Genomic DNA, 144,179 nt, shown 5'->3' on the forward strand with positions numbered 1-144,179 from the left:
TGAGGTATTCTCAAATAAATAAATAATCAGATGCCTTCTAAAGTTGAAAATCGCACACAGAAAAAGAAAGTAGTGGAAAGACAGATGTAGAATTTCAATAAATGTAATTTTTTCACTTTTTTGTGTTTACTAATGTGGGCCGATTCTATGATTTTTTTTAAATGTTGCATGAAGCTTTAAAGGATACTCTGCTCATGAAAAAGTTGTTATAAGAAGTCATGAACCACCCGTCAGGCTTGGTGAAAAAATGTAGTTTTGGTGAGAAAACATAGTCAACGAGAGTTGGAAAGTTGGTAGATCATTAGAAACAACTGGTTGCAGTGTGAACTTGACACAAAAACAAAAGGCACGAACAAGCACCGCGTCTTCTTTTGTCCTTGTGTTGAGTTCGCGCTGCAAGCAGTTGTTTCTTTGCTCAGAAACCACATCCTGTGGAAAGCAGACACCACTATGAAAAGCTCAGCCAAGCCTTGCAGTCATGCGCAACAAGGAGAGATTAGAAGTGGAGCGTGAAGTTGCCATTTTCACAGGCACCCTCTTTTCATACAGGGGGCTGTGCTCACTCTCTTCGCAGCTGTCGGCACCTGCTGTTTGACATTGAACAACACATAGCAGGCCAATATCCCACATAAATAAAGAGCGGCATTTGGATAAGATGCGTTTCTTGCCACCAAGGTGCTGCCACACGCTGGCCCTGTGCTCTATAGTAGCCACACTCATGCACAGGAATGACAGCAGAGAGCAATCGTGTTTCATCACGCATGCTCAAGCTCATGACGTGAATTCTTTCCTCTATGCCATCCCTCCATGTGTACCTTCAAGCAAGCTGAGAGAAGAGGGGAAGCACTGAAAGCGTGTGACAAATCCCTGTAACTCTATTCGTTCTTGATGAATTCAAAAAATTTTTGCGGCAATCGACTCGTGAGGCCCGATACTGAGGTCATTCGATGATTACTTGGAAAAGTGGTTGAGGAGCCCCTTAAAGAATGAAGTAGTGGAACACTGCAAATTGTAATGGTAACTGCCCGCTTTCTTACAACTGTGCAAGCTGCTTTACACGAGAATGATATGTGCTTTGAGCAAGTTTCTAAAGGAAGTGATATCAACCGTTGCAGTCAGTGTTCTTTGAAATCTGTTGCATCTAAAGGTAAACCATAGCGATTAAAGTGTGTATGTGTGCATGCTATTCACAGTTTTAATCACAGTTGTACGTGGGCTGTTTGAACCAGGTGTCGTCTTTGCTAGGACAAAACCAAGGGAAACGACAGCTGTAATAATAGTGCAGCTGGTCTACCAGAAATACAGCAACTGGGTGCTTGTGCCAGTCAAAATTTTGCAGGTAGTCAGATTCTAACGCAACAATATCTGGCAATGCAGAATTTACAGCACCACTACACAGAGCTTGTAATGCAGAGAAGTTGCCATTTCCAGCTTAATTTTCTTCTTTGCCTTGGCTGATGCAGCAAATTATTTTAGCATTCTACACAAACCAGACAAATGGCACATTTGTCAGCAGCGCCCAAGGTCACAGGGAATACCTAAACTTTGCACAAAGTTCCAATGTGCACTGTCCTATGTGTTGTCTTGCCTGTACAAATTGATGGTAGAACTGCATTACATCAAACGTGCTGCAATTGTTATGCCTGTGCCCCGTGCTGCGAAGAAGCACAGGGCTGTGAAGAAGCACACTTGCAGCGAAGTGAGGTACGTAATAAAAATGGTACAATTAGCGCTAGACAGTTGCACTGAGAACCATGTAATGTATTGGACAGATGGTAGCGTCGACCATCTACAAGTGAAGTGTATCATGACATATCAAATGGAACGACACGGACATGTAGTACAAAACAGTAACACTATTACACTGAAGCCTCCCTCCAGCAAAATAGCTGCACCGATCAGAAGCTGCGGTAACAGTAACATAATTGCACCAAATCAAATTTCGGGACTGAGGCCGTAGCGTCACGTAAATAATGAATTGTTGAATGCAGTTCCACCTCGACTACAACCGAGCTCGAGCTAAGCACTTGTACTGTGGTGTAATCATATACTCTGACTGGCCCATGCTCACACAGGGTGCAAATTCACAAAGGTAGAGTTCGAAGGCGAACGGCACACAAACACAACACACCAGGCAGAAGGCCTGGCCCGTTTAACTCATTTGCTCCGTCGCGCGGTAGAAAACACCGCAGGACAGCGAATGCAAAAACTTACTTTGGCGTGGGTTGACACCGGCGTGAAGCGCGCATGGCCTATGGCTGCCGATCAAGCTAGGGACAAGTGGAGCTAGGGGCGTTCTTCTCCTCAGTACCTAGGCCAGTGGCCGTCTTCAGGGAGAAAAAGTGCCTAAAACAGGCGTTTCAGGCTCTACCGAATGGCGGCGCTGCGGTCGCTCCCTGTAGCGGCCACCATAGAGTTTCTTACAAGAATACCTAGAGGGAAATCTGGCGCCACCGTCTATGCGAATTTCTTAAGGGCCGCCGTTGGAGCGCTGGGAATGACGGTATACGTGGCTGCGAGGCTTGTGTTGGCTGGTGTTGTGCGAGGCTTCGGCTCAAAAGCGGATACGACTGCGCAAATAAAGCTTCTCTCAAACAAAACTTTTATAAGCGGATGTCGTTTACGCGTATTATATTTTAAAAAAGCGAGAGGTAGCCCGTTCGATGCCGCGCGTCGGAAAGAATTTCTTAATTATTTTTCTTTGTGGCCTTTCTATATATATACATACTTATACATATACAGTGAATGACGGCGACGGGGACGGACATTTTCCAGCCGAGACTGTCCATATAATTGCTATCGCAATAATAAACGTCCACTCACCTTGACGGCATAACGAAACGGCGAAAGAAAGAAACAGACGACGAACAGTGGCAGAAAGAACGCTGCCTTTGTCGTCTGCCTGCCAAGTCTAGCGGCCGTTGGTTAATTTTTATGCTTAGTAAAACTCTAGAGGGGAATCTGGCGCTAGTGTCTGCGCGGGCTCCTTGAGACGCGCTTCAACCACCATGGGAATGATGGGAAGTACAGGCTTCGGATTTGCTTCGGATGGATTAGGTTCTTGAGATTCGCAAAGCTTGTTTGCCGAGTGTAAAACAAAGTGATATGAAGTTAATTCCAATTAAAACTTGCTTCATTATTTTGCACGTAAAACTTATTGCAAAAAGTTTGCGTGACCGTGAGGCGGAACTGAAACCTGGACAAATTCAACCACCAGGGTATGCATTGCCCTGCAATTGTGTTCCAGATTTGGCATCACCAAATAATGAATTATTTTTGTACAACACTTGAAAAGAAACACGCTTGTTTTTCCCTCGAAAGTACGCATTATATATTTATGGAAATAACAGTACTGTATTGAGTGTAAAATGCTTAACTTATCGTCTGCTGCGATGCCAGGTGCGTCTGTTCAAGTCGTCTGCCTCCAACGCATCTCTCGTTTTGTTGTGAAGTCGAGTCAGAGAAGCGCGACGGTGCGTCTACTTAGCTTCGCCGTCGTTTTGCAGCTGATTTGAACGAGTTTTGGTAAGACGCGCTTATCAAGCAAACGTGAACTCGATGCAGTTTGCTGCACTGACATGGGACGCTACATCTGTGCGCAGCGGTGAGTGCACGACGCTTTGCTAAAACTGTCAAATACAACCTGTAAAGGCCGAACCATGTAGAGCGTTTTGGCCGGCGTTTTCTGACGTTGCGTCCCTCGGCGTCGTCGCATCAACGCTGTCAGAGAGGGCGGCAAACCACATGAGGAGCGTTAACTCAGCGTCGCACAGTGTGACCAGAGGGAATCAACCTGACACCTCGTAAATCAGTGTACAGTTTCCGTAATGGACCAACAAGATATATTCCTGATTATAGCTTTTATGTCTCATTTGCAGTTCTGTGGTGCAAAAAAACGAGTCACAGTGCCACCGAAAAGTCTTTTTTTTTTATTTGACTTGTAGCGCCAGCTATTGGCATTAAGAAGAACCACAAACTTGTAATATATGGCCTCTGAGCTTGACGCTGCCATACATCTTTGAGACCACGTATTCGGCCAATACACTCATTCCTGCTAAGCCTACCGATGAACTTGAGTACGGCTCTCGGAAAGAGTTCAAAGATATCACGAGCGCTTTGCTGTCGAAGCTTCTAGGGAACAAGCTAAGTCAAATACAAGCATCAGTTGAGAACTTAAGGGCCACACAGTGCACGGCGACGACTTGTTAGATCCGAGGCGGGCGGCAGCCATTTTGGCAGCAGCGACGACGCCGTTACGTAGCGGAAGTCGCTGCCAGCCGCACACTGATTGGTTCTGCGTCCATCGAACTGCTTCCGGCGTCGACGCTGCCGCCCGTGATGTCTGGACCGTCCAGAGGTGGACGTTTCGGCCACCGTCACCGGAAGCGTCGACGTCGAGGGACGCCGGCGTACGAAGCGCCGGGAAAACGCCGGCAAAAACGCTCTATATGGTTCGGCCTTAAAGCTGCAGCGTCGCAGCAAACCAAGAGAGCTAGCGGTCTTCAGCCTCTTTGAACAACAAAGGCGCTGCTTGAGTGCTTTGAAACGCACCCCACTACCCATGCCTCGCGAAGAACGAAACTGAAACTGTAGAAAAAGACCCGTAGACAGTTCGCTAGCTAACGCCATCCAATCCGAAGCCTGTACTTCCCATCATTCCCATGGTGGTTGAACGATCGCAGCGCCAGTTTCCTCTCTAGGGTATTGTATGAAACTCTATGGTAAAACTATACATCGACGCAGAAGTTTCCAATGTTAAATAAAACTTCTTTTTCTGCAATAATAAAAAACAAATACCTCACTACGTGCTCCTTCAGTAAGAAATCAACCATTTCGACGCAAGGAACGCGTTGAAGCCAGACGGGTCTTCGAGGTTTCTGGGCTCTACGTGAAGGATACGAATCCGAGTCAAGTTCGAAGCTCACATATCCCGGCATTCCCATGCGTCCAACAGCGTGCAGCGCCACTTTTCCCTCTAGGTAAGTGTAGGAAACTCTATGGCGGCCACGAAAACAAATGTCGCGAACGCGCCTCGCCGCCTGATGCCTTCCGCGTCGACCGTAGCGGCGGCGCTGCAGTCGCTCGGTACTGAAGGCGCGCGGCGCCGCGCGCTAGAATGTGCCGCTAGAACTGCTGGACGCGTCAGCGGCACCCGGCTAATCGGCACTGATGTGGCTTTCGTTGCGTGTCTTTCATTATTAAGCGTAGGAATTGTCGTCGTACGCCTTTATGGACGAAACTTCAAAGCTTTTAATGGATGCTTGCTTCATATATGCCTTTGAGAGATACTGCAAATCAGTTCTTGTAGCTGAAGTGACTGCTGGAAAGTACACAAAATATAAAAATAAAACCAGGCTGACACCGACCGTGAATGTTCACGATCTCAGTGTCATTGAGCCGAACTCATTACTGCGTTATTTAGAACAATTACTCTCAATTAACTAGACGCCGAACGACCGCCAGAAGAAAGAGACAGAGGAAACAAAAAGGGCGTGTCTTATTCTGGTTTCTTCTGTCTTAATGCTTTCTTCTGGTGTTGATTCGGCGTCTAGTTTATTCAGAGTAACTGAGCTGCTCTAATGGAATTTAACTGTGCTCAGAAAGCTGTGTGCTGATATTGTGCCGAAAGCACACCGAACATTTCCCGCGCATTGGCGAAGCTGCGTGTACGGTGCGTATCTTTACAAATGCGCTGTAAATGTGACTTCGACATTACGAGGGCTCAAAGGTATTGGAACGCAAAGTTAACTCGACCGGTACAAATAACGGTCGTCCTCCGGTGCGTTGCACGGATATTGTTATTAATTGCTAGGCGCCGGGTGGGAAGGGGATACTTTACTGTCCGTATATGTGCGTGTGAATATATATGCACATATATATATATATATATATATATATATATATATATATATATATATATATATATATATATAACATAATCTCGCAAAGCATAGAGCACCACCGCCCCTCCTGGCTTCACTTCTGACACTTTGCAGATAAAGCAATGAAATTACAATACAAAACGTTGTCAAAAAGAAGTTTTTTTAATGGCATCAATAGAAGATCAGGAAAAGTGCAATATAAGCTGTCCATTGAAAATGAGAACTGGCTGTAATGAATTTAGGCAGAATAACCGACAGGCTATATTTACATCTGTGCATTTTAATATGCTTGAGATAAGCCCTGATGCATGAAGTTTGTGCCTCGGAGGTGAACACGCGCCTTCGGCTCGGCTTCCTGGCTCGCCTTATTGGTATTTTAAGCCCTCAGAGGTCGCATAACCGATGCATCGTAACCGCGGAAGCACGCTGTTGAAACAAGATAGCCTGCCAGCATTAAATAAACAGCGCAAAACTGGCAGAACTCAGCCGTCACTAATATAAATGTTGCGATAGAGTCATTTGTACTCAGGTTACTCATGAAACAGTCGAGCGCATTGGAGCTCATACAGAGATCAATGCTCTGGATATATCGTATACAGACTGCCGGCAGAAGAATTGTAGGCTTTCGTCGCTGGTTCGTTATTTCTTCGTAGTCAGTGTTCGTAGTCACTTATAGTGTATCGCGGCTCGAAGTGATGCTTGCAAACCGCACAGCAATCAGTGAGCAGCTAGATGCATATGTGCGCAAAATCCGATTGTCACCTTCTTTGGGGATCGGCAGGCTCCAAGAACAGGGAATATCTCGGCGCAATTTTGGCCTGCGTGCATATTCACTCATGCACCATGGCGCGTAGCAGGCGTTGAGACACCGATTGAAGCTCAGTAATGCATTAAACGCGCTCAAAACGCGCAAATACACGCTTTCGTAGGCTGCGACGAGCGCGCGCCAAATGCAGACGCTCTCCACAGCTTCAGTACAAAGTGACTACAGCGCCGCCGCTACGGTCGCCCGTAAAGCCCCTCCATGCGTTTTCCGCCGGCTAGGTTAAGTAGCGCCAACTCGTCCGCCCCCTCTCCCTTTACACCGGTTCCCCGCATAGCGGAAGCCGAAGTGCCGCCATGATGTTTCTGCTGCTTTTCCGGTTGATGCACCCGTTAGCGAGCGTCTAGAAAACGTACAAAATCCTTTTGTGTTCGACGGCTAGGTACCTAGGGAGAGAATCTCTAGGGATTTTCGATGGTGGCGCCGTCACATCTTGGCGGAGCTTTCTGGAACGCCGCTTCGCCGGCCACGGCCACCTGGATCGGGGCGCGCGGCGGTGTTGCTCCGGCCGTCCCATTCGGCGCGCGCCCCTTTGAAAAGTTGTAATTGAGGTAGTTCAGACGAGCGCCGCGACGCGGCGCTCTCCTCCTACCCCCTTGCGAATGATGCCGCGCTGACCGCGCCGTAGACAGCCGCAGATGTGTTTGGAAAAATGCACACTGGACATCGTGCACGTGGTGACTGGAATCAAGGTACGCTATTATGTAATGTTAATCGGGCTTTACACAGTGAGTGTTGTTCTCTGTAGCATGTTACAATCGAGATAGAGCCAAGCAGCGTGCTTAAGAGACTTCGTGTGGCGCGGCGCGTTCATGTGCCATATGACCACGGCAGCTACATAAGTGCCATGACACATATATTGTGCCGAGTACGTGATTTTCCGTGCTTCTCATTCTTTGTTTTGGCAATCGTTTCTCCCACGGCCGCCTGGACCGGCGCGCGCCATGCTTCTTTCTAAAGGAAATACATTTTGTCGTCGTCGGCACTGCATAGCTATCTTCTGCGGTCGAGCGCTGTCTTAAGAGCATCACGTTGCTGGAAAACAATTGCGGTAATGATAATGCTGTAGTCGTTTTCTCCTTGCCGATGATAGGCAACATTTTGATATGGGCACGTCTCTTTGCATTCTGAAGTTCCCACGATACGACAGTGATGTGAATGCGACGTTCTTATTTAAGCGCAGGCCGCATGTAGGCGAATTTGAACGCGAAAGCGATGAGTGACGCTTGTCGCCTGCGAATTAGCTAAGGGTCGGTCGCGCAATGGCCACTTTCTCTCGTTTTGGTATCGAATTGTCGTTTTAACGCGACAGCATGAAAGAGCCCGTTTCCCAAGCAACATTTTATCCTTGGCAAAATGTCGGCCTGACGTCGCTGGCCAACTGCACTGTCGTTGGCTCAACCTTGGCAACCAATGTAGGGCCGGTCTTGGGGATTGACATTGGCCTCATGTGGGCCTGCGTCGGCACCCGATGTAGGCCCGTCCACCGTGGCCGACGATGCCGAGTGCATGCCGCTCGCGGGTTGACCAAGGCCCGACGTTACATAAGCGTCGATTTACCGACGGCCGTAGGTCGGTTGCGGACGTTTCTCGCTAGTATTGCTCTGCTTTTTTTTTTCTTATTTTTTGTGCGTGTTCTAACAAAACGCATCAATTGTTTTTCTGGTGTGTTGGTGCGTGTCGTATTTAATGTGAACGGGCAGTTTATAGAGGCGTTTAACTCTATCTGAATTAATTACGGGCAGAGTGCACATGTAAGACGGAAATAAACGCCTCTAACGGTCTGCACTAATTAACGTGTTAATACGTAACACACAATAAAAGAAAGACGTGAATATAAGTTTTCTCTCTTTAGATGTTTCACATTGTCATACCACATTGACTTCAGGCAAGTAATTTGTTTTTTAGTCTGCGTTCCACGAGGTTACGCCTGTTAGCTGTAGCTGCGACTTTTTCACAATAAAAAAAGACGTCAATATGCGTTTTCTCTCTTTAGATGTTTCACATTGTCATACCACATTGACTTCAGGCAAGTAATTTGTTTTTAGTCTGCGTACCACGAGGTTACGCCTGTTAGCTGTAGCTGCGAGTTTTTCACTCGCTTGCCTCATTTACCGTGTTTTTCAGAAACGTGCCGTACGGCTGCGTGCCTTACTGTAAGTCAACACCAAGAAAGATTACGTTGCCTCGACGCCAAAGTGGCATTCCTTCCAGCAGGTAAAGCTCGCGCACTCAAGGCCGCAGCATCCCAAGGGAAATCCGCCAACCTCCTTTAAGCAGCGGAACCAACCTTCGGATCGTTTCCCCTATTCTGGAAGCACTCAGAAAAAAAGGGGTTTTTAATAAATCTCGTGCTTTCCTTCGCATGTATACTTTTTACTGATATGCTGCACTTAAGAACACCATCATCACGACAAGGACTGGCGCACACACACACAAAAAAATAAAGAATATAGCGATAGCCGCCATTCATCCTTTTATGTGCTTTTTGTGAGGGTGGGGGAAGTGCTATGCTAACTCACGGTTACTCTACAGCGATATCTTGAAGGCGCCGCAAACCTTCCCGCATAGAGCGCAAAGGAATGGAGGGGTAGTAGGCGCGCGCCGCGGTGCGGCGAAAGGAGCGGTCACGCCCCTTTCTACAATTACGCCTCCTCCGTCCGAATGGGACGGCCGGAGCAACACCGCCGCGCGCCCCGATCCAGGTGGCCGTGCGCCGGCCGGTGTGACCGGTGTCGGTGTCGGCTGAGCGCGTACGTCACTTGTCTCTGCGCCAACGACGATGACCGCGAGCAGACCGCGAGTCATGCAGCACATGCAGCTTTCGTCTTGACAACCACTGGACAACGTAGTCCGTGAACCGGTGTCCCGTAGCGACTTCGTCGTGACTGCCTCAGAGAACGTCTAGTACTGCCTTTGCTTGATTGACGGACATCGAGGGCGAAACAGAGCGGAGGTGCTGCAACGCGCTGCCTTGCCACGACAAGTAAGTAGCGATCTCTGTTATTTCGAGTTGTGCTCCGCTAGTCTGAAATGTCGGCGTACCTGTGACATTTACATATCAGAGAGCGTGATCATATAGCTATGCTGCCGTTCTTACGTTGTGGATACGGAGCATGATAAACATTTCGAACTGCGGCTCATCCGCGATCGCTGCGCGAGCAGAAAAAAGTTTTCTGCGAAGGAACCGATCGTGTGTTTTCATGCACTACAGCCGCTACAGTTCGACATGGTTAACTTGCACCAACTCGCCCAATGTTCGGCTTTGCGTAATTGATAACTGCTACTATTATTATCTCATCAACTAATAGGAACAGTTTCTTCGCGCATAAAAGAAGCCTGATTGCCACAAGTGTTCAGGTTTGAATGTCGGATTTGCTTGCATTATGAAGTGTCATCGCGCTCCATGTTTCCAAGGGATTGCAACTGCTTGCAAGAGGAAGCAGGCGCTCTTCGTTCGCTAGTTTGATACAAGTGCCACAGTTCACCAGACAGCACTTAACGTGTTTAGTGCGCTCGCATTTAGTGTTGGTTTGTAAAGAGCCTTCTACGAATTGTAAGCTGAATTGTAAGCGTACTGACGGAAAATATAAAATGAAAGACGAGAAGCGTTCACTCTTTTTTTGTACACCGTATCTCATGTGCCTGCTTAGCTGGCCTTCAGTAAGATTATGCGCCATGTAATGCTTATAAGGATTGTGAGAGTGATACATTTAAAGTAGTTGCAATAAAAAACCAATGTAAATGAAAAAGGTATGACTATATACAGCAGGATATATGCATCTTTATTTAAGGCATGAACAGCAAGAATGAGGTTAGCTCAAGCAACCAACTTTGCAAAAGGCCAATGGGTGCACAGTCTAGCAGCCTTACGCTTCCTGGAAGACCCTTGTGTAACATTGCTTGTCACTCACACCAGTCAAACTTGCTTATTGAATGAACATGTCGTAGGCTAGACTGCTCTGCTGTCTGCTATAGTCCTCGTGCGCTCAGTTGATGGCGCCACCGCTCTCCCGAGTGCGCAGCGCCAATGCGGCCACTTCGGGCATTTTGTCCCTGTTCTCCTCCCGGCGCGTACCTCGAAGTTGTGTGTGGCGAACGTCGATGCGTGAAAATATGAACGCAAAAGAAGCCCTGCTTGCCTTTTTGCGGCTACGGACGGGTAGCAAACGTTCAGGAATACTTGAAACGAAGTAGTTCGCTTCGGCGTGGCGACTTGTACGCCGCTAATCACGTTTACTGCGTGAGGTAAGAACTCCAAGTGCCGCCGGTCCGTCGAAAATATTCGGAAAATGCGTCGCACAAATAAAAAGCGTGGAGTACGACGAGCGTTTAGAAGCCAGTAAACTTTTTTCTTGGCGTACGATAGAGAATACTTTTTATCGGCAGCCTCGCGCGTCGCTTGTCCTGTGACGGGCGCGCATTAGCAGAAAGCGGGGATAGTTGAAGTGACATATTAGCAACGATAAAAAGATAGATACCGCATGAAGTTCCCGTCTTTTAGTTTTCTAGCGTTGTTGGTACGTCAAACACTTTGCTAAATTATATTTTTGAACATGTGCAACTGTGTTTTTTGTCTAGGTTGTGCGATCATGAAGCCGATCCTGAGGCCCCTCAGTCCTACAGTCGTGCACAGCCGACAAATTGGGCACTGCAGAGGAGTGTCTTGCGCCGCAATCGTTGCCACAAATCTCCGTTCGGGCGAACAGTAAATAAGAGTATCAAGGGAACCAACAATGTGTCAATATTACCTGGGGCAGTAGCGCAGCCAGAACTTTTTTTTTTTTTGGTGGGGGTTAAATCATACTTTATGTATCTTCGTCCGTGCGCGTTTCAATGTGTGCATGTATACATATCATAGGTCGGCAAAAAAATTGGAGCTCACTCAGACTCACTCAAGAAATATATTTTGCTCTGAGGGCTCACTCAGACTCCCTCACCTTTTTCTCAACCGGGCTCACTCAGACTCAAACTCACCTATACATTACTCAGCCGGACTCACTCATGGCTTCACCTTAGTCTGAGTGAGCCTGAGTGAGTTGACTATTAGTCCGTTGCCGTAAAATTAGCTTTTTGGATCATAGTGTCAATCCTTTTTAACGCCAATATCTCACATAATCGGTGCTATACGATACGCCTTTCGATCTAGCACCTTCAAATATGAGTTATCATATATCATCATTATCGTATATCAATCGAGTAAGGATATTTTTATGAAATATGCAACTCACAAGAGATATTTTTATCAAGAGCTTCCCATTAAAGAGTTTGCTGGGGGAGGTCATAGCACCCCTTCCTCTAACTCATACCTCTGATCAATAAATATTAAGGTGGCACGTGAATCCTAGTGTGTTGAGATATGTGTGAATAGACTTGAGTATGAACTTAAGCCGATATAAGGCTGATAGTAATGCTGAAGATGAGTAGATAGGACCACAAGTCGGCAGCAAAAGGTGGAGCTCACCCGGGCTCACTCAAGAAATATATATTGCGCTTAGGGCTCACTCGAACTCAGACTCGCTAAAATTTTCTTCAAACCGGACTCACTCGAACTCAAACTCACCAAAATATTACTCACCCAGTCTCAGACTCACGACCCGATCTGAGTCTGAGTCAGTCGACTCATGAGTGAGTTTGCCGACCTATGATACATACACATGCAAAATTTAAAAAAAAATTCGGGAGTAAGGGCGAGGAAGGGTGTCAATAGCCAGTGATTTGGATAGAAATCGAAAGAAACTGTGCGAAGACAGGACCAGTTTGCTTATCGGGCGCGCCGAACGGCTGCGATCCAACGTTTTCGCCGATCAGCCTCGTACGAATTCCATGGAAAATGATAAAATTGCACATTCGGCAGTTACCCGGCCATGTTCTTGTAGCTTTTATGACATGCGAACTCGCAAGAGCAGATAGAAGTCGACTTCTTTCGCCGCGCACACACGCTTGCGCTGCTAGGGGTCATTGCCAACCTGCTGCGGCCAAGCGCGGCGGTACGGAGGGAACAGGGACAATTTGCCAGCAGCCGCCGCAGTGGCGCTGCATATCCGATTTGAAACAGCAGCGCACAAGGCCTATATGCTACAACAACATGGCAAACATGCTTTCTGTGTCCCCCGAATATAGGATTACAGCAACATGCAAGGGTGCAGCTGCCACTCTGGTGCAGTAGCGGTACTGTCCATAATGCACCATCCTTTCATAATAGTCCGAAGGTACTAGCCTACACATGGTGTTATCGACACTTGGCTCAAAGCACAACCAAGGCCTATTGAGAATGTAATTAAGTTTTACCTTCACCATCCATACTTGATGTTGAAAAATTTCTTCTGCCTACCTACCGTAAAATCCCGAGCAAGCGCCCCCTCCTTTTTTTCGGATATTTGAAATATCTGCAAATGGGACCGAGCCAGTGATCCCCCCTGCCTCCCGCCCTTTACACTGCTTCATTCAGTGTTTTTATTCGCTTGACAAGGGCTAATAACGACAGCGAATGCATGCTCATTCAAAAACGCATTTCATTGGAAGCACGTGCGGCTCTTCTACCTCCATATTGAATTTTGATCCGTGACCGAGCAAGGGCCCCCCTTCAAATCTTGTCCGATTATGTTTTTATGGGAGTGGTGCTTGCTCCGGATTTTACGGTATTCAGTTAAAACTCGATCTAACGAAGTCATGAGGACACTTGAATTATTTCATTAAATCAGGAAGTTTGTAAAATCGAGAAGCGGAGTTTTTGGCTCTTTGAAATCTAAAATTGTAACATACAACAATAACCAAAAGCTACCAGGCCATTGCTCTCGTGATTAATCTAATTGCTGCACAGGTGAAAAGTACGTGAGGGTGGCTCTGACATGAGGCTCCCTTGTCGCCTATGTCCAGGTGATGCAAGCCAGAAAGACCATTACGTGAAGCAATGACGGGCGAACATATACGTGGAGAACGAACGAAGTGATTGTGCGAGCAGGCCAAGCCAGAAAGTTGCAAGGAAACTATTAGTGCCACAAAACCAGCCACCGCCGCCTCTAGCACCATCCGGTACGTAAGAACGCTACTGACTGCTGAGTCCATTGCTCCATGCATGGGCACAGTGGAGCGCCAGCCTCATCAAACTAATGCTCTAGGGCTAAAGCGTTAGAGTGCACGCTCGAAGAATTTTTTTTTCTCCTCTATATCTTAACTCTGTCAAGCAAGTAGCACACAAAGTGAAACTATATATCTTCTAGCTCAAACAATGCCCACTGTCCTTATGCAGCCAAAGCTTTAATAAAGTGCTGTGTGTGAGCCAGACACAATTTTGTATTCTTAATCTGTAAAGCTAACGATATTCATTTGGAAACATTGTTATTGCAAAAAGCTTCTACTTGGGATGCTGCCTTACATCCTTGAGAAACCTTCAGTAGTGATTTTAAAGTCCCTTGGAATTGGGCTATCGAAACCTGTACAAACCCTGTTACCTTCTCAGCCTAGAGTTATAGGGACACTAAAGAGCAAAACGATTTTTCTCATATTAGTAAACTACTCTTTCGCAATACCAAAAACACCACGCTTGCTGTGAGAAAACACGCAAAAACAAAATGTGGGTGGTGACGCCACCTTGAAGTTTCCGCACCATTTGCCGTGACGGCGCCTACTAGGGACTACGTAGATCTTAATCGGTAAAAATGAAGTACATTGTCCTCTGAGGGTGCCATAGACTGAACATACCAAGTCTGGGTAATTTTGTTGAGCCAATGGTACCAAAATACCATAAATACACTTTAAAATCAGTTACGTCACGTGGGGAGATTTTGGCACGAAATTTAAAAAACGAAACTTTGAACGATTTTCTCCTCTATTAATAAACCTATGATGGCGAAATTAATGACATTAGAGTTCTCAGAGCACAATTTATCGATCTAAACCGATTCATTGTTTCTCTTTAGTGTCCCTTTAAACTAATGAACAGTTTTTGTGATTCACATTTATGAGAATGAATGCAATAGGGTTTTCAGCTGTACTATAGTGTGCACTATACAACCTTTATTTGTGCAGGTGCCCGTGCTGCAAGTACAGTCATAACCCCTGTGGAGGGGATCCGACCCCATGGAGAACGCAGGGGCTGACGAGCTGCGTTTAAGTATGCTTTGCTGGTGCTTTTAGCTATTTCAAAAGACACAAGAAGTGGCCCGACATCTATTGGCCATAGGCTGCTCTTCCTCATCTCAATGAGCATAGCTCTTGGAATGCTGGCTCCGCCAAAAAACTAGCCATAAAGTTCAAAGTAAAGTTTTTAAACCATGTACTTTTTGTCATCTCATGCGAGCTGCCATACACACACAGATGAATCTTTGTTGTTGCTTGGAGGTAGACTTCATGCTTCTCTCCCAGCAGCCCAGCTCTCTTCTCTTTCTATTATGTATTACTTTTCTTTGATTTATGCTTCAATGACCAAAGTATGCATGCTCACTCCCTGCGTGTGAAGGAGAAATGCACCGGTGTTGAAACAGCATAAAAGGATGTGAAAGGTTAAAGGACCCCTGACAGGTGAAATTTTAGTTTGTGACTTTTTTTTACTGTAACTTGTAGCCTTGTGTCTGGCGATGCTGAAATTGAGTAAGGCATAAGCGCTCTGACATATCGTATAATTAATGCTAGTGTCGGTAATTCTGGCCACTTTTAGCTTCATTTTGAAACACCCGCCTCAAGTCATAAGAAACTACTGCCCCACAGCGGGGAAGCACCTAAGACATTGTGTGCTAAAGGTTTGGTGACATTGATAGCGCAGTTTTCAAATCGGGGGCCCCGTGCGCGATAAAGTATGAAACGATGTGGGTGCTTCGGTATGAGTTAAGCCGGTTAAGTGCGTGTCCCCTCAGGAAAATTTAAAGCATTCCTGGCTTAAGCAGCCAAAACCAACCTGTGAGCAGCCCGACAACTGAGGGAGAGGGACGAGAAACAATAGCCTTGGTCGGGTGCCAGTTGTGGTATTGTGTGTGACCTGTCCATCTTTTGAGACGTCAACAGTACTGGCTTTTCTTGTGGAACATCACACGGGGCCTTCATCTACGTCATATTAGTGGATATGTCGCGAAGTGTTGCCAACTCGGATGAGCACTCTCACTTACTTTAAAACCAAATTAAAATATCTTGACGGTAACGTTTGCCACTAATAATCGGCCAGAAGTGCCCACGTGTGCAGGACAATCAAACAACACAAACATCTCGAGGTTTTGATTTTGGCGTCAGGGGCCCTTTAAAGGGAACTGTATGCAGAACAAGCACAGACACCCAGTGTGTGTGTGCATTCCATTCCTTCCTCTTGAGTAAGACTGAAATCTTGACTGTCTCAAATGAAATAATTTCACTCTTCACACTCTGCAATTATTAGCTTAAAATTTTATTTAACTATGAAACAAAAAGGGGCACCAACCAGTCTAAACAGAATGTTTATGACGTTTGGACTTCCAGAATGGAAGCCTTGTTCACGATGAATACATCATAAGTGGTTTGTTTTATTTAGAAGATGAAACGTCATAAACATTTTGTTTGGACTGGTCTGCGTCTCTTTTTTATTTCAAATGTACCCTCCTAGCCAGACTGGATTTCGCCATGATCCCGACTTCAAATGTCATTTAACGTACCAAGTAAGTGCTCACTCAACAGCAACATCTTGTGTTGACAACTGTGTAGAAGACTAGGAGTGGTGCTGTCATCATTAGGATCTATTCAGTGTGTTCTAATAAAGGAAGATGTCGATGGAGGGCTTCACCATGGGGACAGCGGCTCATCCTTTTTTCTTCATTGTGTTTTTCTCCATAATACATTGAGAGCCAATCTTTGTGATTGTGAGACTTGGCACAGAAAGCTAGGGCTATTTCTGAAGCATAGTAGCTTGTAATGTTTTAATTGTCATAATCTTTCACAAGTGGGACCTTTCACAAGTGGGATCTTAAGAGTGGGACCTTTTATCTTTGTTTTCGCAGTCGCAAGTTGATTCATGAAAAAGAAAAAGTTCAAAATCAAACTTTTGAACTTCGCGCCGAACCCCACTACCGGTCAGTCAGCATGACGTCACTAATCGATTTTATTATTATTTTTTAAATCTGCGGCTGGTTTCTGCAGATCAAAATGTTACGAAGCCTCAGCGAGAGTGGGAAAGCTCGAGACTGATCTTTGTTCCACACCTTTAGCTCAGCCAAATAGCCCAGAGGTATGTTACACAGTAATAAATTTTTCCCATGAAGAAAAAGTTTTCTATTTTATGCATTGGCGCCCGCAAATGACGGCTCGATTGAAGGCGATTTCGGTTTCGGTTTCTGACTGCGCAAAGCGCCACCTGTTTCCTGCAGCAAGTGTCATGGCGACTTCCTGTTTACCTTTCTGGCTCCAACGCGTGCTTTCAACTTCCAAACTTCTGCGCTGTTCTCCGTGACATTGTGAAATCTATATGGATTTATACGTGGTGATCATATCTAGTACCATCCGGAACATCAAGCATCAATATTTGATACGCGACACTTTGCCTACTGGTCGTCAGCAGGTAAGCAAAACGCCACTGCATCCTGCACAAGCTTGCGCGGTCCGCGTGGTAACGCGAATATGTAGTGCTTCTACGGCTACCGCTGTCCTTGCATTTGGGAATAACGCTTTTCTGCTTTATTATCGCGTTAACTATAGCGACCAAAGCCTGCGTCTTTAATGGGGAAGAACGTGAGCTGCGCATACACGGACTTTAGAGAACTAGACGACGCATGTTTTCTGTTCTCGTTCTACACATGTCCTCAGTTCTCGATCGATTCCGACGATCTAGCGCAATTTTCTGTCCGGATTTTTAAAACTATAACGCATTCTTTCTTCCGCGTGGTCACAAACTGACACCACGTGGAAACAAATGAGATTGTTTGTACGAGTGAAATTGCTCCCCAAGAAAAGGTGGGCAGAAATATGGGCTTCAGAGCAGTGTGCATAGATTGCAATATTTAAAGTATAAAGACGATTTAGACAACCTGCTGTCACATGGAACTGGCAACACAGCATTTGTACAGAATCGTCTATCGTTCAGGGTATCATTAAGTTCTATCGCTCATCCTTTATAAATTAAATGCGGCCGCCGTGGCCGGGATTCGATCCCGCGCCCTTTGGGTAAGCAGTCGAGCACCATAACCACACCACCGTGGCGCGTCTCTTTGATGGGGTCCTTCCATGCCAAACGTCCCCGACATTGCACTCATACTTCTCAAGATTCTGTTCTGAGAAATTGTGGGCAAGCTTTTTAGTGCAATATTCGACCTCTTTCATGACAGAATCATTGCAAGAAAATTTCTTTCTCTGTCCTTAGGAGGGATGTGAACGTTGCCATAGTGGTTGCTAGAAAAGGAATGGTGCTTTCTTGTTGCCTCTCATTGTCGTCCGCTATTCTCTCTCGCGATATGTTTTGTGGTGAAGCAAAACGGCGAGTCTGCGTCCATTCTGACAATTTTTAAAAAATTCTACAAAGTATATCAACACAATACAATAACACCATATGCCAGATAGTTGCCAGTAAGTGTGTCAAAAAAAGTATGGAGATCAATCACCGAGAAGTTTCAAAGAATAAGGAGTGAAAACATAGAAAAATGTATAAGTGGGGGTGTCGCACCACCCATATACACACAAATGCGAATATACCACATCAAAGTCCAAGTGCCAAATTGCCAGACAAACCTTTTTTTTTTTCTCAATTCAATTCTGCCAAAGACAGCATCTGAATAGAACCACCTCCTCGCCTTTGTCGCCAATAACCGAGACCATTAATCTTTTCAAGCTGCCATGCATAACATTGTGTAATGTACATGTATTAACAACTCTCCTCTGTAACACTGGCATTGAGAGTAAGTTAAATAAATAAATGACTCGTGTTCAGGCACATGCACTTTGGTGATGCAGTCAAATTAAAATTGGGTGCTTGCACTTGATTGGAAAGTTTAATTATAGTGATTTTTGTTTTAAGCGAGAAAATTTATGTTGAGCATCTGCCGCGTCCTTGGACGTCAGCTCGTAAGTCCGCTTCACTGTGCTGCGTGCTTCCTTGGGGCAAAGGAAAGATGCAGCGGCCACACGAGTGGTAAGATCGTATGCTGCTTTGTGTATTTCCATGTTTTCACAAGCATTCATCGGCTTTCTGCAGTGCTACCGATCCACCATGTTTCAGATGGTTTGTTCAGAAATATACTGTTACAGTATAATAAAAGTACATAAACACTGGGGATACACTTTTTATTCTTTTTTGCAGCTCCCATAAAGGTGATTCGCACAGATCATGGCTTGAAGCCGTCTGCTGCTTCAGTTTCTTACGCTTGGATCTTCAGCAAAGGTGAACTTTGCTCGGGAGATTGCGGCGCCGATCGAGCGCACAAATATTCCGCAGGTCGTCCTTTGGCCGCATCCCTTGGAAGCACATAAAATAAGCATCGTGAATGATGAGTCTACTGCTTCCTTGTCATACTTTAGGTGGAGAGCCTGTAAAAAAAAAGTTATAGAGTAATAAATATCTAAAAGGACGGTGCCACCTTACAATTACGGTGCTGAAGTGCGTGCCAACAAATGCTGCACTTAAGTGCAAGGCTCATTCTTAAAAGGTGTTAAGGGCCGGTTACACTCTTAAGTCAAAAGCTAAGTATAAAGTTGGTTCTTGAATGTGGCAGTTAGTGATGAGAAAAAAAAAAAAAAAAAAAAACTGGGGGCAGCTACGCACTATGGCACAAAGACTGAGGAAACAAAGCTAGTGGTGTTCCCCTCCTCCTCACCCTCTTTTCCCTTTCCACCCCTTGCTATAATGTACTATATAAGAATATGCTATGCTTCCCCATCTCCCCTCCTCCTCACACTCACTTCTGTTTCCCTTCCCTTTCCCATACTATTGGGCACGAAGCCCACCACTTGAAAAGCTGGCGCCACCGTCAGCGTGACAGATAGGCAGGATCAGCAGCAGCAGCGTTGTCTGCTTAGGGAGCACCTACATGTGCTGAAAACAAAATTTTAGAATACCACCTGTGCTGTAATTTTGATTAAATGAGGAGTTCTCCCGTTTAGGATGAGCACTTGACAACACTTGAAAGCACAGAAATATGAAAACGTGAGCTTGGGCATGTTGGTATTCCATCTTAACACCTATAGTGCACAGAAAGGACAGGAACACAGAGTTATGGTGCGGACACAGCGCTAGCAGACATAGCGCTGTGTCTGCGTCGTACTTCTGTGTTCCTGTCTTTTCTGTGCGCTATAGGTGTTAAGAAGCAATATGTAATCCCTGTCTTTGAAGGGTTCTTATATGATAGGCCAGTACTCGGTGCCACAGTGCAGGATACACGCACCGGAGCCCAGTGCCAGCTTTCACACGTGTCCACCGGGTAAAAAGCTGAGTGAAGGTTGGATTGTGAAACTTAAAAATGGTACATGATCTCACACTGCCATAGGTTGGCAAACTCACTCATGAGTCGACTCACTTGGAGAGTCTGGCTGCGTAATACAAGGGCTGTCCGTAAAGTAAGGTTCGCAGTAATGTTTCACAATAAAAAACATGCTTATTGGCATTAAATAATACATGTTTGGAAAGCTTAGACTTTCCCCTATTTTTCAACATAATCACCGTGGAGATCAATGCATTTTTGCATGTGGTGTACCATCTTATTTATGCCTACATCGTAGAACTCTACTGCCATGCCACGTAGATAGCTTAAAACCTCTTCTTTAAGCTCCTCTTCGGTTCTGAAATGAATCACATCCAGGTATTTCTTCAATTCTGGGAAGAGATGGTAGTCACTTGGGGCTAAGTCTGGGCTGTAGGGCGGGTGAGTGACAGTATCCCATCCACATTTGTTGATGAGATCAATCGTTACACAGGCAATGTGCGGACGAGCGTTGTCCTGATGGAAACGCACTCCCTTCGTGAGTACGCCTCTCCTCTTGTTTTGAATCGCGCGGCGAAGGTTCTCCAGCGTCTCACAGTAGCGGTTCGCATTGATTGTTGTACCAGCGGGCATGAATTCGCACAACAATAATCCCTCCTGTCCCAAAAAACACTCGCCATCACTTTGCCGGCGACAGTCTGTTTGAACTCTAGCGGCTTCGGCGACTCTGGATGTTTCCACTGGTGTCGTGTAGTGGACACAGGTCCACTACACGACCCCAGTGACAATGAAGTCCAAGAATTTCTCGCCATCGGTTTCGTAGGCCTGAAGAAATTCGCAGGCTGCTTCAACACGTCTCCATTTATGGTTTTCTGTAAGCATTCCCTGGACCTACCTTGCAGAAACCTCTGCATACCCTAAATGGTCTGTCAAAATTTTGTCAATGCAGGTCTTGCTGACATCGGGGATCGTCTTGCAGAGCTCCCGAACCGTCACCCTTCGATCTTTCAGCATTGTTTCTTCCACTTTCGCAATTGTTTCGTCCGAAACCGATGGGCGTCCAGAACGCTGTTCGTCATGGACGTCTGCACGTCCGTCTTTGAATTTTCCGCACCATTTGCACACATGTTGAATGCTCGTACACTTTTCCGTAGACAATTGGGAATGAATGTCACCGGCGCAGTGTTTTTTGCACACAAAAAACGAATCGCAGAGCGTAATTCGCACCTGACAGAAGAAGCGAGTGGGAGCTCCATTTCTAATGGCTGCCAAGCCTGAGTGTCGCAGACAGCTCGCCGGAAGCGGAGACTACGAGAGGGAAACCACGCTGCGTGACAGAGACGCTGAATCCAGCGCAGCAGTGTGTTTGTGACTGCAGCACCTTGGGAACCTTATTTGACAGAACACCATCATATTTTGGCAAGATTATGTCCGAGTCAGTGCAGCTGAGGAAAATTTTAGTGAGTCTGAGTCCGAGTGAGACCGCCTCCGAAATCTCTGCGAATGAATCCGCTCGTGCCTTGCGTTGAAAAGGTCGTGCAACTGACTTCGACGTTGTAATGAGTGACCCGTCGACCGGGTGGACGAACGATTTGACGCGGCTGCTGCGCCGAGGCGGACGCATAACCCCTCCAACTCCGAATTCAGTAGCCGGTAACGAGGAATATCGCTCGTCAGAGCTGAAAGCTGCTGACGGAAAGTTACGTCCATGTAACTGTAGCAGCATCGCCTATGAAGAACACAACGGTGACCGGCCTGCAAAACGAGGTGGACGCGCGAGACTGGAAGTCTCAAGCGGCCAGTGCCGAGCACTTTCGCGTACTCTGTCCCGCATACAACAAGTGCAACGCTGTAGAGGCTAGCGATACTTCGAAAAACAAAAATGTGTTTGCGCTAACAAATAGTTCAATGTCTTTACCGCCAGACTGTGATATTTTTTTCAGGCTGAGTAATACATGATTTGTGCCCTAATTAGAAATAAACAAACTCCGTTATGCGGCTTTTAATGTGCTGTTTCACATCACCTGACGTTTCGTTGTTTCAGTATTTCATTTGTAGCCGGTCGCGATGCCTCACACACACGCTCGTGCTCGGCTCACACGAGCATTCACAACCGCGAAAACTAAAGAAAGCGGACACGCGGATTTATACGTTTTGCTGACCAAACAACTTGCACAGCTTCAACAGCGGTGCGCTTGATGTGTGAAATTGAGTGTAGTCAGGTCCGCTGAGGTACCACAACAACTTGGCTGCCAGCAGCGGCCTTCCATTTGGCAAAATACACTGTATGTACTTATTATGTCGGTGGCTTGGCGTCATTGCTGCCCGCGCTATCATGTCCCGACTCCACCGGCTACATCAACAAGACTGCGAGTTTCATTCCGCACGCTTCGTGGCCCTGAACCGCGCTGCCAGCAACATACTTCCCATTTTCCTGCAAAGCTGGCAATGTCGGAATTCTAGGTCGCCAACGTCAAGTATGGAAGCCACTGCAACGCGCTTTATGCGCCATCCATCGCAGGGACGAGCATTTTACATAAAAATCCACAGCATGCCTGCACGGCCTAGCATTTCCACGACTATAATGACATTGACACATGCACTGTGCATATGTGACACGTGTGTTTGCTTACATCGCTCTGTTGCACATACCTTTCCGTTCTCGTCACGGTAGCCTAGTTGGTGACACAACGGAAAACAGCACCTTCCAACCATCTTTAGCAACACATTTCCAGCACAATTCACAACATGCGGGCTCGAAACGCCGCGCACCGGCAATCGCAGTAGGTAGTCAACCTAGTCGCAGTGTCATCTGCTGTGGCGCCCTAAACATGGTGGCTTGGAGCTGTTCGCGTGAAGGGCGCTATGAAAACGGTCTATACAGCAGAGGAATGAGCAATTATGATCGAGTTAAACAGAGTGACTGTTGATATGAGGCTGCTAGAAACCTGCTTTCACTTGTGGAGCTGATGTTCGGCCCTCATTTTCTATGGTTGGTACATGAAGACTTAAGATTGTGTTTTGTTCTGTCTAGCACATCTGAACAACCTTGTACCAGTGCATGCACGTGGCCCTGTTAACATGAGAGTGTGTTCACCTTTGCAGCTCGCAGATGATGGTGCAAGGAGAATGCCAATATCTTCGTTATTGTACATTTCAAAACAATTCTTCAACATATAATTCCCGTCCAGAAGTGTTACGTCCTTTAGTCATCCTACTGTGTTGCTCCTGGAATGCCAATAAAAAGCACAATGTGAAAATTTGCTTTGGTTTCTCTATTGAAAGACATTATTCAGAGTGCATGCCCAGACTCTAAAACATATTGACCAAGCATATTCACTGAACCAAGTGTGCAATGTGTCCAAGAACAAATAACTTCCAAGATTAGCAACATTTCAGTCCATAATCAGAATAAGCATTCCAACTATTTCTCAAGGTCATGAATTAAAATCATGTTTTGCGTCAAATTTGACAATAGCAGCATGCTTGGGCACAAAGTGCATGTTGATGTTGGGCAGCAGCTTGTTATGCGCAGTTTTTAGCAAATCTTTAACATTCATTTTTATGCACGTGGCTTTCAGTGACAATGGCCATACGTAGTAGTGTAATAGGGTTTATTGGAGAACAACAGATGCCCCACAGCGGTGGGGCTGCAGATGTTTACAGCCAACCACTTTTGTAATGTGCAGAATGCTGAAGCAAGCAAATACATTTGTTTTCTCAACAAGGCCTGTGCATTGATTGATTGTGCCACTTAAAGGTCCCCTGACAACGCAACTTCAAAGCCAAAATCTTTTGTGTTACATTCTCCCGCACATATAGGCACCTCAAACCATGTATTACTGGTGAACGTAGTCTTAAACACATTTTAATATGGTTTCAAAGTAAGCGCAAATGCCCAAATTAGTGACAACTTGTGACCTCATAATCTGTATCATGCATTTAGTGGCTGCTCAGGCTCACTGATAATTCACCTGTTCTACGAGTATAGTCGACGTCAATGACAAGTTTGCAGGGCACACTGGCTGCTTACGCCAGTGGTATTTTAAACATTGCAAGAAATAAACAAACATTCAAATAATGGTGAGGATTTTTTCATTCCTGAGGGGGACTATGAAACAGGTGCCCTGCCGGCAGCTGTCCTTTAGTAAACAAAATTCGGCAAAAGCACCCTCGTCAAGTCACCTGCTCAAGAAACTCAACCACCTGAACGGAATGGAGTCACTATTAACACTTTACTTATTCTCATGCTGGTAATAAACTGCTTGTATCTAAAAAAAAAAGATTTGGAAAAGTTTACAAAGGCAAACATTTCCAAGTCACTGTGGTATACGTGTAAGGTGATTATGTCAGCGTACAGCTTCATATTTGTTGTGTGACTGTCAGCTGATATCGTGGAATATCTCTGCTAGGAACACAATGGTGAAGTTGCTAAAAGAAGTTTGCCACCTAAACATACGGAATGAAAATACTGCTTATGGAGATTACACGCAGCAGTCTATAATGCAACGTGTTACCGCTGCTGGTCCTGGAACAACTGTAACATAAGCATTACAACAGCTGTAACTTGCAACAGTATAGTCACGGAACTTTCGGTTGGCAGCGAGCATTCTGTGTTGACATGGGCTGCGTGACAGCGTTTATCACAAAATTTTTTTTCTCTGACACCATTGATGCCCTAGCTGACTTGTGTGCCACAAATATAGCAAGTGGTGACTTGTAAAGCTTGTAAGGCATCTGGTGAGCAGAGTTGCTTCAGCTCATCACTGCAGTGAGCATCGGGCTCTCGCTATCCACTCAACCTTCAAAATTGGATAGCACGAAATCGAACAGGTCCTGTGCATCTGTCCGATTTCGCGCTATCCAATTTTGAAGATTATGAACCAACTAGCCCAGCAAGATATTTTGTTTGTTATCCACCCAATGCCTGCAGGATCCACGTGTCTGCGGCTCTAGCTTCACCCCTGAAGACACAACCACTTTGCCCGAATTGAGGCTGATCAGCGATCGCTCTCATATACTTTTTGTTTGTTTGTCTGCATGCTTTTGGAGCAGATCTCAACCACTCCACACACTTGGTCTCTGTTGCCTGACGGCACACGCTCAATGGAGCTTGACCTGTCGAGTGCGCTGCAGTCGCCAGCGACGGTTGGCTGTTTTGACAAGTTGAGGAGGCAAAGCAGGGTTGAGGAGTGTGTCACTATAATTGCTTGCAGCTGCCTGGATACGCAGTGCGTGACTTAATTCATGGTGCGAATGATTTGATGATGATGAAGCCTAAATTCTTACAAAATTTCAAAAACAGTTTCAGGGTCCCTTCAAAGTCAAGTGTACTTGGCTCTTATCCTATTCGAAATTACCTTCGTGAATATTTTGTACAATGATGAGGCTGACATGTCTAGTTTAGTTTCTTTCATGTCTTCCTTTTTTGTACTAGTAAAACATTAGTGTTTTACCAACTCTCTGTTACATTCGAATGTTTGCATCTTGCCGTATGACCGTGGTATTTGTATGGCGTCACTCTCTGCGTACCTTTGCAAAAGACGGCGGCCGAGTGAACCGCTTGGGCACTCCAGACAAGTGTGATTCAGACTGTAAGACATGTTTCGGTACAAAAAACTAGTACAAGTAATCGCGAAGTTAACGAAACATCGCCCAGCGCACCATTAGAATAAAATGCTAAGTCGCTTCTTTAGCTGTTTCTTGTTTATAAGTACCAGGTTTTCAAACGTCCCAGTCGCCAAACAGGATTATTCATTACCGCAGTACAAAGAATCTACGAACTTGCCTAGGATTAACGACAAGTGAATGCCCTTACTACTAGTTGATGAGATATCAGTAGCAGTTATCACTTACGCAAAGCCGAACATTGGACGAGTTGGTGCAAATTAACCATGTCCAACTGTAGCGACTGTAGTGCATGAAACACACGATCGGTTCTTTCGCAGCAAATTATTTTCTGCTCGCGCAGCGATCGCGGATGAGCCTCTTGTGCCGCAGTTCGAAATGTTTATCACGCTCCGAACCCACAACGTAAGAACGGCAGCATAGCTATACTATCACACTTTGATATGTAACCGGTACGCCGGCACTTGTGGCTATTACTCGCGACAGAGACTAGCGGAGCAAAACTCGAACAGAGATCGCTACTTACTTGTTGTGGCAAAGCAGCGCATTGCAGCATCTTCGCTCTGCTTCGCCCTCGACGTCCGTCAATCAAGCAAAGGCGGTCACGACAAAGTCGCTACGGGACACCGGTTCACGGACTACGCTGTCGAAACGAAAGCTGCACGACACGCGGTCATTGTCGTCGGTACAGAGACGAGAGACGAACGCGCGATACCGTGCACACGTGGAACACAGCCGAGTGCCGACACCGGTCGGGGGAAGCGGCTTTCCAAAAAGCTCCGCTAAGAAGTGACGGGTGACGGCGCCACCATCGAAAATCCCTGAGATTCTCTCCCTAGGTACCTAGCTGACAAACACAAAAGGATTCTGTACGCTTTTTAGACGCTCGCGCCCCATGCTACGGTCCCTAGAATATACTGGCTAGTCTGCCGTCTCCGCGCCGTCCCCATGCAAGGCCGCGTCCGCGCAACGGATGCTTGCGCAGGGGGCGCTGCGGTCCATCGGAGCGCCTGCACGGTGCATGTCGCGCAGGAGGAATCGGTGGAGTATCGCGCCTTGCCTTTTATTTTGCGCTCCCGCATGAACTCCACGTTTTCGTTCTGTTCGTGTGGACAGAGGCTGGAACATCTTGAACCGACCAAACATTGCATTCAACGTCGTCTCTTGTCTTGACACTGCCGTGATCACACTAAGATCAGTGGTGGATCCAGACAATAAGAGCGCGCAGTTACTCGAAGCAACACCAAAGGGCCAAAAATTGGCTTTCATTTTTTTTTCTTAAGGAGTTACTGTTATCACAAGACTGTCATCATTATACATATGCTGTTAAATTGTCTTTACGAAGGTACCAAACATTTCTAAGATCAGTTGTTAATAAGCAAACGATTCTGAGAGTACATCACACAGAAACACAGCTACGGGGAGTGATCAGGCCTCCCTATTCACAGCGCACTTTGATAACAGAGGCCTGATATACCCCTCCGGACCTCTCAAAGCAGCTATTGCAAAACTTGAAAATAGCTTTACCACTTATTTCAGCGTGAGTAAGCTGCATGAAAAGAGCATTGTGGATTTCAGCGCTTTCTTGAAAAAAAAAACAGATTTGCCTCATCTGGGATGTGAAGGACATTCAAATTTCATCACAAAAAGCCTCCATGAAGTTCTGCATTTTACTTAGATTCCGCTTCTTCACGAAATCACTGAACAGCGAAAGAGAAGTAAAGCGGCAAAGAATTAAGCTGCTAAAGACGAGAAGATGCAATTAAATGACGCTGACGAAACCCATGTCAAGGAACCAATAAAGATTAAAAATTCTGATGCTCTCAATTCTGCCTCGTGAAGTGATAAGCAGGACGGATGCACTGAGGGATGGTGGTCATCACTGGGAAACTTGTGTGACGCCAGACTTCGTGCTCTTCTGCAACTTTAACTAGCGCTAAGGTATTCCTTACTTATTTGTACTCAATGTCACGTTCTGTAATAAAAGCAAACACCGCAGGCGTTCGACGTGAAAAGGTAAGCAAACGCGAGAGCGCGGTTGTAAACGGCTCCGCCAGCCCACCCGTAAGCGAGAGTCGCGGGTGGGGCGTCTGCTCAAGGAACTCCGATTGCGCGCAGCGCCACCGCCGCAGGCATCCCCGAGAGGACGCGGCGGAGAGCGGAGACGGCGGACTAGCCAGTATATTCTAGGGACCGTAGGCATGGGTACGGTCCCTAGAATATACTGGCTAGTCTGCCGTCTCCGCTCTCCGCCGCGTCCTCTCGGGGATGCCTGCGGCGGTGGCGCTGCGCGCAATCGGAGTTCCTTGAGCAGACGCCCCACCCGCGACTCTCGCTTACGGGTGGGCTGGCGGAGCCGTTTACAACCGCGCTCTCGCGTTTGCTTACCTTTACACGTCGAAGGCCTGCGGTGTTTGCTTTTATTACAGAACGTGACATTGAGTACAAATAAGTAAGGAATACCTTAGCGCTAGTTAAAGTTGCAGAAGAGCACGAAGTCTGGCGTCACACAAGTTTCCCAGTGATGACCACCATCCCTCAGTGCATCCGTCCTGCTTATCACTTCACGAGGCAGAATTGAGAGCATCAGAATTTTTAATCTTTATTGGTTCCTTGACATGGGTTTCGTCAGCGTCATTTAATTGCATCTTCTCGTCTTTAGCAGCTTAATTCTTTGCCGCTTTACTTCTCTTTCGCTGTTCAGTGATTTCGTGAAGCGGAATCTAAGTAAAATGCAGAACTTCATGCGGGCTTTTTGTGATGAAATTTGAATGTTCTTCACATCCCAGATGAGGCAAATCTGTTTTTTTTCAAGAAAGCGCTGAAATCCACAATGCTCTAGGGTGCCTTGATGCGCGTTTTGGGGGGCGCACACATCGAGGCACACACATCGAGGCACACTACAATGCTCTTTTCATGCAGCTTACTCACGCTGAAATAAGTGGCTATTTTCAAGTTTTGCAATAGCTGCTTTGAGAGGTCCGTAGGGGTATATCAGGCCTCCGTTATCAAAGTGCGCTGTGAATAGGGAGGCCTGATCACTCCCCGTAGCTGTGTTTCTGTCTGATATGTGAGACATGTTGCACAAGTCTCGCACTGGTGTCTTAATTCTTTAGTGTCTTATGCGCCACATAACCAGCAATGTAGTAAGTCAGCATATCGTGGCTTTTTTTTTTTCCACGTATGCACTGTGGTCTGTGCCTGACGCTAGTGCAGTCTCCGCGCCACTGAAGTCTCCACCATCAATGATGCTGTCAGCGACGTCAATTGTGGCAGGCGTGTGTGACTTTGTCATTCCCAGATAAAAGATAGCTGATGACTTGCGGCGAAGAGTTCCCCGACTTTGATGGTCTTGCGAGGTCGTAAAATGCAAGGGCATTTATAGTAATCAAAAACTGAGCAGCAGTGGGATGATCATTTGTGCCAGAAGACTGCCGAACAATTCCAAATATATTTGCCAACTTGTCCTGGCTTAAATTTGAGGTCATCAAATATCTGAAGCCAGCAGACCTGAGGAATTCGAGCAGTTGCACTGTGCTCTCAATTGTGACACGGAGCCCTTCTGCTGTGCTCGATGAAAGGAAACCGCCAATTGTGTTGGTGGCATCTCCCATTCTTTTAAATTACCCAGAAATTCTTTCAGAAACGCACAGTTCGGTGAATTTGGGTAGAGGGCATTTTTTGGCGTTCGGGAGGTCATTATTCTAATGAACCTGTTCATATTTTTAATAAAGCTTTGATAATTATCCACGGGGCCACAGCTTTCTCGACTTTGTCGGAATACAAAAATAACCCCCTAATGACTTAATTCATCGCCGAAAAGTTGAAAAGGGTGCCATCCTTAATTTTTCAAATGCATTGGGATGGATATGAGCATTCGTGATGCTTGACATCACCTTTAGCGTCCCACTTTGACAGCCTGGAAGGAACGAAACCATTATGTTTCTGCTTTCTCACGTGAAGCCATTGTACAGTGACGAATCCTCGATCGTCGCTTGTTGGAGGGACACTTTAGGCTATTTTTCAGTGGTCTAAAGCGTATAAAAAATAGTGTTTCTATTTTGATACTTTTATGAGGACATGTGTGCTCGCTACCCGCTTGCGAAAGGGAGACCTATACCGAAGAACAACCTAAACGTGAATAGCCGAAAGGCGAAAAGCAGCGCGAGTCTGTCATGTGTGTTCTCTGTTTTGGAAATGTAACCGATTTCGAATACCTTGTACTACGATGCGAGAGAACGGTCAGCTATCCCTATACCTCAAAAAAAAAAAAAAGCAAACGAAAGAAATAAGCAGCGCGAAACATGTGCGGTGGGCGCTAGCAGTCGACAAACTGACATTGAACGACACATCTGGTTGAGTATTTCTTGTGCCGCGAATGAGTATTTCTTGTGCCACGAATGAGTATTTCTTGTGCCGCGAATGTGTTCTTGCGCTGCGCTTCGAGCCTATTTGCCGCTCATTTCGGCATGCAACAGTGTCATTAAAGAACGAACCTATATATTTTCAGTGGAGGAGCCAAAAACCAAATACAACGAACATTATGAAAGCCAACACCCCTTTCATTTTATAATATCGAACCTTGTGGCAAGGTACTCGTGGAAAAGATACCATATGTCTGTTCTTCGGCTGATACACAGGGTTCTGATGTGCCAAGCTTCTGCTGCAAATGTCTCAGCCTGTTGGAGGCGCAACTTATTTGTGGCGTCATTGTAGAGCTATATTATAGTTCCTAGAGTATACAGTATATTCTAGGCACTATATAGCTGTATAGTCCCCCGGCTGCCGCCTCCCTGGACCGCAGCAAGCTTGGACGAAAAAAAAGCTTTGTCCATGTATATATATATATATATATATATATATATATATATATATATATATATATATATATATATATTGTAGGACAGCACTTGGAGCGAAATTGCATGAACTTAGCTTACCGTTAAAAAAAAATCTCCAACATTACAATGTCCTGTAATTAATATAATCACCCATTCTGAGAACTGAATTGCGTTTATTGTCTCCGTAACACATCGAGAACCAACCTTTATGATTACGAGACTTACCACACTAAATATATATCTGAAGTAACGTTCTTACTCTCAGATTTGTTTGCTTATTAAAAACTGATCTTAGGAATGTTTGGTACCTTTGTATCTTCGTAAGGACAATTTAACAGCATATATATAATGATGGCAGTCTTGTGATAACAGTAACTCCTTAAGCAAAAAACGCCAGGCCTGCGCGGAAAGCGCAGCACAGTCACAGCGAAAGCTGGAAGAGCGGCTTTTCTAGAGCCCGTTATAAACTCTCCTGTGGCTACTAATACAGGTACATTTGCAACGTACCCACTACGCCACAAAGCGTAATTTTTGGGAAGTTGGGAAGCACCCAGCACGACATTATTCGTTGTTCTGCGGAGAAGCGAGGTACCATATGTAAACGATTATGTGCAGTTTGTTGATGCGGCGGTTGATGACGATGAATAATTATGGTTGCGCCCTTTGTAATGGGTTGGAAGTGTTAAACGACCCACTAGTTACGTAATGCATATTGTGTGACGCCCGGTCGTTATTTAACTGTCCCACCACGCTTTATAACACACTTTAACCGGAGAAACGTAGAGCGAGAGAGAGAGAGAATTGACTTTATTGAGACCCTGAGGAAATGGGAGCCTTATGGGCTTCCTTGGTAACCAACAGAAGTGCACTTGCGAGGAACCCACTACGCTATAAATTATTGTAATTTTTTGAGAAGTAGGGCAGTAGGCATTGTGCCATTTTTCGTCATTTTACAGACAGCCGTGGTACCTGCTAAACGCATGTAAGGCATTATGCGCACATTGTTGATGATGGGCGTGATGACGATGAAGAATTATGGCAGAGCTCTTTGTAATGGGTTCGAAGCATTAAACAACCTACTCGTTGCGCAATTCGCATTTTGTGACGCCTGGTTACAGAATTCGCGCTGTGCGACGCTTGGTGCTTATTCTACTCTTTTACCACGCTATATTGCATATGCTAATGTGGTTCCTTCCCGACATGAAGCTTGTATAGGACCTTTTTGCAAAGCAGTTTCAAGCAACGTTACTAGAACAAACTCAGTTTAAAAGCTCCGCCGGAGAGGCGGTCCGCGTGGCGGTCGCGAGAACTAGTGGCGCTGCAGTCACGTCTAGCTCCCGCGGCTGGCGCTTGTTGTGATCGGCGCCGCCAATGTACGAGCGCACGTGGTTTGTTGGCTCGTCATTTTTGCGACTGTTCTTGACCAGGCTTAGCGTCTTGTACAAAGACACGTGCATGGTGTACGAAGTGTAACGAGGGCGAACAGATTCACGGTGCGGTATGCCGACTTGCTTTGCGCCGGGCTGCAAGAGCGGCTACCGCAACGACGACTCCGCTTCACAACACTTCTTCGGACCTCCAAAAGACCCTACGCCATTCAAGCTTTGCATCGCAAAGATAGAAAGCTTACTGCGAAATGCAAGGTCTGTGACGTTCATTTTGAGAGTGACGACATTGTAAAGCACTATCGTCGTGTGGTTGCGGGACAAGAAGTTTTGATCCCACGTGGAAAGTGGGAACTCGCGCCCGGTGCCGTGCCGCGCTTGTTCCCTGCACTTCCACCCCACATGTCAAAGCCAAAATATTCGGGGTTTAGGCGCAAATCCCCCCCCTCCCCCAAACCGCACGGCGTCCCGCGAAAGCCCAGTGCCCAGTTTGGAGGAGCCGCCAGAAATAGAACAGCAAAACGAAAGGCAGGCGTTTACCTTTATACGCTACCGAGACTGAGAGTTGCATCACACTGACATTCGATCAGTTGTCAGCTGTCGCTATGCCTTCAAAGCAGTGGATTTTCGAGAGATTTTACGACGAGGTATTGAACAAGATGTGCGGAATATTTTACACTCGCCGGCTTGGGAACGGGCTGCTCAGCGCAAAAAATTGACGCGGTACACATAGAAAAGATGAGGACCAGCGCTGGTCCTCGCCTTTTCTATGTGTACCGTGTCAAATTTTTTGCGCTGAGCAGTTTAATAATGGAATACCAACTAGCCCAATCCCACACTTTGCTTCGGGAACGGAGACTTACTTGTGGAAAAGATAATTGTAGTTGACGGCTACAGCACGAAACGCAAACGGCAGTGGTACAGTGTAAGATGTGCTGCTGGCATGGAACACCTGCTCGGTGAAGTTGAAAAACTGAAGTTGAATACTGACGACTCTTCTAGCGACAGAGTACGCGCGAATAACTCACATCACGGCCGATGTGTTCGAATCGTTTAAGGCACCGTATAAGGATCCGACGTAGAAAGATGAGACACCGAAAATACAACTATCCGCTCGAAAAATTGCGCAGAGACGACATCTATTCTATTTAATCGCACACTGACATTTCATTTACCGAGTTCTCGTAAAATTTTCTGATTTTGGGTCAGTATCCCTTTAACCGTCGCGAATGTCTTGTAAACATTGCAAAGCAGTGGTGATGATTTTCGAGGAAGTTTTTTTCAATAAATTGTAGACAAAATGAGTACAGTTTTTCTAGAACGTTTTTGTGTCTCGAGTAAGTACGCTTCTTTGTACACTATAAAGGCTTTTACAAACGTGTTGGGTTGTTCTTGGTCTAGATAAGACGGCAGCGGCTAAAAATGTAGTGGTAGTTATAAAAATTACGCTGAAAACCCTCATTCGCTTAGAAACTCCTATGCTTGGAAGTTAAGCGCAATGTAGACAGCTCAAATATTGTCACAGGGTCGTGACGTCGACGAAGGCAGCAGTCAGCAGGTCCGAGATAAAACTCTTTATTTGGCCGAACTGGTGGCCGGGAAACTGAAAGTCAAACTACAGCAATACACTGATAGCGGTGAACAGAGCGTCGACCGTCGATCAACTGACAAGCGGTCAAGTGCGTCGGCTTTTATACAGGCGCTATCGAACTTTCCAGCGATATCGCTGGTGGCGTCGTTATCTCTCGACAAAGCTGGAACATTCGCGTGCGGCGCGCAATCTTACCAAAACGATCTACTACAATCGCGAAGCTTCTCGAACACTGCTTCGCGGACAGTGTCGAGCGTTGATAACCATCCTTGCTGGTCAAACCCGAATACATCAAAATAAAACAAGAAGTGGGCGTGGCAATATAGGCCGAACATCGATTCTTAGCCAATCAATGAACAACGCACGCGGGCCAATGCATACAGACGACCTTATGCATATCCACCTAAGTATGCACCTAACTAGTACAATAAGAAAGTTGCCGCGCAGTTGCCGCGAGCAACTGCGCGGCGGACCGCAGCGTTTTGCCGTGGCAGCAGACGACGCGCCGATAGTGGCGCAAGACGGAACTGCAGCGCCGCTAGTTCTCGCGACCGCCGTTCGGACCACCCTCCTCCGTTGGCGGAGATACGGAGCTTTGAAACTGAGTTTGTTCTAGTAACGTTGGTTTCAAGCACCGGCATGGCTCAGAGGTTGAATACTGGGCTCCCACGCAGAGGGCCCAGGTTCGAACCTCGTTCCATCCTGGAATTTTTTTCTTATTTAGTTTTTTTTCTTATTTCGAGCGATACTGGTTACGGACACCGGCGGCGGCGGCGGCGGCGGCAGCGGCGGCGGCGGCGGCGGCGGCGGCGGACAACTACGGCACCAAAAACGGCCGGTGAAATGATCTCATAACAGCTTTCGCTGTAAAAAAAAATAAAAGCCAATTTTTGGCCCTTTGGTTTTGCTTAGAGTAACTGCGCGCTCTTAAATGAGTGTCTGGATCCACCACTGACCTTAGTGTGATCACGGCAGTGTCCAGACAAGAGACGACATTGAATGCAATGTTTGGTCGGTTCAAGATGTTCCAGTCTCTGCCCACACGAACAGAACGAAAACGTGGAGTTCATGCGGGAGCGCAAAATAAAAGGCAAGGCGCGATACTCCACCGATTCCTCCTGCGCGACATGCACCGTGCAGGCGCTCCGATAGAGTGCCTCGATGCACTCGTTCGCCTCCGCTCCGTTCAGGGTGGAGACAAGCGCGTCGTCTGCTACAGCGGTCGCCATTACTGATCCCAATCGTCAAGGCGCGCACTGCCGGCGCGCGGATTCGCAGCCTTTTGCTCTCGAGTAAAAACACTTTGTGCCGGATTTGCCCTCGCAAACGCAAAATCGTTCACGGAAGTCGCTAGTTAAAAGTTTCCAGGCAAGCATCAGAACAAGTAATCGAATACTTTGCGCCTAAAGGTGTCGCAGAACGCAGTGATACTCCCTGCCAGCGCGGCCGCTGGGCTGTGGCTGAGCGGCGCACAGCTGCTTTGGATCCCTGAGAGCTGCAGGCATCACTATTTACTTTTATACTTTGCGGGTATATATGTTCGTGCGGTGTCTTTTTGAAGGCACGACAGTTTAGCTTTATTCAGGAAAGTTAAAGGTGCGGAATACTGTCTATTAGAAAGCAATAATTGAAAGGTATCATTCCCGGGACTGCCGAAACGAAAAGCGGTGCAATAATGCGCCTTACATAAAGGCGCAGAATGTATGCTTTCATGCACGTCTGAAATTATTCCAGCTCGAATTCTCGAAACGAGACACGCAGTATTGAGACGCGCAATGCAAATTGCGCGTCTTTCTTAAGCAATCTTTCTTAATTTGAGCGAGAAACGCACCTAGTGAAGCGAACGAATTAGCGAAATATAAAAATTTGAAGACAGCGCGCGCAGATTTGACGGCTACATTAGAGATATGGAGTGAAAATAAACTTAGATGGAATATACCGGAGCGCAACGTTTCCATCCCATTCATCATTACGGGCTCTCTCTGCACTTGATGTGCAGAGAGGGAATGTTGTCAACATAGCAAACGCACATTTTCAGAGTGCCATACACACAGCATTTCCCAACATCCATCACCAGTGATCAATTTGGTGACGTGAGAGACCTGAGGTCTACTCGCTGTTCAGCTAAATCTTACAGCGATTGGAATCCGCGCGCAGGTTCCGAGGCTGCTATTATATGTGACCGATTGCCGGATGTATGCGTCTTCGTGTCCTCTTATTGAATACCTATTTTAAAATATGGCTGTATTTCCCATTTCGAAAAAATACCAGCGAAATTGCAGTAAGCATCAGAATGTCGTTTATTAATCGCAGCGGAAACGACTATACTTATGTAATGTTTCAATGTTTTTCAGCGCTGTGAATTCCGCGTTGAAACTAATGACCGCGTACGGTAATGTACACAAGAAAGCGTTTGTTCAGAGAAAGCAATTCTGGCAAATTATTCCACCGGATAACGAAAAACAACGCGACAATATTCATTATCGCATCTTCGTGCATAAAAAAAAAACAAAAGGAGATGCTCGCGACAATGAAAGCACGTTTTCCAAGCACACCCCGAAAACAGCGCCAAATTTATGCGAATGGTTCAAACGCGATAAAACCATTTGGCATTACCAGTTCGCTCAACGTTCGATCGTGTTCAAGTGCGACAATGCGCGCTGAAGAGGCACCAACTCGCACTCAAAACCACGGCACACACATAACTTACAATAGTCTATTCTGTGACTGCGTTACTAGTAACATATACGCCGTTTCAGAAATCGTCCCAAAAGCACCCGACGTAGCAAAGGAAAGGTGATGGGAAACAGCAACAAAGCTTGCAATACTCACGCTGCACACACGAGAGGCATTCGTCGGCTGCCACTTGTCACGCTTTATCCTCACTGTCCATAAAAGTCTTCTTTTAGGATCCCTTGGGAAAGAAAACATCTTCCAACCATTCCTAGAATGGTTCGTGCACTGTGGCACGCAACATCCAGTCATCCTGCGGGACTCGCGGCGGAGCAGACGGGCGACAAGGCGGTAGGCGCAGCATGCACGTTTAACCAAAGCGCGGCGTGGGCTAAAACATGGCGGACGCGCGAGTCGAGGCGGCGTCGACCCTTTCAAAGAATGACCGCACTCTAAGCGGGGGCGCGCGCATCGAGGCACTCTACGCTCCGATGGACCGCAGCGCCCCCTGCGCAAGCATCCGTAGCGCGGACGCGGCCTTGCATGGGGACGGCGCGGAGACGGCAGACTAGCCAGTATATTCTAGGGACCGTACCATGCCCGCCTAATGCCCGCCAATGCCCTCGCGACGCAGAAACACCGAGCGAAAACTCGCTCGGCGGCAGGCAGTTTACGACGAACCTCAAAACAACAACACTTGCGAAACGGAGAAGTAAATATGAGCTTTCTCGCGTGTGCACATGCGTGCGCAGAAACAAGATGGAAGGAAAAAGCGGAAGGAAGTGGCTCAAGAACTTCCTTCCGGAAGCTCCGGAACCGGAAGTGGGCGTCGTCGTCGAACAATAGATGGCGGTACTTAAAAAAGCGGCAGTAGACGCGATGGAGGGGCTTTAGTACACTCTACTCTCGCTCCCACACAGCAACGACTCCTGCACTGCACGGAAGTGACGTCATGCATTTTCCGGCTAGGTGCGTCGTTTAAATATGCCATGAATTCGCCGAAACAGCAAGCGAGTATGCCTGCCTTCCAATGGGCCTCCCGTCAGCCGGACTTGCTGCAGCTGCGCTGCTGGTGGTCCTGTCTACAGGCCCTTTGATACTGGTTGTTTGATGACCCTCGCAGAATTGACTCTATTTACTATGATGCGCTGTGTTAAGAATCAATGCACTTTTCGGCGAGACGCAGGAGGACACGCAAAATTCAGATGCAGCTGGCTGCATCGGTTTCTCCAGCATCCGCGTCAAGAATGTTGATTTGCATGGTTTGTCAAGGCTCTGATGACAGAGAGACAGACTGCAACAGACGTGGTCTCAGAACTAAGTCCCTGGGCTCGTGGTATGGTATAGACTAGCATGGCATACAGTCGAACGTCAACATGCTTTGACTATCGCTGGGCGAACTTGTGCTTTCGGCCGGCGTCACCGTAGCGCTAGAATTTTGCTCCAGCTGGCGCTATCGCATTACGTGTGTGTTCAGAGTGATGACTGGCAGATGATAGCCATAACAAATAATGGTGGACAAGTTATCCTGCCATCATTTTTTTAGCAGCTAGCAGCCGCTGTTTCTCTTCGCCTCTTGTAGCCACGCCGAATATGCTGTGTCGCTCAGTGTACCGTCACCGCCTCACAAAGTAATCGGCAGCCTAAGTCACTTCAAAATACTGACGTGTCGCCGTGATGCTCTTGGCTACACTGTACTCTAGACTATCAGCACTTGATAAACGATGCCCAATGGCAACAGCCGACTGCGTTAGCCCTCCTACCTACAAAACAGTGCCGAACAGTTTGTCTGCCTTGCAGAATAACACGGCCGGTGACAACACAGCATGATTTACCTAGCTACGGATGATAACGGTCGATACGTGTTCGCACTTTGAGAAAAGCCTGCAGTGTAGGAGCATTGGCACAGGCCTAGTGAAAACACTTGGCAGCCGCACTGGGATTTCTTGTGCATCTAGACGTTCACACGAACTGTGCAACAACATTTATTTCATTGTCGACCTTGCCCTTCGGGACAAGCAAAATGAGGTACTCGGCTGCAAGGACACTCTCACCTTCAACAACACCACGTTTTGCCATCGCAAACTAGAAAATTCAGTACTTCAAACAGCAACAATCCGCACATCATAGTCTATGCCGCACACGGATTTTCTCGCAGCTGCCATATTTGCCACTTTCGCAAACCTGGCAGCTGCGTTAAACCCCAGATATTATTACTATTACTGAGGCAGCCTGGCTCTCAATGGCAGCGGCATACTCAAGCTTTGGTCTGATAAGAGATTAGTAGCCTAGCAGTTTTAATTGTTTCGGAGCATGATGTAAATGTCATTTTAGAAATACGAGTGATGGCACCCACTATTATGTTAGTGACATGCACATCCCATGTTGGATCATGTGACAATGTTACACCAAGGTACTTATAGGATTCGACTCTAAGTCAACGTTACCGGCTGTGTAAGGAAAGGTTAAAGGGTTATGACGACGCGAGAAAGATAATGATTTGCATTTAGTTGGCTTAAGTGCCATGAGCCACTGGTCACACCATGCTTGAATAGAGTTAAGATCATGTTGAAGTGTTTGCTGCTCAGATGAATTAGTAATACTACGATAAATGACACAATCGTCGGCGAGCATACAAATGTGACATGGAGCGTGTAAAGGCAAGTCGTTAATGTATATGAGGAACAATAGAGGGCTTAATAACCCTGGGGAACACCAGACGTTACTGGATGAGGGTTAGAAACGCACTCTAACAGAAATTGATTGCGAGCAGTTTCTCAGAAAGGCAGCAATCCAATTAAGAACACTAACGTTAATGTTTAAGCCAGAAAATTTAAAAAGAAGCTGATGAGACACTTTATCAAATGTTTTCGCGAAATCTGAAAAGATGGTGTCAGTTTGTTGATTAGTCTAAACCATGCTGTGAAGAAATAAAAATATGGTTTGTGTCCAGGAAGGTCATGATTTTCGAATAAATGACACACTCGATGATTTTACATGGTGTACTTGTTAACGAGATTGGACGGTAACTTAATGGTGACTGCTTACTGCAAAATTTATGGACAGGAACGACCTTTCCTACTTTCCAGTCATCGGGTAAGTGACCTGTTGAAAGGGAGTGGAAATACAAAAGACACAAGTAAGCAGCAGAAATGTTCTTAGTATTTCGTAAAAACTTTGAATTAATTTCATCAAAACCAGCAGATGATGTGACCTTCAGATGTTCTACGTGAAATATTATGCCATCAATGGAAAATACAATGTCAGGCATTGGTGGTCCACTGGCAACACGCGTAGATCGTAATAGGGGTAGAGGCATGGCATGATCATTAGTAAATACACGTGCGAAGGCGGTGTTCAATACGTCTGCACATTCTGCATTACTTATAACTAGGGCTCAGTGTTTTCGGATAAATCTGAAAAAATTCCATAAACACTGGCCGGGAAAATTTTTTGACCAGTTTGGATTTATCTGATAAACTCCGATTTTAAAAGGGCATTTTCAAAGCTGATAATCATCAATCGAAAGGAGCGCACCTCCATCAGCGGCAGCAACCTCGTAAATTATGCTTGTGTCTATTACAACAAGCTTTAAGGTTGTAATACGGACAAACGTAGGTGTTTTGTATTAAATTATTTGTGCTTGCATGTATATGTGTTTGTGTGTTCAAACCTTCTAGACATCTAAAATACACTTGGTGTGGTCGCATGTTTTCGTGTTCAGATAGCATTTCATCTAAGATTTCGGAGTACTGAGAATAATTATAATAGGTCCTCTATTTTTCATCAATAAGACGAAGGAGGCTGGGAGAAAAAGCTGAGAAGCAGCTTGACTGGCTCCTGCTCCCCAAAAGTACACTGTGGCAAGTTTACAGCAGTGCACATCAATGGCCTTGTTAACAGGGTAAACAAACAGAAAGTGAGAAAAAATGAAAGGATGGAGAAACAGGATTATCAGCAACGATGCAACGCACTTTCATTGGAAATAAAATTAATAATTAAAATTGCAACAACTTAAAATAAATTAAACACCGAATTTTGGAGAATTAAAGATTTACGTGAAATAAACTCCGATAACCCTCCCATCGAATTTGCTCCCAAAAAATAATCTGCGAAAGACACCCTCCGAATTGCAAGAAAAATAAACTCCAAAAACACAGAGCCCTACTTATACCATTATTGTTTTCATTAGCTAGTGTTATTGTGTATGCACTGGGTGGCTCATAACGTGGCCTCTTTAAAAGAGAAGTGGAAAAAACTCCACATACATGCAAGGCGTATGACTCAACTGTTCTCAAATTGTCAAGATAGACCAAAGCGTTCTTTAATATGTGAAATCATTTTCAGTGCGTAGAACTGCTGGCAATCAAATGGAAGGAGCTGCAGCTGTTTCATTGCTTTATCCACCGAAGTGAGAGCGTTGCAAGCAGGAATCAAGTCCTTGTTCCCATAGGGATCCTTCTTGTCATACAAACTCGCATCCAGGTTCCTCCAGAATACATTTACAGCAATTCCAAAATCCAGAGCAGTCATGTTATGAAACCACAATGCTGTAATGAGAGTGGCACAAATAATGACATGAGCTTAATTACAATGGCTGAAGTTTACCTGGGATGAATAATATGTCGCCAGAAGCGAGCATAGCTTCGTATCGGGTAGCTTTTTGAAACTTGGGAAAATTTTCCAAGTCCGGACACTCTACGTCCAAAACAAGAGATTTGTCATCTAGGATGAAAATCCAGAGTATAACATTTTGGCATGATATAGACTTCACAATGAAAATAGACTGTCTCAACTCATGCCACTTACCTTGTATGTAAAGGTACTCAAAGTCATTTGGATGGAACAGTACAGCCTTCTTTTTGCCTTTAACTTGTATGAGGAAATTGTCCATCACCTGCAAAAAGAAAGAAGAATCTTCTCTCATTGCAATACAGGCTAAATTGTAGATGCGTGTATAATATGTTAAACTAGCATGTGCAGACAGGTATGTTTGGCTGTCAATAGACCCACACTGTGACTAGGGCACCATTCCAAGCAGCTCAATCTGTTACAGTTGAAACACAATTTAACAAAGTGATGAATGTGCTTGAATGATTTCATTAAATTGGAAGTTGATAAAATCGAGAAAGGGATTCTTCATTGCGTTGACATCTAAAATTGTAACGTAGTGACACCCAAAAGCTACCACTGCATTTTATTTGTCATAAGCCTGCGCGTGTGAAAAGTCCACGAGGGCAGCCCGGACATAGAGTGTCCGGGCAAGAGAGGTGAGGTAAAGACGGAATGCAGTTATTGTGAAAGCAGGCAATGCAAGAAAGTTGCGAGCAGACAATCACTGTCATCTGTTGCATAAACCACTCAATTACGAAAGCCACCACTGCCCCAGTGCGATTTGGTACATAAAAGCGCTACCAACTGTCAAGTCCATTGTTTCATGCAGTCTCATGAAAATAAGACTAAGGTCATGAATAGGGCGCATAGATGTTTTAATGTGATAGTGTTACAGCGCACGCCCCGCGTCATATTTAGAAGGAAATCATTGCATTTTTACTGATTTATTTTTTGAAAAACTTCATTAAATTGGGTTTAGTGACATCACAGCTTCGTTAATTTGAGTTGATGACAACATTGAATGCTATGGGTACCTGCTGGGGAATGTAAATTTCTTCGTTAGATCGGGTTTCGTTGGATCGAGCTTTAACTGTACAGTATTCTGCACTCCATGCCTCAAATGAACACATGCACTGATGATTGTTATATTGAGGTATACAGTCATTTCACTGTCAAGTATCCTGACAAATTATACACTGCCATTATGCTAAGATAACAGTAATTCAAATCTAAAGCTGCAAGCTGATACCATCACTAACTTTGATAGCTTTGTTGTCCTCCTCTCCCGCAACAGCAGCAAAGATGAGGTGGCCACATGGCGCAAATGACAGTGCTATGCACGCGGCAATGCATTGCTTTCTACTATACCTTTCTTCACAACATGCCTGATTAAACATTTGAGATGCACAGTAATGGGATGCAAACACATATCTTTTATTACTGAAGTGCTTAAACATTCACGAGCAGAACAAACTAAATTAAATTATCTGGGGTTGAGCTCCCAATCCTTGCTGCTGCTTTTAAACCTTTAAAGTAGTACTTCTTGCATTTTGTCGCTATGCAGCCAAAGCTATGGTGTAGAGCTACCTCACATTACAGTGCTGCTGAAGAGATGTGCTGATTCAGAGCAATTTTCGGAGCAGTAGAATATTCATTTCGGAGCACATTGGAGCAGGTGATTTTGCATCTGGTGGCCCCTTGGAGCAGCTAATTCTACATCCTGAAGTAATGACTGGGAAAAGTAACCGCAAAACCACAGAGAACACAGAAAGAGACAGCACGTGTTGTTTCTTTCTGTGTTGCTTGTGGTTTACAACTGGCCTACACCCACACTTTTCAAAATCATGAAGTACATCAGAGAAGCAAGTTGAATTTTACACTCAAAGACCTGAATAATTAATATGGAGCTCTTATGAAGCACTAGATAAATATTTCCACTCATTGCAGATCTCATAGAGAAAAATACTCTCAGGAGCACAGAGAAAATACTCTCAGACGCACAAAGTATTATTCCACCCAATAAGAGAAAAATAATGGCAGTCAGAGATTGGAAATAACTTTGTTAGTCATTTTTCCGACACAAGCAATTAAACAGAATATTGCATCAATAAAATGTGATTATCAAAATGCAGAGCTCTTGCAACAGAACTATTGGCCGCGAGATCAAGCAGAGTCGGCACCTAGCGGCGAGCGGACGAAACTCCGTGGTGTGGATGGCTCCTTACGTCGTCTGCTAGCCATACCGTGTTCGCATGTGTTCGCACCGTGTTCGCCGTGTTCGCATGCACGTCCTCAGGTTACAGGTTGTTCCGTTGTGCTAGCACAGTATCAAATGCTTGTAAGTATATCTACACGATATACATAAGCATTTCGCTTTACGAGACTTGTATGCACTCTAATAAATCATTGCATGCAAGTGTCGGTATGGCGCTATGTCTAACTATCGTACCATCCACTTGCCAAAATCATTTCAATGAGGGTACCACTTTGTCGTTCAAGCACATCACATAGCACATTTGGCGTCGTCCTAAATGAAAAAAATACTAAATGCCGAGGTGTGAATGCAAAATTTTAGCGACACCATCTCATAAAATGTTGACGATATGGAAATCCTTACGATACCGCAAAGCATGAACTAGCATCTACAGAGGCCGGTTAGCGGTAGAAAAGACCTAAAGCCATGCATTTCTATAGTAGCACGCGTATTCATGCAAACAGAAAAGCAGAGTGCACAAAGTTCTACTTCATCTAATTATGCAGAAATACAGCCTCTCTTGATTTGTAGCCGCTAGAGCAAGAAGTTATTACTTAATTCACTCAGTCGTGCAACACTATTTATACTGTGGCATAGGCAAAACACAATTTAAACACGTGCAAATAAAGCAAGAAAAAACATCGAGCACAGGGCAAGACACGAATATGACCGAAGGCAAGTACCCCATTGATTGGCAGATTGCGCTTCTCTGACACGCAATAGGAACGCTAGGCCGATTTCGTGCATGAATGTGACAATGGAGGGACTATACACCACCATTAGGCTGCAGTCAACGCGCTTTATTCGCCGACAATCAACTCAAACCACCTATGGCGAAGCGCCGCTGTGTACATTTTTATACGCGCCGCCAACCGCCTACCCACACAAACGCGGCGACGGTGCTGCCACATACAGCCCGATCTAACGGCAAATAGGCGGTGCGCAGCGCCTGTAGGGGTGCCACCGAAAGCCGCGTAGCGGTGGCCGTTGGAACCGCAGGCGGGCTTCGTGCTGGAGACGGCCACTCTCACTGCAAGCATGAGTGATGTGCACATCCCGAATAATTACTTCTGCAGTCACAGTGTGCGCAAAGGAACTTCACCTTACAATAGTGAACATGCGTCAGATTTGACAGCTTTATGGGACGACAGTGTCACCATACGCGCCAAGTGTTTGCCACAGACTATGGCCTCCGAGATAAGCCACGCAATATCGGAGGCCATGCACAGACGAGCATCAACAAGCTTCCCTATGTAGTAGAGCTCATTGTAAACACGCCACTTTCTTTATACCGCCCCAACCGCTAATGGCTTCATTTGTTTACACGTGAGCCATCGTGTTCTATGGGCACACTAGCTTCGTTTACATGCCGTGTGTTTTTAGCGCATTTTGTGGGAGCGCTGCAGCACCATTGAGTGGTCTGTACAGGTGCAGCGACCTGAAATGTCAGCGTTGGTAAAACTTCCAAAGCAGCTCTATAAACTTGAGAAAAATAGCACATATAGGACTCCGACAATAATTACGTCAGTTGGTTTTATTGGATCAACTGATCTTTCACCATTCAGAAAATGCTGGCTGCAGATCCTGGTGTTCTTTGTAGGCTCCCAGGGGCTCCCATTCTCTCTAAAGTAGAAGAAGCAAGCAATTAGTTAAAGTACATACTTGCAATATTCACAGTTTGAAAGCAAATGCAAAGAGTGGTCATAAATACTGGTTGTAAACCACGTGCTTCATTGCAATCATTTTCAGAGGCGATACAAAACTACAATGAAGCAACATGAACATATATACACCAGTTTCATGCAAAAAAAAAAGCAGTAGCTAGCACCTCTAGCAAGAAAATGCGGCAGATCCCACGTACCATGGAAATCGATGTTATGCGAAGCATGCGCAGAATGGTGATTGTGGCGTAATATTTCACATTGAGAGAAACATTACGGAGTGACGCTAGAGAAATGTCGAAGTGGTATACGCACACTCATATGTTCAAGAGTCGCATATGTAATATATAACCAGTTGTTAACAGTTGCGTAACGATGCCAACAGCAACATGGCTGTTACCAACACCAGACACCGTAAGCTGATATGTAGTGCTTATATTCTTCAATGGTGGATAGCGCGAATCCGAACAGGACAAAGAAGGAACACAGATGCACAAGACACGCGTTACTCACAACTAAGCTTCATTCAGGAAAGTTTCCCTAGATATATACACAGCCGAGTGGCACGCGCAGGTGCACTGCACGTACGTTATAGTCACAGTTACACTTGTTATGCTTGCACTTGTCCGTTATGACGGAGAACGCATGCGCCTTTCACGAGCCCGTGTGTATATGTGGAAGGGGTTCTGGACGGTTCTTGAACAAGGTCATCATCAACATGATCGGTGAGCACCAGCAGCTGGACCTGACTTCTTAATCGGATCCGTTCGTGATCACGGCTATGAGGAGTGTAAGTATAGTGAAGTGCGAGGTATAGTGCAGTTGGTGGAAATCCTGGATGCCTCTTACGATGAAACGATGTATGATGGCTCTTGTCGTGGACGTGGCAGAGAGATTTTTTGATGCCCTGTCCACATCCAAGCCGTCTTTCACGCAGTATAAGGACCAAGCTTCGTTGGGTCTTGATAAATCAATGTTGAATTCACCGGTAATGATGATAGGCCTGGTTCTCTCAGCAGATTCATAGTATGAAGCATTGACCCCGGTTTATATGTAATCCACGTAGTCCACGTTGCTGACCACGTGGACGAGTGGATGGTAGTTGAGCGTCTTCCAGGGGTGTTCTGTCTTCAGCTTCCAGACTTTCCTTGCGTCTGCCGCGGTGGTGCAGTGGTTACGGTGCTCGGCTGCTGACCCGAAGGTCGCGGGTTCGATCCCGGCCGCGGCGGTCGCATTTCGATGGAGGCAAAATGCTAGATGCCCGTGTACTGTGCGATCTCGGTACATGTTAAAGAATACCTGATGGCCAAAATTTCCGGAGCTCTTCGCTACGGCGTCTCTCATAATCATATCGTGATTTTGGGGCATAAAACCCCGACAATTATTATTATCACTTTCCTTGCACTTCAATATGTGTGTTCGCGGTTACTGTGTTGGTTGAGACTCTGCATGACCTGTGGCACATACCCGCATAACATGAACTCTGGTATACGGGTATGTACCACACGTGACTGAGAGAAAGGGTTTCATGACGTATGCGGCAGGTATTTTGCGTTATTCATGTCACGACCAGTGAATCGTCTTCGTCATACACTGATCCCCTGCTATGCCAATTTTGGTACAAGTTATGGAGGCGACCAGGAGAGCGCCCAGACGTAGGCGGCTAGATAGATAGATAGCTAGATAGATAGATAGATAGATAGATAGATAGATAGATAGATAGATAGATAGATAGATAGATAGATAGATAGATAGATAGATAGATAGATAGATAGATAGATAGATAGATAGATAGATAGATAGATAGATAGATAGATAGATAGATAGATAGATAGATAGATAGATAGATAGATAGATACGTAGATAGAAACGGCCAAAGTGCCTGAGGTTCGCTAAGAAATGCTTCGCATTTAATAAAAAAAACTGAAGCTTTTAGAATTGACCTCACGCATTATACAACTTGTGTAAAGTGTATGTGCATTAGTGGAAGACATCAGGGCTTAAAGTTCAGACATTTCCCAGTATCATTAAGTCATGTTAAGAGGCATTCAAAATGAGGCTTAATGTCCTGCCCGAAGCCTTCAATGCTCACAGGTGCCAGGTTGTAAAGCCACGATAACTCAGGCGAGTGCACAGCGAACATTCTGCACCATAGATCGCATGCCAGTGCGATCAATAGGTTGAGTGTGCAGCCGATTCCGTGCAGAATGTGTGTGATTTAACCGACGCTTTTCTGAAGGCACTGTTACCTGCTTTTAAATGCGAAGCATTTCTTAGCGAACCTCTGGCACTTTGAGCGTTTCTATCTACGTATCTATCTATCTATGTATCTATCTATCTATCTATCTAGCCGCCTACGTCTGGGTGCTCTCATGATCGCCTCCTTAACTTGGTGTAGCCCAAAATTTGCATGAGAGGGTAAGATGATTTGACGAATATGATTGCCGGGTCATGACATGAATAACGGTAAAATCCTGTCGTGTACGTCGTCAAACCCTTTCCACTAGACACGTGTGGCACATACTCGTTTACCACGGGCCGCGGTGTACGGGTATGCGCCACAGGTGATTGACAGTTTATATCTACCCAGGAACGGCGAGAAGAGACATTGGTAACTTAAATGCTAGAGCATTAAGGAAAACCAATATCGGCAGCGTTGACTCAACGATTGGAAAGAGTGAAAATTAGGATCCCAGCAGGAATCGAACCCAAGCATTCTGTGTGGCAATCAGGTATTCTACCACTGAGCCACGCCAGGTCTATAAACTGGTTTGGAAAAACAGCCTACGCAGGCGTAATATCGGTGCAACGCCAATTGTGGTTGTGGTGCTGGCTATCTAATTTTACAAAAAAGCAATGAACACTACATGATACTCCTACGACGTCTACTCCTACGATACAGGCGTCATATCAGATTAACGTCTGTAGTTCCAGTGTTGGCTCCGCTTTTATAGCAGTCTAATAAACATTACGTTTGTATTCCTATGATTCAGCAAGCTATATTGAAGCATTGCTCGACCCTGGAGGAATGCATTAACAAAAGTTACATATGATATCCACATCACCGCAGCGTAATGTGCACTTCGTCCACCAGAACGACGCAGTCTCCTCTTCATTTCTTACGAGGCTGGGCGATGGCCTCATGCTGACCGAGGATGATGCCAGATTGATTCACAGCCGCTTTGTAGACTAGGCTACGTAGGCAACATACGCCCAGGTAGTCTACGAATACGACAAACACCATCCACTGATGTTGGTCTACGTAGCACTATCCAGGCCTAGCAGCCTCGACGGCCTATACCTCACCAACATGGGCGTGCGCACAGGGGGGGGGGCAGGGGGGGCGGCCGCCCTCCTTATTCACCTAAGAGGGGGGGTGCAAAGTCAGCCCCCCACATTGAGATAATAGGGAGGGGGGGCAATGTCAGCGCCATACAATGACATAAATGGGAGGGGGGGCTGCAACAAACCTTCCCCCCCCCCCTGAAGGCGAACCTTGCGCACGCCTATGCTCACCAACGTGAAGGGTGGCTTCAGGTTCCGACATGTCGCTGGCTCTGTCGACAGACGATTTGTCGACGAAATGACCGAGGCATCCACGAATTCCAACACCTCTACTGTACGACATACTTCACTACACATGGACCCCTCGTCACCACGATCACGACTGGATCCTATAACAAGTCATCACCAGCTGCTGGTGCTCACTGATCACGGTGATGATGCGCTTGTTCAAGAACTGTCAAGAACTTCTTGCACACGTGCACACAGGTTCGTGAAACGTGCGTGCGTGCTCTGTGCACATAGAAGCACTACATATCAGCTTACCGCTTTCGGTGTTGGTAATACCCACGTTGCCATTGGCAGCGTTACCCAACCATAAACAACTGGTTATGTAACACATATGCGGCTCTTCAACATATATATGTGTGCTTATAAAATTTATACAAATCTTTGGCATCATTTTGTAATGTGTCGCTCAGTAAAAAAAAGTTACGCCACAGTAACCTACCCGCCGCATGCTTCGCATAACATCGACTCCCACGGTACGCGGGATCTGCCGAATTTTTTTAACACGGAGTCCTTTCTTTAAAGCGTCTAAGCGCAATTACTGCTTCATGGCTTTACTCCGCATTGTCTGGCTCCGCGCTTTGCATCATTCGTTTTGTTTTGTTTTTGTTTTTTTTTTGAAGTGAGGCATCGCGCCTCATGAGTAACAACAACCTCATTTGTTCACGTAGAAAACAGCGCTACGAGACGGGACAAAGAAAGGGCACAAACACGGCGCTGACTATCAACCAAATGTGCTTTTATTCCACCAGTCCGCATATTTATACATCACCATGACTAACGAAAGCATAACAAAAAACCAGAAAAAACCGGTCAGCTTCCGAAGGAGATAGCATTTCTGTCGAGTTAAAATTTTCTTGCCTTTGCGCAGGCTGACCGGTTTTTTCTGGTTTTTTGTTATGCTTTCGTTAGTCATGGTGATGTATAAATATGCGGACTGGTGGAATAAAAGCACATTTGGTTGATAGTCAGCGCCGTGTTTGTGCCCTTTCTTTGTCCCGTCTCGTAGCGCTGTTTTCTACGTGAAGTCATGCACCAACCAGCCCAAATCCGTACGCTACTGAACCTCATTTGCATTGTAGCTTCCAGAATGTAGAAGAGGCGACCAACTGCAAACATGGTAACGTTCACTAAAGGCGTAGCGACATAAACGGAGAAGTAAAAACGCGGTAATCGTTCTAACACTGCCGTAAACAAAGCGCGATTACTTACCTTCTGTGTCGAACAGCGGCAATGCACCGCCGCTGTCGCTCTTGCTCATGAAGCAGCACCAGAAACTTGCGGAAGTGCGTCCCTGGAGAGCTTTTGTACGTGTTCGAGCAGCCAACTATGCAGGAGTTGTTTCTGGGCATTGCTGAAGGCTGACAGCAACGTTAAATTACGACGGAAAACGCAACTGTAACAGAAACTACAGCACCCACCTTGACGCTCACAGGATGCTCGCCCTGAGCCCGCCTGAGCTGTGGCGACAGGCAGCGCTGTCGGCAGTTTGCGCAGCGCCTATAGTCTTGATCCTAATAAATCTATAGTCTTGTACTTGAAATCAGCAGAAGTCAAATGCCCCGACATGCAACAGTGCCTCAATGCTAACGACAGTAGCCAAGGAGTAGCTGAGGCAACCAGGAACACAATGGAAGAAGCAGTAGCCCAGAGGCAGAGGAAGCCTTGGAGAAAAAGATCAGCACATCCGTTGAAGGACGGCAGACAGATTGTTCTAGAAAAACTGGCTACCCTGTATACGCAATGAATCATGCGCATCGAAATCTTGGAAGAATGTTAACAGCATCTTAACCCACAGGAAAGGACTTGAAGAATTACAGGCCGATCAGCTTACTGTTCATTGGCTCAGAGTTATATTTACAAAGGTAATAGCTAGTAGAATTAGAAACACTTTAGACTTCAGTTACCCAAATGATCAAATGGGCCATGGAGAGATCAACTGGGTCATAGAGAGATGCATAGAATGTCACCAGCCCTTATATATTACCAGAAAGGATTCAGTCGAAACCTGAGAAGTCATTATGGAATTAGGGTGTGTGTAGTGGCAGCCTAGCATGCATATTACAGTGACACGAATGTCTGACCTCACACAAAAGCCACAAGTGCTGCTGCTCAAGCCAAGTCTGAGGAGGCTACAAGTGATGACAGTAAACGTACGTCATAATGAGTCCACAAGGAGAGCTGTGGGGATGCAATTCGAAGAACACTGGAGAAAAAGGCTTCGTCCGGAAACCACTTTGGCAATGTGACGTCTTTGGCAAGCTCTGGAAACTGTGCACCAATGTTGGCCGGCTCTCTTCTCGAGTCACTCCCAAGTGTTCTTAAGTAATAGAACTCTGCCTGGTAAAAAAAAAAACACAAAGGTGAATTTTCACTGCAATAATTACATGAAATTTATCTCTCTGGCACATACATAGTAATATGGCAGACATTCAAGGGCTGCTCTGATCACTGCAATAAGAACACTGTCTACAAAAGCACAGCATATTTTGAAGATTGGTGATGCAGATCTACTACATCGAAACAAGAAGAAAACAACAACAAAAATTACAACACGTTTTTCATTCACATGTGCATGAAATCAAGTTGTAGAACACAGCAGAATTCAATTCAGAATTCACAACATCTTCACAAAGTAAACTGAAATTGCTCGCAAGAAAAAACAGTGTTTTAGTGAACAGGTTTCAGATGCGAGTTCTTTAACTGTCAAACCACAACGCTGGCATCTGTTGAGAGAGTCATAGCAGCAGTAACAAGGTGGTGCCGGTGCACTCGTGTAATAAAATATTGTGAAAGTTGACTCACAGGCATTACCCTACAGTGGCTTAGCGGAGGTAGTCGTAAATTTGTTACCACTACAGTGTTGACGATAATCACTGATAACACAGTTTTGTATGTTTTCCAATTAAGTTCTCCTGATTAGGATTCCAAAGTGCATTTTGCACAAGGCCTCACACATGTTGTGTACAGAAGATAATTTATAGATGACTGGCAAGCAACTTGCAGTTCAGAAATGATGCCACAGGTGGTCTTAAAATGAAGAGCTCCAAGCAATGCACTTCCCCCTCCCCCCAGCTCTGTGCTTGCAACAATCCTTTTCGGTCATGTCCTTCAAACAGAGAATAATGTAAAAATAATTGCCACAGAAAAGAGGCACACAATTCAGGAACAACGGAAATGCAGCTGGCACTCCTAAAAATTAATCAGACTCCCAGAATAAGTATACATATGCCTAATATACATCATTCACACGTAACTGGACAAGAATCTAATCTACATGTCACTAATGCCCTCCAACTTAACTGTGTTTGCACCATTGCCAAGTGCTAATTCTTTTGACATTCACAGTTTTCTAAAACTAACATGGCATTAATTTCTATTGGCACCAACAACATACTTGTGCTCAAACACAGAGGAAAAACATAAGAAAAGAGTTATGCTGCACCTCGCTATATTGATTAACAGCTGCATTAATGAATCCTTGCTAGTCAGCTCTGGCCTCCAGTCCTATGACGCTTCACTGCTTTTTAATGCTGTGCTCACCTCATTTATGAAGAAGTTGGTATTCTTGGAATTGGATGCTCGCTCCACAAGTTCACAAAATGGCAGTGTTCTGCACATAGACATGCATTAAAATAAATTCCTCATATTAACAGACAATGAAAAAAAAATTACCTGTAGAAAAAATTCTTTTGGATGAAGTCCATGTGCCTGTGTGGTGATACGTGCACCTTGACATCACGCTTGCCCCCTCGCGTGCACAAGTACTCCTTGTCCCACAGCAGTGTGCAAGGACCAACAGACACTCCTCTCAACACTGCTGGCTCCCTCTGCAGTATCAATTATGGTTCACTGGATTAAACCCAACCAGGATGCCTCTCTCATAAAAGCAGCTTTTGTGGGCAATAACAGTGGGGTGCCAAGAAATGAGCTGCTATATGATGAGGAAGAGTGCATCCCTTGTAGCTGCTCAATAAATGGGCAGCATACAGCACGACTGCGCAGTGAAATAAAGTAGTACAACTAAAACCCGACGTTAATGATGAACCACAGCACTGGTTATTAGTATTACATGGAAAACACATTCTCGATTTGCGGTGGCTTATTGCCCTACGGGCTTTTTGAAGAGTGTATGGATTCAGACTAAATTATAAAACACAGTTTTCAATTTCGCCCTCACGGAAAGGCAGCAGATCGCGGGAAGTATGTAAGTACTTTGCATTGTGCAATGACAATAATGAATGTGTGAAGCATAACGTAACCGCAGCCTAAGCCGAAGAAAGCTTATCTCCGTATTACACAAATATTTGTCTGCGTCCTGCCCCTCAAAGAAAGAAGGGAACCTTACTTCTGATTCGGCGGGAAGTGCTCGACAGTGTTGAAGAGGACGGGAACCCGTCGCGCAACCGGCCAGTCCCATGTCGGGACCGGCAGGGCTAGACCCGGGCATGCCAGGATTTGCTCCCTGCTCAACTTGTGGCACTCCCAGGGCATGTGCCCGCAGGACGGGCAGGCGGGGCACACTTCATGCAGAAAGGCCAGACGCGGACATGTGCCGCTCTGCAGTGGCGTAGACCCGGTGCCCCCCCCCCCCCCCCTGATGAACTAACAAGCCCGCACCGCCCCCCCCCCCCCCCCCCCCGCCGCGAAATTTCTTTTTGCCATGGCATACAGAGCTCAAAATGACACTCGATCACATATGCCTGCCCGATCTCCACTTCTGATAAAGGAGGTGCCCCCCCCCTCCCCCCCCCCCCCCCCGAAAAAACTTTCTCGCTTCGCCCCTGCCGCTCTGTAAGCGCAACGACTCGCGTCCTCTTCAACTTGGGGTGGGGTGACGGAGTGGAAAAGTTGTGAGTAGCGGGAGTGTTCCTGTGGAGTGAGGTCGCGCGCAGCCTCGTGATAGGTTCGGGGGAGCACCCTCAACCGACACAACGTAAGCGTCAAACCAGTGAATCGAATGATGGGTCAAATCGCCCAGGAAGCTGCTCGTCTGAGCGTTACAACTGCTCGAAAGTACGCATGGCAGCAGATATTTAACGACATCGATGTTCGAGACGTGTCGCCACCAGTCGCCACAGCACTACCTCCGTTCGTTCATAGCGAAAAATGAATGCACAAACATACCCTAGGAAATATCTCCGAGCGGAAAGTCTCTTCATCAACGTCATCATAGCATGATACGGTTTTTGCAGCAGCAGGCATCTCCACTCCGCGTGCTCGCTGTCATTTGTCGCTGTTCGTACGGTCCCTGTGCCGTTTCCGCTCTCCGCCGCGGCCTCTCGGGGATGCCTGCGGCGGTGGCGCTGCGCGCAATCGGAGTTCCTTGAGCAGACGCCCCGCCCGCGACTCTCGCTTACGGGTGGGCTGGCGGAGCCGTTTACAAACGCGCTCTCGCGTTTGCTTACCGTTTCACATCGAAGGCCTGCGGTGTTTGCTTTTATTACAGAACGTGACACTGAGTACAAATAAGTAAGGAATACCTTAGCCCTAGTTAATGTTGCAGAAGAGCACGAAGTCTGGCGTCACACAAGTTTCCCAGTGATGACCACCATCCCTTACATCCGTCGTGCTTATCACTTCACGAGACAGAATTGAAAGCATCAGAATTTTTAATTTTTATTGGTTCCTTGACATGGGTTTCGTCAGCGTCATTTAATTGCATCTTCTCAACTTTAGCTGCTTCATTCTTTGCCGCTTTACTTCTCTTTCGCTGTTCAGTGATTTCGTGAAGAAGCGGAATCTAAGTAAAATGTAGAACTTCATGAGGCTTTTTGTGATGAAATTTGAATGTTGTTCACAACCCAGATGAGGCAAATCTGTTTTTTTCAAGGAAGCGCTGAAATCCACAATGCTCTTTTCATGCAGCTTACATCACGCTGAAATAAGTGGTAGAACTATTTTCAAGTTTTGCAATAGCTGCTTTGAATAGTCCGGAGGGGTATATCAGGCCTCCGTTATCAAAGTGCGCTGTGAATAGGGAGGCCTGATCACTCCCCGTAGCTGTGTTTCTATCTGATGTGAGACATGTTGCACAAGTCTCGCACAGTGTCTTCTTTAGTGTCTTACGCGCCACATAACCAGTAATGTAGTAAGTCAGCATATCGTGGCTTTTTTTTTTCCCACGTATGCACTGTGGTCTGTGCCTGACGCTAGTGCAGTCTCCGCGCCACTGAAGTCTCCACCATCAATGAGGCTGTCAACGACGTCAATTGTGGCAGGCGTTTGTGACTTTGTCATATTCCCAGATAAAAGAGAGCTGATTGCTTGCGGCGAACAGTTCCCCGACTTCGGTGGTCTTGCGAGGTTATAAAATGCCAGGGCATTTATAGTAATCAAAAACTGAGCAGCAGTGGGATGATCATTTGTGCCAGAAGACTGCCGAACAATTCCAAACATATTTTCCAGCTTGTCCTTAAATTTGAGGTCATCAAATATCTAAAACCAGCATACCTGAGGAACTCGAGCAGCTGCACTGTGCTCTCAATTGTGACACGGAGCCCTTCTGCTGTGCTCGATGAAAGGAAACCGTCAATTGTGTTAGTGGCATGTGTCATATCCCATTCTTTTAAATAACGCAGAAATTCTTTCAGAAATGCACAGTTAGGCGAATTTGGTTAGAGGGCTTTTTTTGGCGTTCGGGAGGTCATTATTCTAATTAACCTGTTCATATTTTTAATAAAGCTTTGAGTTGGCTCCACGGGGCCACAAGCTTTCTCGACCTTGTCGGAATACAAAAATAACCCCTAATGACCCCATAATAACCCCCTAATGACATTGTACAGGGACGAATCCTCGTCGCTTGTTGGAGGGATACTTTAGGCTCTTTTTCGGTGGTCTAAAGCGTATAAAAATAGTATTTCTATTTTTATACTTTCATGAGGACGTACATGTGTGCTCGCTACCCGCTTGCGAAAGGGAGACACCAAAGAACAACCTAAACGTGAATAGCCGAAAGGCGAAAAGCAGCGTGACTCTGTCATGTGTGTTCTCTGTTTTGGAAATGTAACCGATTTTGAATGCCTTGTATTACGATGCGAGAGAACGGTCAGCTATCCCTATACCTCAAAAAAAAGCAAAAAGAAATAAGCAGCGCGATCATGTGCGGTGGGCGAGCAGTCGACGAACGGGCATTGAACGACACATCTGGTTGAGTATTTCTTATGCCGCGAATGTGTTATTCCGACATGCAACAGTGTCATTAAAGAACGAAACTATATATTTTCAGTGGAGGAGCCAAAAACCAAATACAACGTACATTATGAAAGCCAACACCTCTTTCATTTTATAATTTTGAACCTTGTGGCAATTATACTCGTGGAAAAGATCCCATATGTCTGTTCTTATTCGGCTTATACACATGGTTCTGATGTGCCAAGCTGCTGCTGTAAATGTTTCAGCCCGTTGGAGGCGCAACTTATTTGTGGCGTCATAGGCCTGACTGGCTGCCCAGGCGGCGCTGCGAAAACGGTGCTAAAAAGCGCCCCCTACGATAAGTTGTTTGGTTTCTAGAACACTGTAGTTTCGAGTAGTCAGACTGGCGGCCGCATGCAGCACTAAGCTCAGATGCGCAATGCAACCGCCGCTGTCGGTTGTGCTAAAGTGTCGGTTGTGCTAAAGAACACTATAGTTGTGCAGCGCTTTGGATCTCGGCCAATTTCTGGCGTGGCTGAGTTCTTCAGGCCAAGCAGTCTGCGTAAACGCAAGCTCGTCAACGTCAAGTATGTTTACTACGTGCAGGAGATTGAAGGAACCATTTCGGCGCGCTGCAACTAGCAAGTGCAACGAATCTCATACGACGTTGAACTCGAGTTAAGTTTTACGAGGCATGCTCGCGCGATTAACGACAGTGCATAAACGAAAAGATTGCTGTTAAGAAAGCCGAAATTATTTGCATTACACGACGAAACGGAATCAAGAAAGGTCCAGTGACGAAGGCCCGTCGGTGGCCCGAATGAGCGCATTCGCGCCGTGTGCCGTTTTCTGCCGCATTCAGTCGCAAACACACTTTTTCCCCATGCACGGTCGTAATTTTCAACATTTGCTTCTAGGGAATTCGTCAAATTCTGTCAGCGTGCGGTGGCGGTCGAGAAGCGACGGCGCGCAATGTTTACAGCCGGCCGCTGGAAGCAGCCGGCTGTAAACTGCCGGAAAAATCGTAGGCAGATACGCAGGGTGACTCATGGCATCGTTTTTCTCATTTCCCACGAAATGCCGGCTGCATATCCTCGTGATCGCCGTCGGCAGCCACGGCGTGCCGTCTGGACTGCACACAGGGAATATATACATATATAAACGCGTGCACGCGCGTACGAAAAGTATCAGCACGTTACGTTGCAAACCACGTTTTGCTCGCGTACTCACTTCACGCGTCGGACGGCACGTATCCAGCGGTTCCGTCGCTCCACTTCGTACGGCTTTCAGGGGAACCAGTAAAACCGCACATTAGGATCCTTACCCCCATGTTCGAGGCAATTAACCACGCAACAATAACGGCGGCGACCGTGCTTCGGGACCGCGCGCTGCTCAGAACCGTCGCCCGGACGACCTACTTTCGGCACGGTTTGTTGAAGCAGGGATCGCTCGTCAAACATGTCAGACTCTGCAGGCATAGCGGACAAGTTCCTGCGTACGTTTTAAGCACTTTTTGAGCCTGAAAACTAGGCGCAAAATTAAGTAAAACGCTCAAAGCAACTGAGAACTGCGTAACTCGCCGGTCGGCGTCCATTTTTTACTACCCAAGCAACTTCGGCGCACGCCACCAGGCTCCGCCACAGTACTCAAAACTCCAGCGCGTCAGCCCTAATAGGCCTGACTGGCTGCCCAGGCGGCGCTGCGAAAACGGTGCTGAAAAGCGCCTCCTACGATAAGTTCTTGGCAGCGTCTCCTGCGCCGCGCGGCGCAGCAGCCAGCCCCACACAGAAGTGGCTCCTGCGCCGCACGGAAGTGACGTCACTTTAAAAATTATTACTTAAAGCTATTTGAATGTATAAACTATTATTGTATAATACGTTAAATTTACAAATATATTACTAAACAGGTGTTTTACGAGTCAATTAGCCTATATTTGTTAATTAAGCACATATCACAAGCATTTTAAATACAGGGGGCGCCATGGGCGCTGCGGCTGCGAAAGGTAGTGGTCTAGTAGTGGTACGGTCCCTAGAATCATAGAGTTTCCTAAACTCTATGCCTAGAATATACTGGCTAGTCTGCCGTCTCCGCGCCGTCCCCATGCAAGGCCGCGGTCGCGCCGCGGATGCTTGCGCAGGGGCGCTGCGATCCATCGGAGCGCCTGCACGGTGCATGTCGCGCAGGAGGAATCGGTGGAGCATCGCGCCTTACCTTTTATTTTGCGCTCCCGCATGAACTCCACGTTTTCGTTCTGTTCGTGTGGGCAGACACTGGAACGTCTTGAACCGACCAAACATTGCATTCAACGTCGTCTCTTATCTGGACACTGCCGTGATCACACTAAGATCAGTGGTGGATCCAGACAATAAGAGCGCGCAGTTACTCGAAGCAACACCAAAGGGCCAAAAATTGGCTTTCATTTTTTTTTCTTACGGTGTTACTGTTATCACAAGACTGCCATCATAATATATATGCTGTTAAATTGCCCTTACGAAGGTACCAAACATTTCTAAGATCAGTTTTTAATAAGCAAATAATTCTGAGAGTAAAAACGCTTCAGATACATTTAGTGTGCTAAGTCTCGTAATCATAAAGGTTGGTTCTCGATGTGTTACGGATACAATAAACGCAATGCAGGTCTCAGAATGGGTGAGTATATTAATTACAGACGTTGTAATGTTGGAGAAGATTTCTTTTTCAGCGATAAGCTATAGGTTACAATTTCGCTCAAGGTATTATTTACTGTCCTACAATATGTATATATATATATATATATATATATATATATATATATATATATATATATATATATACAGACAAAACTTTATTGTTGTCCTTGCTGCGGTCCAGGTTGGCGGCAACTGGGAGACTATATAGCTATGACGCCACAAATAAGTTGCGCCTCCAACGGGCTGAAACATTCACAGCAGCAGCTTAAGGCACATCAGAACCATGTGTATCAGCCGAAGAACAGACGGGATCTTTTCCACGAGTATCTTACCCCAATTAAGGTTCGAAATTATAAAATAAAAGGGGTGTTGGCTTTCATAATGTGCGTTGTATTTGGTTTTTGGCTCCTCCACTGAAAATATATATGTTCGTTCTTTAATGACACTGTTGCATGCCGGAATAACACATTCGCGGCACAAGAAATACTCAACCAGACGTGTCGTTCAATGTCAGTTTGTTGACTGCTCGCCCACCGCACATGTTTCTCGCTGCTTATTTCTTTCGTTTGCTTTTTTTTAGGTATAGAGATAGCTGACCGTTCTCTCGCATCGTGGTACAAGGTATTCAAAATCGGTTACATTTCCAAAACAGAGAACACACATGACAGACTCGCGCTGCTTTTCGCCTTTCGGCTATTCACGTTTAGGTTGTTCTTTGGTATAGGTCTCCCTTTCGCAAGCGGGTAGCGAGCACACATGTCCTCATGAAAGTATAAAAATAGAAATACTATTTTTATACCCTTTAGACCCCCGAAAAAGAGCCTAAAGTGTCCCTCCAACAAGCGACGAGGATTCGTCCCTGTACAATGTCATTAGGGGGTTGTTTTTGTATTCCGACAAGGTCGAGAAAGCTTGTGGCCCCGTGGCGCCAACTCAAAGCTTTATTACAAATATGAACAGGTTAATTATAATGACCTCCCGAACGCCAAAAAAAGCCCTCTGCCCAAATTCGCCTAACTGCGTTTCTGAAAGAATTTCTGGGTTATTTAAAAGAATGGGAGACACATGTCACCAACACTATTGGCGGTTTCCTTTCATCGAGCACAGCAGAAGGGCTCCGTGTCAAAATTGAGAGCACAGTGCAGCTGCTCGAATTCCTCAGGTCTGCTGGCTTTAGATATTTGATGACCTCAAATTTAAGACAGGACAAGCTGGAACATATATTTAGAATTGTTCGGCAGTCTTCTGGCACAAATAATCATCCCACAGCTGCTGCTCGGTTTCTCATTACTATAAATGCCCTTGCATTTTATAACCTCGCAAGACCGCCAAAGTCGGGGAACTGTTCGCCGCAAGTCATCAGCTCTCTTTCATCTGGGAATGACATAAAATCACACACGCCTGCCACAATTGACGTCGTTGACAGCCTCATCGATGGTGGAGACTTCAGTGGCGCGGAGACTGCACTAGCGTCAGGCACAGACCACATTGCATACGTGGGAAAAAAAAGCCACGATATGCTGACTTACTACATTACTGGTTATGTGGCGCGTATAAGACAGAAGACACAGTGCGAGATATGCGCAACATGTCTCACATCATACAGAAACACAGCTACGGGAAGTGATCAGGCCTCCCTTTTCACAGCGCACTTTGATAACGGAGGCCTGATATACCCCTCCGGACCTCTCAAAGCAGCTATTGCAAAACTTGAAAATAGCTTTACCACTTATTTCAGCGTGAGTAAGCTGCATGAAAAGAGCATTGTGTATTTCAGCGCTTTCTTGAAAAAAAAAACAGATTTGCCTCATCCGGGATGTGAACAACATTCAAATTTCATCACAAAAAGCCACACGAATTTCTACATTTTCGCAGTAGAACAGCGCCGGCGAAAACAACAGACCAGACGAGGAGGACACGTAACACGTGTCCTTCTCCTCGTCTGGTCTGTTGTTTTCGCCGGCGCTGTTCTACTGCGATTATGAACCAACTAGCCCAAAAGTACATCTTGACATTCTACATTTTACTTAGATACCGCTTCTTCACGAAATCACTGAACAGCGAAAGAGAAGTAAAGCGGCAAAGAATAAAGCTGCTAAAGTTGAGAAGATGCAATTAAATGACGCTTACGAAATCCATGTCAAGGAACCAATAAAGGTTAAAAATTCTGATGCTCTCAATTTCGTCCCGTGAAGTGATAAGCAGGACGGATGCACTGAGGGATGGTGGTCATCACTGGGAAACTTGTGTGACGCCAGACTTCGTGCTCTTCTGCAACTTTAACTAGCGCTAAGGTATTCCTTACTTATTTGTACTCAATGTCACGTTCTGTAATAAAAGAAAACACCGCAGGATTTCGATGTGAAAAGGTAAGCAAACGCGAGAGCGCGGTTGTAAACGGCTCCGCCAGTCCACCCGTAAGCGAGAGTCGCGGGCGGGGCGTCTGCTCAAGGAACTCCGATTGCGCGCAGCGCCACCGCCGCAGGCATCACCGAGAGGACGCGGCGGAGAGCGGAGACGGCAGACTAGCCAGTATATTCTAGTAGTGGCATGGTGGCAGAGATGGTAGCTGCGATGTGTGGTGGTGGTAACAACCTTATTGAAAACTCCGGCAAATTCGTGGCCTGGTCCTAGGCCGCCCCCAAGGAGGACCGAAGACCCTGTGTCGTCGTTGCCTGGAGGGATTGCTGGATGCCCAGTTGATCCTGGAGGTTGGAGCTAGCGCGGCCGTCCACCGCGCCGCAGCTTCATCAGAGTGTGTGCACCATAAAGTTTCTCAGTGTGAAGTGTGGATTATTGTTGTTGGACGTACTGCATTTTCTAGATTGCAATGCCAAGCGTGTTGTTGTGGAAGGTGAAAGTGTCCTTGCCGCCGAGTTTTGCTTGTCGCGAAGGGCAAGGTCGACGATGAAATAAATGCTTTTGCACAGTTCGCGTGTGAATGTCCGGACGCACATGCATGAAACCCCACTGCGTCTGCGAAGTGTACTTACGAAGCCCGTGATCTCCGTAGGCCAAAGCTACTGCATTGCAGGCTGTTTTGCTAAGTGAGAAAACATACGGCCGTTCTCATCCGTTGCTACGGAAATGCTCCCGTACTGTCACAGGCCGTGCGTGTTATTCAGCAAGGCAGACGAGCTGTTTTGTAGGTAGATGGGCTAATGCAGTTGGCACTTGCCCTTGGGTATCGTTTATCAAGTGCTAATCGCCTATAGCATTACTTTGGCACGTCAGTATTTTGAAGCGGCCTGCCGGTTACCTCGTCAGGTGGTGACGGTATGTTGAGCGACATAAAAAATGTTGCATATTCGGCGTGGCTACGTTGCAGTCCGCCTTTTTGTCATCAAAACTTTGATAAACCGTGGAAATCAACATTCCTGACGCGTGTGCCGGAGAAACTGGTGCAGCCAGCTGCATTTGAACTTTTCGTGTCCTCCTGCGTCTCGCCGATTAAGAGCATTAATTCGCAAAACACTGTATCATAATAAATATAGCCAATTCTGCGAGGGTCATCATCAAAGGGCCTGTGGACAGGACCACCAGCAGCAAGTCAGGCTGACGGGAGGCCGATGAGGAGGCGCAAATGTAAAAACAATAGTAGCGCGACCAAAAAAAAAGTAAATAAAACAAACTGCGAAGGGGCTCGAACCAGCGACCTTACCCGTCCTTCATGCGCTGCGCTAGCTAACTACGCCACAGCTGCCGATCAGTTCGGAGGGTTTAACAAGCCGGTTTTGTATTGTAGTCACGCTGGACGTAACTAACATTTTTCATTTTTACGTCTGGACGTAACTTTCACAGCTTCTATTGTTACGTCTAGACATAACGCTAGACACTCCCGACTATTCAAACCATATACTATTATTCAAACGAAGCGCCGAACCGGAAAAGTGCATGACGTCACATCCGTGCGGCGCAGCAGCCGTTTCTGTGTGGGCATGGCTCGTGCGCCGCGCGGCGCAGCTAAGTTCTTTGGTTTCGAGTAGTCAGACTGGCGGCCGCATGCAGCACTAAGGTCAGATGCGCAATGGAGCCGCCGCTGTCGGTTGTGCTGCGCTTTGGATCTCGGCGAATTTCTGGCGTGGCTGAGTTCTTCAGGCCAAGCAATCTGCGTAAACGCAAGAAGCTCGTCAACGTCAAGTATGTTTACGACGTGCAGGAGATTGAAGGAACCATTTCGGCGCGCTGCAACTCGCAAGTGCAGCGAATCTCATACGACGTTGAACTCGAGTTAAGTTTTACGAGGCATGCTCGTGCGATTAACGACAGTGCATAAACGAAAAGATTGCTGTTAAGAAAGCCGAATGATTTGCATTACACGACGAAACGGAATCAAGAAAGGTAAAGTGACGAAGGCTAGCCGTCGGCGGCCCGAATGAGCGCATTCGCGCCGTGTGCCGTTTTCTGCCGCATTCAGTCGCAAACACACTTTTTCCCCATGCACGGTCGTAATTTTCAACATTTGCTTCTAGGAAATTCGTCAAATTCTGTCAGCGTGCGGTGGCGGTCGAGAAGCGACGGCGCGCAATGTTTACAGCCGGCCGCTGGAAGCAGCCGGCTGTAAGCTACCGGAAAAATTGTAGGCACATACGCAGGGTGACTCATGGCATCGTTTTTCTCGTTTCCCACGAAATGCCGGCTGCATATCCTCGTGATCGCCGTCGGCAGCCACGGCGTGCCGTGTGGACTGCACACAGGGAATATATACACATATCCCGTACGAAAAGTAATCAGCACGTTGCGTTGCAAACCACGTTTTGCTCGCGTACTCACTTCACGCGTCGGACGGCACGTATCCAGCGGTTCCGTCGCTCCACTTCGTACGGCTTTCAGGGGAACCAGTAAAACCGCACATCAGGATCCTTACCCCCGCTTTCGAGGCAATTAACCACGCAACAAGGGCGTCCGCAGAACTTATTGCAGGGGGGTGCAAGGGGGGGGAGGGGATCCAGCATTGACAGCTTTCACTGCCATGAAATCACCGGCAAGATTAATCAATAATGTGCAACGCACGAAATTGGTTGGAAATAGAGAAGGCCGGGACCTGAGTGTGCTAATCAAGCTGTGTAGCTCATTGCTACCACATAGAAAAATATTATCCGAAATTCCAGGGAGGGGCAGCTGCCCTTCCTTGCACCCCCCTCCGGACGCCCATGCCACGCAATAACGGCGGCGACCGCGCTTCGGGACCGCGCGCTGCTCAGAGCAGTCGCCCGGACCACCTGCTTTCTGCACGGTTTGTTGAAGCAGGGATCGCTCGTCAAACATGTCAGTAGAGTGAACTTGGGCGTGTTGGTTAAGCATGATGAACCACACAGCGCGAGTAAACAACGGGGACACAGGTGTGTGTTCCCTTCCTGTGTCCCCGTTGTTTACTCGCGCTGTGTGGTTAAACATGTCAGACTCTGCAGGCATAGCGGACAAGTTCCTGCGTACGTTTTAAGCTCTTTTTGAGCCTGAAAACTAGGCGCAAAATTAAGTAAAACGCTCAAAGCAACTGAGAACTGCGTAACTCGCCGGTCAGCGTCCATTTTTGACTACCCAAGCAACTTCGGCGCACGCCACCAGGCTCCGCCACAGTACTCAAAACTCCAGCGCGTCAGCCCTATACTACTACGAAAAAATAAACTCGAAAGGGGTCTCCATGCGTTCGAACGTGTACATAACTTTTGGGACATGTGCACGACGCAGTTAGAATGGTTAGAACGCGACAGTTCGCCGCGTTGTTCACGGAAGGAAACTTCACGGGACACATAAGAAAAGCAATAAACATTAGCTCCAAATGCTCGCCGCCACTCGTAATCGCGCCATCTCGCACGGCGGAACGGCGCCGAGCGGCCCGAGCGTAAGGACAAGCAAAGGTGTAGTCCGCAAGCGCCCACATAGCAATCCGTCGAGTCCTCACAAAGATGGCGGCGAGCGCGTATCGTCTCTTTTCGGCGTCTGCTAGCCCGAAACCTTCCAGAGAGCTTCCACGACTAAATTGTCCTGGAAGGTTCTGGCGACCCTCGGGCTCCCCGCGGGTCGCCAGAACCGTCCATCCCGAGAAAAACGAACGCCAACCGGAAGTGCACCGCGGGGGGGGTCGGAGCAACCCGAGAAAAACGAGCGCGCTCTGGCTGGCTCTGGCAGCCCGCGGGTAGCCAGAAGTGGAAAATCGAGTATATTCTAGGGACCGTACTACCGCACTACCACACGCCCGACATGCCTGTGCTAAAGCCCCTCCATCGCGTCTACTGCCGGCGAAAAACGCATGGAGGGGCTTTAGCCTGTGCCACAGAACACGCGACGGCCACGCATGCGCAAAGGAAAGCCATGTGGAACGTACTGCAAAGAACCTCTCCCTCGCAGATGTGTGGCCACGAATGGATGGATGGATGCTATGAGCGTCCCCTTTAAAACGGGGCGGTGACATGTCTGCCACCAGGCTCGAAGAAAAAAAAAAGCTTCCTTGTTGCATGTTAGCCTAATACCTTATCTACATTGATTAAATTACTTATTTCTATCGCGGACGTGTTCAGCTTTCCACTGTTGTCCCAAAAACCCAAGGCTTCGTGTAGACTCGTGCCCACACGTATACCTGGGTGAATATCGCCACAACCATGGAGGTTGCGATTACAGCGCCGCGTTACTTTTCGTTCGTTCCTCGAGCGGTGATGCGATTGTCCCACTGTTCACGGTGAATGAACTTCCGTGGTTTGTGGGCGTACCGTTCTCGAGTGGCTCGTCACTTGTTCGCTGGCGACTCTATCTGTACGCATAAAGACATGGTGAAAAAAATTGTCACAAAGTCTTTCGAAGAGTTCCAAGCTGCAACCAAGTCTCTGAAATCCAAAGACACAAAAGGAAACCAGGATTTGGTGCTGTGTTTCTTCACTGGATCAGAAGATGCAAGCGGCAAAAGCTGGTGCCCCGACTGCGTTGCAGGTAGTACTTGATCGCGCCTTTACTTTTCTACCCACAAACTGTGTGTACCGATGATCGCAGAAAATCGCGAATTACATGCATATGTACCGGGTGTACCAAGTAATGTATCCGAAGGTAACTGCGAAATTTGATGGCTACCTTCGATATTACTTTTTCTGTGTCAGTGCCTCCTCTATAACTTTCAGTGCCTGGTGGATGGGGAGGAGAACAAAAGGCGCGACCGTCGGCGCGAGTACAACCGGTCACCGCCAGGCGCCGCCACCCAAACAGGGTTTCGCGGTCTTTCGCTCGCTGCCCGCGCATCACTTGCGCAGGTGCGGCTGCTAGTTTCGTTTCCCGATTTTCTCGACTTCAGGATATCTGAGATGCTGACAATGATCGGTAGAAGCAAGGCCTACTCGACCGCTAAGCTCTTGAGCTCTTGAGACCGATTGAGTTCGAAACAGCAACACCTCTCGGGTGACTGGAACTCACGCACACCGGTAGTCGCAGTGATCTCGTTAATGACGTCGATTTCTTTTCAGGGGGCATAAGAATGTCATCGTTAAACTGTGCGTTCCGTGAAGATCTTTCATTGCAGTGGTAGCAAAAGCACGCGTAGCACAAGTAGTCCGTCTCACTGGCAGTCACTGACCTTTCGGGCGTTAAACGTTTCTTCAAAGCGTATATGCCTATAGGTCGGTAACTCTACGAAATTTTGGCTTCTTTGCAATAATTAAAGGAGTACTGACACGATTTTGAGACATCGAAAAAGGGACATTTTTTGTTTCGTTGGTTTGCAGTGTCAACGCTGTCCACACACTGGAGTCGGAGAACACGTATAAAATATTTTAATTTTACTTTGAAGTTTTCGTCGCTGAGCATCTGCAAGCCAGCTCCACTGCAACGACATTATCCCGACGAGTCAAGACAGTTCCCCCGAGTATGCGAGTTCTGCGTCGCAGCCTGAATCGCAGAAATCACTGCCAGGGTCACAGGACGACAATTCACTCATCGTTGTTTATGTGCACCACGAGCAGATGACGAATTTCGTGTCAGTACTCTTCGAAAGGTAGTCTCCACAATACACTCATTCCGAGCTATACTTTCTCGCCATGAGACGCACAGGAGGAGTAGAATAAGAGCAAAGCACAAGAACTATCCGCGCCGAATGAAGTGTGAACAGCGCTCTGAACGCGCGGCTAGTTCAGGCCGTCTGCTGCCGACATCTAAAATAGGCAAGCGCGTCCGGTTACCGATAGTTTTGCTTTTCTTTCCTTTGACATTCCATATTTTGCTTTGCCACTGGAGCGCCACGTTAATGCTTTCCACTGATCGCAACTGGCGCAGCGCAGTTTCTCTGGCAGCAGCGTGCGTGAAGCGAGCGCTCATAGCTCCCTTATAGAGTTCTCATCTTGCTTCCATCTCTCCCTTGTTATCAGCGCCTAGCTGCGATGCGAACAGAGGGCGGATAGAATAGCGAAGCTCCAGTGCACGTGCGTTCAAGTCACCCGGGAGGTGTTGCTGTTTCGAACTCAATCGGTCTGAGGACGCGGAAACGAGCTCTCACTGCGCCGTCTCTTACAACGAGCATCTAGGGTGCGCGCGCGCCTGCTCGGTAGCCCCGCGCTCGTGGCTGCTGCAGTGACCAAATAATTTCAAAATTAACGTCTTCAGTGCCGGCGACACCTTTTTCGGTACCTGCTGGCCTTTTAATAAAAAAGCAATTCAATCCTGCCTGCATTTTATACACTTGCTGGGCAAGAAGTCGGAATTGCCAATCCTTGCCCAAGGGGTCGTAACTATTAGTGCAACGACATTATGCTACATGTTTTCAATGATTATGAAAGCTGATGTGGAGGACAATAAGTGGACAAAGTTTAAGAAATATGAAAAATGTTTTTTTTTTAATTGTCGTCAGAAGTTTTCATTGTCCGGTGTTTTCTTTCACTTAGCCCGATCATGTCTCTTTACTGAAAAGTTATATAAATATAAGATTCGGCAGTGTGGTAGATAAGGATGCGAAGAACGTAATGCGCAATTTTTGTCGCTCTAGCTGCTACAAGGATTTTTCGAGATAAAGACCTTCAAAGTAAAGAAAATAACGTCTCCTGGGACTATTTTGAGGTTTTTTATAAAAAGATCTACTCTACACATAAAAACTAAAAATACCTGAGCAGAAGCAAAAACATGCATATATTTAGTTAAAGAAATTTCAGCTACCTAACTTTAATATATTTTGTGCAATTCATAACGAAAGTTGGCCAAAACAGTAGAGCGGATGAGCGCTCTACTCCACCTCTTCGTCATTATTGATTTCCTGTGCTTCGAAAAAATTTTTGGCGGCAAAACAAATTGTGGATCTCTTTTTTCCACTCATCAGGCAATAATATATAAAATTTTGAAATAAATTTGAGAGGTCGACCAGCCATCGATTGTTCGATCTTACGTGGAATCACCCTAATAAAACTTTGAACTCGATTTTCTCCTCTATTAATAAAGCTATAGTGATGGCGAAGTTAACGACATTAGTTCTCGGAGCACAATTTATCGATCTAAACCGATTCATTGTTTCTCTTTAGTGTCCCTTTAAACGCATAGTTCGAGAGGAGTGGCTTGAGGAAGTAAATACATATGAGGTTCACATGTCGCACCCTGTGGTATCACTCTGGCATTTAAGGAGCCTTGATGCACAGAGGGCTGGAACTGTGTACTTTGTCAAGGTACTGAATGGCTTTGCCAAAGTTGGGTTGCCTTTGAGCGCACCGTCTGCAAAAGCTCGCAAAGTATCAAGGACAAAAAGGAGCTGGTCAGATGGATACAGTCCAGGCACTTTCTTTTTTTCGTCCGACTTGCACAGCGGCACGCAGCAGTACGACATCGCAATTTATGCAAGCTACGTGGTCACGACAAAGGATCAAAAAATCTTCCACCGCATTCAACTCGCTAAACCCAAACGCACGTGTCAAGGTAGAGCAAAGCAAACAAGCGCTCTAGGCCGCGCCCGCACTACCAGCTCAGCGCCCGACCCTGTTTGCACAGCGCCACCACGCAGTCGCGGCGAGCGGGGGAAACGCAAGCGCCGACGGCCGCGGGAGGGTGTTCTACCAGGCACTGAAAGTTATAGAGGAGGCACTGTCTGTGTCTATAATTCTTTTCTTCCTCCGTGGTGTCGATGGACATCTTTGGAGGGTATACAGATAATAATTACGGCAGTGTTTATGGATGTTAAATTCAATTTTTAATTAGAGGGCATAGCGACCGGGTCAAATGGGAGAATCCAAGTCGTCCATGCCACCTGCACATGGACGCTATGGTGGCTAGAGGGGGAAGTGTGACGGGCGCTGTATCCCCGCCGTGGGAGAGCGATGCACGGAACGCAATGAAAGTTCTGGCCGCCGCAAGGGGCGCTGGTGTAGTAGTAGGTGCTCGCGCTCGCCGCGCTTGCTTTGGATCGTGTGGACTCGTTCGTTCTCTATGTGCTGTGCCGTCAACTTGTTCGGATGCCCTGCCTTCGCTGTCGTCGTTTGTTTATCCGCCACTGTACCCACGTGTTCTGCGAACCATGCCGTCAAATCGCGCAAGTACATGCTTCGTCCCTGGCTGTAAAGGCGGGTATAGATCGTGCTCGGTGAAGCTTTCGGTCTTTAAAGCCCCGAATGGTCTCTCGAGGCGAGAGCAATGAGCTCGAAATATTAAGCGGACTGACAAAGAGCTGACGAGGGACAGCGTTGTTTGCGAGCGGCACTTCGACGTGAGTTTCATCGGAAGGACATACCAACACATTATAAACGGTGAGGTTGTTGAGATACCCCGCGTTTGTCAGAAGACGTTGTGCCTACGGTGTTTCCGAACGCACCGCGAAGTAATTTACCAAAAAAAGAAAAGCAGACAGGAGTGTCCAAAAGGAGCGCCAAAAACTTGAAGTTGAGGAGGGTCAAGTAATTTGACCTCTTAACGTGATAGGGGAGTATGTAAATGCCTGACATAATTATGGGATGACAAATGTGTGATAAATAAACATGTCCTTGCATGTGTTTAGTATGCATCTAAAGCCGTAAGTTAACAGAAATCATTGGTCCTTGCATAGATAGAACAATCGCTAAAATAATAAAATAAAATGCTCAGTATCAAAGAGCCTCCAGCTGCAGCATTCCAATCTCCACTTCAATTTTCTCAAGGAAAAGGAGCCGGAAATTGTAAATGCTTTGAACATTTCGCGCTCGAGAGAACCCCCTACAATACAGAGGAAACGGAGGGGGGAGGTGGGTGCGGACTAAGAGAGAAAAAAAAAAAAACGCGCTGCACTGCAGCCAGTATACTCGCTATAAAAGATTGTAAACAGTTTACACTTGACCAAGAGGAAAGAACACTTTAAAGTCAGCTGAGCTATGCAGCCGAGCAAGTGGTTTAGTTCAACTGAAGCAGACTATAAATATGGTAAAAGCAGCGCAAAAGGAATATGATAATAAGAATGACACAGAACCAGCGCTGAACAGTTCAGCGCCTGTCCTGTGTCGTTCTTCTCGTGTGGTCGTCTTTTTGCACTGCTTTTACCATGAAAATCAACCAACTAGCCCAGTTTTTGCACACTGTAGCAGATTAAACATGTCGAAGCAAACTGATATTTTCCCGCACGCCAGTTCCGTCTGGTTTGAAAGCATTCTTGGTTTTCTTTTTTTTTCCTCTTGCTTAACACCGCTAAGAACTTGCAACACATGCTTCTTAGCGAAACAAACACGTAGCGCCTTTAACAACACGGGCGCGGCGTATAAGCGATTATTACAAACAAGTGAAACTAACGTCTAGCGGCCATACGCAAAGCAGGCAAATGCCGCCGCAAGCACCTACTGCGCAGGTAGCGCCACCTGGTGTGACCGCCATCTTTCATCGGGAATTCGTACAGCCCTCCGCTCTCGCCCGTCACACTTCCCCCTCTAGCCACCATATGGACGCTTTGGCATTTCGAAAAAAAGCGGCCGATGTGTGACCAATTTCGCCGGCGAAACCGAAACTCCAAAGAGCGCAATTGCGTCGTTCTATCGCTTTCGGGCGCTTCGGATTTGTTGGCGAAATTGATCGAATTTCATCACTGCGGAGGGGGACAGTGGCCAAATACGGACGAACACGGGAAACCATGAAGGAGAGAGGAAAGCACCGAAGCGAGGCTCAAACTCGCGTGGGTCATTTCTTTGAAGAGTGGTAAGCGCGACTAGACAGGGACGAAGAAAGAAAACGGACAAGGACACAGCGCTACTTTCAACTGATTTTATTTTCGCTCAAACCTATGAATATATGCCGAGCGAGCGGAAACAACAAACGGACAATCAGTGGGTATATCGCTGAACCGAAACACGTGTACAGGGCAATATCACGACATAGCAAAAGTATCAACGCGACAAAGCAAGATATCGCAACTCTTTTTTGAGAAAGCGAGAGGGAAGGCTGGCTAACGCACATTTCTTCTATTCTATTAATTTCATAGGCCTCAACAATTCCTCTAGTCATTTTACTATGCGCCTTATACAAGATAGAGGTATTTTCAAATAAGGGCATGCAGCCACAATCTCGGCAATGAATGCCCAAATGACCTGAGATTGCTTTTGTGACGTTATAGTGATGCTCTTTCAGTCTCTAGTTGATACATCTGCCGGTCTGACCAACGTACGTCCTTTCACACGAAAGCGGAATGGCGTAGACAACGTTGCGAGTACAGGTTACAAAAAGTGTTCGGTGATTAATAGGACATGCGTTTACCTTGTTACTCTCTGAATTTACCTGATGACATAACCTCTGTAGACGGTCCTGGGCGAAAAAGGCTACGTCCACCCCCGACTTTCCCGCAATTCTTCTGAGATTGTGCGAAATGCAATGCACGTATGGCACAACGGCAACTTTCTTAGCTCTGACACCACGGCTGATGCCCTTTGATGAGCTTTTTAGCTTGTTGCTCAAACCCTCTGCGACGGAGCTGAGCATACCTAACGGGTACCCAGACTCTTCTAAGCGCTTGGACTGATCCAGGAAACTGGCCTCCACCTTGTAGTCACATGACTTCATTAGGGAATTATTGAAACAAGATTGTTTCACAAGTTTTGAACCGTGCAACGGTTCACAAGTTTTGTGCGCTCAAAAAGTGAAACGAGAATTTGTCACAATACTTTATAAACTGAGGAAATATGTGCAGATAACGCTATCAGACATTATTGACATAGGCGTGCGCAGGGGGGGGGGGGGGGGGCAAAGGGGGCGATAGGGGGGGCGCAAAGGCAGCCGCATACACTGACATAATAGGGAGGGGGGGGCGCTGCGACGAACCTTCGCCCCCCCTGAAGGGCAACCCTGCGCACGTTTATGATTATTGACATTTGCTGGGGTTTGACGTCCCAAAACGACGACATATGATCATGAGGGACTCCGTAGTGGCCTCCGGAAATTTCGACCACCTGAGGTACTTTATACCTGCACCTAAATCTAAGTACACAGGCCCCAAGCGTTTTCGCCTCCGTCAAAAATGCGGCGGCCGCTGCCGGGATTCGATCCCGCAACTTTTGGCTCAGCAGTCGAGCACCATAACCACTTGACGGTCACCGTGGCAGATCTGCTAGCAGACATATTGGCGTATAGCCTATATCGTGGGGGCATTAGGGGGCTTACCCATGGAGGAAGGAATACTAAGGAGAGGCCCTATCGTATTTCAATGCATTGCGAAAAGTGCGGCGGAAGTGGCGTCAGATTTATGGGGCAAACAAAACAGCAGACGCCCCGCGGCGTGCTCTCCGCGGTAGTTAGCTTCTGCGCAGATTTGTAGTCCCGGCGTAAACTTAGCGCGTATTGTGCGGTTCGCACGCAGTAAAATGTTGCAAGCAGACGTTTACCACGCTGTTCGTGCGTGGCAGGCCCGAGCGCTGCGTGCTGAAATTCTTCGTGGAGCGTTTTTGTGCAACAGTACAGAATACCGGTACGTGCCGTGATCAAAAACGTTCAGCCCCTGCATCATCGTATTCGAACTCACCTAGCAGTGACTTACGCGTTCTGCTGGGCGTTAGGCCTTCCCTTTCTCGTAGCCCGATTTCCGATCTGTTGCTGGTTTAGCGGTTCTTTGTTCGTGTATATGAAGTGAGCGTAGTAGCTATTCGGCGCAACGCCAACCTATAGTTGACGTAACTTCACGTCGAAAAGGGGACACCGCTGTATTGTATACGCGATCGTGCACGTAAAGTTTGTAATTCCGGTACGCACACAACAACAAGCACGCATGCAGCGAGCGCACACCGCACAATACATACATCACGTAGTCCGATAACAACAACATAAGTTTATTGCCCTTTCGTTGAACGACACAGCCTCTAAAAACGTACGATGCCTTCGGCGCATATTATGTGCGGCGCGTCAGACGCCAAAAACAAAAGTTCACGTGTGTTCTGAGTTGACACAATGAGTACGAAGCAACAGAGCGCACATCCGAGAGCTTCGCATGCAAATACCATGCATTAGTGATCAGCAACGAAGCGAACGTGTACGTACACATGAAAAGTGACACCCGGTACTTTCCGCAGCGCACGCGATTTGCACCGGGTATACGCAACCATACGCAACAGCTGGGCATTGCGTAGCTTTCCTAAAGAACACATACAAGGAGCAGCATGCGTGAATCGTCTGCGCCGCGGCGCCGCTTGCACGGCGAAAAAAAAAAAATAAAAAAGGCTCGAATCGCGCATGCGCTTGCAAACGACACAGCGGAAATCGCGAAATGTTCCGAGGCTCCTTCGCTAGGAGGCGATGCGGGTGTTTGCGATGTGGAGGCTTCACAAATGTGACGTCAGGGCCTCTCCTTATTTTTCCTTCCTCCATGGGCTTACCCCCGCCCCAGAAATTTTGAAATTTTACATGTGTGTAAGGTTAAACACACCCACGAAAATACTTAACCCTTTCTGGGTTCATCTATATTTTTCATAAGATAACAGGAAATATGCCTGCCGAATATCTAAATGACATGCTTAGAAATAGTATGAAGCAATTTTCACCAAAGTACGACCACGATAAAAACGTGGGACGTATGTGTCCCATTGACCGTGTCTTTGAAAAAGTGGTTAATTGTCTCATGAGCGCACCAAGCTGTAGTCCTTTTGCCAAATTTCTCGCACGAAAAAGCTCGAAGCTAGAGAGGGGCACTTCGCTCCGCCACGACGGAGGAAGAATCATTTAGGGATAGCGTCACGCGGCCGGAGAGCCACAATTCATGCTGGCGGCTAGTGTTGAAGATTGGGCGAGTTGGTGCGTCGTACGCGGGAAAGAAGACACGGCCGAGCAGACCGACACAAGAGAACAGAGTGCTAACTTACAACTTTATTGTAAAAATGCATCAAATATGTAGACTTGCGCAAGCATACAAAAAATCACCCTAACGCAACGCCAAGATTAGACACAACATCGCAACGTCACAGACCAAAGATTCATAGACGGTTTGCAAAGATCCATATACGGTGACGTTGCGATGTTGTGTCTAATCTTGGCGTCACGTTAGGGTTATTTTTTGTTTTTTGTATGCTTGCGCAAGTCTACATAATATTTGATGCATTTTGACAATAAAGGTCAGTTGGAAGTTAGCGCTTTGTCCTTTTGTGTCTGTCTGCTCGGCCGTGTCTTTCCCCGTAGGTGAAGCAGAGAAATTGCCGCCGTTTCGGTTCTCTGAGAGTGACGCGCGTTGCTTCTTTCCGCAGCACTTACAGGGAGTTTCACCTCCTAAATATTTTTTGCTCCGTGTCTAGTGTCTACGGCGCTCGACTGCCGGCCCGAAGGTCGAGGGATCAAATCCCGGCTGCGGCGGCTGCATTTTCGATGGAGGCGAAATTGTTGCGGCTCGTGTACTTGGATTTAGATGCATGTTAAAGGGGTCCTCCAACACGTTTCCAAGTAGCCACGGAATGGCTTCATTAAAGGAGCTTATTTCCTCACGAATCGACCACCGCAAAAATTTTTAGAATCCGTCAAGTATGAGTTACAAAAATTTGTTGCACGCTATAATTGCTTTCTCTCTCCACTCGTCCCCACGAAAACGCTGGAAGCTGAGCAGGGAGGGGTGGCACGGGGGAAGAAGGTGCGCGACCTTGAGCACTTTTTTTCTTCGGACGCCTGGCGTACTTTCAGCCTTCTTCTTGTGTGCGTGTTTCTGTGTGTTCGCTGGTACCCCGTTTTCAAGTTCATGATGCAGCACCAACCGTGCGCAGGCAAGTGACGGCCTCCCGCGGCGGCTGCGGTAACTACCGAGCGCGCCATGTTCAAATCAGCCAATGGAGTGGCCAGTGGCAGTGACGCTGTAAGCATCATTTTTGTCGAGAGAAAAGGAAGCGCTTTTTAGCCGACTTTGAGAATTTATTGTAAATCCCAGGCCGCGTGCTGCGCTATAATGTTTGGCTCGCGTGTTCTCGGGAGCCTCAACTACCAGTCAGCAGTGTTTAGGCGGTCGAAATTTCCGGAGCCCTCCACTATGGCGTCCCTCATAATCATATCGTGATTTTGGGATGTTAAACCCCCAATATTATGAGAAAGGTACTTCAGAAACTGCAAAAAAAAAAAAAAAAAAAAAAAAAATCTGGCGCAAATTTTTTTCCAGCTGTCGTACATAAAGTGCACGTGCGCCTGTTGTGCTATGCTAGCGGCTCTGTCTGACCTCTTCGCATATACCAACCATTTTAGCTCCTTTCTGTCTCTTCAGTCGGTGTTGATAAGGACGAGCACCTCAGCTATGGCTGAATTTATATAAAATTGTGGATACGAATCAAACCAAGTCACATCAACGTGGTGTCCCCGATTCCCGAACGCACTGAATCTTGTAAATAAATTGATCAACTCCATCCAGGTCTGAGGTATTAGATTTTCTCTTAGGTCTTACATATTCGTGTTCTCTTTAGCTTCCTGACCGTCTAGAGCATCAATTTTGTCATTCTTTTCTTTCGGCCCTCAATTTCAGGAACAACGTCTTAGCTACAGCATTTGGTCTCATTGCCACTGGTACCGTAGTCGTAAAAATGGCCAGAAGGAATTTCAGAGCCTTCTCCGACATAAAGCGTTGTCTTGTGACGTAATAATGCCCATCAAACTTGAAAAAAGATTTACACGGGCCTGTTTTGTAGTTAGGCTCGCATGTTGAAGGAATGCCTGCCCAAATGCAATCATCGAAGGCACCAGACAGACACCACTGCATTTCGGTTCTCTTCCCCGCCATTGATGGCGGTATTTACGAGATACGAAAGGGACGATCGAGCCAGCTGCTAAAGGCCACGCGACGAAAAAAACGTTCCTAGGAACTGTGATGAAGCTTCACATCCCACCGATGGAAAGGGTGATTTTTCGTCCGCTTCAATTCAATTGAGAATCATTACACTACAGGCAAATTGTGTCCCCTATTCTTTCCTCGGTTTCATTAGTTGTGTGTAATACTGAAAACGAGCCCCTCGGATAATTCCTTTTCTTTCATAATCTCGGACTAGTAACACTGTTTGGTGATGGACGTGCCCTGTAATTTGGTTGTGCAAGAGCACAGCTGCTCTGCATCACAAGTTCATGAACCACCTGCCAACTATGAACCCTTAAAAACGCGAGCAAATGATGAATACAGGCATGTGTTCCCAAATAACTGCTGTTTCAAATAGCTCTGCTGAATTGTAAAAGCCTCTTAGTCAAGTTTGCACATGTGTCCTCAGGTGTTCTACAATTTTTCGCAGCTTACATAATGTTAAACATTACCAAGAATTCAAGCCAGTTTGCATGCATAATGTTAAGCACATAAAACACTGCCATGTATTGTTAACATAAAGTGCATACAGGCTGCGTGGTAGCTGTTTTAAAACATGACATCCTCATGTGCTCAATGAACTGAGATATATATGAAGTTATAGTGTTTAGAAAATTGCACAATCCTTAACACATGCCATTAACACACAGGAAACTACCATGCACAGTTGCATCAAAAATATTGGCCTTTCCTATTTGGTGAATCTATATCTTCTTGAGATGTCATGCTTAACAGATAGTATCATGATGAGCTTTTTACTGTCACTGACTATCTATTTCAGCATCCGAATTGCTCATTGTGATGAAAGGTGCCGTGATGTCACCCTTGTCATGAGATGTATCTTGGGGTGCCAACAAACAACCAACACAATGCGCTCAAAAGGGCCACGACACCCAGATGTTTGCCACCGCTTCAGAAGTAGAAATTGTGGCCGAGTTTAAATAAACAGACCCTGCATGCGGTCTCATACATCAGTAGACCAATAAGTGACATGGTCTTGGCCCTGAAGGACTAGGAGGAAAGGAGTCTTCAAAGTGTGGCAATACTTTTCCTGGGGTTTTTAGTTGTTATTGCTAGGGGTGTGCGAATATTCGAAATTTCGAATATTTTTCGAATAGTGTTTGCTATTCGATTCGATTCGCACTAAAATTTTACTATTCGAACTTCCCAAAAACAAGTCAATGTCCAATTGAAAGTGACCCCTTCAGATTTTCAATGTGCTTCACCTCATCACATACCAGTAATGCGGCAAAGCTGTCTTTCAAGCTCCGTTACGGTCGAACTTAGCCATGAGACAATCAACGTCCGATTAGAAGTGGTCCCTAGATTTTCAGTATGCTTCACCTCATTGCGGAAAAGCTGCCTTTCAAGCTGCGCTACAGTCGCAAATGTACTAACTCAAGAAAACGCTGGTTCCAACATGGAGATGAAAGATGTGGCAGAGGTGGAGGCTCAATTTATGCTGTTTTGAACCTGAAATTCGGGCAGGAAGTCCGAAAAATTGGAAGCCGAAGCTTTTTAGCATCTAAAATTTCAGATGTTCTTATATATCGACGTCTACGAGGCAGATTTGGAACTCCGGACTTGAAGGGAGCACACCCTTGTCTGCTACATCGCTTGGGCTTCCACAGAAGTTGAAAGAGGAGGAGAGGCTGAGGAAATGGCATCTTTGCCTGTCACGTGTAAAGTGTTGTCGGCAACACTTTGGTTGCACCAAATCATGTACATAAATAGAATTCGGCCTCTACATTGCCTCATTCTTAATAAGACAACTATGAAACACCACCCTGCCAGTGCTTCATCAACCTAGCGAAAAGAAACTCTTTCATGTTGCTATCTCATAAGAATATGCTTAGGAATCCTCTTTTAACTTTTTTTTCTGCAATTTCGCTTCGAAATATTCGAAAAATATTTGAGAAATATTCGAGAAATAATCGAAAAATATTCGATTCGATTCGCACCCAAAATTTTGCTATTTGCACAGCTCTAGTTATTGCATGTTGTCATATCTTCCGTCTCATCAGCTCAGATTGGCCCAGGGAGCTGTTATAACCTCTTCGATGGGTAAAAACTAAACTGATATCGTAATGGCTGACTATGATCATGCCCTGAGTAACACCTTAGCATAACTTTGCTCAGTGATTGCCATTTTAGGTCCTAGTAGAAAGCTTGGCTTCACACACATCATCATCAGCCTATTTTATATCCGATGTCAAACGAAGGCATCTCCCACTGATATGTCTTGTTGTAGCTGACTCAATTTTCTGCCTGCAGACCTTTTAATTTCATCACCCCACCCAACTCTGTCACCCTCACTTCTGTAGCTCTCATTCCCCATCAGATATCCATCAAGCACAATACATCACCTGCCCAAGCTGACTTTTCAAGTGAAGCTCGTATTGACGGACCTGTGAAAGCGAGTGCCTTGACCATTAGGACATGCACCCATGCTTGTGCAATGTGAACTCAACTGAAGCAGATGAATGCGTTCTACCGACGATGCAAAAAGGAAGTGGGAAGCAGTACACTTGCTATGGGCGATTCATTGAAACATTTCGTGTTGGCGGACTAAAAGCGATCTGCTGGACAACGCATAAGGTCGATGTCAGGAATTGCACACTTCAGTAAAATTCCGACTTGGTGAAAATTGAATTCCTAACCCGCATTTCCATGACGGCATGATGGTCCTTTCGTCGTGCCATTCTAGAGGTGGACGAACGCTGGAAAGAATTTGAAAGACTCCACGCCGTTTCAAACTGAAAACAGCAAAAACAGCCTGTAATAAAACTGAATGCTTACGTTAGGAGGGAATGCGAAAGGAAACAAAAGCAGTAGCGATCATTTTCCCGACAGAGGAAGGGCTCCTGAATTTTTTTTCTTTTAATGGTAACAAGGATATCGGCTGGGACTGTTTGTTCTGGGATTCAATCTGCCTTTTTTCTACGACCTAACGTCATGCTGATTGATGCGATTCTAATAGTCAACTTCGCAACAAAACCACAACCACACAGAAACATGAAGGACCACATAGACAGTACAAGTGCTCCTTTCGCGTTGGCGAAAAGTGGATTTATTAGCCTGTATTCGTTACGAAATAAAGAGAGCGCCCTTCCTGTCTGTATGTTCCTTCATGTTTCTGTGTGGTCGTGATGTTGGTGCGAAGCTGACTATTGCATTCCTTTATTTCTTTTAATTTAGAGCTTGAAATCCACTCTCTTCTGCAGCAAAACCCGTTCTGGAAGCAGCTCTGGAAAAGGCTCCAAAAGAAACGACACTGATCACATGCTACATTGAAAGAGCAGTGTAAGTCTTGTTAGATAAAGTTGAAACTATTAAGTTGTGTGTTATGCTGGCAAATTCTTTGTGGTGTCACTGCAAAACCTGCTCCAGGCAAAGTGAACCTTGGCTCCCCATGCAGCTCAATCTTTCAATCAAAGCTGCATATTTGCTTTAGATGCTCCATTATTTGTCATGACTGTATTAGTTTCCCCAGTGTTTAGACGAAAGGTGGGCAGATACCTAGAAAAGTATTCCGTAATAAAGATATCAAAATACATGTGTTGGAAGCCTAAAATACAGATAATGAAATACATGTCTTTGACGTAATGGGATATTTCGGAGATACATTTGCAAAGAGGCAAAAAAAGTATCCCAAAATACAGATACTGCAAGAATTCATATACCAGAATACTACTTTGTATCAGGGATGCTGATGCTCCGAAAGGACATTAATAAGTGCTACATAATATTGTCATGTGGTTTTGACGGTGAAGGCTGCTGCAAGACTGGGAAATAAGGAACTCTTTATTTGGCGAGCTTGTGTCTGGAAAATGAAAAGTCAAGGTACAAGCAATTCGCGCTGTACACTGATTGCGGCGAGAACAGTCGTTGGCCGTTGAGTAATCTGATCAGCAGTAAAGCACATCGGCCTTTTATAGCTGCGGCATCGAAGATTCCAGCGTTATTGTAGGGGGCCGGGTTAGTTTCAGAATAAACTCCATCATTCGCATGTGGCGCAGTCTTATCTGAAGATTCTAAAATAATCTGGAAGGTTCCCAGACACTCGGGCGTGGTCTGTGCAAGGCAGTGGTTATACGTGTAACGAACCGGTTACGTAAAAATATGAAAAGAAGTGCGCATGGCAATATTGTGAATAATGTTGCAGTGCATTGAAACTTGCAAGCTGAGCATGTCGCTCAAGTCACTAACGAACAGCATTTAATTAAGAAAAGGCACACATTCATTTTATCCACAAGATCTGTTTTGCTGAGGAGGTTGTTGTGTTCCTTGGCAACAGCAGCTCCTCAGAGACAGTCGGCCTCAACAGTATTTTTGCTCCCAGGATTGGTTGTGGTAGACAATGGTGTTTTGTGTAAGTGGATGTCTGACCTGGTGTTTCCGATGACTGGACTGCTCTCAGATCAATCTGTAACACATGTTCATTATTCCTCTTTGCGGCTGATAGTGTGCAACACATTTGCAGAAAGTGCATCTGCTGAAATCTTTCCGCTACATTGAATACCTTACTAAGCCCCATCATCATTAGAGAAATCCAAGTGCCATTTGGATGGTAAACTCTTTTTGCACGCAGCTGGAAAGACATGAAGAACCCATTCAGGACTGACAAAGCCCTTGAGTTGAAGTGTGTACCAACACTGATGCGATGGGGAACCGTGAGTACGAGTTTCATGTCATACTGTAAGTCATAGCTGAAGTAAGTGAGCTAAGTTGTTACAAGTGATTTATTGACAGTATTGATTATTTCCATTTTTTACAGGCTCAGAGGCTGGATGACACGCAGTGCCAGAAAAAGGACATGGTTGAGATGCTCTTTGAAGACTGAATAAAACATGTAGCTAGAATGTCTGGCTTTGCGATGACGTTGGAGCTCCGTCACTTGGCCCCTGCAAGAAATAATGGTAGTGTTTTGCCTCCTTCGGGGAATTGCAAACGAACAAGTGAAGCATATGGCTGCAAATTATGAAAGCATTCAAACTCCCTTCCTTCTGCAGGAAACACACTTCAAGAGAGGGCTCATGTTAAGGCAGGTAGCGCAAAGAGACACGGACACAAGCGAAGAATAAGTGCACAGGACAAGCGCTTGTCCTGTGCACTTATTCTTCGCTTGTGTCCGTGTCTCTTTGCGCTACCTGCCTTAACATGAGTTCCCACAAACTAGCCCAGTTAGCCGTTCTCGTAAGCTTCAAGAGAGGGCTTAGCTACATAGCAGGTAATTCTTGGAACTACCACGGCCAGTCTGTAGTTCAGACTGAGTGACATGATTTTGGTTTTTAATCCAATGCACACAGAACAGGAAGTGGGGCTCATTGCATCAACATGAGGGCACTCTGCCAAAGCAATGGCGAACCTCCTGGAGGCATGGGCAGTTTTTTTCTAACATGTCCAATAATAAATTGATTTAAAAAATCATCTTTGTAAAACACTCCTCCGGTGAAACGTGCAATGGGGCTCTGCTACAATGTTGGACCATGGGCTACACATTGGCATGAGGTAGACATGCAATGGTCTTCGGAACAGACACTATCCTTGTTCATAATGCTGCTGAGACCGCTGAGTCATTCACCTGTCCAGCACCTGAAATGGCTGTTGGCAAGTTGCGTACACGTCATATGCCTCAAAGTAAAGAAAATTTCAAAGAAGGAATGTCATGGTCACGGTGGAAGAATAAGATAGGTGCATGAACTGGCCTCCAAACATGGCAGACAATTCGCTGTGGTTGCACACTTTCTGCGACAGATGGTGCAATGCGTTGTAGGCTGTGCGTCAGGGTCTTGCCGGCTTGTCGTATGGCCGAGTTGTTGCATATAAAGAATGCGTAGCTGAAGCATTACGAGTGATAAAACTGGTTCCAAAGCTTATTTTTGTGCAGTTGCCTTTTTTTCAAGCTCTGGCAATTGACTGCCCATGTTGTAGATGATGTTGAAGCGAATGTAGGCACGTATATATGGACGTCACAAAAGCGCAGGTAGCCGAAACGGCTCCAGTCTGCGGTTTGTGGTATGGTAAATAACGGTGACTACGAAATGAGAAGCAGCCAAACATATATACGATCCTGTAATTGCTACGTATATTTGAATGTTTGCAGGCTGTGATACTCATTTTTGTGCAAGCTTACGATGCATTGGTTCGTGTCTGCGTGAGTTACGAAAGAGTGTTTGAATGTCATCACCTTATTTTTTTTTTTCCTAGTTTTGCGTCACACTTATTGAATATGGCATACTCATGCAGTTACTGTAAGCGGAATGCGATGTCGTTAAGTTGCATGCACGTAGCCATGACTTCTGTTACACATCTATATTCCTGACAAATAGTGAATCCACAGCAACGGTAGTGGTATAAAAAGCTTTCGAATTCAACTTATGTGACTTCATTAGAAAGCCTATAAAGGCACTAAATTGCATGATTTTTTCAGTGGTACTGACTCTCGGTACAGCTGTTTACAGAACGGGGACGAGGTCGCAGGCATGAGTTCTGCAGATACATTGAGCGTGCGTACACTAGACATCAAATACGCAAAAAGTCAAAACTTTAATAACATATTGTAAAACAGCAAAATAACTTTACGTGCCGCACTTGTTGCGCTCGTCACTGATTAAGGCTTCTGAAGAACAATGAATATTGACGCGACATATTGTCGCTTTAGACAAGTTGCAAAAAAGAATTCGTTGCAGCGCCAACTGTATGTATATACATGAAGCAGCCAATGGCCGCCATTGTGCATGGGCAGTCCCGTGTGTTTTGGCGGACATGCATACCACCTAGATCACACAAAATGTTTACATCGAAGTGCAACATCTATCTCGCGTTCATACTTCTTTTCACTCGCATGTGCCCCGTGTTCTTGCATGTTCTTTTTTATTTGTTTTCATGCACAAAGGTGGCTCAGACCAGAGTTGCTGGTATTTATGCAACTCGTCTATACGGCCTACGCGATTCCGCCAAAATTTGCTTGACTGACTTTATAACAGGTATGCCGGACAGTCGGGGAGCTTTGTCGGCATAGCGTCCTCTCCTGCCACGGCACGTGAATTTACCACGACGTGTTCTTCTTTGTAGTTTAGCTGTCCGTTTTTTGCCCACCAGTATGGGCTCGAGATGTCTTTCGCAGACAAAATCGGCTGACTAAGGACTCGACGCTTTCTCGGGATCACCCCCCTCCACTTGAAATTGAAATGGAAATTTTTATTCCGCAAGAAGAACACGTTATGAGGAGGGCAGTTAAAAGCTGTGAGAACAGCTTGAGTAGCCCTGACCCCCTAGTACACAGGGTAGCACAGAAGACGGGCGGCTAAGTACAACCAAATTAAAGAAAAGTATGTTTCACAATGTGCTTTAAAAAAAACAAAAACAAAATAAAAGATTACAATGCAGGCATAAAAAAAGGTAGTTGCCACATCGCATTATACAAACACCAATCGCAGCTGTTTTGGTGATATGCTAGATATGTCAATGTTATGTTCCTTAGTTATGTGGTTTAGAAGTGTAGGCAGTTGAAACTTTAACATTTGATTTCCGTAACTTGTTCTACATTTCGATATGTACCACACTTCAGGTTGAGGTACATTATAAGCAGGGAAATTTTTCTCTAACCTTGCTATTCTTGCAATCGTATCATTATTTTTCAATAAACCGAACTTATATAGACGACTTAGTTTGTAATCATGTATTGATGCAACCTGAATGTTTTTAAATTCTGCTCTGTGGCAACGATATGGTACTTTACAGGCTAGACGCAAAGCTTTATTTTGCAAGACTGTAAGTTTGCTAATGTTTACAGTTGTCGTGGACCATACAAAAAAGGTATAATTCAATAAAGAAGAAAACAACGAGTTATATATGAGCATGTTGACAGAAACCAGAAAGTAGTAGCAATGGTGGCGCATAACGCCGATTATCCAAGATAGTTTAGTAATAATATGGTTCACGTGATCATCCCATGTCATGTTTTGTGAAAAATACACGCCTAATGATTTAAAACTTGTGACAACTTCAATTTCTGAGTTATTTAACGAAATGATGCAAAACTGAGTTTGTGTGTGGCAGGGGTGAAATAAAAGAGCTTTTGTTTTTATTTATGTTTAGTTTTAGGGAGTTTATACAGTATAACGTACTGTATATTTTATACAGTACATTATTTGCTCGACTACCTAGATCGCTGCTACATCTGCTTGAAAAAAACAAGCTCGCATCATCAGCGTATATAATGTAATGGGCCGATTCATCAATACAGACTATCTCATTAACATAAAGTACAAAGTAGGGGTGTGCGAATATTCGAATTTTGAATTCAAATCTAATAGTACCTAATCGAATAATTCCATTCGAAGTTTCGAATAATTCGACAAGACGAATATCTAAAATGCGACAAAGGCCAATGGTGCAACTTAGTTAGGGTGGGGTGGCTAAAACTAACGCTAACATCATTACAGTAGGCCTTTCGTTAAAGCTTTCACCGACATCCTGGTTCAAAAGGGAGTGCATACTGATCTTAAAGGAGAATATGTCATTTCTGCAGGTAGAAAAACACGAGAAAACTGTCAAGCCCTTCACAACTTCGGTCCCAAAGCAAAGGCACGGACTTCTTGCATAGTTCGGTTGCGTATGCCGCAAGCACTGTAAAACATCCCGACTTTGTTCTGCGAAACCCTCAATCATTGGCGTCGCATGTAAAAATTTGTTCACGCTGGGCCGTCGCCACTGCCGCACTGAAACACTCGTTCAGAAACTTTCATCGTTCCGGCACGCAGTTAAAACGCTGCTGTGAACGGGCGCTCGATGAGTTTTAGGCCCGGAGCGCCCATGGCAATGAAGCACATTACCGCTGTCAGATAAGCCATATTGCGCGACCATGGGGGAAATGCTAGCTACCGTACCGCCCTCTGTTAGTCATGAGTTTAGGAGTGGCGCTGCTGACTGGAATGGCGGCTCTTCTATCAACATATGCTTGCGCGCCTATAAAAGCTAAACAAAAGCCACTCCCGAACAAGTGCGTATTAAAACTGTCAGCATGCCGTAGCGTCCCCGATTTTTCTTTTGTGTTGCCGTAGCCGGCGATACACACTATGTATATTCGATATTCTATTAGATATTCGATATCTTTGACCACTATTCGGCACTATTCGATTCGAATTTGATTTGAGGTGAAATTTCACTATTCGCACACCCCTAGTATAAAAAGGAATGGTCCCAGGATGCTTCCTTGCGGGATGCCTGTTTTAATGGATTTTGTTGCGGAATGTTTGCCTTAAATTATGCCGAACTGAGTGCGGTGTTGCAAGTAAGACGTGATTAATTTGTGCGCCATGCCTCTTATACTGTAATGATCCAACTTTTGTAGGAGGAGAATTTTATGATTAATGAGGTTGAACGCCTTTGAGAAGTCCAGAAAAAGACTGAGTACCATATTTCGGGATTCAAAATTTTCTAGAATGTATTCCTTTTGTGCCGGTAGCACAAGCTCAGTAAATTCATTTTTTCGGAAGCCATACTGTGCTGAACTTGTCAGTAAAAGAAGTCGGGCGTTTCAAATTTATTTTCTCCAAACCCTTCGAGAACACAGGTAGAATCGATATAGGAGTTGGACGTGTCATTTCTGGGACCCTTTTTATAGATAACTGTCACCTTTGCTGTCTGCATGTTTCGCGGGAAATGTCCTGTGGACAGACATATGTTAAAAATGTAGGTAAGGCAGGGTGCTAGTATGTCAATAACATATTTAACAGGTTTCATTTGAATATTGCCCGCGTCAGCAGCTTTGCTATTAATGAGTGTTAAAAATGTCGCTACTAATTCACTCTCTGAAACTGGCTCTAAAAGTATTGTTTGGTTGCTTCAATTATTCATATATCTTAGAGCAATACTACTGGTTGTAGTGCCACCAACTGATAAAAAGAAGTCGTTAAATGCATCAGCTAAGTCAGGCCCTTGAATTTCTATCCCATCTTTCACAATTTTCGTTACTGCCTCCGGTGCAATGCTAAGCATACTGTTAAGTGCCTTCCAAACATTTTCTGTACGCCCTTGTGTTGAGTTAAATTGATTCGAATAATACAGCTTTTTTTCATCACGGAGGTGATCGGTGACAAAGTTTCGGTTCTTTTTAAATAGGTTTAAATAGGTTTCCGACATTTTTTTAGATGTTTTAAACGTCTTTAGGGGAAAACATTGAAGATATATTTCTGGGAACTTGTTCATAAATATCGCTGCAAACACAATGCTCCAGTCGATTCTGCCTAAGCGTTCTTTAAAAAGGATTAATGTTTCAGGATTTATAAGTGTATATGAAAATTCTGCACGCACTTGTTTGGGTACGTTAATGAGTTGGCTTGCAAACATAAATACAGGCAGGTAGGTCGCGAATATTGTGAATCAAAGTGCCAGCCATAACGAGGGAACGATCAAAGTTGGTTATAAAAAGATCTAAGAGTGTTGATGATTGTGGAGTGATTCGCGTAGAAGCCGTTATAACATTTTGACAATGCGAGCTTAACATTGATTCAAGTTCTATTTTAACACTTCTGTCAGCTAACATGTTGATGTTGAGGTCACCACCTAAAATTAAGGCATATTTTTTTTTCACTCACAAATTCTAACAGAGAGTCTAAAAAAGAAAAAAACTAACGTAACATTATTTCAAGGAGGGTGGTAACATACACAAAAGACTGATGTACCACATCTGATAGTAGTATTTCATAAAAAGGAGAAATGCAGCAGAATTCAGGCACCAATTCACAGTCTATTGAACTTGATATTAGCATAGCCACTCCTTTTGCCTGTGCGGTTCATGTAGTACGATTTGTAAGTTGGAAACGTAAATACATCGTCTTCTGAAGCAAATGACGTTTCTGAAAACAGTGCAACGTCAAAGCATACTTGTGCTTCACTAAAACTTGTCCAGAAGATCGGCATCTCTTGGTACACAAAACGAGAACTAAACATTTTCTCCCCATAATGCACTACAGAGCTACGCGTGCAAAATGACTGTGTTCGAATGTTCTCATTTGCTCAATGCGCAAGACAGGCCCGCAACAACTAGCGCCATTGTCGAGAGCCAACAACTACAGTGAGCGTGTGTGCCCTCTCCACAGCGCCGCCGCGCAGTTCTTCCACAGTGATCATGGCCTTATTCAGCCCTTATTCTTCCACAGTGATCATGGCTTCCATGTTTTGAGGAAGGAACAGAAGTTAGCAGTCTTGCTTATCTGTTCACTGGGATAGGCAGAATAAGATTTTGAGGCATTATCAATGTATCTCCAAACCTGTGTACCGTTCCTGGCCATGGTGGTGGCATTTCGATGGAGGCAAAATGCTAAAGAACCATGTACTGAGCCCTCCACTACAGCGTGCCTCATTATCATGTGGTGGTTTTGGCGTGTAAAACTCCATATATTATGTATCCACAGAATATCTGGGTTTCGTGTAAACTTGTGTATCCACTAAGCACCTGGGGCAGTGAAAGTTGCAGACAACTGCCAATCTTGTAGCTGAGATTTCTCGCAAATCATGGCCAAGTGGATGGCCACTCAAATCCAATTAAAATGTGGCAGTGCACATGCCACGTGACATGGGGAGGAAACACAAGTTAAATGATTCTCCAATGGCCAACTTACGGTGGAGTCTAAAATGTAACACCCTGGAGTGCGCAGACCTTTATTATGCAGCCCATTTGTGAAAAGCTTGCACACAGAAATGTGTTATGGTTATATTGCATTGCACTGAAGGGTGCCAAAGGTGGCTGCTAGTGGTATATATTTCCGCTAATTGAATAACGGTCATTGTGCTTACTTGGGTTGACTGCCATTCTGCATGTGCCAGATTCAACAAATGGCAACGAGGGTGTCACAAAAGTCTCATATGATTAACATTGCCTGCGCATAATGTCCTAACGTACGCCATAAAAAGGGTTTTTTTTTTGTCACTTACGCCCAAGGCAAAAGGGCTCTAATTCTTCGCTAAGAATGGTGTGCCGTAAGCGTACGCGCACCGCTTAGTGTGTGTTAGCGTGGGCCGTAAGACGAGCATCCGAGCTGATCCTGATCATGTGTCTGTGTTTTGTCTATTTTTATTTTGTCTATTTTTGTTTTGACTGCTTGCCGTGAAGGCCACTGCCAGCAGAGCATGAGCCTTAAGACGAACATCTGAGCTACGTGGCGTGATTTTGTTTTGTCTAGTATGGAACTGCTTGCCGTGAAGGTCACCGCCAGCAGATCCAGAGCCTTAAGACGTGCAGCCGAATTACGTGTCAGATCATGTGCTTTTGTTTGTGTTGTGTCTGAACCACCGGACGTTGTGTCCGAGCCACGTTGCAGATCATGTGCTTTTGTTTTGTCTATGGTTAAACGGCTTGCCGTAAAAGTCACCGACAGCGGAATCTGAATCATGGGACGTTGTATCCGTGCTACGTCTTAGACCGTGTGCCTACGCGACCGCGTGACTGGTGTTTTGTCTGTGAGCTACTGGCTCGCCCGTGAAGGACACCGAAAATGAAGTGTGAACCATGCCCGGTAGCAACCAGTGCCTACGTGACCGCTTCAAGGATGCATCGACACTACACTAGAAGCTGGGGCCGGCGGCCAGAGAAACGTATAAAATACGACCCCATCCTATGCTTCATCAGTCTGCTCTGCGCCGGAGAAGAGATCGACGCTGGGCAACTCCCGGGACACCACGCAGCCACCCAGCACCCCCGGTCCTCGTCGAGCCGCCGCTGACCCATCTCGCCAGCTTCGACGGTCGCTCATGAACGGCGCCGGTGTTGAAGGACTCTGCTGCGCCCGGTTACGTATGTCAATCGCTTGACTTAGTGGACTGCGAACTCTAATTGTTGGTTCAGCTCTTGCTGTTTGGTCTTCCATCCGATATTCTCATTGTCGCTACATATTTCAACTTTCATGCATGCTACACTTATTCGGAATAATTGTAGACTGTATAACTAATTCACCTTTGTTTTCAAGATAAATGTTCGGTTATTGTGGAAGTATCTTTATCTTTGTTTAAACGCATTATTAAAGCTTGTTGTTCTTTGATTGGAGAAGGCCCTTGACTCTTTCATACCGGCGATTGGCGCAAGCCATACACCAGAGGCCCAACCCCCATGCCACATCTTGGGAGAAGCTTGTGCTTCGGCCCTGAGTCGTGACATTATCTGGCGTCCGCGCGACAGGACCTCTGGTGCAAAGCAGCCACCTTGAACGAGTCAGGGACCTTAGCCAATTATCCTTTTTGTGCACTGAGAGTTTTGTAGTGTGAGCAACGGCAACAAAGTGAAAAACCTGCATTGATAAGTGCATGATCGCTCATTTGTGTGCCTAAGATTTTCTTTCACTATGGAGCTGGAAAAGCTTGCATCTATCGGCACTCAGCTTGGCCTGTCAGGAGCGGAACTGAGAAAGTGGATAGAGGAGGAGCAGGCGAGACAGCGAGAGGAAAGAGTCTTGGCGCGAGAGGCAGCAGAAAGAGAGCGAGAAGCAGCACTTAAAGCAAGCGAGTGTGAGGTAGAAGCGTTACGTCTTAAACTGGAGCTTAAAAAGCTGAGTAGAGAGAATGATGTCAATGATGTTAGCAGCACTCAGGAGAGGGATGCCGACATCGGCTTGCGGTTTAATGCGAGCAAACTCCTCATCGCATTTGATGAAAAGAAAGATGATCTTGGCGCGTACATACGCCGTTTTGAAGGTAAAAACAAAAATAGACAAAATAAAAATAGACAAAACACAGACACATGATCAGGAGCAGCTTGGATGCTCGTCTTACGGCCCACGCTAACACACACTAAGCGGTGCGCGTACGCTTACGGCACACCATTCTTAGCGAAGAATTAGAGCCCTTTCGCCTTGGGCGTAAGTGACAAAAAAAAAAAAAGAAACCCTTTTTATGGCGCACGTTAGGACATTATGCGCAGGCAATGTTAATCATATGCGACTTTTGTGACAGAGGGTTAATAGGCCGCCCCCTTCTTTCGTCGAGATAAGCGCACGAAGGCGACCACGCCCTGTAGGGCGAAGAGCAATGGTGTTCGCAGGAGCGGGGCAACGATCTTTAAAGCGCACAACACATGCACATCGTGCCATCTATGTGGTGACTAAGAACGCATGCTGAAGTAAATGGTGTATATAAATAGCTCGCCGTTAGCAGGCTGAAAGATGGTACTGTTGGTGGCGTAACCGTCTAACGCCGCACGCTGGAAAGCGAGAGGTCGCCCGTTCGATTCCGCGCGTCGGAAAGTTTTTCTGAATTATTTTCCTTTGTGACTTATATATATATATATATAGACATATACATACACGGTGCATGACGGCGGCAATGGCAAAAATCAGCCTAGACTGTCCATATAATTGCTATCACAATAAAAACTGCCAGCTATGGGAGCAACCACTGCTAGAAAGTTCTGTGCCCTTACTTTGCAGCATGCACACGACAGTGCCAAAGCTATGGAGGTAACATGCAGCTTACACCATGTATAGATGTAAGACCAGAACACACTGTAGAGTGGTGCCACATCACCCAGCTGGATTCTGCTGAAGCTCTTCAAGGTGCAGAACAAGGAACAAGTGTGGTACACTGGCTGACTTCAAATGTGTGGGTGGAACTCTAGAAAAGGAAAACCTGTAGCCATTTGAGGGGTCATGAAAAAGGAGGGAATTCAATTCATGAAATGTGCCTACGGCATATGATAGAAGTACACATGGACATACCAGTACACACTGCAGTTAGATATTTCCTTAACGAAATACCAGCACAGTCATTAATGAAGATGAGTTCCAACAGGCCCACTCATGAGAGATTCAGTTATCCGAGTTAGTCTACTATGTATACAAAGCAACTGATGACCCATCATAAATAGATGGTGTATTTATCAATCGTGCGAAGCCTTTCAACAAGGTAGCTGATAACAGGTTATTAAAGGGCCTCTAAACCACTTCCGATAATTTTTTAACATTTCAAGTAAATATGCGCATCGAGTTCAGAATGCCATCACGATCAACAATGCCAAATGCAGCAGTGCTACAAGCCGCAGGCGCCCCACAAATTTCAAGAAACATTCCTCATCTTCTCAGCATTCACCGTGACGTCAACATGTCGTCTGCTCGTCATCCACAATACCTGTTTGTCCACTCGCTGGTATGTGCACTTGCCGCTCTTCCTCCTTGCCATGGGCAGGAGGAGCACTTGGCCAGGAAAAGAGGAGCCAATGAATGAAGCATAGTGAAGGGAAGAGCGAATGGCCATGTTATCAGCAGGTTGTGCTGGCCATGGATGTTAAGACTAGCATAGAATAAGATATAATGCATCGCTAGACAATACCAGCCCAGTAATATTACTACACCTACATTTAGACTATTTGCAGATGATTGCGTAATAGGCAAATAATTAGCCCTTCTGACTATAAGTCGGCAAGCTCACTGATGAGTCAACTCACTCAGACTCAGATTGAGCGACGAGTCTGAGTCCGGGCGAGTAATATTTTGGTGAGTTTGAGTCTAAGCGAGTTTGGTTGAGACAAATTTTGGTGAGTCTGAGTCCAAGTGAGTCCGGTTGAGAAAAATTTTGGTGAGTCCGAGTCCGAGTGAGCCCTAAGCACACAATACATTTTTTGAGTGAGTCTGAGTGAGCTCCAAATTTTTTTTGCCGACCTATGGTGATAACTACTCAAATTCAGCATTACTATCAGCCTTATGACGGCTCACGTTGACACTCACTTCTACTCACAGATACTTCCAACACTTTAGACAACCCCCCCCCCCCCGCAAGGTTTTTCAAAGGAAGTTCTGGATAAAAATGTCTCTTGTCAGTCATATCTTTCAATAAAAATGTCCTTACTAGCTTGCAATCATTGATAACTCGTATGTGAAGGTATAAGATCAAAATGAGTATCGTAGAGCACCGATTATGCAAGATAGTGGCATTTAAGTGTGTTGACATCCTGATCAAAAGATCTAATTATACTGCCACGCGCGCTTCTTTTTGTCATTTTTATGTAACTAGTCTGCTGCACGCGTAGCCGCCGCCTTGCGCGAGCCGTGCCCTTATGCCTGGGAACCTTCGAGATTGTCTTAGAATCTTCTTATGGCCTGAGCGCGAAAACGCAAACAGTTGAGAATATTCTCAACCCAACGCGGCCACCAGCAATAAGGCTCGAATATTCGATGCTGCATGTATAAATGCCGACGTGCCTTACCGCAGAGCAGTTTTATCGACGGCCGACGCTCTGTTCGGCGCTATCAATGTACAGTGTGTATTGCTGTAGTTTGACTTTCCGTTTCAAAGCCACAAGTTCGGCCAAATAAAAAGTTTCATCTTGGACACGCCGACTGCTGCCTTCGTCGACGTCACGACCATGTGACAATACGCTAACGGACTCATGAGTCGGCTCACTCAGACCCACTCAGACTCGGATCGATTCGTGAGTCTGAATGAGTCCAAGTGAGTAATATTTAGGCGAGTTTGAGTCCAAGTGAGTCTGAATGAGAAAAAATTGAACAAGTCTGAGTCCGAGTGAGTCCGGTTGAGGAAAATTTTGGTGAGCTTGAGTCCGAGTGAGCCCTCCGAGCAGTGGCGTAACTAGATAGGACGGCGCCCTTGGCAGATATATTTCCGCGCCCTTCGTGATGGCAATGATTTATTAATATATTATTATTATTATTATCATTATTCTAAAGGTGTTTATTGACGGCACTAGTTGACAAAGCACAATGGCGACAGTCAAGAGAGAGCGCAGACTCTGAGCGTGAGGAGCGTGCTGTCAGAGAAGAGCCGAAAAGGACGACCCACTAGAAAGCACTCAAGAGGGTGACCCCTTACAGACTTCCAACGCTTCGCTACAATTACCCCGGGTACGAAAAGGGAGCCGCCTGGCGACCTAACTGCTTGTCACTATGAGCGGGTCATGGTAGGGCTTCAGGCGCTCCACATTGACAATGTCACGCCCTCGATGGCGCATGTCCGAAGATGGTTCAATGGGTTCGATCAGGTAGTTGACTGGGGATGTGCGTTCGACGACACGGTAGGGGCCGTCGTATCTGGGCAGCAGTTTGGAAGAGAGGACAGTTGCAGTGGTAGATACCGAGAGCCATAAGAGCGCTCCAGGGAGGAATGTGGGCGCAGAAGTGGTGGTGTCACCATGGATGCTCTTCTGCCGCTCTTGGTCATGCATAGGAAATGTCTTGGCAAGCTCCCGACACTCCTCAGGAAGTCTGGCTGTGGCAGAAATAGGTGCACACTCAGACGGATCCGGCTTGTATGGAAGAATTGTGTCGATTGTGTGCGATGGGCGCCTGCCGTACAATAAGAAAAAGGGTGAGAAACCAGTAGTGCTCTGAGGGGCGGTATTATAGGCGTAGGTGACGAAAGGCAGAATGGCATCCTGATTTGTGTGATCGGCAGCGACGTACATCGAGAGCATGTCGCCGAGCATGCGGTTAAAGCGTTCGGTGAGGCCATTCGTCTGCGGGTGGTAAGCAGTAGTTTTCCGGTGAACAACGTTGCACTCTGAGATTGGCTTCAATGACTTCCCACAAGAAGATACGACCTCGATCGCTGAGCAGCTCCTAGGGTGGACCGTGGCGCAGCATGAATCGGTGCAGCAGGAAGGAGACAACATCACGTGCTGTAGCCGCTGGAAGGGCGGCAGTTTCGGCGTATCGCGTAAGGTGGTCAACAGCGATGATGGCCCAGTAGTTACGAGCCGACGTTAGAGGAAGTGGTCCATACAAATCGATGCCAATGTGCCCAAACGGCTGGTCAGGGCAAGGTAGAGGTTGCAGACCTGCCAGCGACAGGTGCGTTGAAGTTTTTTGCCGCTGACAATCGATGCAGGAGCGAACGAACTTCTGCACATAGCGGTACATCCCTCGCCAAAGGTACCGTTGGCGAATGCGGTGGTATGTTTTCGATACCCCAGAGTGTGCACACTGCAGATCAGAGTGGAACGACTCGCATATGTCAGAATGCAGACTGCGGGGTATTACGAGTAGCCACTGGCAGCCGTCACCGTAATTGCATCAGGGGAGGAGGTCGTCGCGAACGGCAAAATGGTGGGCTTGACGACACAACATGCGAGTGGATGGTGTTGCCGATGAATCAGTCAGCAAGTCTATCAGTGAGGCAATCCAGCGATCCTTGCGCTGTTCAGTAGCGATGGTGTGAATGTCGACAGAAGAAACGGCATTGTGAGACACTGAGCTGTGGGTATTGTCGTCAGGCAAGGGGGAGTGCGAGAGTGCGTCGGCATCAGCTTGCTGGCGTCCACTGCGGGACAGCACGCGGATATCGTAGTCCTGTAGGCGAAGTGCCCAGCGAGCGAGGTGGCCTGAGGGATCCTTCAATGACGACAACCAGCATAGTGCATGATGGTCGGTGATGACATCAAATGGGCGACCATACAAATAAGGTCGGAATTTCATAAAGGCCCAGATGATCGCCAGGCATTCCTTTTCGGTGATGGTGTAATTGGTCTCGGCTTTAGTAAGCGTACGACTTGCATATGCCATGACATATTCAGGGAACCCTGGTTTGCGCTGCGCAAGAACAGTGCCAAGGCCAACAAGGGTCGTAGTGGTGTAGTATGGGAGGCGACGTCAACAAACGACGGAGCTTTGCGAAAGCGTCGTAGCACTCTGATAACCATGAATAGAGGGGCCCGTTACTTCTGAGGAGCTTTGTCAGTGGCGATATGATAGTCACGAAATTTCGAATGAAGCGCCGAAAGTAGGAAGACAGTCCTAGGAAACTGTGCAGTTCTTTGACGGACGTAGGTTTGGGGAACTCGGTCACAGCCCGAAGCTTGGCTGGATCGGAGAAAATTCCGTCCTTGGATACGACGTAGCCGAGGATTGTCAGCTGCCGTGCCGCAAATCGGCACTTCTTTAGATTCAGTTGCAGACTGGCGTCGCTCAAACGCATCAAAACATGCCGTGGGTGTTGAAGATGCGTGGAGAAGTCCGGAGCAAAAACAACGACGTCGTCGAGGTAGCACAAGCACGTGTGCCATTTCAGGTTACGCAGAACGGTATCCATCGGGCGCTCAAAGGTGGCGGGCGCATTACACAGCCCAAACGGCATGACGTTGAATTCGTACAGGCCGTCGGGCGTGACAAAGGCGGTCTTCGGTCGAGCGTCATCAGCCATAGGTACTTGCCAGTACCCTGAGCGCAAATCAAGAGATGAAAAGAATTCGGTTCCTTGCAGGCTGTCAACCGCGTCATCTATTCGCGGCAGTGGATACACGTCCTTACGAGTAATCTTGTTTAGTCGTCTGTAGTCCACACAGAACCGCACAGAACCGTCCTTCTTCGCAACAAGAACGACAGGAGACGCCCAGGGGCTGTGAGAGGGTCGAATAACATCGCATTGAAGCATGTCGTCGACTTGCTCGTTGATTACGCCGCGTTCTGTGGGAGAGACGCGATCTGAACGTTGCCGCAGTGGCGGTTGTCAATGCAATGCGTGACAGCAGACGTGCGGCCGAGAGAAGATTGCGCGACATCGAACGAAGAACGAAATTCTTCCAACAGGTCCAGAAGCTGGGAACGCTGGATCTGTGTAAGGTTGTCAGCTATGGAGGAACCAAATACGTCAGTGGGTGATGAACCAGACGTCGAAACAGCACTGAGCGTACTGGAACTGCGCCCGTGCGTGTCATCGGGTTCGTCCATAACTTGTGCGTCTTCGAGGGGTTCCATGCTGCTGAGACATTCCCCACGCACTAAAGTAACACTGTACGGGGAGGGGTTGATTACAAAAATAGAGGTGCTGCCCTGAGTGACTTGAACGGTCGCGAAAGGCACCAGCAAGCCTTTCCTCGTGCAAACACAGTCATACGGTGAGAGGAGTGCAACGGTGTCGGATAGACTGGCGCAGTAGACTAACACCGCCGTTGACAAGTGTGCAGGCACTCTGATGTCGTCTTTGACGAGTACCTTGCTCGCAGCCGATGGACTGTCTGCCGGCGTCAAATTAGAGAATGGTGAGAGTTCTATTTCGGCTGGTGCGCAATGAATTATGGCGCCGTGGCGGGAGAGAAAATCCCATCCGAGGATGACGTCGTGAGAGTATGCAGGAATTATGATCAATTCAACGGCGTACATAGCGTCCTTAATTATGACGCGGGCTGTGCACACCGCTGTAGGGTGAATACTTTGGGCGCTGGCTGTACGAAGGGAGAGCCGGGAAAGTGGCATCGTCACTTTTCGCAGTATTCGGCTAAGCTTTGTGTCCATAACGAATACGGCGGCTCCAGTGTCGATACGGGTAGATGCACGAACACTGTCCACAAACATGTCTATCACGTTCGATGGGCTTCGCTGAGGGCTTTCGCAGTTTGATAGCTCACGCGCTCGTATATCGCTAGCCAGTCCTCCACGTCAGTGCCATCCGCGCCGGTGAAGACAGGAGAGTCGTGGATGCAGGGGACACCGGGGCATGGTGTCTGTACAGGGGGAAGCGTTTGCTGGGCGGCATCTTGAGGCATGGTAGAGGGCACGGTACGGGATCGAAGGGCCAGGGGCATCGAATGGAGACCGAAGCTGGTTGGACGGCGCAGCACTCTCCACCAAATTATAAAGGCGTTTATTAACGCTACTAGTCGACGAAGCACAACGGCGACAGTCAAGACAGAGCACAGACTCTGAGCGCGAGGAGCGTGCCGTCAGAGAAGAGCCGAAGAGGACAACCCACTAGAAAGCGCTCGAGAGGGCGACCCATTACAGACTTCCAACGCTTCGCTACATTATTACTATTATTATTATTGTTATTATTATTATTTATGTGCAAGAAAAAGCCATCTGCCTGTTCTGGGCAAGTGAATGAGCGATTTCTTCATTGATTGTTCACTACAGTGGACTAAAGCCGTCTTGCACATCCACGCATCGTATGACACACCAGAAGTCCCCAAGGTTAGAAAAAATGTGAAAGAAGAAATGAACCTTGCCGCTGTCCTGTTGTCTCGCTTTGCACGAAAAGTTCGTAAATTACATACAACCACACAAAAGAGATCGACGAAGTAGGCATTTAAACGGTTCTTGTCATTTTTGGCTACATCACCATGAAATGTATTGTTCAAAATTATTTATTGCGTACATCAAATCTGCATACTATGCCTACATTTTCTTTTATCAATGCTAATGATGCATTCAAAAATTCGTTCCGGCAAGCCCTGTTGCCTTTTGCGGCGCCAGTGCTCATTTTTATTGTGATCATTGCTTGCCAAGAAAAACGTGTTCTTTATATTTGACATGGCGCACACGCATTAAGAAAGGAGCTGTCGCTCTCCGGTCACATATTTCCACTGTCGGCTGCAGTCTAGACCAGGGGTCTCAAACACGTGGCCCGCGGACATCTCGCTAGTGAACAGCGGCCTGCACGTGACTGTCTTCATCGCATGTTTTTTTAATCATTATTTTTTTAATAAGTGTGGTCATGAGCTACACAGGCATGACTTGTCTGAAGCATTTTCTTGTTGAGTGAACCCCTGCGGTCAAGATGTGTTGATACATAACCGTGAAACAAAACTATATTTAAGAACAGTCATCCATATTTTAAGTCATTTTGGAGGTAGATATATGTTGTTGGAATCGCGGTGCCAAATCGCCTTCAGATATGACATTTAGGGGAAAGTTATTTCAAATGGCAACGTTATCAATTTGAAACATTAGCCATTTTTGTGTGTGTTTCGTGCCTCATCCAGAGTATATAGACCAGATGACGATGATACCATCTCATGTAGCCACCATAACCCGTTTACATGAAACATCAAACTTAAAATCTTGAGCTCTATTAGCAGAAAATAAAGTGTCATTGTAGCTTACCGCCTCACTGAATCTGACAGTGAAGTCGATGTTCATGATCCGCCTTCTCCCCCGAGGCAGTGGGTAAAACACGAGAGTATAGATGTTTTTCTTGTGTAACTTTCCTGCTTGGGCGTCCGATATGCACAGTCAGTTAGGAACCTTAAAGGTACGCTAACGAGAAATATGAAGTTGAGGTGGAATGAGCAGGGGCATTGAAGGATGCGTGCAGGTTGGGTGTGAAAAGATAAGTCAAGGCCATAAGCGAAGACCGAATATCTCTTACTCAATTTCTCTCGCCCCAGACTCAGTGCTGAAGCGATGTCGTCACGAATCTGATTGCTCTCAGTGAATAAGAAAGCTCCATCACATGTCACCATGTGTGCTGCTGCTCGGCCGCGGTGCAGTGAAGCCGCGGCTTTCATGATTGCCGCGATAGATGTGGTTGCAGGCTTACAGCCTCGAAGCGAAGATCTCAACACGGAAGCAGGATTACATTTCAGTGAGTCTGCAATGACCCCCCACGCTCTCGCGGCGGCGGCAGCAGCTCTTTCTGCGTACGAAGCCTGGCTCCAACCGACGGAAAGCAAAGTGTCGTTTTCGTCTACGGCATGCGAGGCGTCCGATTGCCAAATACTGTTTATGTTCTCGCGTATTTAATTTTTCGTTTGTATTAATGGCGTTTTTCTTTTGGAGAACTCGAGCAGAGGCGCCATGCCGTGAAGAGAGCCGCGGCAGAGCAGGGCCATGCAGGGCCACTCAATCCGCCCGCGGCATGCGGCACGCATCCTAAGAGCAGAAGGGAGGGTACCAGTGAGGAGGAATGCACCATGAGATCAAAACCATCAAAGCCCCATAGTTCTCTGTGGGACAGCCGCAGAACACGTGCGAAATCCAACGCAGAACTGCTGCGAGGCTTGCTCGTATAAACTACGTCAACATCACTGGGGTCAGACTACACCTGGCTGCTGTTATTGCCACCGCGCTCACCGGCAGAAGCAAAATAACAAAACGAAAGGAATGAGAAAGATATCAAGATGAATAGCTATCTGCAAATCATGGCTGGACTGCGTTTGTGATCACTATACGAGAAACGTGTAAGGGCGTTAGTACATGTATATATCCTTCAGTTTTTCGCAATTTTCTTGCTTGTTAAAGCTCAGTTCACAGTAATAATGGCACGAATGTGATCGTAATAGGATAATTTGCCATTGCAGTTCTACTTCCTGCATCTCTTTGGTGCTATGAAGCATGAGGCCCACCACTGGAGACACGGGCGCTGCAGTTGACATGCTATGACATCACGATCACGTGATGTCACCTTGCTTCACGGAACCTTGCTCTAATGACGAGAAGCCGGCGGCACGAGCACGATTTTTTCTTTGAGTTTCCCCCTTCAATCAGCCTCGTTTCACAACCAGTTCATGTGCACTGGCATCTAGAAACAACAAGAGCTTGGAAAGCGTGGCCAATCTTTTCGGTGATGCTGTGTGACACAATTAGTGCACCGCGCATGCAAAAAGAGCAGGGTGTAATTTCACATTTACGGTTCTACTTCAAGGATAACGAACATCATGACGCATGGCTGATAAAGCTAGCTTAGAAGGGGCAATGAGCCGAAGTCTCGTGCACATGTTTGCAGCAAGCACTTCCGAGATCGCGACTTTGTCTACAGACTAGGAACGCAACTGTTAATATGGTGAGCGAGTGAGTTCACACGTGACACCTCCCTCTTCACATGAAGATGACCACACCACGAAGTCTTCTCAAAAATTACTTTGGAGACATCATTCCTCATAGCCAACCCCATCCTACGCACGCTGATTGGGAAAAATGTCGTGGGGAAGGTACCGATACAGAGAAAAAAGAGGAGGGGTGACGCAATTTGATGGCAGAAAGCAGTCTGTGAACGAGTTTCTGATTTGAAAAAGACAAGAAAGAAACCTTGCAGCAAAGCCCATACTTAGTTTTTTTTTTGTTTCGTTATTTCATCCCGACGTCTGCCCATGAAAGATCGTCGTAAGCTTGGAGGCTGACATGTCTGATGAGTTGATAAAGAGCTGCTCGATCGCAACCCTTAAGCAACAAGACCGTGGGCAGCGCTTCCCCTTTCCGATTTTCACTGCAGTTATTATGTGTGGAAGAACCAAGGTCGTTTGGGCTGAACCAGAAGAAAGCGAACATATCAAGCGATAAGTTTTGTGCCGAAGCTAGAAGGAGGTTTGATGGTTGAACCTCCCACTGCCCCGATATTATTACATATTGTATATGTATGTATATGCACGCACGTACAAAAGCATGCCAGATCACACATAAAGGGAAGTCAGAACCCCAGAAAAAATATTTTTGTCTACGACCCTGCATAGGTACGTTGATGGTTAAAATCATGCTTATGTAGAAACGGGCTTGCCCCGACCTTTTTATCTCAATGGTTTTCATGGGCTTGGATATGAGGAAAAAAAAAGAAAAAGGAGAGAACAAGAGGCATTCCGAAGTCGTGGCACAGAGATGTGCTTATGCAAGGGCTACAGAATATAGCGCAAGCCTTCACCTCCTCGAGAACAATTTCAAGACAGAAGATACGCTGCACCAGACGAAAAAAGGCAGTGCTGATTACGCAGACAAAGCGCCGACAAAGTGGATGTTGGAAGCCACAGGCTTCCAGAAGATTGTGTTTTGTTTGAAGGAAAGGAGCACCATTTAACTAGTCAAAGGAGTCTCTAGCCTCACATGTGGTACCAGGGGAGAAGGCGAGGAAGGGGGTGTTGGAACAGTGTGGGGGCATGCCCCCACTGGTTTTGAACCTGTAGGGGCGACCTTTCCACGAGGCGCGGGGCGCTAGTGCCCCGTTTGTGTCCTCAGGAAGCCCCCGAGCGCATGTCGGGGGGACTCGGCTCGGTGCACCCTTCCAAGTGGCGCCCGGGGCACTTGGAAATTCACTTAACTTGAAATGTTTCATGAAATCATCACACGCATTTACTAACAGTTCAAGCAAGACCCTTAGCTACATTAGGTGTAACTTATACTCCACAACACTGCTTCGTTCAATAATGGAATGTGCAGCACTTATCTGGAAACCCCATCAATCGGTCCAAAACAAGGCAGCCCGCTTCTCTGCGAAAACATCAAAATATTTCTGGATTTTCACAAGCTCTACTTGTCGTCTCTAGCCACGCCTTGATCATCTCTTTAACGTGCAGCCTGTACCAGTTCCTTGAGTTACTCACCTCTCGCGACTAGTAACTTGAATATGCTACCAGATGAAATTTACTCTAAATCATAACGATGTCCTAGTTAGGATCCTCACTTATTCATTCAAGACGACAGTGTGCTCCTTTTTTCTTTTGTGCTTCCTTCTTAAAGTTCCTTCACATGCCGTATCTGCTGGCAAGACATATTTAGGCTCTTCTATTTGCTCCTATTATGTGCACCCATATAGGACTTGAAGGTTTAAGATGTACCATTGTACTGCTCATGCATTTTTAACTGTTGAATGTGTGCACTGTAGCTATCAGTGGCTTTTTGGTCTTTATTTTAACATGTTTTATCTGCTTGGTTGTGTTTAAGCCGTCACTGATTTATTGTAACACTCCCATGTAACACATACTTGGGCCTTTGGGGGTACTTGAATTAAAAAGAGTTGCGGAGCATCCCAAGAGATGAGACATTTTGCACTAAGCAACACTAGTTTTTCGAGTTCATACCTCAGCCATGGCACACAAACAAGGTGAGGCTCATAAGGATGATAATGAAAGGAGCTTGGTCCCATTGCAGACACGAGTAATGTAAAGAAAATTACACGGACCTTCGTCATGCTTGTCGTGTTTGCCATGCGAACAGGAAAGAATGCAAGATATTACAAGTTGTGATAAATTCATGCTGCGTTTATATTACAGAACATGACAACTACAATTACATACTAAGTTGCATGGACTACAATGAACATTAGTCCAAGATAGATGCAAATGAGCAGCTTTTAACAAGACTGTTTGCTGGCCTAGTGTGTATTCACTTACCGTAAAATTCCGAGCAAGCGCCCCCCCCCCCCCTACGGTGAAGTATAATCCGACCAGATTTGGAGGGGGGGTGCTTGCTCGGTCCCGGACTGAAATTCAAGATGGCGGCGGGAGAGCCGCTAAAAATAAAAATGCCCATCCATGTTCCTAATGAAATGCTTTATTTATTTAGTTTTTATTCCCCCTCGTCACTGTCAAACCATTGAAGCAGCTACCGGTTTGACCAATATACGACCGGCCACATGACAACGGAATTTCATAAACAACATTAGATACGCATTCAGTGTAATCATTCTTGTGGTTCTTTTTACACAAGCGATGCTCGTCGTGAAAAAAAGTGGCCGCAGGGGAGGAGGGGGAGGGAGGGAGAGGTGTGCTTGCTCGGTCACTGGCGCTTGTTTCAGACCTTCCGAAAAAGGCAGGGGGGCACTTGCTCGGGTGGGGGCACTTGCTCGGCATTTTACGGTAAAGACATAATTTAGCCCCGAAGTAGAAACATGCACAAAGGAAGGAACATAACCGTGCACAGCCGCTCATCCTGTCGTTGTGTTCCTCCCTTTCTTTGTGTTTCTACTTCACGGCTAAATTATGTCCTTAAGTGAGCAGGTGCATGAGATGGGTGAAAGGCGAGCCTGGCTGAAACTTGACAATAAGTTGTCAAGTTCACAGATGATCATTAATAAAAACCTTGTAATAAGTCACACACTTTATGCAGCTGCTTAAACCAGTCTGCTACTGGCCTGAAGGACTTGCACTGCCAGCTCAATGTACAGTATAGTCAAGTGTTTCACCTCAGCTATGCACTTCCCAAACCACCTCGCCTTCCGAAAGGGTTCTTCCTACAGCCTTGATTTTTCTTTCTTTGGACGTGCACAAAGTTCTGCTTTACTCAAATCTGACACTGCCGTGTGCTCTTTTTTTTCTCGAGTTATATGGCACTTTACATATGCAGACAAGTGTCTTTATGATGAAGAGCCCACGGGCATGCGTCACGAGGGGTCCCCCCCCTGAGATTTCATGTTTAAACATTGTAATTTAATTGTTTGATAGATTAGTATAGCACACTCATTGTAAAATTAACTCTGAAATCTCAAGTCCTTCCAAACTAGCACATATGAAGTAGAAAAGTGAAAGCAGCTTTTTGTTTCAAAGCGCACTGCAGAGCACAAGCTTTGCAAAATGCTGTGGGATACTTCTGAAGTGCCGCAAATATTCAGTGTGCTGGGCTCTAAAATGTAAAGTCAGAAAAAGAATTTCCAATCATCTACTGTTTACTTATGTCGACGATTTGTTAGAAGTCATTGACAATGAAGTATGAACCCAATTGCTAGACTATGTTATTTTAAAGAAATCACCAGGGAACATAAACGTGCTTTACAAGAACATTTCCAAAGAGAATTGTTGGAGGCTATTTCTGACAGGTATACACGATGGGGAACAGAGCTGAAGTTAAAATAAAAGCTGTGCTTCAATGCATTAATAAAAAAACTGCTAACATTTGCATTTGATGGTTTAAATCGAATGACATATTAGCTAGAAATATGCCTACCTATGAGTGACACTTGGCTGCTCAGTGCTGTTAGGCCCCTGACCTGGTCATGCTCACAATTATCAGCACAAGGCCGATCAGACTATTGTCAGCATCCTTCCTGGCCTCCCGACGGACCGCCACAAGCTAAAGTCCATCAACGAGGCAGCAGTACTCTGAAACCCACCAGGTATTTCATGTATGTCATTTCTTGGGTTTTACTTGCCTGAACCACAATATCATCATGAGGCACGCTGTAGCTCCGGAAATTTCAACCACCTGGGGTTCTTTAACGTGTACCTAAGTATGTGCACAGGCCTGTACCATTTTGCCTCCACTGAAATGCGATTGCCACAACCGGAATTAAACCAGCGACTTTTTCGGGGCAGCTGCCAAGCATTTCAAGGAGGTGCTGCCAGGATCATCTTGGTGAGAGAAGACTGAAGGCTGTGTAGTACGAGATGGGAAGAGTACGTGGCTCTGGCAGATGTTTATTGAGGCACTGTAGATGTCGTAACGTTGCCAGAGCCTATGAAGAACTCTGTCAGCACCAAGGATGTTTAAATAAAACTTGCTGGAGTGGAGGCCACCTATACTTACCAATGGGCCGCAGTGAAGCCGCGCCGCAGTCATCTTGCCATAGGCAAGAAACGGGAGCCAAAGCGCGCCCGCCGCGCTGACCGCGTCTTTTCGTCGTGGTTTTTAACAGTTATGGCGAGCATTAAGAGAGAAGTTGTCAAGAATAAGAAGCCAAATGGCAGATAAGAATGCAGTCAGTTTTATTCTGTTTCTTTTGGCATTTTCCTTGTAAGCATGCACACCGAAGAAGGGCCTGTATCACTGTTTTTTTTTTAATAATTATCCTCGTAAGAGCAGACCTCACTTCTCGGCACTCATTTTCCTGTTTATTTCGTTTGGCATGTGACGGAGTCTTATGCATATATGGAGTTCGGCTACTTTCTTTGAGCGGAATATAAATGTGGGTGTCCAAAGCACCACACTCAAGATATGCTCATCGAGAAGGATATATGTTCGTCAAGGCTTGAAAGCCATTTCTTTTCTCAAGACAAGCTCAAAATCTCTAAAACCAATAGTCATTTGGCTTTGCATGGACGTGCTTCAAATATGAGCATTCAGCTTGCAGTCGATACTATTTCAACAGATATACAACTTTTCAATACTATTTTGTTGGCTCGGCTCTCTTATCCTGTCAATGAATCAATTAAAAACGCCCAAGTGGCATCCTTTGTCGTAAGTTTATGCCAACGAGCATTTACACATGCAGTCTGTCATCATGTATTCCAGTCCCAAAGTCCACATATCTAACCACTTAGTTGCCATCAATCTCAACATGTTTCCTCATTTGTCATCAACAATCAGAGTACAGTAGAGTTTTTGTGCTGCATTGGGCTAACTTTTTTGAGACAGTGACTCATCTGTGAAGCCAGCATTTCCTTTGCTGGAATTCTGTATACCGTTCTTGTATAGTGCGCTCTGCTGACAGTGCTCGATTAAACTTCGAGCGTACATACTCGTAAGCTGATGGAGAATAGAAGTGCAGCGTTAACACAAACACCCGCAGCTCGGATGGAGTACGTGCCTTTCTGGTCTTTTCGTGCCCTAGGGGTTGCTGTATGTATGAGAAAAGACAGCAGTAAACATCGCCCTGCCCTACTCAGACATGAGCTTTTGATCCTTGATCTCCTTTATTATTGCGTGAGGATCGAGCCTCGCTCTTTGTGGTCAGTCTGCAATGTCTCTGCTGCAGAATTTTTTATCTTGAGCTGTTTTATCTCCCCTTGGGAAACATGAAGCATTTCTTCATAATGCTGCCGTGTAGGTGATGCAACTGTCACATCTTCAACAACTTTTTTCAATTTGAACACATATAACTACCGGAGTACCCCGAGGCCTCGGTTAGGTCGCTTTATTTGCAAATGGAAAGAACATTGCACAGTTCAGACCTACTGGTTTTACTCACTGCACTGCATAAAGCGAATACAAATATAACAAAAGAAAGGCACGAATGTAAGAAAAACAGGTCCTTGTGTATTGCCCAAGTGACGCTACTTAACCTTGTAGTTGCGAACTACCATTTTATAACACGAACAGGGCAACCGATAACGAAATATCGCCTATTTATATAATTTCAACGAATAGCAAACGGTGCATTATTTTCCTATTCGCGTTCCGCACCAGTGGTATCAACAAGCACAAGAATGTGTATTGCTGGTTGTGCAAGTGTTTTACAAATGCGTCAAGCACAGCTAGTCTGACAACTCCCAGATCGTAGCCTAGTCCGGTCGAAATAATTCGGCGAGAAGTGCCTCTAACATATGTGATCGCCGTCTTTTGGCTTCCAGACTTCCCGTGAAACAGCCTGCCCCGATGTGCTTTGAACATTTGGGTCCTTACGAAACCGGTTAGGAAAAAAGAATGACTGTCAAATGTGAAATTAGAGAGAGATTGCGAGCTGTCAGCATGTGTTCCGGCATATAGAGAAGTTTTCATCGAGCTCGAAATGTTCTGCTTACAACTGAAACGTCATCCCAGAGTACCTTTTCGCTCGATTTACACAGCCGTGCGCAACGCACGATGTACCCAACAACGTCCGGACGCCACCACGCCAGAGAACAGCTGGAACACCTATGCGGCCGCTGCAGCATGCATTGCGGAAGGCGCGCTTTCTGCCTATGGCAAGATGGCGGAGCGCGGCTCCAGCTGAGGGGCGCCTCCTCCACTCCAGAAAATTGTCGTTTTTGAAGTTGGAAGGACTATGCTAGGGAATGCATATTTTGATCTCCTTGGTGGGCATTACTCGTACTGTACAAAATATTTTTTATCCAACTTTTTTTTTTTTAACGCCTGTTTATTCTGTATCTGCGTTCAATACCCCTCAAGTGCGTAAGACTGTATGGAAATTGCAACAGCCGATTGACCGGTTTGCCAGAAGAAGCACAACGCCATTACGAGAGGCTATGTTCATTTTGTTTCGAAGCGTGACTTTTTGTGTAATGTTCACAAAGACACTGGAAAGCCGCGCCCAGCGGCGGCTACCACGAGAAGTGCGGCTACCTGACGCAGCTTGTGGAGGTGACCGAGGGCAGCGCAGAGCAGGCGGCGCACGCCGATCGCCTCCATGAGGGTGAGGTGGTCGACCCGGGCGTGAACCTCGTCGCTCTTGACGAAGGCGTCGACGGAGCTGCGCAGCTTGGCCTGCCGCAAGTCCCAGATGTCCTTGACCAGGGTGCGCACTTGGCTCGCGTCCGGTATGTCGGCGGCGGCCACATCGAACAGCATCTGCGTCACCTCCAAGTAGTGCTCGCACGGCATCCGGGTGAAGACCGGCGAGCCAGCCTCCTCCTGCTTCACGTCCTCAAGAAACTGCTTGCCGAGCCAGGCCGGCGGCACAATGCGACACTGCTGCCTCTGCTTCAGGTTCAGGGCCATCCACAGGGGCACGCTGAGCGGAGAGCCCGCTGCAAAGGGACCCACGTCGCCAGTGATGAGGTACAGTTTCTCCGCACTGAATGTCGGTATGATTGTAACCTGCGTTTTCTCCGCCAGGAACTCGGCGTCCGCACACTCCATGTTCACAATGTTCACGCTACCCGCGCAAACCAGTGTTGCCAGGTCGGACGAGGCGGCGTGGCCAAAAGCAAGACAAACTGTAGCCAAAATGTAGCCAAAGACAAAAATACAGACAAAAATTTGTAGCCAAAAATAGCTAATTTTATCTTCAATGTTTTTTTCTGTGTACGCACATTTGATTAGGACAATTTTTTTTTTGCAGAATCCGTAGATTCGTAGTAACCAAAAGTGTCTGGCTCGTGGCAGTGTCTCCTTCCCTATGCCTAGAGGTGTGCGCCGTGGCGGTTTCGACCGGCGGCGGCGTGGGGGTCGTTCCGAGTCGGCGGCGGCGGCGTCGTCGGCGCACGCCGGGTACATCATCGGCGGCGGCGCACGGCCACTTTTCGTCGGCGGATTCTAGCACTGTATCGGCGGCGGCGGCGCCGGCGGCGTGGAAACCGAAACCACTAGTCCTAAAACCTATATTTCACTGCATCCTCTTAGCCAAACTGCCTGAAATTCAGGACTTTTAACACTAAGGGCTGAGAAAACCGCACAGAGAGATATATTGAAAGTCAGAGAACTGGAAAACGTTTCGTAAATGTTTTGTTTTTCAGCCTAGATATTGAAAAAAAAAAAAGGGGGACTTATCTCAGCAAGAGGGAGAGTTACGGCTAGTTGGTTGGCGTTCATATTGAACAGCGCAAAAAACCAGACACAATGAAGAGACTGCACAACACGAGAGCTGACTGCAACTAAATGCTTTATTCAAGCACAAAGAAAAGAAAAAGAAAAGAAGGAAACAGAAATGCGCGCGCACCCGAAGCACATGACAAGAGATTGCAGGCATACAGCAAATTTAAGTATTGTCCAAGTAAGCCATCTCACAATCGAGCAACGCAATCGATGGAGTGCTGATCGACACGTGTCACCATAATTGTGCTGATAGCAAAAGCTTCGGCTATCTCTCTCCGGTGAGCAGCCACAAGCGGCACAGTGGGCGGCTAAATGCGAATACGGCGCACACTTGAGAGAGCTATGATCATAGGCGTGCGCACAGAGGGGGGGGGGGGCCGCCCCCCCCCTAATCACCTAAGAGGGGGGTGTCGCAAAATCTGCCCGGTACATTGACCCTTCTAGTCACCCAAGAGGGGGGGAGGGCGCAAAATCTGCCCCATACATTGACTTAGTAAAGTGGGGGGGGGGGGGCGCTGCGACGAACCTTTGCCCTCCCTAATGGGGAGATGCTCGCGCAGGCAAATGTTGAGGCAGCGCCCCGTTTGCCCCACGTACACTTTACCGCACGACATCAGAATTGAGTACACTACAACTACAACTGCAACTGCCTTTCACTGGGCTCTGGTCCTACCTGTATAATAATAACCAGTCATTATATGTATGTTACACAATAAAACTGATTGATTGATTGATTGATTGATGCGTACGTTGCTTTTGCAAGGGACGAACTGCATGCGGCGTTTACGTGCTCCCTTCATTATCACCACGTGATCGGTGAAATGCAGGGAAAGTGTCCGCTCCCGAGCGAAAGAGAAAGCGCGCAAGAGCGAGCGGGTTTTATTACAACGCTCCCCTAGAGTACGTCGCCGCACTAAATCGAACGATTGCCTTCCACCATTGACACGCGCCATATGTGACATCATTCCTATTTTATAACAGACTTCTTTTTAATGTGTACGTAAACGATGTGACTGAACTAAATAATGACTCTTGCATTGTAACGTACGTGGATGACACAAGTCTGTTCGTAACCGGCCATGATATTAATGAAGTTTTTGCTAAGTCTCAAAAAGCCCGGGTCTTTGGGAGTGGTCGAATACTTACTTGCTTAAAATCAACGCTGGCAAAACTAAAGCCATCTTATTTAGGGCCAAAAACAAACATGCACGTCTAAAAGCAGACTTGTATCTTGGTGGGAGTGTAATCGAGCTTGTGGAAAAGCATAAATCGCTTGGCGTCGTTCTTTCTGCTGATATGACGTGGACGGCTCACTTTGACTATCTTTCTAAATCACTGTCTTCAGCTACGGGAGCGCTATCGCGGTGCCGCCATTTCTTTCCTAGCAATTAAGATCAAAACGCAAATATATAACGCTCTGTTTAGCGCTCGTGTAAACTTTTGTACACTTGTGTGGGGAACAACTACGCAAACAAATCTGCGTAGAATCCTCTTGTTACAGAAGAAAGCATTACGATGCATCGCTAACGTTTCCTACGCTCATCCCACTAAAGAATTTTTTCTCCGTTATCAAGTAATAAATGCCACTCTCATGTATCAGTACCGCATATTGCATTCGTTTTTCTTTTCAAACAAAAGTACTATGAACTTTCTAAGTAATAACTGCGGGTTAAAAAAACAGATAAGCGATCCAAGAACCAGAGGCCACGAGAAATGGTTAGTACCGTGTTAAGGATTTCCCCTAGCCTCACGCGGGGACCCCAACCACCAGTAGCCTCACCCCGGGTCTCCAAAGACGAAACATCTCAGCATTGGGACGCAGGTCGTCTCTCACAGCCCCCCACGCAGGCACGCAGTCCTCCCCTCCTGTCAACGTAACTGTACACCACACCGCCCTCTCAGGCACGGCAGAAACAGCGCGACGGGGTTGGGGGGCTTTCCTGGAAAGGCATCTGGACTGCGCACGTGGCGTTCAACAAGTGAAAATGGAAGCAAAACAGAAGAAATACCACGAGGGTGAGAGAGTGGCCGGTGCGGGGGAACTTCGGAGACGACTCAGACGAGGCAGATACTTTTGAGCCACGAACCAAGAATCACGTCTCAAGGCAGTTGTAAATTCTGTAAATAAACTTCTTGTTCTAATTGTAATCGAAGCTTTCATAACATACCGCGATGGCACACAACTTATGGCAAACAATCACTGGCTTTCAATGTACCGTATCTTTTAAACAAATATGAGAAGCAGGGTATCGATTTTAACAATGTTTGTAAAAAAAAGTTGCGTGATTATTTTATGTCTGAACTGTACTGAGCAGTGGTATCTGTTCTTACCACCACACACTTCTTTCACCGTACAATGTAATATTTTTTTAAACAATTGTGCGGAAAAAATGTTTCGATATAAATCTGCTTACAGCAAGCACGTTTTAAATGTACGTATCATGATCCGACGTCATTTTTAGTATACTTTCCGTTTATGTATGCACGTGTATACAGTGTATATATGTATGTCTTACGTCTACCAGTATTCTATGTCCTTAGTTGTTTTTTTTTTGCTACTTTAAATATCCTTTCTTCATTAAGTACCCTATGTTGCCTAGAAATGTATGTGTACGCTGCCTTGTGTATGGGCCCCCAGGCACCTTCAAGCTGCATTTCGCCGCTTTTCGCCTGGGGTGACCCCCAACTTTATGTCGGAAATAAATTTTCTTGATTCTTGATACTGTGCCCACTCGCAGCTGAGGACAATTTATCAATTCTGGCACACAGGGTATTCAGCTTATTCTTAGCGGAAAAGTGGACGTCAATATTAAACTTGTGTGCAATCTTTTTAATATGGTGAGAAAGGCCATGAATATACGGGATCACCGCCAGTTCGTTACCCTTTCTCCGTTTGTCATCTAGCGGTTTTGCTGGACCCTTTCTATTTCTAACTTTGTTCATAATTTTTAATGACGCAGAAACAATGGCGTCAAGAGGGAAGGTCGCGTGTTTCAGACGCTGAACTTGAGATAAGAGGCTAGAGGACATTTTGTGGACACAAGATTTGGTTAGGGCAGAAAAGTTTTTGGACACAATGAGGCGTGCGAATCAGAGAGATTAGCTGAAGCTTTTGCTATATTAGCAAAAATGGTGACACGTGTGTCAGCACTCCATCGATTGCGTTGCTCGATTGTGAGATGGCTTACTTGGACAATACTTAAATTTGCTGCATGCCTGCAATCGCTTGTCATGTGCTTAGGGTGCGCGCGCATTTCTGTTTCCTTCTTTTCTTTTTCTTTTCTTTGTGCTTGAATAAAGCATTTAGTTGCAGTCAGCGCTCGTGTTGTGCAGTCTCTTCTTTGTGTCTCGTTTTTTGCGCTGTTCAATATGGATTTATCTCAAGTCACGTACAGTGTGTAGCAGTAGTTTCTGGCGTTTCACGTACCGAGACCACGTTATGTACATGATCGAGGCAAGCCACAGTGCTCCGGAAGTTTCGACCACCTGGGGTTCTTTGACGTGCACTGTTGGCATCGCATGCATACACGGGCCTCTTGCATTTAGCGTCCGTCAAAATGCGAGCACCGCGGGTAGGATCGAACACGCGTCTGTTGGGTCAGCATCAGAGCAGGGTACGTGCCGCGATGGCTACGCGTAGTGAAGTGTGGCTCTTAACCTATTCGAAATTATCTTCCTGAAATCTGAATTCTATGTGGTGAAATAAGGCTCTGTCTGTAGAATTTGTGGGCGCGAAAGGTGTAACACTTCTTTCGTTCAGTTCGCGCGATGGTGAAAACCTTCCGCACGTGCCTGTGCTTGATGGGAAAATAACGGGAGAAGAGGGGGGCGGGGGTTGTAATGCGGCCGATTGACGATAATCTTGATAATATTTAGTGATGTCCTTAAGAGGGAACCAGCACAAGACAACAAAAGGATAACAACCAGACAGGACAATAGGTGCTGGACTTACAACTAAATGTTTATATTTGGCTTCACAAATTTCACGTTCAATCTTATTTCTTCCTTTGCCAATGACAATCACTGATTTGAAATCGGGGGCGCAGCCACAGCCTTTGCAGTGCAGACTGCAGAGGTTAAATTTCAGTAGAGTACCGAATTACCTTGTCATGCGGCCGCGTCTACATCGGTCAGACGGGCCGAAGGAGATGCCTGAATGACAGATCGCGTGGACGCCGAAATCTACTCCCCACAGGCACTGGTGGAAACTAATTACCTCTACACTGCAAAGGCTGTGGCTGCGCCCCTGATTTCAAATCAGTGAGTGTCATTGGCAAAGGAATAATGAGGTTGAACGTGACATTTGTGAAGCCTTCGAAATAAAAAAAAACATGGCAACGTGTTTTGTGATCGAGTGATCGCTCAGTTTTCCTTACAGATAAACAATTCGCATTTCTAGATAGCGGGTGCACGGGACGTTGATATTTTGGTATTTCGTGGAAATGGGCTGTTTGTACCACTTTGACACGTTTCTTGGCTTTGTAATTAGTTGTGCAACTGTGACACGTCTCAGGTAGCCTACAAGATGTATGAAGTTGAGTATGTTGGTATTGCATAACAGATCACGTATCGCAGAATTTCACACGTACATGACAAGAGAAGGGACGAAGACGTACGAGCGCTCGTGTTCGTCCCTTCTCAACTGTCCTATCTGTGTAAAATTTTGCGCAGCGTGATCAGTCAGATAGCCTATTTACGCATGCGCTGCTGGTTCATGTGTGTGAGGACTTTCTTCAATAAACATTCAGTTGTAAGTCCAGCGCGCGCTTGTGTTGCTCGCCTTCGCTGTCTTCGTGTTTTTTTGTTGTTGTTGTTTCCTCTTAAGAATATTATGAACCAACTCGCCCAGCAAGCTACGTTGTCCTGTTTCAAACACAGTTGTGACAAAACGGCACCTAGACCTAGATAGTTGAATTTAGTCCGAGATAGGAAACGGACGAAGGAAAGGCAGAAGATAACTCAGTTTGATATCCTGGCGTGGAGCATCGCCCGGAATGCAGGACAAAGCGGAGGAAACACAAGACATTATACACCCGTACCCACACTTTTGTGTTTTGTCCGCATTGTCCTGTTCTGTGCGTTACTTCACACGAACTATATGGTGATCACCATATCGTCCAACTGTCGACCTTGCTGAACCTGCCACCCTTGGGGATCCTTTCTGTTCTGTTACAATATGTTGTGCATTTCGTCTATTGTCCTTTTCTCTTTCTTTCTTCATTAAAGGCTTATCCTCCATATTCCAGTTTCTTAACTGATTTTTTTTTCTAAATATATGCCCTAAACAGCTATGGCTTATTTAGACTGCTGAGCAATATAAGCGATTAATTCCTTCCATCCGCATCGAATCAAAGTCAAGCTTATACAATAGGTTAACCCCGCCCGCCTCCATTCCTACACCCCACCCTTCCCCCTTGAACTGCCGCTGTTCCTCGACTCGCTTTCACATATTTATTTTTACTCTCCGCCGCCTTATATTACCCTTCAAATCCCGCCTCATGTAACACATTTTGTTTGAGGGAGCAGATCGTCAGCCAGAATATGTCGACAGTCCTCGCCAAAAACCACCGTTGGCGCTGTCAATAAATTTACTTGACATTCCCGTTGATCTAGAATGCAACACTACCTTTCCGCATTATTGGGAATACTTCACAACTTTTTGTGGTCCAGTGATTTAACTTGAAGCAGCAGGCGAATCATTTGAGGTGTGTTTCGTACACCTAGTGGGCAGAATTAAAGAACCGAGCCTTTACTGGGGGCAGAAGGTGCCAAACAAAGTTAGATTTGCTGAAAAAAAAATTAATCGTACTTAAATGGCGCGCCGATCGCGCCGAGAGGATACGTCGGCGGCGGCGGCGGCGGCGCGCCGATCAGTTGGCCTCGGCGGCGGCGGCGCAGCGATGAGTGTCGGCGGCGGCGCGCCGACGTCTCGGCGCACACCTCTACCTATGCCTAGAATATACTGGCTAGTGTGCTGAGCGCGCGCTTTGGCGTGGCCACCACGCTGATGCCTTCCCACAGTCACCGCATGGCGGCGCTGCGACTCGCTAAGGTCCATCGGGTGTCGGCGGCTCTTGCGCTTGCGGCTGCGTAGCACGGTGCTTTCTGCTGCGAATACGGTGTTCTTCGTTCCTTTTAACACACTCGACAGAACACTCGATCGGAAGAAGGAAATCTTAGCGGCAAATTACTGCCCGCAGAGAATTCTCAACTGGTTGGGCTATACAAAATGACGAAGGTTTCACACGTCCCTTATGGTCGTCTGCTAGCTTTCGCAACACTGTGCTCACCACCAAAGCGAAGTAGAAAAGTCACAATTAATATACTACGATACACCCAACTTGCCAGTTGAAAACACTCGGCTAAGGTTGACACGTTAGGTGCAAGCAATCGTGTCGTAAGTATGGCTCACGGCAATTTCGATCGCGATCAAGTACTTCTCGGATTCTTCGCTGCTACACGTGAACATTCGCTGGCGATAGCAGGGTGCTTTGAAGGCCCAGTTAGTACATCTTATTCTGTTGAAAACAGCGCGAAGACGGGACGAAGGCTAAGGAACAGCGCTTGTGTTGTTTGTTATCCTTAGCCTTCATCCCATTTTCGCGCTGTTTTCAACGCAGCGATTTTACTCGAAGTCGATCCAGTCAACTGCAATTCGCACCGCTCAGTCGTGGTCATATTTTATTATATTAGCGGCGCGTCACACTCGGTATGATGCACCATCATGGACTTGCAGAGTGTATTAAGCGCCGAGGTAGTCGGATCGGTGGCTGCGTTAATTCTCGCGAGCAGATATTTGACTCGGAGCAGGTCGACAGTAATCGCAAATTCCCGTGTAACGCTGGTATTACACAAATACGCTAATATTTCTGGCAGACATTATGACACTAGTTTTTGCACATTGTTCGCTTTCACAAACAGGATTAATATTGCATATCCAGTGCTGCAGATATCAGCATAGGCCCCATACTCTCGGATCGGTTGTTTCGATGTTTCTGCAGTTCAGCTGTGGCTACTGCATTGTTGTATCTACATGAGCAAGTCTGTAGTAAAGAGAGCATCGTTTATACGCAAATGTAGGGTGGGGTGGTGTCACTTTCACTGTTCTGCGTTTTCCAGCATGGCATCCGTATTTCCTAGACCACATGCCATGAACACAAACCAGTCTGAATCGACATCTCAATTAGATAATTTCATTAGTCTAGCATTGTGAATAGTTGAAATATTGCCTGAAAAAATCAAGTGCGAGGCGCCTTTGTGAATATGGGCTTTTGTTTTTAACTGCAATGAACTAACAGTTTAAGGCGGGATGAGACTTCCTTTGGTAAAAAAAAAATTCAATTTTGGGATTTCAAGATTACCTGATACAACATTTCTTTATCTTTCGGAAAATATATCACATTTGGGTACTCGCAGTTTCAAAAATAATTTTAGGTCCTTTTTCTTTGACACATTGACAGGTAATGCTCGCGTACCCCTACGTTATTTCTGCGTTTTTCTCAAAACAACATTTTTGTAGTTTCTGTACCTTTTTCTTTTGAGAACTAGTGGGCTTAGAAAACATAAAATTCCACGTGGTAACTAATGGCATTTACATAACTGGCACTAGAAGCAGTAGCCTATGCGCATTTGTATTTTTTAGAATAAAAAATCAGTCATAAGTGGCAATTTTCATAAATCAACAAACGTAAGAAAACATAACAAATCTAGTTTTTGTTGTACGCTCACAATTTTAGTTCCACTTCTGTAAAGTGTTAGTAGCTACCTTTATGCAAAACTGCAATGGTCTGCAGTTGGCAGATCTTATTTAAAAAGTACATTAGTAGAAAAACAAACACAAATAAAAAAATACTAAACAATTTCAAACCATTTTTGAGCTTTAATGCAATTAAGATACCTCGCAAATTTTAGTCATAGCTTTCATTACCACTGCTGTACAGCCAAGCTTTGGAACTCACTTTCGAAGTTTCACCCCACCTTAATAACTGAGAATATAATCTGAATTTCACTATGAAAAATCCCACTGTGCCACAACTTAACCATCAACTTATCAAAGATAAATAATGTTCAAAACACACAACCCACATGTAAACAAACGCTCAACAGAAGAGGCACAATACAAATAGTCATAATACCAGTTCTTAAATCAGCAAAATACAGTGAAAAATGTTAAACGGGCAGGAAAATACTCAAACAACTGCTTAATACAAACATATTAGTGAAAAACCCGATCTGTATTTCAACAGAAAATGTGATCGCCACTCCGACACAGCGGAACGAAGCATGTTTTCTGTCTGCCCTGATGCTTCTCCCGTTGCATCATTACTTTTTGCAGTTCTCATTTACTCGTGCGTACACAAAGGACAGCGCAAACACGATAAAAGCAGCGCAGACGTCACCAAGTCAAATTCGGACACGAGGCACTAAAGCCCTAAAGCTGTGGAGGCCAAACCGGCGCGCGGCCTACACCTTTGCGACAAGCGTCGCCGCCTGCCGGCGAAAGCTGGAAGGCATCACCGGCCCTGCCACCTCCTCCCATAGGAAACCCCCTCCGCTCAGCACACTAGCCAGTATATTCTAGGCACTATAGCAAAGCGTTCGGTTCACCTATAGTGTACAGTGTACTAGAACAATTTCCTAGTGACGCGTCCGGGAAGGAGCGCGCGTGCCCGTTTGTGTAGACGCCACCAGGTGCCGCCGCTGCGCCTTTTTCTAGTAGACCGGCCGCTGTCTCCCGGTGCGTTTGACGTTGTCCGAGTTTGTAGGCGTTCCTTATGCAACGGATTCTTTTATTACAGCACAAAAAGACTGTATTTACTGTAGTATAGTGTAAAGAAAGTTTCTGAAAACCACGTCAACACACTAGTATCGACAACGTCGTCTGCTAGTGTAAAGGCTGCAGACCGGCGGATTCATTGCAGTTCGGGACATCGCCTCAGCAGTATGTATTCGCAACTTTTATCATACATTGCACAAACCCAGCATGTATGGACCTATTTTGCTATGGTCACAAACTACATAAAAGTGCACAGCAACGTCTGCACTGCGTTCCGATGCCAGAAGGCGTACAAATAAATAAAGGCCTCTACAGACGCACACTGATTGTAATAAAATTTTTGTACTTTGTTATCAGTTACAGAACGGCATCTAAACAAAATTATTCCGGCGTTTCCTTACACCATTTCACGGCGTACAACGAGACTCTCTTTTTCTTTTTAGCATCGTACATAGAAGCGTCCGAGAAAAAAAGAAAACAAAAACAAGTCCTCCACCGTTTTTTGCACAAGTGCTACCACGTTGAAAGTATAGCGTCGCACTACAGACGAACGAAGTAAGCAGTCGCAAAGCGCGTCCGAACCGGCCCAAACCAGCCCGAACCGGCTCGGCGACTAGAAAAAGGCGCAGCAGCGCCACCAGTGGCGTCTACTGGCGTTTGCTTCAACCGGCCTATTGTCCCTCCCTCGTGGACGCGCCACTAGGAGAATACTCTAGTACACTATAGGTTCACCCATATAGCCGCTTAAAACCGGCTTGACTTGGCTTGAAGTGTATAAGTAGGTGGCGGCAGAGTAGCGTTCAGGCCCGTTTGTGTGGCTTGCGTTACTTGCGTGGTGAGTGTTGGCAGAGGAGGCACACCGTACTGTACTGATGTTGATATTGAGCGTGAGAAGTCGTAGCAAATCGTTGCCGCTTTTGTTGCGATGTCCTCCGGTTCAGTGGACCACTGCCAAATCTATAAGCAATGATAACGAGCTGTACGAGCATGAGATAAAGGCCATGTGTTACGTGATTTGTGAAATGTGTCTGTTTGACGCACAGCTTGTACTGTGGCGTACGTGTATGTGTGGTAAGTGCGTGCTCTGCGTGGCCCGTTTGTATGGCTTGCGTGGTGGGTGCTGGCAGGGGAGGCACGGCACTACGCACTACTGTACTGGTGTTGATATTGAGCGTGAACTGTGCGCATTAACGAGAACCACCTCTGACCGTAGAGACGTGATCGCGTTGTGTATGTTGTAGAAGTCGTAGCAAGTCGTTGCCGCTTTCGTTCCTGCGATGTTCAGTGGACCATTGCCAAAACGTTCAGTGGACCATTGCCAAATCTATCAGATATGATAACGAGCTGTACGAGTATGAGATAAAGGCCATGAGTTACGTGATTTGTGAATGTCTGTCTGACGCACAGCACTGTGGCGGACATGTATGTGTGGTAAGTGCGTGCTTTGCGTGGATCGATCGCTTACAGTTGGAAAGTCGTTTGGGCGAAGTGTACTTGAACCATCACTTTTATTTAACGATGCGTCTAGGGTTACATCCAGACGTAACTGTAGCTGTCGCTGTCGTTACGCCCAGACGTAACTGTCCACGGGGTCCACGGTGCAATTCTGCCTCCGTGGTTACGCGTCCTATGCGCAGACTAAAACAACTCCTTGCTGTTTTTAATCTACTGTCCCTGAGAATATTTGACGTAAGTTAGGGGTGGTCACCTTGTGGTCGGTGTGAAAGGTTAGACGTTTGCACCTATCCACTGTAACTGTAACGTTCAGCACGGCCGCTCGCTGAATTAAGCGGCCATACATTCAGTATCACTGTCGTATCACCGATTTACCAGCATCACTTGTGTATTGAGACGTGCGTGGTTTGTTTTGCCGGACTGTTTCGCGTATCAGCAGCTCTGTTGTCGAGACAGACCAGCTGACGCACTTTAGGAAGACGTTAATTTCGGCCTCCGCCGGAGCCACGCTGCCTTCAGCCATCGTCTCGGGTGCTGCCTTTTCCTTAGCTTCGTTGAGGCGGTCAACCTCAGTTTGGGGCAATCACGATTAGTGAAATAACTGCAGGTCTCCATCGAACTTGATGTAAGTACGGTTTGCGTGCCCGTGTTGATGTATCACACGTCCACTAGGGTTACGTCCATACAATAACAATCGGTACAGCTGCCCCGCGTGTGTACACATAAATGTCGTCTTTAGAAAGCCTCCTTCCGTCCAGTTATGTTGGTGCAGCCTACTTGGTCTACTCGCAACACATTGTTGCGAGATTGGGCTCACCGTCGCGGCGTTAGCAGTGTAGTATGGATGGGCGGTCGGCGGCACATATCCAATTAAGTGTTGCACATATCCAAGAAAGCGCGTTGACTACAGCCCAATGGTGGTATATACGCCCTCCATTGCCACATTAATGCACGAAGCCGTCCTAACGTTCCTATTACGTGTGTGAGAAGTGCAATCCGCCAATCAATGGGGTACTGGCCTTCGGCGACAGTCGTGTTTTCCACTGTGCTCGATGTTTTTTTTTTTTTTTCTTGCTTTATTTGTACGTGCTTAGGTTGTGTTCTGCCCATACTACAATATAAATGGTGCTGTGCGACTGAACCAATATACTTCTTGCTGTAGCGGCTACAAAAAAAGCCTGTATTTCTGTGTAATTATAGTTGAAGTGGAACTCTGTGCACTCTGCTTTTCTGTTTGCATGATTCCGTGTACCTCTCTAGAATAGAAGTGCGTGACTTGAGGTCTTTTTTACTGCTAACCGGCCTTTGCAGACTATAGTTCATGCTTGGTATCACAAGGATTTCTAAATCGCCAACACTTCACGAGGATTGCGAACAGTCATTTACGAAAAGTCCTTAAAACACAGTTCTGGAAAATGGCATCGGTTGCTCAATCTGGCCCGCGCAACGTTATCAATAACTACCGCCCCATTTCACTCACTTCTGTGTGCTGCAAAATTCTTGAACACGTTTTATATACCGCCATTGTTAAGCATATAGATAGTAATTCTTTATTGAACTCAAACCAGCACGGATTTAGACATGAACTATCGTGCGTCACACAACTGGTAGAGTTCACACATGTTTTAGCAGCAGCACCGGACGATAACTCTTCGGTTGATTGTATTTTCCTCGACTTTCAGAAGGCGTTCGACACCGTTTCGCACTACTTATTACTGCAAAAACTGTCCAGCTTTGACATTAATCCCCAAGTTATTGCATGGGTTGCTGAATATTTACGTGAGAGGCGACAATGCGCAGTTGTAAACGGCGAACAGTCTGCAATAACTGATGTTACGTCAGGGGTGCCTCAGGGATCAGTACTGGGACCCCTTCTTTTCTTACTTTATATCAATGAGATTAACGAAAACGTACAATATCATATTAGGCTATTTGCAGATGACTGCATATTATACCGCAAAATTACCTCTGAACTGACTGATCTGTGATCCAAAACGACTTATGTGCGATACACGCATGGTGTGAGCGATGGGAAATGAAACTGAAGCTTAAGAAAACGGTGTGCATGAGGTTCACCAGAAAAAAAAAAAAAGTCCAGGTGAATTCGAATACACAATAAACTGCTCACCGGTAAAAATGGTGTGCGAATACAAATACCTAGGCGTTTACTTTTGCCCCTCTTTATCATGGCGTCGGCATGTGGATTATACCGTAGGTAAAGCTTGTCGGAGTTTGGGATTTTTGCGACGAAATACACGTGCATTTCCACAGCAAACCCGGGAGTTATTATATAAAACATACGTAAGATCAGTGCTGGAATACGCGTGCTACGTGTGGGACCCTTCAACAGCATCAAACAAAGAAAGATTAGAAAAAGTTCAGTCCATGGCGGCAAGATATATGTGCTTAATATACCCATGTATGACAGACAGTTTAGTTCAACGGAATCTAAGGCGATATTAAAATGGAAGTCTCTGCAGCATGCGAAGAGCGTCATTTCGACTGAAGCTATTACAACAGCATATATCATTTTCATACTCGAATTCCCCGTGGACGTATACATTAACCGGCCTCACTACACATCAGCACGCAAAGATCCACGAACACGATTAAGATAAGAGAATATAAATGCAATACATCGTCCTTCAGCAACTCTTTTTTTCCCAGAACTATCATTCAGTGGATCGACTTCCTTCCACAATTGTAGGAATTTCGTCTAATGACGCATTCTTTTCTGCAATAAAATGATTGAATCTTTTCACCACTGAGCCTTAAAAGAAATCATGCGTACGCCTGGTAATCACCATGATCTATACTGTATCCCATTTGTAAACTGTGTTGTTTTCTTTTAGTGCTTCCTTTGCATCTTGTGCTGTACTATATATTTACCACTGCCGCGCTTTGTTGTAATTACTGTTCGCATTGCCATTAACTATTATCACTGTGCTTTCTGTTTATTTTAGATTGTTTTCTCAATGTATACGACATTTTTGATGTAGCTGTGTTCGACGCAGCTGTGTACGTTTGTGTCGGCGTAGAATAATCTACATTTCATTTGCACCTGCAACTTTCATGCTTGTTCTTCTTCTGTACCCCCCCCCCCTCCACTCTACGTAATGCCTGTATGGGCGCTATGGGTATTAAATAAATAAAATAAAATAATAATTGTGTCTCAAAAATTCTGCATTCACACCTCCATACCGACACGTGCATGCACTCACTTATTAAAAATATAAAACAGCGCTTTTTTAAACACCAAGACGAAGGAAAGAAGAGACGTATGTGCTCCTCCATTCCTTCGTCTTGTGTTTAAAAAAAGCGCTGCTTATATTTTACCATGGAACCTCACCAACCTCGCCCAATTTGCGTGTCTTGCTCACTTATTAGTCTGCATACAAGCCTTGGAAATTGAAATGCTTGTTTATATCGTGCAGACATACGTACAGCATTTGATGCTGTGCTAACACAACGGAATAGGCTGCCCTCTGAGGACGCGCGCAGGACGTTCGCACACTAGCGAACACGGTGTGGCTAGCAGACGACGCAGGGAGCCATAATCAGCTGCTAAAGTTACGTCCACCGTGTGATTCACAATGCGCACTTAAATTTAATAATTATCTTGCCAGTCTCAGTGGTTGGCTCGTGTCACTGGGACGCTGTCGCTTCGCGGTGCGCCGTAGTCGCTCCACTATTTTGCTCGAGTGGCTGGTGTCACTACAGCAAGAGTACGGAGCGCGACGTGGGCTGGGGCGTCCACCGCTGCCACCAAGGCGATTTCCTTAAACAAAAAATATTACGGCGCCCGTGGAGCACTTATATAAAAAAGAGAGAGAAGGACAACAGCGAGGTTCGAACCAACGTCCTCACGACACGTACTAGCCGCTGCGCCACTAGAGCCGATCGGTTCGGTGCGTCTGATCTCACGCTGGACGTAACTTTAAGATTTGTTATTCTTACGTCCAGACGTAACTGCAACGGCTCCTATAGTTACGTCTAGACGTAACGCGCTGGACACTCCGTTCTTCCTTTCCATCAAGAACCACTACTATTACAGACATTCACAAATCGCGTACACATGGCCTTTATCTCACGCTCGTTATCGTTGCTTATAGATTTGGCGGCGGTCCACTGAACACGGGGACATCGCAGAAACAAAAGCGGCAACGACTTGCACACGAATCACTTTCTACAACACTACACAACGCGACCACGTCCCCACGGTTACACTAGTTACACCACGGCCAGAGCCTGTTCTCGCGCACACAGTTCACGCTCAAAACCAACACCAGTAGTGCCGTCTCTGCCAACACCCACCACACCACGCAGAAATAAACGGCGGCCTGAACGCTACTCTGCCGCCACCTACTTATACACTTCAAGCCAAGTCAAGCCGGTTTTAAGCGGCTATATGGGTGAACCGAACTACGGTCCCTAGAATTCTAGGGACCGTAACCGAACGCTTTACCCCGGGAGAGTATTTCGGCCGCGCGTTAAAAAAGTCACGTGGTACACAGAGCTGCTCCGCGCGCGGCGGTCGCGGTTGCCTAGACGACGAAGACGCGGCCGCGGCGGCACTCCGACCGTCGTTGGGTTCTGCGGCAGTGCCATGCTTCCTTTGGTATTACAACGTATTCAATGGGCATTGCGATGAAGCAGTGACTGCATGAGCTGCACGTCACAGCGCACAAATGCAACATTCAAGGGTAAAATTTAGCACAGCTTCACTGACTTGGCGTCGCGAAGACTGATGAAACTGCGGAGCTGGTGCCTTTTCCTTGGCTTTGGGGTGCGTTTTTTACTAAGTACTATTTAGCTCTCGATACAGCGATGGTAATATGACGCCGCTAAACGGTCCGTGAGCTCCTGCTTTGGCCACTCGCAAGTCAGGATCGGATTCCCTTCGTTGCTGGGCGGCCGACGTCTCTTCCCGACGAGTTTTGTCGTGCAGTTGCGGCGACACGCCTCTCTCACTCGAAACTCGGGGTCGGCCCGTCATCGTTGAGCCCATATGCTCTAGCGAATTCCCATCATATTTCCCGCCGCGCCGCTTCTTCTCCCGAAGACAGAACCTTGTTCGTACTCGCCATACTCGTCGCCGAACGTCGTAATGCTCTGCGCCGACAGTGCACGCTTTTGTACTGCTAATTGTTCACTCAGAATTTATACTTGCAGCAACAACGAAATGAAACAATGTTAGTGCTGTTAAATCAAGGTGTGCGGCCTAGAGGTAGGGGACACTCTTGTAAGCTCAGTGCGAGCAGTCCGGCCGCATTAGAATTAACACCACAATTAAAGCACGATATGCAACACGTACGAACTGACGGTCGGATGTCAAGAACAAGCATGCACGCTAGCAATAAACAAAGATAATGATGTGCGTCTATCCTGGCCTCTCCTAACTCCATCGCACAGTAGTCAGGGAACACCAAGCCCAGCTTTTTACTCTGCCGAAATAACATAACACTACCGCAGAAGGGGAGCGCATACTATCGATACGATGGCCGGAGCCACCGCAGCCACCGCGTCTACGCGTCTCCGTCTCGCCGGTCTCGCTCGCCTGGCAACGGCCAGACCCCCGCCAGAGGGCCGCACCGGCCGCACTTTTTAACGCGCGGCCGAAATACTCTCCCCTTTACCCCACCTCATAGCCCCACCTACCGTCTCCTGCCACCCGCGCGCAGGAGACGCGGCCCTGGCTATGGTGGCTAGAAGGAGAGGTTGAGAGGTGTCAGCATCGGCGCGCCGGAGAGGGAGCGAGAATTCATCCAGATGCGGCGGCGCTGCTGTCGGCTCAGAGATGCGTGCGCTCGTGCCCGCGCACGCGTAGCAACCGCTTTTCGTTGCAACTATTTCACGTTACCATGCGGATTGTAACAAAAGCTAGCTGGCACATTTCTGGCGGCTCGCTGCAAAGCGTGTATTGGCACTGAAAGGCTAATGTTTTCAATTTACTTCCGTGTATATCAGCTACGTTTGCCACTCGCTCCCCGAAGCGCTCGAAGATAGGGAATCAAACGAATGACTTGCCGTGAGCTTGACACAAAAACGTCCGTGCAGTTTTCACTTTGATGCCACGGTGTTCTCTGTGACGTCTCAATGCAGGTAAAGGTATCAGCAACCATACGTGAATGCGTTATTTTAGGGGTGTGCGAATAGTGAAATTTCATCTCGAATCGAATAGTACGTATATTTACATGAAACTAGTACCGCCAGTGGCTGCAAGACAAAGGAAAATTCAGGGACGCTACGGGTTGGTGGCAGCTTCATTACGCGCTTGTTCGGAAGAGTATTTTTATTCTGCTTTTCTGGGCGCGCAGGCATGTTGATAGAAGAACCGTCACTCCAGTTAGCAGGGGCCCTCTCAACGGCTAAAAAAAGGGGGTACGGTAGCTAGTTTTTTTCCTTACGGTCGCGGAATACGGCTTCAATTGTGCTCCATCTGTGGTCGCGCAATACTGCTTTATCTCGATGCACACTCGGGGCCCAACAATCTTCGGGCGCTCGTTCACAGCAGTGTTTCAACTACGCGTCGAAGCGCTGGGAGTTCTTGAACGAGTGGTGCGGTGCGGCAGTGACGACTGCACAGCGGGAACAAATTTTCATATATGAATCCAATCACCGAGGGTTTCGCGGGCCGAAGTCGTCGCCGGCGGCATACGCGACCGAACTATAGGCAAGGAAAGTGCATGCCTTCGTTTGAGAGGTGAAGTTGTGAAGAGCTTGACAGTTTTCTCATGTTTCTTTTTTTTTTACGTATGCAAATACATGATCGCCTTTGAAATAAACATGCGCTCGCTTTTGTACCAGGATATCGGTGAAAGTTTTAACAAAGACCTACTGTACCGATGTTAGCGTTATAGTTTTATCCACTCCACCCTAGCCAAGTTGCACCTTTGTCGCGTTTTAGATATTCGCCCTGTCGAATTATTCCAGACTTTGAATACGAGCTACTCGAAAGTCGAATCGAATTATTCGATTAGGTATTATTCGATTGGAATTCGAAACTCGAATATTCGCACACCCCTAACTTTTATGACTTGCGCATCGAAAACGAAGGTCTATTTGTACAAGCAAGACATTTATTTTGACACACTCTTACAATGCATCCAGGTGCAAAGCAGTGTCTTTGCTGTTTACACACCACTGTCGTCACTGTGGCATGGTCAGATCGGTACGTACCGATACCGAACAAGTTCAAATTGGCACACCGCAGACCAGGGGCATAGCCAGAAATTTTTTTCGGGGGTGTTCAACCATACTTATGTTCGTGCGTGCGTTTTATGTGTGCGTGTATATATACACATGCAAAATGGAAAAACTTGGGGGGGGGGGTTGAACCCCCCCCTCCCCTTGGCTACGCCACTACGCCACTGCCGCAGACGTTGCGAGAACGGCCGCGTCTCCTGCGCGCGGGTGGCAGGAGACGGTAGGTGGGGTAAAGCGTTCGGTTCACCCATATAGCCGCTTAAAACCGGCTTGCCTTGGCTTGAAGTGTATAAGTAGGTGGCGGCAGAGTAGCGTTCAGGCCGCCGTTTATTCTGCGTGGTGTGGTGGGTGTTGGCAGAGATGGCACTACTGGTGTTGGTTTTGAGCGTGAACTGTGTGCGCGAGAACCTCCTCTGGCCGTGGTGTAACCGTGGGGATATGGACATAGTGGGGACGTGGTCGCGTTGTGTAGAGTGTTGTAGAAAGTTATTCATGTGCAAGTCGTTGCCGCTTTTGTTTCTGCGATGTCCCCGTGTTCAGTGGACCGCCGCCAAATCTATAAGCAACGATAACGAGCGTGAGATAAAGGCCATGTGTTATGCGATTTGTGAATGTCTGTAATAATTGATTCTTGATGGAAAGGAAGAACGGTGTCTAGCGTTACGTCTAGACGTAACTATAGGAGCCGTTGCAGTTACGTCTGGACGTAAGAATACAAGTCTTAAAGTTACGTCCAGCGTGAGATTAGACGAACCGAACCGATCGGCTCTAGTGGCGCAGCGGGCTAGTACGTGTCGTGCTTGGATCTGCGAGGACGTTGGTTCGAACCTCGCTGTTGTCCTTCTCTCTTTTTTTTTTTATTAAGTGCTCCACGGGCGCCGTAATATTTTTTGTTTAAGGAAATCGCCTTGGTGGCAGCGGTGGACGCCCCAGCCCACGTCGTTGGCGCTCCGTCCTCTGCTGTAGTGACACGAGCCACTCGAGCAAAATAGCGGAGCGACGACAGCGCACCGCGAAGCGACAGCGTCCCAGTGACACGAGCCAACCACTGAGACTGGCAAGATAATGATTAAACTTAAAGGAGTCCTGACACAAAACTTTTCGCCCCGCGTTTTTTTGCTGCAATGTGTTCCTGGGTGCCTGTTAGTCATAACACGGCACATGGTTTGCTGTAGCGCGCGACAGATAATTAATTACAAGCTCCGCATTTTCGACACAGCCTCAGTTTCGGTTTGACAGAGTTCCAAAAACGACAAGCCGCCGGGTGCAACTATCACCACCTAGCGAGTGAAACGCTCGGTCACGTGAGCACACAGAACAGTGACGCATTTCCGCGCGGTCTGTCGTCGTCGGGCTCATCGTCGTCTGATGGCGACGATTTTTTTGCGGCGGTGATCGAAGGAATTTTCGACGTGGCGAATCACTTCATGTTTGACCCGCTGGCGAGGAGCGATTCGTCGGGAAGCGCGTCAAAACAGAAATGGCGGCTACGACGTCATCGTAACTTGTACCGGCTGCAACGGTTACGTAGGGGAAGTAGGGGGGTCACCTCGGGTCACCTCCGAGGGTGTCAATGCACTAGGTGCGGCCTATAATGCTGGATCGCGCTCGCGAACTTCAAAATTCATATAAAATACCTTCCAAGCTTTATTCGCTGCCGATATTTTGCAGATGGTACACGCACGTACACGGGAATCGATCCAGCAGGCTATCTCGACCGCGAAATTTTGTGTCAGTACCCCTTTAAGTGCGCATTGTGAATCACACGGTGGACGTAACTTTAGCAGCTGATTATGGCTCCCTGCGTCGTCTGCTAGCCACACCGTGTTCGCTAGTGTGCGAACGTCCTGCGCGCGTCCTCAGAGGGCAGCCTATAGACCTTATGCAAAATTGCTGCCATCTGTCGGAGGTTTGACGAAGCTACCGATTCGGCGCCATGTTGAAGGCTTGTTTACGAATCGTATTACTGTTGCTGCTATAACTTCTTGCTTGCATCTGCTTTGATAGCGGGCAAAGGGGCATCAAAATGTCAGACGAGTGTGTAACGGCATGTACACGTTACCGGCATTTCCCAGTTATTAGGTGTAAAGAACTGCCTCACAACGAGAAGGTACAAGTTTGTCACCGAGTCACATGTAGGCCTGCCGTCGTTAAGTTGAGGTTCTAGGTTATAAATTTTGTCTGTGTTTCACTGTAACGAATAAAATGTTTTTAGCTATCTGAATACCGTGCGTGCAAAGTAGGATGGTTGGAAGGAGGATTCAGCGCGCGACACGGCTAGGCACAGCGCTTACGGTAAGAAAGTGCAGTTGACCCATTTTAAAGCGTATTTTATAAGGACCAGCCTACATCAACCAGATGTATTGTGCATTTAATTTTAAAAAACGTTGTCCTCTACTTTTATGTTTGAAGCAAAAAATATTTCACTGCCGCAGTCACCGACGTATGTTATGTATAGAATTACCGCATGATTAAAATGTAAAAAAAAACACTTCTGATGCACGTGAAAAGTCAAAGTGAAAAGTGTTAGCTGCTCCAAGAAATAGGTGCCGGTTAGCTGATATCATTCCGGCATGTTCTCGTAAATAACACGATACGCCAAGAACATTCGCGTTCACATAGTCGCTTTCGGGGCACGCTGGCGCTGTACACTTTCAACCCGTTTCTGCAAGGCAGTTTTGCGTAGCCGACTGAACGCTTGCGAACCACCTCAGCGCGTAACCAACGGTCGAGTGTAACACATTTGCCGGAACAGCGTTTTTTTTTTTCAATTTCACACCAAAGTGCCACACACAAGCATCTGTTAACATTTCTCATCACACAGGGGTGGATACAGAATTATTCTAAAGGGGGATCAGCTTCTGGGAGAGCCTGATATGTGCTCTTGTTGGGATATAAGTTAAGGAAGACAAGTAAGGGGGGGGGGGGCGGTGTCAGGCCACCCGGGCCACCCGTCTGAATTTCGCAGTGATAGTGATAGCACAAATGCTTGAAAAATACGCGTATAGCGAAGCAATACGCGCGCAAAGCATCCCACCAAACGCTACCTTGTCAAACTCCATAACCGAAAACCAACTACAAAGCAGACGCTCCAGCATAATCGGTCCGTTCGCTGAGAAATGATGACGCGCTCAACCTACCTGTCCAACATGTAATTGTTATCGCAGTGTAATAAACAAATAAATGGTGTCCACAGCCGCTCAGGCATGTGCGAGTAGCCGCGATGCAGCATTGAGGCTCGTACAGCCGCGATTTGTCTGTGCCTGCAAGCACACGGCGCGAAAACGGTCTGGCTCCGGCATGACACGAAAGAGTGTTTTCTGATGAGTTCCGATGCTGCCAAATACCGCATCTATTAAGAACGGCCAACGTAAACACGGCGTCAGTCGTAAGCAGTAGCCGGAGCAACGGAACGAACTGCCGCTTCTCGTCGCCCGCGAGGAAATCTAATAACGTGAAGGTTAGTTTACTGTAAAACTTTTTTCAGCACCCTAATTTCCTCAATCTGAGCAGCACGGCACACGAAAATATGTCGGCATTGCCGTTCCTATCAGCCCCCACACGTCGATACGTACGCTCCGGGTGTGCACATGCGGAGCGCGCTTAGCCTTCAACATGGCGGAAATGCGCATGGCCGCCGCTAGATGGCAGCAGATTTTGCATAAGGTACAGCATCAAATGCTTGTACGTATGTCTGCACGATATAAACAAGCGTTTCAATTTCCAAGGCTTGTATGCAGACTAATAAGTGAGCAAGACACGCAAATTGGGCGAGTTGGTGAGGTTCCATGGTAAAAATATAAAGCAGCGCTTTTTTAAACACAAGACGAAGGAATGGAGGGACACATACGTCTCTTCTTTCCTTCGTCTTGTGTTTAAAAAAGCGCTGTTTTATATTTTAATAAGTGAGTGCATGCACGTGTCGGTATGAAGGTGTGAATGCAGAATTTTTGAGACAAATTATTTTTTTATTTATTTAGTACCCATAGCGCCCATACAGGCATTACAGTGGGTGGGGGGGAGGGGGGGTTGTACAGAAGAAGAACAACATGAAAGTTGCAGGTGCAAATGAAAATGTAGATTATTCTACGCCGACACAAACGTACACAGTTGCGTCGAACACAGCTACATCAAAAATGTCGTATACATTGGGAAAACAATCTAAAATAAACAGAATTCACAGTGATAATAGTTAATGGCAATGCGAACAGTCAACAAAGCGCGGCAGTGGTAAATATATAGTGCAGCACAAGATGCAAAGGAAGCACTAAAAGAAAACAACACAGTTTACAAATCAGGCGTACGCATAATTTCTTTTAAGGCTCAGTGGTCAAAAGATTCAATCATTTTTATTGCAGAAAAGAATGCGTCATTAGACGAAATTCCTACAATTGTGGAAGGAAATCGATTCCACATGACTGATAGTTCTGGGAAAAAAAGAGTTGCTGAAGGACGATGTATTGCATTCATATTCTCTTATCTTGTGTTCGTGATCTTTGCGTGCTGATGTGTAGTGAGGCCAGTTAATGTATACGTCACGGGGAATTCGAGTATGAAAATAATATATGGTGTAATAGCTTCAGTCGAAATGACGCTCTTCGCATGCTGCAGAGACTTCCATTTTAATATCGCCTTAGATTCCGTTGCACTAAACTGTCTGTCATACATGGGTATATTAAGCACATATCTTGCCGCCATGGACTGAACTTTTTCTAATCTTTCTTTGTTTGATGCTGTTGAAGGGTCCCACACGTAGCACGCGTATTCCAGCACTGATCTTACGTATGTTTTATATAATAACTCCCGGGTTTGCTGTGGAAATGCACGTGTATTTCGTCGCAAAAATCCCAAACTCCGACAAGCTTTACCTACGGTATAATCCACATGCCGACTCCATGATAAAGAGGGGCAAAAGTAAACGCCTAGGTATTTGTATTCGACACCATTTTTACCGGTGAGCAGTTTATTGTGTATTGGAATTCACCTGGACTTTTTTTTTTTGGTGAACCTCATGCACACCGTTTTCTTAAGCTTCAGTTTCATTTCCCATCGCTCACACCATGCGTGTATCGCACATAAGTCGTTTTGGATCACAGATCAGTCAGTTTCAGAGGTAATTTTGCGGTGTAATATGCAGTCGTCTGCAAATAGCCTAATATGATATTGTACGTTTTCGTTAATCTATTATAAAGTAAGAAAAGAAGGGGTCCCAGAACTGATCCCTCGAGGCACCCCTGACGTAACATCAGTTATTGCAGACTGTTCGCCGTTTACAACTACGCATTGTCGCCTCTCACGTAAATATTCAGCAACCCATGCAATAACTTGGGGATTAATGTCAAAGCTGGACAGTTTCTGCAGTAATAAGTAGTGCGAAACGGTGTCGAACGCTTTCTGAAAGTCGAGGAAAATACAATCAACCGAAGAGTTATCGTCCAGTGCTGCTGCTAAAACATGTGTGAACTCTACCAGTTGTGTGACGCACGATAGTTCATGTCTAAATCCGTGCTGGTTTGAGTTCAATAAAGAATTACTATCTATATGCTTAACAATGGCGGTATAAAACGTGTTCAAGAATTTTGCAGCACACAGAAGTGAGTGAAATGGGGCGGTAGTTATTGATAACGTTGCGCGGGCCAGATTTATGTATAGGAGCAACCGATGCCATTTTCTAATCAGTCGGGAGAGAACTGTGTTTTAAGGACTTTTCGTAAATGACTGTTCGCAATCTCGTGAAGTGTTGGCGATTTAGAAATCCTTGTAATACCAAGCATGAACTATAGTCTGCAAAGGCCGGTTAGCAGTAAAAAAGACCTCAAGTCACGCACTTCTAGAGAGGTACACGGATTCATTCAAACAGAAAAGCAGAGTGCACAGAGTTCCACTTCAACTATAATTAACCAGAAATACAGGCTTTTTTTTTTGTAGCCGCTACAGCAAGAAGTATGGTTCAGTCGCACAACACCATTTATATTGTAGTATGGGCAGAACACAACCTAAGCACGTACAAATAAAGCAAGAAAAAAAAAAACATCGAGCACAGTGGAAAACACGACTGTCGCCGAAGGCCAGTACCCCATTGATTGGCGGATTGCACTTCTCACAGACGTAATAGGAACGTTAGGACGGCTTCGTGCATTAATGTGGCAATGGAGGGCGCATATACCACCACTGGGCTGTAGTCAACGCGCTTTCTTGGATATGTGCAACACTTAATTGGATATGTGCCGCCGACCGCCCATCCATACTACACTGCTAACGCCGCGACGGTGAGCCCAATCTCGCAACAATGTGTTGCGAGTAGGCCAAGTAGGCTGCACCAGCATAACTGGACGGAAGGAGGCTTTCTAAAGACGACATTTATGTGTACACACGCGGGGCAGCTGTACCGATTGTTATTGTATGGACGTAACCCTAGTGGACGTGTGATACATATCAACACGGGCACGCAAACCGCACTTACATCAAGTTCGATGGAGCACTGCAGTTATTTCACTAACCGTGATTGCGCCAAACTGAGGTTGACCGCCTCAACGAAGCTAAGGAAAAGGCAGCACCCGAGACGATGGCTGAAGGCAGCGTGGCTCCGGCGGAGGCCGAAATTAACGTCTTCCTAAAGTGCGTCAGCTGGTCTGTCTCGACAACAGAGCTGCTGATACGCGAAACAGTCCGGCAAAACAAACCACGCACGTCTCAATACACAAGTGATGCTGGTAAATCGGTGATACGACAGTGATACTGAACGTATGGCCGCTTAATTCAGCGAGCGGCCGTGCTGAACGTTACAGTTACAGTGGCTAGGTGTAAACGTCTAACCTTTCACACCGACCACAAGGTGACCACCCTAGCTTATTCTCAGGGACAGGAGATTGCAAACAGCAAGGAGTTGTTTTAGTCTGCGCATAGGACGCGTAACCACGGAGGAAGAATTGCACCGTGGACCCCGTGGACGTAACGCTAGTAACGATAGCGAGTCGACGGCTACAGTTACGTCTGGACGTAACCCTAGCTGCACCGTTAAATAAAAGTGATGGTTCAAGTACACTTCGCCCAAATGACTTTCCAACTGTAAGCGATCGATCCACGCAAAGCACGCACTTACACACATACACGTCCGCCACAGTACAAGCTGTGCGTCAGACAGACAGTCACAAATCACGTAACTCATGGCCTTTATCTCATGCTCGTACAGCTCGTTATCATATCTTATAGATTTGGCAATGGTCCACTGAACAGGGGGACATCGCAGGAACGAAAGCGGCAACGACTTGCTACGACTTCTACAACATACACAACGCGATCACGTCCCTACGGTCAGAGGCGGTTCTCGTTAATGCGCACAGTTCACGCTCAATATCAACACCAGTACAGTAGTGCGTAGTGCCGTGCCTCCCCTGCCAGCACCCACCACGCAAGCCACAAAACGGGCCACGCAGAGCACGCACTTACCACACACGTACGCCACAGTACAAGCTGTGCGTCAAACAGACACATTTCACAAATCACGTAACACATGGCCTTTATCTCTGCTCGTACAGCTCGTATCATTGCTTATAGATTTGGCAGTGGTCCACTGAACCGGAGGACATCGCAACAAAAGCGGCAACGACTTGCTACGACTTCTACAACACACACAGTTCTCAATGCACTCAGTCAACTCAGTTCACGCTCAATATCAATACCAGTACAGTAGTGTGCTCCTCTGCCAACACTCACCACGCAAGCCACACAAACGGGCCTGAACGCTACTCTGCCGCCACCTACTTATACACTTCAAGCCAAGTCAAGCCAATTTTAAGCGGCTATATGGGTGAACCGAACGCTTTGCCCACCTAACGTCTCCTTCCACCGGTGGAAGGAGACACCACAAAAGGCTGGACGGCGCATTCTTGCTCTGCGAGGCGGGCGCTTGTGAAGCCACCGGAAGGTCCCCTGTTTGTCCCGGAAGCTGGCGTCTTCTGTCCGTCTCAGTCGCGCAATTCAAATATTCTCGTAGGCAGCTGTTGTTATGATCGTTTTTCTTTTATTTTTCAAACGCTGCGATTACGCCTGACTTTAGACGCCGACGAACGCTACACGAAAGATGACAGACGCCGTGCCGACACCATCCGAATGCGGCGGAGTGCTGCAACGTACAAAACGCGTAAAAAGTAATGCAACTTTGAGGTACTTACGCGTGAAATGTCTTCCCTGACGACTTTTCCGGTCGATTCGTACAGTTACTGCGCTACAGGCAGGTATTTCTTTAAAAAAAGAAGAGAAAAGTTCTCTTCCGGGACAAAAACGGCGGCTTCCGGTGGCTTCACGGCCGCGTGCTCGATGCGCCATCCAGCTCTCCTAGTGGAGATCAGTGGGGGAGACACTGCCTGCGAGAACACGTTCGGCGGTCGGCGGGTGTTCTCGACAGATCTCAGTACTGACGTGCGCGCCGCCCTGCGGCGGCATGAAATACCAGCACGCCTCCTTTCACGGCGCGGCCGAGACGATGCTGACACCTCTCCTTCTAGCCACCATACCCTGCATAGAGCGGCCGTGCCCGCGCTTTTACAATCCGACCAACTCCAGCCGGCGACTGCAGCGCCGCGGCGCGGTCACGGCGTGAACTATCACGAGCGCGAGAAGCTAGTGCTTTTCCTGACAACCGCGCGCGTCCTAGGCACCAAAATGCGCGAACGTCCCTAGCCGTTTTAGTCCCTAAAGTGCCTCTCCTGGTCACGTGACTTTTGCATTGACGTCACTATACACGTCACGGCAGCTTTTTTTCTGTTTTGTTTTTCCATCTGAAGCCCGTTGAAGGCGAGACAAGTCAGGGCGAAAACCGAAAGCACGCGGTAGGTGTTGTCCCGTGTTGTGTGGAAGAGAAAGCCTCGGATATCAACATTAAAGGGCGTTCGGGCGGTTGGATTGTTAAGGAAGATCAGCAACAGTCGGTTAGGTATGCGAAGAAAAACGCTTTATCGATATATGCATGTATGTTCGCCAGTTCTTGAATTCGGGTGCATATTATGCTGGGGCTCTGCTTATAAGCTTCATCTTGTAGTCGAAAGACAGGCCTTGAGATTATGTTTAGGTCTTCCTAAATTTGTAGCAGTCAAGGTCTTGTATCTGGAAGCTAGGCTCCCCTCATTAGCTACCCGTTTTAAGTTGTTAGCAGCTCAGTCATTTCTAAGGCTCTATGAATCCCTCGTAAGACGTTCAGCAACAGTTTTATTGCCAGTCCTGAATTGTTTTTTGGAGTATATGGCCGAGATTTCATACGCCTCAAATTCTGGTTATACAGAGCCTTCTTGACTTTTTAAACGTTCAAATTAAGGACATGCCTTTAATCAGTAATAGCAACAACTATATAAAATACAATTTGACGACATTTTTCCAAAAAATGCAAAACTAATATCGTCCGCTTTTTAAACGCTATTAAGTGAGTAACCTGGTACAATGCCAATAAAGACGTAATAGCGAATGATGCGTACAGAGTGAAGAAAAAATGTGGAATGGGATTTTCGCCCTGCTCTGATTGGTCATTTTTCGAGGCCTTCCAGATTGGTCCCCATATTGTGTAGCAGTTTAGCGATCATTCTAGTCTCCGAAAATTAACAGCATCAATAAAGTCGGCAGTAATTTTGACGGATTCTCGGTCAGTATGTTCTCCTAAACTGCAAATGAGGAACGAAAGTTCTGAGGTTTTCAAATCATTAGTCCCACCGCATATAAATTTGATCAAGTTGGTTTGGGTTCCAGGACATAAAGGGCTAATTATGAATGAAATTGCAGATACGCTAGCAAAGACATCTTTGAATGGCCCGGTTATTCAGGTATTACCGGCATCAACATTCATTATAGGTGCGAGATTAAGGAGGAAACTGTTGTTAGATGAATTTTATGCACCGTCAATAACGAACACATTAGAATTGCAGCATTTGAATCATTATTGGAATAGTAAAATATGTCAAACAAGAGCAATCGAAGTCGCAATCACTAGACTACGGTCAGACTCCATACCTAAATTTTATTTACACAGAGCTGGTCTGGCAGCTTCCCCTAATTGTTCTTTTTGCGGAATACCTGAGTCAACGGAACATTATCTGATTCACTGTAGCAGATACTCTTCCTTGCGCAAATTGACTTTAGGTACCGTCTTCCGACTCCTTAGATTGGATTTAAGCGCACCAAATGTACTTTCATTCGGGGCTTGTCCCTTGGATACAGTGAGGGAAGATGCGATGCCCTGCAGGAGTTTATTAAAGGTTCACAGAGATTTAGGCTATAGAATCAATCTTTCCTCTTGTTTTTCTACTTTTCAAAATTTCTTTATTCTTTTTATTTAAATTCTCCGCTTCATTGTTTATATGATTTTCTATTTCTATTCTTAAATTTTTTTTTCATTTTACTTCTTTCCTCTTAAATAGAAAAAATCTACGCTTTACTTTAACAATTACATTTTAAAAACTATCCGGTTCTTGGCCAATCCCCCAGCGTGGGTGTGCCATAGTTATAGGATCTACTCTACTCTACTCTACTCATTTCTCCGTGGAACATACGAACGTCGGAAAAGAGCTCGGTCGCTGTCGGGCCCGTCATCATTCGATGTTGTTGCGTGTGAGGAGGTGTTTGCCATTTGTTACGCGTCCATCTGCCATGCACACGAGCATGCGGTCATTTCGATGGCAAAGCCGGTATGAACGCGATGTGTGCTTCTTGTTTTGTGAACTCTCATTGCTATGAGATAACCAGCCGGTGTCGCTATGCCCTGTATTGGGGCTTCTTTTCGCAACGTGTAAACGACTGCAAACGGCAAGCGACTGCATCGGCAGCTTCCAGTTGTTTACGGACGAGTACGTACTGTACATACATGCCAATTATGTAAGTAAATTATGTTAGAGTGTTCTGCGGCGAACACGATCCGCAATCGTTTCCTTGCCGTTCAGCAGGCTGTAGTGTGGCAACAGGCTGTAGCCGCAGACGGGTTATTGCGTCGCTGCTTCCAATCATTTGTGCTTGGTCGGTTAATTTCGCCTGGAAAGCCAGTGCGAATGCATTGTGCGCCGTTTTGTTGAACTCCCGTCATTAAAAGCAAACTGGTCTGTGCCTTAATCACCGTGTAGATTCTTGTTTTCATCGTTTTCTCTTTCCCATTTAACAGCAAAAACGCGCGCAATGTTCAAATCGCCAAGACAGAACGAGACATCGTCAATACTTCCTTTTGGGCAGGTTGGTTCATTGTTGACGAGTAATCGCGCGAACACACCCACTAGGGCAGTGGTTCTGAACTGGATTTCCACGGACCCTGACGGGTCCGCGACACTCATAAAAAAAAAAAAAAAACTTTTTGGAGGCTGGCTATTCCCTGCGACAGCGGCCCCTTTTCATTTGTGGTATGCTTCGCCGCGTAAAACTTGTGCACTGCGGCAAAGCTAACCTATAATTCCACTTCTCTATCAGATGGCTTCAAAGCTTCTGTTGCAGTTGTCTTCGGCATATGTGCGCGAGCACACTTTCTCTTTCTATCAATATTTGAAGAACAAACATTGTTAAAAAGAGGTTGAAGGTGGCTGCAGACAGCACAGCTTGTTAACAAGCTGTTAACATCGAATCGGCATGGCACATTACTCTGACCATGCTTTGCCAGAGAGAAATAAAAGCCACCTGTTTCAGCTGCATGTTGTGTTAATTTATTACTCTGACCCTTTGTCTCTCACTGCAAGGGGTTCCCAGATCATCCATGGCTGAGAACCACTGCACTAGAGACGACACGGACACACTAGCGCTGACCTACAACTCGATTAAAGGGGTCCTGGAACGCCTTTTCATCTGCAAACTGCAGCGCTGTATTGCGTGTAATGCTGAATACTGAGGTTGCAAAATAATGATCGAAATCAGTGCATTCCATAGTTCGAGAAGAAGCAATGAAAACTACACGCTTAATTTGTGTCGCAGGGCCCCTTTGATGGCAGAATGACACACCTTATATATGCCAGAGTGAAGCATGGGGAAAAAAGAGGGATGCAATACAAGGTTTAACACACAAAAACATTTTTATTTTCCTTTGAGATCCAAGATGTAACAGCTGCATCCAGAAATGAAACTCGGCATTAAAGAGGGCAAGAGATGGTGCTAGTGCACTTATCAAATGTCTTAATATGATAGGCTTCTAAACTGATACGTGGAGTACTGCCTTCACTCCTATCGCAAACCGTCGTCCCTTTAAACCGGGCCACACATTTTGCTGACATGAGCAACTAAATGTGCGTACTTGTAATCTACCTTTCGCAATTTTTATACGTGTTCCCCCAAATGGTGATTGACAAAGCGCCCACCCAGTTCCGCCAACGTAGAACATCCCACATGACATGGGAATGCAATATGCCACTCCTGTGGAACACTTGACCAAAAGCGTTTTGTGGTTCTTCCAGCATCCACATTTACTGGTGTTGCAAATGCATGGCCACAGCTTTCCCACCTTATTGGGAGTAGAAAAACAAAACTGCCTACTTCCCATCTTCTTAAGATAGTGGGCAACTATATGAACATATTGTACAACCTGTGGCCTAAGGGTCTTCTGGTGATCCTTCGCAGTTGCGCATCCTGTTCCACGTTTCAATTTTTAGCGGAGGGTTTCAGGAAGAGCAGTCAAGACTGAGTTGGGGAACCCTGCAGCCGAAAGACTGCATATGGGGTTCTCAAAATTGGGCACCATTTGATGTGGGCACAATTTTTTTAGAGCAGATTCCAGGCACATCAAAGCTGTAGCTCTCTTATTTGTCTTAAAACGTGCTGAATCAAAGGGAAGCAATCCCTTCATGGCCCTCGGGTAGTAGCCACAGCAAGCATGTCTTAAGGTCTAAAAACCGTAAAACCGAACGTTCTCGAAGTTCATGGATTAAATGCAACCCAAGTACTTGTGAGCTAAAAACAGATGAAACTTCACCTACTGTACAGGGGTAGGTGAAGTTGGTAGTTGCTACACGAGTACAGAGCAACAACTCATCTGAGAAGTTGCTATGCAGTTGGCACCCACTACGTAATTGCACGTACAGTTTCCATGTAGCACCACTCTGTATGACAGGTGTTGTAAAGAAACAATTGTGTTAAATGAGCGATAAATAAATAAGATTTGTTTGATTTTTTTTATCTAAATGCAGTGTGCCTGAAATTTTAAACCATGTGTTAGTATAGTGATTCTAACAGAATGTTGTCCATTGTCACAGGGATCTCTTGGAGGCAGATAAAGTTATACAAACATAATAGCAGTCCTATATGCACTCTTGCTTCATGAATTACTTTGGTAAATAAATATGCTTTCTGCGTATACCTGTGTGTACTTCCAGGAGCTGCTGCACTGTGTGCCATTTATTCAAGCCTGTGTTCAGTACTAGCATTGAGAAGTGAATGTTTGCACACACTTGGACACCATTGTGTGTTTCAATGGTTACATGTCTATGCATAGAGTCAGTGTTCCTACAACTAGTATATCAATAAATGGACAAGTTCAGTTGCCCGCAAAGTAAGTGCATTGCAGACTATTTTGCCACATGCCTTGTGGAAAGTTATCAAGTCTCACAGAGCGAATTATTTACCGCACCAGAACGTAGCATTCATTGAAATTTGGCACCTCACCCACTACATGCAAATTTACCCTGTCACTTGAGCACGAGTCATGCAGTTGCAATATAAAAGTGCAATCAACAATACGCCCGCATACAGCATCAGGCAGTGCCACAATACAAAACTGTCGTGGCTTAGCTTATTTAATGGTTAGGGAAAAAGGGGGAGTCCAGTGAAATATGACAATTAAGCCACCTAGGAAACTGATTTCTCACCCTCTGAAAGCAAATTCAATGCAGTATAGCTGGCATACTGAAGTACTCATCTCAGAATATGGGCTACTTGATAAAGAAAATGCAGGTCAGTCTGAATAAGGCTGTTGCAAACATATTTGATGCAGGACAGTGACATTAGATGAAATACTGGTGCACTATGGCATTCCCAAAAGCTTTCCCTGTGTATTATATTACATGGCCACCTGACATGCACTTTCCTGTGCGTCTGCGAGAGGAGTGCTTAAAAAGCAGCTAATCCTCTCATCCAATAGCCCTTAAAGACCCTGGAGGAAAAATGTGCAAATGTGACCATGGCATTGTATCCCATTATCAAGTAAAAAATGCCAAAAATGTTGGACTGGTTCAATCCTAATGCGGTTCATTCTGTCTTCAACAACAGTTCACAAACATTGCATTGGGAGCATGACCTATTTAATGCTTCAGAATCTAGCACAGGACACAACACAAGGCAGGACTAAATAACACGATTGCCACAGTCTTGCTCAGTGTTTGTATTGCACTCTGCACTAGATGCTGCAATGGCACCTCCTTATTCAGACCTCCCACAGTGGTTAAACCAACATGCCTCCACAGTGGTTAAACCAACAGAATGCCCAGACACACAAAAATGGATAGATATGGTTAGTCTGGGTGTATGTGTAACGAAGTAGAACATCGATGCTAAATATTGTAAATATTGCACTTAGATAAGTTATAACCACTACGGAAGGCTCCAGCACACGGTAAAAGAGAACACCAGCACATTTCAATAAAATTATCTATTTGTACATAACTTGCTTTGAAGCACCGTAAACGAAGTACCAGTAGTGCGCCGCAATAATTTAGATAGGGCTTTTAGGCAAGCATTAATGTTGCTGGTCAAAGCTGCAATATTCCAGAGCAAGAAGACAGAAGTGCCAAGGCCGCGCAACTGCCTCGGTCCTTTTACTAATGCAACCTTTGAGAAAAAAAAAACTGCAATGGTTAACTGCGACAACGCAAGAAGCCTTAGCTGATATTTCACACCTGACAAGATGTACTGTGCGCGCATGCAACCCATGAGCGCAGGATATCCTCACGTTTTTGCTATTTCATGAACGCGCAAGCTTCCACTCCTAGTGCAAAGCTCACCGGCGTACACACACAACACTGCTGTACCCGAGCGCTCCTCACGCCGCCAGCGATTCAAAAGTGCTCGTGTGACACCTGTCCCTGCTGCACGGTCCAAAGTAATCCGTAACAAATACCGCCACTCAAATTGCAACCATACTGCAATCAGTCCTGATCGCACTTAAAAGCGACCACACAGCAGCAAGTACCCGCCGTCAGTGCGCATTCACTACCACTTGCACGAAACAGCCAACACTCACGTATCATCACATTCGCAGGAGGCGCCAATATTACAAAAATACAAACTGGCGCGCTGGCGCACAACACACACCGACCTTGCACACACAGCGCAACCATGGCGTTTACAATCGCTCCCCGCTCCAGCCACTGCTAGGGACTAAAATGGCTAGGGACGTTCGCGCATTTTAGTGCCTAGGCCACGCGCGGTCGTCAAAAAGCCCCTAACTCTGCGCTGCTCATAATAGTTGTGCCGTGACGCGCCGCGGCGTTGCAGTCGCCGGCTGGAGTTGGTCGGATTGTAAAAGCGCGCCGTGCCCTGGCTAAAGTGAGCTAGAATAGGGTAGTGGGCTCACTCGCCGGCCGGCGCTATGCATTGCGGTGACGCCGCCAATGTCACAAAAACGTGCTTCGGCGCGCCTCCGCGGCGCGGCGCCACCGCCGCATCAAATGTAGTGAGCGTTGGCGCTGGGGCAGTTGCTGCCTGTTTAAAGTGGCGGTCGGTGTGTGCGAGTTTTGTTTTTTGAGAACTGCTTCGCGCTTTGCATCCTCAATCTGCTAGGTTCTTCTGCGAACAGCGATGTGGCCTGACAAGCAGTGACCGTCTCACGAGGTTAAAATGCTTCCGCGGGGGGCAAAACCACTGTTTTGCGCCAGGCCGTCGGACAGGTTACGTCCACGTGAAGGGCAGCGCGAAGCCGTCTTTCTTAGGCGTTCCGAAGGATACAGCCTGAGGAAGCAATGAGGAATCCCTGGGAAAGGAATTTGCAACGAGCGGACAAAGCACTGGACGACACATCTGCCGTGTGTGAACTTCACTTTGAGCCGAAGTATGTGCTACGGTACGCACAACACGTGGGAAACCTTGCCTACGAGAGGACGCTGTGCTGCAATCCTGCTAACTCGGCGTCGTATTTGACAAAGAAGACATCACGAGAAAGACCGACCCGAAAGAGAAAGCGATTGGGAAGCGTTCAAGGCGAGAAGGTACGTTCTCGTGCCATTGGTGATACTGTTCAAGCAACTGTGCCCAATATATGATGAATAAATGTTCATGTACTTGTGCCCAGTACTTGAGGAAAGTGGCTTCCTGTCTTCTTATCGTGTGGATTTTTACAGACTTTGCATAGGAATATTCAGTGCAGAAATAGCCAAATTACAGAGACAAGGTACCGGAGATCTGCAGAAGAATGATCAGATGCAAGTTTTTAAATGCTGTGGAATATATAACATTAAGAGCTTGTGGTAAACTCCCGAGTGTGTGTCAAGGTCAGCATCGGCAGTAATTTCACACGCTCGTAAAAGGCGCGCGTGACGAAAGTAGTGCCCAAGAAATGCAAAGAATCCAGTTTACAATTGATAGCCGCAAAACGCGTATACGCTTTGAAAAGTTCGCAATCGCTGCTTTTCACTCGTAAGAGAAATTTATATGCATCTCAAATTTGCGCAGCATCCCTTGCATGCATCGAGTTGTGCATGCAGTTTAATCGCGCGTTCGCGCGAGTTACGGCGACAGTTTCAGAAAAGAATGTTTTCTGCAGCTTTACCTCGCAGGAGTACTGACTGTCTTCGGTTTGTTTCATTTAATATCTGATAACTAGCTAACAGCAGAGCTGCATACACCATGTTACAGTGTTCTAGATGGTTACCATGCCTTACGCGCACAAGTAGGCCAACGCACCTAGCTCGCGCTAGTTTTCTTTCTTTGTTTTTTATTGTCTCAGCGACATCATCATCACCGTTTACACTGCCGAAATTCGCGTGCGTTTCCGTTCCAGTGCGTATGATAACAGCGCACAAAAAAGCATGTCTTCAGTTGCGCACAAACGCCTCCGTCAGGCAGTGCTCTACATTTAAGTCGCTGGTGGCGCCACCACACATGTGACATACCGGCGTCAAGCAGGGGACCCCAGCAAGCCCACTACCCTATTCTAGCTCACTTTACCCTTGCTCGTGCGCGACGGGCGACATTTGTTTTCGTGGCCACTACAGGGAGCGACCGCCGCGCCGCCACCCGATAGCGCCTGAAACGCGCTTCTGGGCACTTTTTCTCCCTGAAGACGGCCGCTGGCCTAGGTTACTGAGGAGGAGAACGCCCCTAGCTCCACTTGTCCCTAAACGCGGAGTAAACGCGCTTCGCGCCGGTGTCAACTCACGTCAAGGTAAGTTCTTGCATTCCTTGTTCTGCGATGTTTTCTACGCGCGACGATGAAATTTCGCCACGCAGTACGCGTCCACTTTGAACTATTTTCATCGTGACAGTTTTAGGGGCGAAGCTCCTTAAGGCGGCACCCGTTCGTCCCTCGTCGTGGTCGTAGTAGTGAGTAACAAGTCTTACGCTTTGACCTCCAAGGTGGTGCCGGTGGGAGATTCTCCTGTGCGTTGTTGAACAATACAAAATTCGCAGCGTGCGCGTTAACTAAAAGCCGAATTCTTCTGTCTCTCATTCCCCATAGCAGCCATTGGCATGTTCCAGTAGGAAACGTTAGTAGAAGTAGAAGTGTAAGTGTTAGCTAAAAGCCGACTTCTTCTGTCTCTCATTGCCATTAGCAGCCATTGTTTACCTCCAAGGTAGTGCCTGGTGAGATTTCTCCTGTGCGTGATTAAACAATAAAAATTTTGTTCAAAACGCCGTTGATTGATGAAATAAACCAACGAAAGACGCCAGATGTTTTGTAAAAGCAGAACGAAAGAACGCCAGATGTTTTTCTTAAAGTGTAGTAGTTCTATGTAGCCACCTCGCCCGATCGTCAACGGGCGAGGTGGACCGGCAACGGCGCGAGGACCCCTGCCGTACGAGAGTTAAATCACACTAAAAGACATACTTTGCGGGCGATACACTCTAGTGAGCTTTCAACTTTTCGTCTTAGTGTACATGATAAAGAAATTATTTCTACGAAAAACGCAAGGCACACCTTGAGCAATATGTTTGGTTTTGGGACGCTAAATGGAACCATGAGGCGATGCGAAGCCGGAGCACTTGCACGATCGCGTTCCGTTGGCTTTCGTTGGGCATGCTACCGACCTCGCGTCGTGGAACGCGCGTCCTGTCTTCCCTCTAGCCTTGCCTTTAATTCGCACAGGGCGAGCGGGGAATGCGGTCGCTCTTGGCGCTCTTTTCGCTCGGGAGCGGACTTCTTTCTTGCATTTCACCGATCACAAGTGATAATGAAGGGACCACGTAAACCAACAGTACAATAAAAGTTTGATGTTTAATATATACACGATGTTCACACTCTTTATATTATGTACTGGGCGCATTTCACGGAAGAGTTTCACGGTTTACAGATGATTCCTCCGTAGCTTCGCCCCACTCATCATCATTCACCCCGTGGATATGCTGTGATTTTTTGTATCTTCTTGTAGCCTGGGAACACCGTTCAATTTGTGCGACAGAAACTTATGCAGCTTCCGTCTCTCACGCTATTGTATGGAAACGGTGAATACCGCTTGTAGTTACTTCTTGCCCTAGAGTTGAACTAGTAAAAGGTTGTGACACACACTTATGAGAACGAATGCAATAAGCTAGGTCTTCGCTTGTACATTAGTGTGCAAAAAGCTTTTATTTGCGCAGATGCCCATGTTGCGAGTGCAGTCGTAACGCTTTGGCGTTGGATCCGAGCCCATGGAGAAAGTTGGAGCTGTATGTAAGTAAACTTTGTGCGTGCATATTCTTCGTTTGACCATTGCGAAATATGTCAGAAGTGGTGTACTAATCAGTGCACAAAAATTGATCTGCCAACGTTAAACAAAAAGCATTTAATAAACTAATGAGCCGTAGTGTCCCCACTTCACTGCTCATGGCTTTTTTCCATTAGCTTAATGGGCACAGCCACTGCTCTGCCAGGAAGCCAGACACGAAGTTCAAGGGGACACAGCTTTTGCATCGGTCTGGCTTTAATGAGGGCAACTTGCGCTGTGATTCAAAATTTTGTTTTCAAGCCGTTGTTCGAAGCTTCACAGGAGGCTAACACATACAATAGGGCTCTTGTGGTTCAAAAACCGTGGGCAAGACTACCGCTCAAAGTAAAAAAAACCCGCATTTCCCGAAGGGGAGTATGAGGAAGTGCGAAGCACGGGGTGATGCTATGAGGGGGCGCGCGCGACTAAACTGCAGAGCCGAGCGAAGGAGACGGCAGCGAGAGAGCACGCGCCAGCCGACCCACGGAGGTCTGGCCGTTTTTAAGTGCAAAGCACTTTTACTGATGATGATGATCTGTCTTCCGAACTCGTTCCAAAGAACCCGCAACGCGTTCAACTTGTTGGCGGCGTTGCGCACGCCCGAGATGGGGCTCAGGTTGTTGTCCGAACCACAGTCGATCGCACACCGCGCAGCTATATCCGAAGCTGCGGTCCAGGAAGTCTCGCTGGAAGCGCGCGTCCGGCCGATCGAATTCGAGGGCCCGCGCTCGCTCACGCGTCGCGCGTCCCCGCGCCAGATCGGCTTCGGGGTGCTCGGCTCGCTTCGCACGCTTTCGTTCGGCGTCTCGCCGCCGGCCTTCATCACCACAGGCAATGCGCGGGCGCGCGCAGTCACGGAGCGGAGGGCGGAGCGCGCGCAGTCACGTGGGGCGTGACGTCGCTGCGCCGTTGCTACTGACGCTCCTCCTCCTCTCCGCTCTCCGCGGCGTTGCTATGGGACGGCGGATTCAGGGTCGCTTATAAAGTGC

The 144,179-nt window shown here is 46.4% G+C and overlaps 3 protein-coding genes and 2 long non-coding RNA genes across 8 annotated transcripts; 2 read left to right on the top strand and 3 right to left on the bottom strand.

Moving 5' to 3' along the window:
- The first annotated feature begins 9,446 nt into the window (after nt 1-9,446).
- LOC119389315 (uncharacterized) lies at nt 9,447-14,986 on the top strand. 3 transcript variants are annotated; one of them, XR_005183069.2, is made up of 3 exons: nt 9,447-9,691; nt 13,585-13,740; nt 14,737-14,986. It is a non-coding gene; the product is annotated as an uncharacterized LOC119389315 (long non-coding RNA). The 3 variants fall into 3 exon arrangements; XR_007415679.1 differs by having other exon boundaries at nt 9,677-9,691; nt 13,529-13,740; XR_007415680.1 differs by lacking the exon at nt 9,447-9,691 and adding an exon at nt 9,873-10,065.
- Nucleotides 14,987-18,922: 3,936 nt separating this feature from the next.
- Nucleotides 18,923-26,433, bottom strand: LOC119389314 (uncharacterized). The gene is made up of 3 exons (XR_005183068.2): nt 26,227-26,433; nt 23,170-23,300; nt 18,923-19,182 (listed from the first exon to the last, which is right to left on the bottom strand). It is a non-coding gene; the product is annotated as an uncharacterized LOC119389314 (long non-coding RNA).
- A 14,056-nt stretch (nt 26,434-40,489) lies between these two features.
- LOC119389308 (tRNA wybutosine-synthesizing protein 5) lies at nt 40,490-53,546 on the bottom strand. Of its 2 annotated transcripts, none has more exons than XM_037656518.2 (7): nt 53,417-53,546; nt 51,965-52,119; nt 51,833-51,902; nt 50,447-50,629; nt 41,000-41,087; nt 40,799-40,915; nt 40,490-40,740 (listed from the first exon to the last, which is right to left on the bottom strand). In XM_037656518.2, exons 1-7 carry the CDS (start codon nt 53,492-53,494, stop codon nt 40,493-40,495), a joined length of 939 nt encoding a protein of 312 aa, XP_037512446.1. In that variant the 5' UTR covers nt 53,495-53,546; the 3' UTR covers nt 40,490-40,492. The 2 variants fall into 2 exon arrangements, with proteins under 2 accessions (XP_037512446.1, XP_037512445.1); XM_037656517.2 differs by lacking the exon at nt 53,417-53,546 and adding an exon at nt 52,638-52,839.
- An 11,231-nt stretch (nt 53,547-64,777) lies between these two features.
- Nucleotides 64,778-80,157, top strand: LOC119389313 (thioredoxin domain-containing protein 17). The gene is made up of 4 exons (XM_037656520.2): nt 64,778-65,019; nt 78,520-78,598; nt 79,887-79,968; nt 80,073-80,157. Exons 1-4 carry the CDS (start codon nt 64,860-64,862, stop codon nt 80,136-80,138), a joined length of 387 nt encoding a protein of 128 aa, XP_037512448.2. The 5' UTR covers nt 64,778-64,859; the 3' UTR covers nt 80,139-80,157.
- Nucleotides 80,020-106,258, bottom strand: LOC119389312 (DNA replication complex GINS protein PSF2). Its single transcript, XM_037656519.2, has 2 exons — nt 105,718-106,258; nt 80,020-80,199 (listed from the first exon to the last, which is right to left on the bottom strand). The coding sequence occupies exons 1-2, from the start codon at nt 106,231-106,233 to the stop codon at nt 80,152-80,154; spliced, it is 564 nt and encodes a 187-aa protein (XP_037512447.1). The 5' UTR covers nt 106,234-106,258; the 3' UTR covers nt 80,020-80,151.
- Nucleotides 106,259-144,179: the final 37,921 nt, after the last annotated feature.

The sequence above is a fragment of the Rhipicephalus sanguineus genome, chromosome 4 (genome assembly GCF_013339695.2).
Source record: "Rhipicephalus sanguineus isolate Rsan-2018 chromosome 4, BIME_Rsan_1.4, whole genome shotgun sequence".
Classification (NCBI taxonomy): domain Eukaryota; kingdom Metazoa; phylum Arthropoda; class Arachnida; order Ixodida; family Ixodidae; genus Rhipicephalus; species Rhipicephalus sanguineus.

Excerpts from the sequence above, each read along its gene's own strand:
- LOC119389308 (XM_037656517.2), bottom strand. The coding sequence starts at position 52,739 with ATGCCCGGGTCTAGCCCTGCCGGTCCCGACATGGGACTGGCCGGTTGC. Across the intron at positions 51,903-51,964 it reads CAAAAGAATTTTTTCTACAG|AACACTGCCATTTTGTGAAC; the intron begins GTAATTTTTTTT and ends GTCTATGTGCAG. Across the intron at positions 40,741-40,798 it reads CGACATATTATTCATCCCAG|CATTGTGGTTTCATAACATG; the intron begins GTAAACTTCAGC and ends CTCTCATTACAG.
- LOC119389313 (XM_037656520.2), top strand. The coding sequence starts at position 64,860 with ATGGTGAAAAAAATTGTCACAAAGTCTTTCGAAGAGTTCCAAGCTGCA. Across the intron at positions 65,020-78,519 it reads GTGCCCCGACTGCGTTGCAG|CAAAACCCGTTCTGGAAGCA; the intron begins GTAGTACTTGAT and ends TCTCTTCTGCAG. Across the intron at positions 78,599-79,886 it reads TGCTACATTGAAAGAGCAGT|CTGGAAAGACATGAAGAACC; the intron begins GTAAGTCTTGTT and ends TTTTGCACGCAG.
- LOC119389312 (XM_037656519.2), bottom strand. The coding sequence starts at position 106,233 with ATGGAGTGTGCGGACGCCGAGTTCCTGGCGGAGAAAACGCAGGTTACA. Across the intron at positions 80,200-105,717 it reads ACCTCCACAAGCTGCGTCAG|GGGCCAAGTGACGGAGCTCC; the intron begins GTAGCCGCACTT and ends TATTTCTTGCAG.